Below are 121,896 nucleotides of genomic sequence, written 5' to 3'. Positions count from 1 at the left end.
GATGGTGCTAAGGACGTTTCTCAATCGATCGATTGATTACATTGAATCTATAAATAATTTATTACGCGGGAAAATTGTCATTTGAAAGTATAGTTGTACTTCTTTTTTCAAATTACAGTTTCGTGAAATTTAAAAATAGAATGTTAATAGACAAATTTACACTTGATATTAATACCATCGCGTAGAAACAACAGGGAGTTCAGTTAAAGTGTACGGGTGCATATTATAGAGCTAGAAAAGCGTTTTTCTCTCTAATCTCAACAACAACCACAAACCGACATCCAAGAAAAACTAACATTTATTCTTTATGCTCACTCCACGAATACTGATCATAGTTTTATCTTAACAATGGTCCAAAAATATCTAACAGCATCCCTAAACGATCAAGTAGAAAAATACTTTAATTATGCCTCACAGAAATCTAGCATGTTTTTTTTTATATTTTTTCTCACATTATTATCATATTATAAGTATATTTTATGTATAACTTTTCAAGTTGAACGGCATCAAAGATCAAGATAAATCGTAGGTCTAAGAGTGTTAAATCTAAACTACTGTGACAATCTCAATAAGTTTTGATTATGTTGCATAATGTTCACGATGAAAATGTCATGAGCACTATTCCTGAATCTCTCGTAATGTGATATAAGGAGTAACATGTAAATCGTCGAGTTATTTATAAATAATTCTTACAAACTAGCGCCGGTTGCCAAGCAACCAATGTGGCGAGTCACCCGTTTCATCATAGACAAAGTACGTCTCTCTAATATCACTAATATATCCGAATTGTTCGTGATTTTTACAAGCTCGAAATTAGCTTCGGTAGCTTAAGTCAATATGTGTCAATTTCATACGTTTCTACTTATACTAATGATATTTCGAATTGTACTTTGTCTTTCGGCTAGCCTCTATCGCTAGTCTGAAAGAGCTCTTACGAAAACAACGATTTACACTCTCCTTGGATTTAATTATTATGTTCACCTGCCTTACTTAACTAATGTTCATAAAATACATATAACAGCGAGTATAACTTTGTTTTTTTAATATTATTGGGGTTCTTTGTTAATTTTCATTGAACATTGTGCACCAGAAATCCTTAACATTTTAACCCTATGATAACAGTTAATACGATTACATTAAACAGACAAGTGAACTTGCAATGCGTTTTATCGATTAACCTTATCATATTACACAGAATATGTTATTAAAAAGACGTATCTGTTTCCTCACATAATGCACGATAATTTGTTTTGAAACGTTAAAGATGGAGGTGTGCTTTTGTTTACAATAAGTATTTTAATTATTTTTGATATGAAATATTTAATTTGAGATCTCGTGTACGTAGACAATAGATACATATTCGCATGTAGCGTCGTAGAAAAATATTTATCAATATAGATACAAAAATAACACCCCCATGTTTGTATTTACACATTTGAGTACTACAATCAAGAACTTTGGTGTCGATGGTTACCGGTGTAACGATCCGTTTTAATGTCACAAATACGTCTTTCTTGTCCAGTTTTCCGGCCGCAACTACCGTCAGTTTGATGTCCACGCAAGCAAAATGTATGCACAACACATTCACTCCCTTGTCGATGATATAACAAACGCCCTGTAGATGTGAATCAAAAACTGGAGTAAGTCTAAAAAGTATGTAACAGACGAATGTCTTACATTCTAAACAAATCCAAGTCTAAATGTAGCATTTTTAAGATTTATTATTCATTGTAAAAATAAACATTTTTCAACATCAAACGATCGACACTTACGATGAATTTGTATTACATTATTATGTATATTACAAACGTATTTATGCTAGTGGCAGTTATTTACGCTCTTGATAAAGTAGTATGCGACGGCAGAAGTTCTTCATTGCGTAGATAAGAGAATACGATAAAAATGTATTCCATATCGAAATCGGACGTTCATTAAATTCTCTGTGTACCTTACGATGGTCTCACATTATTCGATTCAGTCGGACGCCTTGGGCACTACACCAACACTTTGGAAACGCGCCATTCACAACGTACATTCGCACAGGACAATCGTCCGACTGAACCGTATAATGTGTGACCGCACTTATACGGGGAACAGAATCACTTCGTACTATATGGCTTCGTACACAGCGGCTCGATTTTTTGACGCACATATAATATAGTCAAAGCTCATGCAATTCATTAACATACGTTTACAATTACAAATGAAGTACCATGCGGTTAAAATATATTGATAAACGTCCTAATAATTATTACATTATAATAGAAACAATAAATGAATAATAAAACTGTCCGATACTCCTTCCATCGCCCAAATATATGTCCACGGAAAATCTCCACTCTGTCAAATTACCAACTAATCACTTGCCCAAGAAATACGCAACGAAAATTTCGATTCAAACTGTACCGAGGGTCCAGAGGGTCGAGAGGAATAGTCGAAATGTTCAATTAAACTAAACTAAAAAAAAATAATCAATACATCAGGCGCAAAATAAAATATAATTTAAGGGGTCTCCCAGAACGCGTCCACGTTTCGACTAGTTACCTCACAAAATTAAAAAGCAAATTGTACAGCTGAAATCATTAGGAACATACATCTGACCTCTCTGAGCAACTTCTTGAAAATACCGTTCAAGAAATTTAAAATTCTATACTAACATACTTATCACAGGTTAAAGGGGACAAGAGAAAGTATTAGTGTTCTCTCAATACAGTACATTGCATAGTACATAATATAAAAAAAAAACTAAGAACTTACGATGTACCAGCGCCGGCCGCGAGGCGAGTGGCCGTGCGGCACACCGGCCGAAACTAAATCGTTTCAAACTAAAATTAGTATAAATTCTAAGCCCATAAGCCCCACACGAGGGGCGGTTGAGATCGGTACCTTATCTATAACAATAATAACATGCGTTGACTGGCGGTGCTCAAGCGCTGAAGCCGACTAAAGTACGTAAAGAGCACATAAGGCTATACCCTCACTTTGGTTGTCGCGGAACACTCGAGCATACGCTGAATAAATCGGTCAGGTTCAATCTCCCAATAATAATTAGTTTGACAAAAATAGTAGTCATCGAACCTGTCCGATTTACGCATCCGTGATGATACTAATACTGCCCTCGGTGTGGAAGTAACAACGTCCATTCGCATCACACAATTGAGGGCATTACACAAAGGCGAGTTTTACAATTGCACTCGCCTGACACTTCATCACGAAGGCTCCAGCCGGCGGCGAGCGTTCATCTTTCCGTTCACAGAGAAGACCGCGTAGCCCGTTCAGTTATAGCCGTGAAAGAACACTCATGGTGCAAATTTGTCCAATGTTTTCACTCTGCACGGTGCCGCTTCGTGTTTCGAGCGGAGTAATTGACGCATTGGATAGTCAGGGGCGGTGAGTGGCGCCATGGCTGGGAGCCTTCACGAGGAGTGGGAGCGAGCGCCGAGCGGTCCGCTGTGGCCCGCGAGCCGTAGGCGGCCGCGGACCGCCGCCTAGTCCCACCCGTTCTCCTTCACCATATGCGCCAGTTCGATTATGAACTTGCCCTCCTTGTATTTCTGACTTGATTCGAACGCGTGCTCCTGCAACAACAGATTTATCATTTAAAGTATTTGCGGTTATTCGTTATGTAAAGACATGTGTATTTTCCAAAGATTTTCTATTAAGTAGACATGCATAGACAATAAAAATAAAATGTAAAGGTGTAGTGTTGACCGTGCAGAAAATGAAAGAATCTATTAATTTTCGTGATTATATAATTGCGTGGGTTTTTGTATAATCAAAGACTCATTTAAATTATTACATTTGCTGTTGACAAACTTATGGACCACTACAATGTGACTCAATACAAATACTTTTCCATAGAGAGCGCGTAATCCAAAAGTATTATATTTTTATTTTAAGGGCTTCGTTCTCTATATAACATTAATGAAACATAATTCAATATATTTATGGCTGTTGGAATTTCTATTTATTTGATATCAAATGAAGACAGCGGACTAAAAGATATATCGATAAAATAAATCATTAATTAGGCATTAAAATATCTGCGTTCTTGTTTTATAGACCACAATTGTTTTTTTCCGACGGCCCACTGATCTACATTTTTTTTGCCACATAATCACTTGGGCTTTCATTTTTAGGTCGATGTTATCTAAGACACACATCGCTATTTTTCCAATAAATAGTGATGTTTTCATAACATCGATGAATATAGATCATCCCTAGTTAAATTTGTACAATTAAATGAAATGGATTCATTTCAATCATGGTTACCCAGAGTCAATGCCAGAAGCTAGTTAATTATATAGAACACTAGCTGTACCTACCCGCGACTTCGTCCGCGTAGAATTTCTTTTCTTTTCTAAAATGAAAGAATTTTTCGAAAATGAAAGTAGCCTAAGTTACTCCTTATTTGATAAGCGGTCCAGCCATTTTAGTGATTAGCCGGAACAAACAGACGGATAGACAAAATTGTAAAAAATGTTATTTTGGTGTATGCTGGTAATAAAAAACGGTTACTTCAATATTACAAACAGACAATCTAATTTTATTTATATGTATAGAACTATAGATTAAGAGTCGAGACTAGACGTATAGTCAAATATTCGACACATTCGGTGTCTAAGTCTATTGAATACAAGTTTATCTTTACATATATGATACGATATACATATATATATGTGTATACATTTGTTTGAGGTCATTATCAGAAACATGGACAATTGCGTCGTGGCTGTATGAACTAGAATCGATAATAAATTAGGGATGTTACATTCTGTGTAAAGAAATTAATTATTTAATATATATAGTCTTTAAAAATAGATTATTTTATTAATTTATTATGAAAAAAATATAAAAAAATTACGTTCATTTAGCATTGAAAGCGACGTAGGTTTATGATATTGCTAAATACATTGAGCCATAAATAAATATTTAATATTATGTAAAAGAATTGCTTTTAATTTACGCTTAATGTTTTTGTTTTTTAATATTATCTCGTACCTTGGTGGGTACTAGATGGAATCGAGAAACTTGAGAATTACGCTTACCGTAATATATATACATATATATTATTGCACCTAGAATTCGCAATCATAAAATCATTTACAGACAATTCGAACAAAGGAAGACTTATCTCTAGAAAATATCCTTTCTAGTCAACCTAACACTATGTAATTGGTAGTAATGTTTAATTAACTAATAATCGACTTTTCTGTAATCGATTATTATTTCACATGCCTAATTTTTGGGCACCGTGGGATGTGGGTGGTCCTTATTTTAGGTCACCACTTAATTTCGAATTTTTAAACCACAGTGAAAAAGTCGACTGAATAACAAATCAATTATTAATTACTCGACTTATTGGGATATTAATCTGGATCAATCAAATATTCCGAATGCTTTAAATCGTATTTTTTTATTGTAAATAATCTATTATTTACATCCCTGTAAATACTGAGTTTAATTTGAGACGGAGTAGAAGGTGACAGGGTCGTGAGGGCGTAAGGTCGGTCAATCATTGTATTACTGCGACCGATTACTGATTGCTGTTCTCTAATTAGAGTTTAATTAATATTGCGTAATTTACACTTGTAGGTTATGCGTTCTCAAGTATAGTAATGTTAAGCAAATAACATAGTTCTTTGCTCAAAGAACAGCCTTTAGACAAAGGGTGTTTTTCTAGAGGTTGACTGTACAATGTCATCTGAGTAGGTACTTCTATCATACTTATTTCTGCCGTCAAACTTGCTTTGTTTCATATATTTTATAGAAATAGGTTTATTATGAGTAATTTCTTTTCCTCACTTAATGGATTTATATTATTTTATTTAATTCCTCCACCATTAGCATGTGTATGACCACAAATATTCAGTGCGGAAACCAGTCCGCCACTACTGGAAGCGTCAAGACCTTTCTAGTAATCAAATGACGACCGTTATTAAATCTACACCCATATTTCGCCACTGAACAAGACATCATTAGGCAAATAATATAGCTCAGATATAGCTTGGAAACTTAGTATTGACTGTCCGGCGACCAGACGACTCCAAGCGTAATCTGTCCCATATGTTAATGGTAGCGAAATAAAATAAAATAATATAAATCCATTAAGTAAAGATATGTTCCAGTTTAAAGGGTGAGATGTGGTAGTAAATTTTAAGGGTATGGAAGCATAACCTCAATTTTTAAGAATTTACCGTCTGGTCCCACGGACTACAAAAACATTATGATATAAGTGGTACTACATAAGCTCATATAATTCATCTTTTAATTAGGTTAAATAATTGCCAAATTTGTATTTACCTAAAACACACTTATTTAAAAGAACAACACGCTAGTTTATGTTGATTGTGCATGCCTAATCCTTCTTAATTGTGTTACTTAGAGTAACATTTATTTAAACGAGCGACACAAACGTTTCTTCCTCGTACTTCTTGTGATGAGACTGCGTTCCGAATTAGTGGTAGAATAAAAAAAATTACTATTCATAGAATTCATATCATTAGAATAAAGATTATTTCTAGACATATTTTTTAACTAAGATATAAAATTATGAGCCATAGAGTTTTTAAAATAAAATAATATAATCTACATCGACGTGAAGTCATTGTATTTTCCATATTTATATACATTTTACGAGACTTTTCCGTTTATTAAAAATTCTAGACACGTAAAATGGCAGATAGATAAGATCAGGCAATGTAATCTCACGAATATAATACTGATGTGTACGTGTAAGTACAATATAAATATACAAGTATAATATAAAACAGTAACGACCAGTTCATATGAGTCACTGGATTTTTATGTTCTATTTTAACTACGTAACATAACAGACTTTTTTTATTTAGTGCGTGGTCATATTTTTTTAGATTATAATGAATTGATTGAAACGAGTGCTCACTCGTCTGTGCTAACGGTTTACGCTGGGCACCAGTGGAGGATGATAAGGTGAACATGTGATCAGGTCCACCAATTCAGAGTCGCTCAAAGAACAATGAAAAGAGCTATGCTTGGAGTTTCTCTAAGGGATCAAATCCGAAACGAAGTAATTCGCCAGAGAACACCGATATAGCTTTACGACTTTGCAAGTTGAAGTGGCATATGGCTGGTCATATTTGTTTCGGAACCAATGGCAGCTGGAGTAGACGTTCTCTCTAGAACAATTCTTCTCCAGCGACCGCTCCACCAAACTGAGATAACTGGCTTGAAGTTTAATTATAAATGGCTTACATATTTCCAGCCCAGCATGGTCTTGCAGCACTCGCAGTATATATCGGCGACGGCGTGGAGCCCCGTCAACAGCACGCGCTCCTCTGCCGGACCGCACCCAACGTTTACACTGGAAATAAAATAACATTCTTATTTAGACTTTATAATTGGTAATAAGGTAGTATGTATAATAAATCGTAAGCATACATTTGTCTGTCTATTTTAGCTGCCAAGCTTCAGCTGTTTAGTTTGTAAGCTATGATTTGATTGCAGAGCTAGATTAGGCATTGAAATTACAGGATAAGATGCATGACATCTTAGTCCTTTCAACGCCTGAGTAGTACATTCAGGCGTTGTAAAAGTGCAAGTATGGCACTTACTACTGTGTTGTTCGTAATGTTATTGATGCATAATGGACTAAGGTTGCCAGTGCCATCAGAGCAGTCAGCTTGTTTGGCAGTTCAATTAACCACATATAACGCGAGTTCGAATTCTCGTACGGTACAAACATTTGTATTCATGAGTATTGATTGTATTGGTCTGGGTATTTTCTATGTATATTGTGTATGTATTTACAAAAAAAATGTATCTAAGTATATCTATCAGTTGTCTAGTAGCCATAACACAAGCTCTGGCTTAGCTTGGCACTATACAGCGCTGTGTGACATCAACCTACCTAACATTGGGAAAGATGACCAAATGTATGTACCGCTAAATTGTAGTATTAATTTCTTTGATTTTATTAGATGCGCATCTATCAGGTATATTGTTATTATTTATTCATTCATAATTTGTCTCTGGAACTTGCCATTTCTCACGATTTTCCTTTAATCTCTCTAATTGTTTATATGACACGACTCCAACCTTTTCGTTTTCGTTTCCGTATAATTGAATCGTGAAATTGAAGTCGTAACGGTAGTTAGGTTTCCTCACTGAATATTTGTGGTCTCACAAATGTTAATTGTAACGGAATTAAACAAAATAATATATATCCATTAAGTAGTGATATAATTGAGTTTATTACGAAACTTGCGAATAACAAAATTTGATATTCAAACAGCTATGCCCTGCGGTTTCACCCGCTAATTAAAGTAAAGAGTCGTGTAAAGAAATTCTTACAAAGCGTTTGACATTTAAGACACAGTAATACAAGGTGAAGGTTTTGAAAGGTCAAATCAAATATGGCTCATATTTGAAGACTCCGCCCCTGAGGTTAGATACTTAAGTCGTTCTTAGAAGAGGGGTTCTAATTTAACCTCATTATTTTGTATGTTATTTTTGTACGTACTGTCTAGTTACTTATTATGTCAACTCGAATAACATCTAAATACCTAAATAATTGGTGGACTGGAAATAATAGGCCTTTTGGGTTAAGTTCGCCGTTGTACTAATTATTTTTTTAAGGCGTTGTATTATTTATATTAAGTTATATTAGTGTACCTGTTTTTATTGTTACCCGTAACTTTGTCGGCGTAATATTTAACTTTTTTTTTTTATTAAAATCTATAAAATTTCTAAAGTAATAGTAGCCTAGTTTACTCCTTACACCATTAGTTTATCTGCGAGTGAAAATCCCGTGAAAATAAATCTAACCGTAATAGACCTACATGAATATATAATAGATATTTTGATTTTGATTAATACTTTTGTATAAGTATAAACTTTCACTTATAAACAGACACTTCAATATTCTAGTATATACAAATATACAAGAATGATGATATGCTCGAAGATTAAGCTCAGATATGATGGCTAATAGTGACTGATGTATAACATACTGTATGACCATATAGTGACATATCCAAATAATGGGATGAAAGCCAGGTAATGATCGCTGTACATAAAATATGACAACCAAACGTCATGTGTCTCTCCTTATAAAGTAGAATATAGTATATTTTATCGAATTAGGTGTTATTTTGGGGAAGTCCATTTAATTACTACCATTAAACCAAAATATAGATCTAAAATATACATATACAGAAATAAATATATTACTTATATTAATATTTATTTTATTTAACTTCAATGCACAAAAATAATGTGTACCTAAGTATAAAACTTAATTTATAGCGCAAGCAATTCATACAAAAACACCTTCTCCTTCATCTCACATCTTACTTCTTGAAGGCAGTCAAGGAATCTGCTTTATAAGCTGATTCAGATAGAAGGCGTTTCTTTTCAAACCTAAGTTTCAGTTTGTGTGATATGGCAATGAAATTATACGTTATGTTCTTAGTGTACTGGTTATGTTATAGCCAATAGCCTCTTATAAGGTAGGTCGTCAGCTTGTGTAGTATTCCAAGTACATATAAAACTATACTCACACAGAATTGAAGAGATACGCGCGCCCCTGGCTGCCTTGAAACGACTGAAAAACAATAAAATTTACATATTAATAAAAACAATAATAACCGTGGAAATAAACACAGCGTCATCTAGTCCTAACTTAAGCAGAGCTTATGTTATGGGTACTAGACAACAGTCAGAACACATTTTTTGTAAATACATAGGTACATAATTTACATATAAATAATATAAATACTAAAACAATCAAGAAACAAATTTCATTTATTATTTATAATAATATTAAAACCTGATTATTTATCTGCGTCAAACATTTCAATTATTGTCCAATTATATACCTAGTGCGTAAAGTAAATAAAAAATAGGTATAATCATTGTATAAAAATAAAAGGTTCATGACTACGGGTCATGAATCTTTTATTTTTATAACAACAACTTGTTTATTATATTATACGTATGTATATTCTGTGGTTTAGGCGCCAACAGATAGTAAATATATTCACTTTTATGTGAATATAACTTTAATATTAAATATATAGCATATACATATAAATATACGGCTAGCTTATATCGTAGAAGGTGTTTCTATATGTATCTTAAGCTGACGGTCCACCTGATGGCATGCGGTAACCGTCGCCTATATACATGAACATTATGGGCATCATGTGACACCTGTGATGACGCTATGTACGTATATATTCCAGAGGTCTGAGAAGTAAAATGGAAAGCGTCAGAGATATTATAAGGTGTCAGAGATAATATAAGGCGTCAGAGATAATAGAAGGCATCCCACCTTGGATATAAGCTCGTCATGGCTGGCCAGGTGCGCGCGGCAGTGTATACAGCTGTAGGTGCGATGCGCCGGCGGCAGGTACGCCTGGAAGGTCTTGACTGGCGTGCGCGCGGCCGTGGCTCCGCCGCCGCTCTCGCCTGCCACCCCGCCACGGTTAGTGACTCCGTCACGCATGAGTGCCTGCTAGCTACCAACATACACCACCGTCAGCCCCTGCCAGGCTGACGGGGACGCCCTAAGTGCACTATGGACAACCGCGATGGAGATTTTAATTGGCGAAACTCTCTATTAGGGACCATCAGAAATAACGTCTCTCTAATTTAATTATTATTCGACTGTCGTTGTCACAGTTGGTCACGTTTGCGCAACTGTCCCCTCTAGTGTCACGTCACATATTTTGCAATCCGCTAATAAAACAGTAGATGAATTGAATTAATAGTTTGTGTTATTATTTAATTTATTTATATTATTTTGTTTAATTCCGCTATCATTAGCATGTGTAAGACTACAAATATTAAGTGCGGAAACCTGACCACCGCTACTGGAAGCGACCTTCTCTAGTGGTGATCAAATTCCGTTATTGACTCTACACCCATATTGCGACACGTGTTGACTGTTCGGCTTCCAAGCTATATGTTATCACACATGCTAATTGTAGCAGAAATAAACAAATTAATATAAATCCATTAAGTAATTAAATGGACTGGTAAATAACACTTAATTCGATAAAATAAATAATTCGTGTGTTACTATTACGTAGATATATGTGACGACACAAAAGTTTGCGGATTTCCCACCCTTGTCACACTTTGTCAAGGGGGTTGACAAAGTGTGACATAGTGTCTCCATGTGTGACGTAATTTATGAATGGCCGTTAACTATCTTTACATTTGAACCGGTATACTTCTAAGAGAAGAATAGCAGAATAGCAATCTCAACCGCGGTTTTTCTATGTATAGTGCGCGTGGGGCGTTAGTACCAGCACTCATGCGATATTACGACTTTCAAAATTGATATTCAAAACTTTTTGCATTAAAATAAAGGAAAAACTGTAATTTCATTCTGGAGAAGTTTAAAGATTATTATTTAGACGGTCGCCGTTTCTTATTTGTAGTCAATTAAAACTTTAATGAATTGAAATTTATGAATATTTAGAGTCTATTAAGGGTGAATATAAAGAAAGAAACGGTAAGTGGAATAGATTAAGGTGCAAGGTGATGAGGTACTTTACGTAAATGGGCAATGGCAACGAACTTAGCGATCCCTGCCCCCTGTGTCCACAAGCGTGTTAAGTGAACGACCTTGTTGTTATCCACGTGTTAAACAGCCTTCAAGGCAATGTGGATGTATTATTGGGCAATTGAAAAGGTTTTTCGTTTTCCCTTTGGTTGCATTCAGTTGGATTCCGTCTTTGATTGCTTAGATTAACATAATACCTAGCAATTACAATTGCTTCAGCTTGCGTATTGCTGGTATTTCGATGTTTAATACAGAATTACAAATTACAATACTTAATAATATGAGTATCTTTTCTTTTAAAGTTACTACAAAGTACTTTAAAGGTTAGACACTCAAGTTCCTTTATTATTTATTTATTTCATATTGTTTTGTTAGGTTTTTATTTTATTTTTAAATAGCACTTTCACTAGGACTTAGCTGAAAATCAGTTTTTGCTCCTTGAGTGATTCTCCTCTGAGCTATGAGCCATTTTGTATTGCTATAGCACACACATGCAAATTTACACATATTGTATCCTACAGGTTTAAATAATTTGTATTATTGCATACTACTTGTAATTAAGCCTATATGTGTGTAATTTTCTACCTGTCTTGTTTTTTTTAGTAATAATGCCTTGTATAGCTGTGCCCGCGGGTTCGCCCGCGTTAATTTTCAATATAAAATATAGCCTACGTGTTATTCTGATGCATAAGCTATTATATAATATTATTGTAAAGTTTCATCAAAATCTGTTGAGTAGTTTTTGCGTGAAATAGTAACAAACATTCATGCTCACAAACTTTAGCGTTTTAATATTATTAAAATAATCTTATCTTAATAATATTATAAATCTATACGAGTATAAAATTGTCATGTCACAATGTTAGTTACCATACTCCTCCGAAACAGCTTGACCGATTTTATGAAATTTTATATACATATTCAATAGGTCTGAGAATGGACTACTATTTATTTTTCATACCCTAAGTGATAAGGGTTGTTCAGTCCTGACATTTTTTTAAATTTATTGGATTAAACAATTTTTTTTATAATGTGGCATTAAAAGTATATACCACCCTCAATTTTCACCCTTATATCAATTTTCAGAGATATTAGTGCTTTAATTTATATTGCAAAACAACATTTGCCTGGACATCTAGTTTTTTTTGGACTACTCTAATGCTATTGGCCGCAGCTGGCCTTTACAGCTTCACCGGACGATAGGGGGCGAGTGCAGATAGCATTCCAAAGCCGCGGAAGAACTTATGGAGCGGCTGAAAGCCAACTCCCACCTGACAGATACGACCGCTATTGGATCGAACCTCGGCTCAGGCCGTCGTAATTTCGTTCCCCGTTTAAATTGGACGGGATAGCTAGTACATATATAAAATATGTATGTAGAAGTACAGACCTGCCTGCCGCGAGCAGCAAGCGCCCGCCGCCCACATGAGCCGCGCAAACCGTCCGTCACCTGTCGCGCGCGCTGCACCACCGCGCCGCGCGCTCTCTTGCTTTACCCGCCACCCTCTGTGGACAAACAGAATCATATTTATTCATATATTTAGGTGTTATTAACCACAAAAACACTAATATTTAGTAATGGTAATAGTCTAGTCTAAAAAGTAGTAGTCTAAAAATGGTTTCGCGCGCTCTCACTCTCACTAAACCCGCCACACTCTATGGAGAAATAGAATGACATTTATTCATATATTCCTTTATATATTTAGATGTTATTAACCACAGAACACTAATATCATAATAGTATTTATATATATCCTCTATGGACAAACAGAACATTTATTTATATATATCTATATAGTAGTATATAGTAGCCATATCATTGTGCATATAAATCTTAACACATAAGTTCTAGTGGAGGGGCCTGGTGACCCGTGACACAGGTTCTTCAGATACCTAGTACAGGCACCAGTTTTCCAGAAATCTATATTTAACCATGGAATTTTACACGGCTCAAAGGCTCTGTTTCATTTTTTGTTGGAGCCGCAAAATTTGGAGAACCGACCCCGCATTTAGTGGGACAGAACTAAGAGGAAGAAGAATAACAATACATACCATGTTGCTTTACAGTGGAAATACTGTAAGTGTGAGTGTGAGTGACCCTAACATTAAAATCTAAACTAACAAAATACACGACAAAATGTGGTTAAATAAAATATGATAAAAACTGTCAATATAATAACAATATGATACTAAACACGTGCAAATATTTTTAGCACACGTTTAAAAATTTCAATCCAACAGTAGAGCAGAAGAAAACAGAAAAGAATGTATAAAATTTCTTAAAGAAAGTTTACAATATCACAGTTCAATACTAAAACCTTAAGATATAACTTAATTGAACATAAACCAAACGACTTGCAGTCGCTGTAGTACCATTGATCAAAATCGAACAGTAGAGCAGAAGAAAAGAAAAACAATGTATAAAATTTCTTAAAGAAAATTTAGAATTTCATATTGCAGTACTAAAATCTTAGGATATTTTTAAGCTTGAACCAGACGACTTGCGGTCGCTGTCTAGTGCCATTTACGGCACCATTCATTATTTTGTTTCTGTATAGAACGAACACATCACTATAATGTGTGTTTGTGGTTTACCGACTGCAAAATTGTCTATTGGAAAGTCCATTAAATTATTGGATACTACTGTTCTGTGGCCGTATATATAATGCATATGTTACCTACACCAACATTTTGTTACATTGGTGAGTGTTTTTTTGAAAAGTAATGTAAGGAAACAGGGGGGGGGGGGGAAGAAGATTATTTACTCATAAGTATTCGGTTCACTAGTCCATATTACTATGTGGACTAGTGTGTACTTCACACGATTTCCCCTGGAAACCATCGTGATAAATTCCTGGTGAATTTGCCACAATGGGCTAACTGACCTGACCACATATTCATCATATTATCCTCCACTGGCGCCCCGCCAGCGTAGACCATTAGCGCAGGCGGGTGTACGCTTCCAATATCATTCTTAAAAAAATATAAGGAAACACTAAGAGGCAACTATTTAAAAACACTTAATTTAAATTTTATTGTTAGAGTTTACTCAGGTGCTACAGGACTGTTATTAGCTATTTCCACTGTAAAGCTACATGTTCTATATTATTAAAGATATAGGATAATCGTGTATATGTTTGTGTGTATATTTTTAATCAAGTCGGATGGGGCCGACGGACTAAAATATAGCTGTTATGCTTCAAACTACGTTTCACTGATAAAAATAATAATTCTTTGACCTTTGATATACGAAGGATGTTGACACTCGCGACGATAATTATATTTTGTGAGGTCAAAACTTTATGACGGTATTTTATCTATGTTTTGTAGGCTCACACTCACAACAAAATAGTTATAAATTAGTATTCTGAAAAGAATATAGTTTAAATTATAGTAAAGAAACCAAATTAAAAGGCATCGAGTAGTTTGGGTTAAATATATGAACAAACAGACATACAGACAAATATCAACAACAAAATTTAATACAAACTTTTGTGATATATGAAATCTACCGCGATTTCAAAAAGTATTTTCGTCTAATAAACACTGGCAAGGAACTCGATTTAAAAATAGATTCTCTAAAAAAATAAGAATAAATTTTAAATTTCGAATATGAAAACAAGTGATGCTGTTTACAAGTCGTTGAAATGAAAAAAGGCGTAAATCCCAAACAATTCTAAGTTGGATAGGTCGTTATTTATTCATAGTGTGGGCACAGCTGTTGAATAAAACAAAAGATTGATTGTTAATCACAGGACGGTGTTATTTGTGTTCATGTACGTGGAATATTTTATTGTGGCGATGCATTATTTACGAATAGACGGAGGGTGACTGGAGACATCTTATATAGGATGTAACTTAAGATTGAAAAGTATAACAATCATAAGATTTTAAAGATATACATGAAGTTGTTTATCACCTCTATAAAATATAGAGATGGAAATAGGAATATTATTTTCTAATGCTCATGCAAGCTAACAAAAAAAAAAATAACGTCATTTCATAATAAAAAAAATCACGAATAGGTCTAGCGGTTTAGCACATCGCCCTACTTCTAATGATCGCGAGTTCAATTCCTCGTACGGTGCAAACATTTCTTGAGTATGATTTTTTGTATTGGATTCCGGTGCTTTTTATGTATTGTGTGTATATCAAAACAAAAAGTTTTCATCCGTTTTCTAGTACCCATATTACAAGGTCTGTTTAGCTTGCGACTAGATGGCGCTCTGTGAATCGTACAGAGTTAATATTATTAATAAATTATAATATTTTTGCTTAGCTAGATTTTTAGTTATACTTTCTTTTTTGTTTTTTTTTATTTGAGTAAATTATATTTTACTTAAAACTTAGGTAGATTTTTAGTTGATAGTTTTTGATATTTTTTTGTATGAGTAAATTACTACTGGCTTCGTAAGTTCGTATACACAGCTATACTTTATCATTACATATTTCGTATCTAATGATTTTATCATAGCTGTATATCCGAAAAAGTCGTGATTTAACAAAAATGTATCAAGTACATATATACACAAATCGACTTTGTTTTGATGAATAAGAATCTTTTATTGTATTGTTTATACAATATCAAAACATAGAGCAAGAAGGATAATAACAACAATTAATTACATAATTACTCATAAACGTAACGTAACGTAATTGGTATTATTGCAATTTACTTGATAATGTTGTGAATACATGTTTTTATTCGATTTGTTCACTATTCCGACTTACATCCAAAGGTCGTAAGTTCAAATTGGGCAGAAAAAACTTTGTTGTTAATTTATACTTCTGATTAATAATTCAGTAAGAAAAACATGTAAAACACCAAACCACCCCTGCCGTAGGATTCAATAATAATAATACATACCCTTAATACTAACCCCTACATCTATATGTAGGTACCTATATTTCGGTATTTAAAGAGAAAATAGAGTAAATTATTATATAGAGACATAAACATTGAGCACTGATTTAATCTGAACTAACATTGGTCACATTATATTTAATGCATGTAAACTATCCATTTTTATTAATGAAAAAAAAAATACGGAAATAATATAAAAATCAACATTTTATAACTCAAATAGCTGTACCCGCGGTTTTACCTCCATGAAATTTATAGTCTATGTGTTATTCTGATGTATGAACTATATTACTGTAAAGTTTCTTCAAAATGCGTTTAGTTGTTTTTTGCGCGAAAGAGTAACAAACATCCATCCATCCACACAAACTTTCGCATTTACAATATTAGTAAGATTGATAATAAGTATTGTATTCGTTAGTTTTCATAATAAACCCATTTCTATGCGACGACTACATTTTTCAGATTCAGTGCTGTCTGAAAACTTTATCGTGTATTATCTGTATTGTCCTATTTCCTCTGTGTCCCTAGTAGAACTATATATTATATTAGATGTACACGCGAGTTCGTCTGCGTGGAATTTAATTTAATTTTTCTAAAATAAAGACAGCCTAAGTCTCGTCTCGTCAAAATCGGTCCAGCCATTTCAAAGATTAGCCGGGACAAACAGACAGACAAAAATTGTAAAAAATTTTGGTGTATGTACCATACTTATAATCAAATGCAAGTAGTAAAAAACGGCTATTTCAATATTACAGACAGGCACTCCAATTTTATTTATATCTATAGATGTGTAGATATATACTGTAGGAATATTTGTGATTACTTAGGCAAAAAGCATCTTTATTCTATTCTCCAAACACGTTTCCAATCTATTACGAATACGCACAGTCATCCATATCTTGGGTCGTCTAATGTTACGCCCAGTCTAGCGTTATAGTTACATAATGTTTGTAATGAATATGATACAAACTTTACCTATTTATAATATTAGTATATCATAAACATAATGATAGGGACAATAACGGGCCACTGTCCCTTAAACAAACACTTGTACACAATATCTGCTACAGATAATCCTTTGTCGGGGCTGCTCTGAAGCCGAAGAAACGGCCGCGCATGTTATATATGCGTTGCAAGAACTCCATGCATATGTTATATATGCATATGCATGGAGTGCTTGCAATGGCCACAAATCCTCGGAATGGTGAGGCCGCTCTGTGAAACCTGTGAAGACACTAGGAGGCTTCTGCGGTTCTGGGAGGAGCTTGACTGGCTATTTTAGTTAGCTGGCTATAGTAGCATCAGCTCTACTAGCGCAACGGGCTAAATGCAGAGAATAAGTAGAGTCCACATTACATTACATTGTGTTTCAGGTGTCCATAGGCTATGCAACCATCGTAGTATAAAAAAAGGTAGTTAAAGTTTGGATGTTTGGGGTAATTTCCGGTATTCGATTTTAAAAACATTTTTTAGTGTTGGATAGCCCATTCATTATTAAAGGCTATATAACATCACGTTACGAAAAATAGGAGCGGAGCTGCGATTTAAAATATTGTGAAAACGGTGAAAATGCGATGCAGACGAAACTGCGCGCGATAGCTAGTACTATGTATACAAGAGGACGTTGTGAAATAAATAGTAAAATCCTGGCATTTACGTAAAAAGCTTTTGTCTAACGCTCGTCAGTGTTATCTCGACATTTTGAGATCCGTTAGTAAAGCTGGCAATTCGCACTGAAATCTAGGGTTTTACTGGTTTTTCTATAAAATGGTATTAAATAGAATAGGTATATTAAATGATATTGCTGATAGACAATACTGCGTGGGATAACAACCTTCGTTATATAAAAATAATTAGTGGAAAAGAAGGTTTGATAATTTTCCTTATTATTGTGTAATTATTTATAAAATAACATTTATTCAAAAGAGGAACACACAAGTTTCTTGCTCATTCTTCTTGTGAGGAGTCACTAATTATTATTATGCCTAAATCACTAATTATTGCTATGCCTAAATCATTAAACATTATTATGCCTAAATCACTAAATATTGCTATGCTTAAATCATTAAACATTATTATGCCTAAATCACTAATTATTGTTATGTCTCGACCAGACTTTATGTCTAATCACTCCTCTTCATCCTGATATTGCCTGGAAAAGATTTCCTGTGAGAGGGACAATAGATGTCCATTAATTAATTGACAGCATATAAAGCTAGATGTCCTGTTAGACAGCTAATGTGACACAGGTATCAATATCTACTTCAGTAATTTAAAATTAAACTAGGAAGTAAAGTGAATTCATGTATTTAGAATAGCGATATACGAAGTTTAATTAACCTCGATGTATAATTGGCCAATTCGGTCCATTCCCCTATACAATGTAGTATGAATCCATTACTCTTATTCAAACTATTGTCATGAATAATGTTACACGATGAATATTAACTGTTTTGTTCAATTGGCGTATATGTATAACTACCATTTTCATTGTTGACCTAGAAAGTTCTCATAGGTTGTTGTTGTCTGTTCTAGTTATAACTTCACAATATACGTATGTTTATTGACAAGAATACATATATGGATATACATATATATTATTGTCAAAGTAGTACCGCTAACTAGTGGTCAGGCAGTAATACACGATCGACGACGATAACAAAAAATACAAATAGATCTTTGAACGAACAATAACAATTAAACAAGTAATATATGTAATACATGGTAACTGAGTGTAATTTTATTTTTATTGATTTAATGTATTTTTTATACATAATCTTATATATAAAATTCTCGTGTCACAGTTTTCGTTTCCATACTCCTCCGAAACGGCTTGACCGATTCTCATGACATATTGAGTAGGTCTGAGAATCGACCAACATCTATTTTTCATCCCCCTATATGTTAGGGGTAGTCCAGCCCAAATTTTTTTATTTTTATTTTAAGGCAAAACAACGTTTGCCTGGACAGCTAGTTAAAAATATATATATTACCATTCACACCTATAGAGGTGTGAATGGTTGACACAATTATAGTTTATATAGATAAACTATAAATGTGCGAAATTTTATACTTATTATGCCCGCGCAATTGTCATAAAAAGAGATATATTTTTACTTCACTCTCTTTTCGAAATTTATATTACACCTGATTTCATGTATTATGTCGTATACATACATAGGTAGTTATAGTTGTTAGCTTACGCCTGTACCTATAATAATACTAACAAACATAGACGGGGATATATTTGTGGCAAAACATTTATAAAAATGACACAATATACCTACGTATTTAAACATTGGAATGTATAAATTTATTAATTAGTATTTGTATTATTAGTTTATTATTATTATAGTGGTAGGCGAGACCAAACAAAATTAAAATAAAACATAAACTGCGTAGACGATAAGGAGTTTGTTGTGAAACCATGTATTGCATGTGCGTGCGTACCATTACGGTAATTTGAGAACAGTTGACATTTGGTTAATGTTAAAACATTCAAATAAATAGGTTGTAGGTACTTATATTCAATGTTTATTAACAAAAGCCTTTTTCATAATAAAAAAAGAATAGACTATCAATAAGAAATAGTTCTGTCATCCACTAAAGTCTTAGGAAACACCTAGATGTGTTGCAAATCCTGCTCTACAATAGAACTGTTATAAAAAGCCATCATTCTAAACACATGCCGTATGGTAAGAAATAATTTTCGCCATCACATTCATCATCCTCATGCATCTTTTAAACTCAGCTACGTTTGACTAAGACCCGCGTGTTTAAAAATATCTAACAATAAAATCTCAAAACACAAACTCATTTTTTTTTAATCTTCGTCAAGTTTTTATTCTCATAACTCAACATTCGACTTTTCTAGACTACAGACTAATTACATTTTTTTTTATTGAAGAATTTTTCTGATTGGATTTCACTATCATTAGGATTTACAACATGGCGTAGCCACTACGCCACCACATTATCAATAGTATCAATAGATACCAATGTATTGAAATACAGTTATGAATAAAAGTTATTAACATCTTATGTACAAAAATGAAATTTTCATGAGAACTGTAATTAAACTTTTGTTCATATATATGCATGTATAATCCTATAAAGTTATAATAATAGATATAACAAGTATGCTAATGAGTAGAAAAGATCCAACATGACGACCTCGGTGATCTAGCGGTTCAAAAAACCGCTTTAGTCGAGGGTTCGATTCTTCGCACGATGCAAATTTGTATAGATGGCGCTATGTGAATTTTGTTGAGTTATTATTATTCATAATGATATAAATTTAAATGATCGAAGTCGTGCTACTTATCTACTAGTAAGTACATAATCCAATTAGAATGTTACACAGAAACTCGCCTACATACAGAATAAAGAGGTCGAGTTGTGAAACAGTTTAATGCACGTGCACCGTAAAGCTTGGGTTGTACAGTTGACACAATATCACGGCAGTTTGTAAATAAACTAATTTTAATGCATCTGCCTTATTTCCTGTTGTTCATCAATTAACTTCAAAGATAGAAGTTTAGACTGTACTTTTTATACGTGCCTCAAACAATAACTGGGCTAACTTTACATGACCCAAATCTTTGAGTTAAGACATTTGACTGTACTTTTATATGTGCACCAAACAGTAACTGGGCTAACTTTCCATAGTCCAAATCTTTGGAGGGATTATTGATAATGGTATCGTCCTCCAGCCTGCGCTAATGGTTTACACGAGACACTAGTGGAGGATGATAAGATGAACATGAGGTCAGGTAGTCAACCCATCCTCACAAATTAACTAGGAATTTATCAAGATGGCTTCCAGGGGGAATCTAGTAGAGGACAACCAGACATGGTACATTGTCTAATTCAAATAATTTCCTGTAAAAAATAATATTCTTTTTATTATAGTAGATTGTTACGATATTTTAGAGATGAAACTAGCGGTGAAGGTGAGGGTTGACGTACGTAGGCAAACGAGCCTTACAAGTCCCGGTAACTGTTTCGAGTTTCCTTCTACGCCGCACGGTGAATCCATGCAATGCTAAGAAGTCCTGATTAATTATATTCTTTCACTATCACCACTACCGTTAGCTAGTAATTTTTACTTTGAATTATGAAAATCTCAAAAAATTTCAGAAAATGTCCGTTCTGTCGACAGTCACAACTAGTGAAAAGGTAACAACAGGGAGGTAGACGCAGTTTCGCTTTTATAGTATTTGTATCTGACTATAGTCAGGCTAGACTAGACGGAACCGTGTGTTTTACATAGGTCCTCAATCCATTATTCCTTGCGAAATTGAGGTTACAACGTGCATTGTTCTCCGTAATGTTGCAGTGACTGCAACTAAGCAAGAACATTGCAGACTATAGGTACCAGTAGTGCATTACAATACCATATTGTTTTGCATTAAGTATAGGTATAGACTATTAAATTATTGTATCTTTTACGACATCGCTTGCTTAATGACCATTGTTTTAATTATCCAACCGATACTATACTATACGAATTGTTAAGCTTACGTCAGTTTTGACTTCATTTCTGTTGTAACACTACGCGACTAGATATAAATACCAGACAGGAAGAGAGAGATCAGAAAGTATTGCAATGGTGATCTTATAACAAACAAGTTATTATTTTGACGTTTGATTGACGAGTCTTTAATAAAAAAAAAGGAATTAAAGATAATATAATGAGACCCACGCCCACATCATAAGAGTTTTGTACCTTACAAACCAACCCGATTATTTTTAACATTACATTTTGCAAGCGATTGCATAGATGTTTAGATTAATTTTGCTAGTATTTTATCCTTAGGTAGACTTTGTAAAAAGTAATTTCAGTGTGTACTACTTTAGTCGTGAGCAAATTGCTAGTTTTTCGGTTGAAGCAGTTTGAGCAGTGAAACTTGTTTGTTCTTTGTTTGTATTGTACATATAGTTCTCCGGTAGAGCAACGTAACTTGTATCACGGGTGTCACATAATAACATGATATCCGTAGCTGTATCTCACTCATTGTTAAGAATGTTATACGCCAACTAGATGTTTTCCTTGATTTCGTCTGCCTTTCTGAGTTAAAAGAAAGCCTATATCATTTTTGTACAATCTTCATATGAATTCACAAAGATTCGTTCAACCGCTTAGACGTGTCTTATTTCCCATTGTCTTGCTTTTCATTTTACTTATTGCGGTATAAACTCATCTGCCAAATGAAATATTAGTCGCTAATTTAGCAACAGTTTATAATCGCGACTGCTTTGTAAGCGACGGCAATCGGCTGCCGCAGTTTTTGCGTAATAGATCAAGGCACCAGAGGCTGTTGTACTCTACAGTACCGATCAGTTCAATACATCCGCCCAAGGACAAGGTCTTCCAAAACCTAACTAACGCCAACTAGTTTTAAAATGAAACATAACCTTCAAAGAATAAAGATTCAATTCGATTAATGTAAATTTAGAAATACGATTTTGATAAATCAGTCACGTTTTAACATAGGCATACATTAAAATAACAAATTATCTAAATAAATATTATAAAGAGAATACATTTTTTCGTTTATAAAGGACAAACACAAAAATTACCTAAAAGCATTAAATCAATTCTTAGTACGAAGTAGGTGGGGTCGTTAGTGTTAAATAAATTAATATACTTTAATTTGTTTATGGTTAGGTTATGGTAAAATCACGTATAATCATTGCCACAGAACAAAGACATTATTTTACTAAACAATTTTATGGATAAACTAGTTTACTGTAATTTTGCCCTTTTTAAAAAAAAATTGTCTTAATGTACAGGGATGGTAATATAATTAACATAAATTAGTTCTACACATTAGTTATTTCTGACATGCAATTGACAACATGCGCCATTTATCAGTTGTATTTCCTTCTGTGTACATATATCAATACATATAAGGAGAAAGGGTTAGTACACTCAGATCTATGACACTATATATGTTATTACATAAATTATATATACATATAACTTATATGATAACGTGGAATTTCATTTCAAAAGAATCAGAGTTTCTTGTCAGTTATTGTCTGCTCAAAATACATTCCGGTTAAACTCAAACTCATTTATTCATATGGGACGGGATCCTTCGGCCTCTTATACACGTCATATTTTTTTATAAATATCCCAACAGTCGTATTCGGCTAGCTACTTCAAGACTTCTAAGAAAAGAAGATGAATTGAAATTTTCTAAATCAGTTTCTTTTTTAAAAATAACATAATGTTTAAATAGTGTATATGTCTAACATATTTAAAATATCAAAAACATTGTGAACAACTAACGCCACACGAGTTCGTCTCCCAAATAACAGTAGGTTTGACTTATTTTAAGTGTCTGTAATAGATCTAAATTAAGAAAGATATTTTTATTGGATTTTGATCTGATAGCGACCGTAGGAGAGACGCTGAGTCAGGCTTAAATAATGAGACAATTGCAAGACAATGACTTTTTTACTAGACAAGTTTATCGCTTAAGTTTTGAAACTAACCTACTGAATCTTACCAAGCCACTTAGCAACAAAAGTTTACGTAGATATCGACCAAATAGAAACTACTGTTATAAAGCTGCATAGATGACGTTCGTAGTGACCTCCCTCAGAAGGGGAAGGTGATTGTTAGTAATGGGCCCCTTGCCGGCAATGTGATGTGTCAGAACGATCTTCACATGGTCTACCATTGGAAGGAGGAATTAACAATAAGCAGGAGTTTGCTTATTGTTAATTCCTGTCTGATTATTAACTGGAAGTGCACTGCTATTGCTATAACTGATATTACTAAGAATATCCTTTTGCTTTGGGTGCAGATTTTGCTTGCACTTATTCCGGGATATTATTTGATGTACTTATAATGCAGCTTGCCGAGTCTATATGCTCTTTGCATACTAATCAAGCAGAAATGCTTCGAAACAAAAGCCCGTTTGTCTGGTAGGGAGAGTCTAGACTTTAGTCTAGACAGTCTGACTGCACTTGCATTATTTTCAACCGACTTAAAAAATGAGAATGTTTTCAGTGCGCCTGGCCATTTTTGGAAATATAAGATCTTCGCTAATTATAATATCATTTGTGTAACAGTTTTTAAATCTGTTTATGTTTTTTTTGGTTTATTCTTGTGTTGGTCAGACTTAGATCGGAACGAAATTAGAATAATATTATGCTAATTTCATAGAGTAAATACACGGTTCTGAGTAAAAAAGTACAGAACAAAATTGGTTCTGATTTGACTATAAGATGTAGTACATATGTATATTAAATAAAAAAATACATTCGTCTATATTGCTCTATATTAAAACATTTTGTTTGAAATCGGTAACAATTTTTAAACAAAAAATATATTCCAATTAAAAACTTTCTCCTAACAAAAAATAAGTTTGTTGAAAAATTTGTTGCGGCTGGCAACAGTGCGATATGCAGCCAGTGAAATATTTCCCGTTAGATATTTAATCCTTGAAACTGTTCTTTTAATTGTGTTTCCATGTTAATTATCAATTAATAAAAATAACGTAATAATAAACTACAATAATAACATTGAGGATCAGACTCGAGAGAAACCAATGTAGTAGAGGTTTTTTTTATAACATAGGTAAATAAAAAAATAAGAACTTATCACAACCGCCCATAGGTCACGTACCTAGTAGGTAAGTTGCAGGCCTTTTAAAGAGTAGGTATATGCTTTTGGTACTAAAACGGATTTACATTAACACTCAATCAGATGAAATCAATCATAAATCTAATCCATATCATAGTGACATTTATATCAATATAAAAATGAAACTAATTAATATAAATGACGCAATAATATATAAAATATAAATATAATTTTCGCCCTTAAGCATCCGCAATATCAGAGGAATTGTAGGCAAGTTGCTGACCTTTTAAAGAGGACTATGTTTTTGGCCCTACAGTGGTCTATATTAACACTCAATCAGATGAGATTCATAAATCTAATCCAAATCCAAATGATAATGACCATGAGATATAATAACATTTTATGTCAATATAATATAAATGACGCAACAATATATAAATATAATTATGATTTAAAATAAACATTTAACGAAGACGCATGTTGACATGGCTCGAACGAAATTAGCATTCCAGTGGTGGTCGACATTTATGTTGATTAATAGGCGTTCCGAAACCCCAATAACTCATAGGGGCTCGACACAACTGCATTACGTGTCAAACTCAACTTGAATATGACGAAGTTGTGTGTGAAATTTCTAAATGAAAGTGCAGCAAACAAAAAGAAAAGAAAATTATTTAAGAAAATCGACTACTTGAATAGTTAAGGTACAGAACACTAAGTTACACTATAGGTAAAAGTAGCATTAATTGCTTAGAAAAATGATTTCCTCGAAATGGATGAAAACATATACCTACTTTCAAAAGTATTTCAACTTTAGACGTTTTTATTAATGAAATAGCTAAAACTATAAAAATTTAAAAATTCCATTCCACTCGGTCAAGTTGTGAAAACCATGGACACAGGAAGCAATCGAGCTACTTTCATATTTATAATAATTATTAGTAATACAGGTATTATTTTATATAATTTTCATAAAATAAGGAAATAGTCATCTACCACTAATGATTTCCTTACGGCCATTAGTACTATATGAAGAACTGTAGAGCTGTACTGTTCGCGGTCATTGCGTAACATTGCGTGCTTTTAGCACGATTCTCTACGGAATTTTACTTTGTTGTAGAGTTCATATTGATTGTAAGCGACGTAGAAACACTACAATCATTTACGTAATGGAAAGAAGTCTATATGCAAAAAGCAAAGGTACGGAACTACGGAGTGTTGAGCGTCCACTGCTAGAGGGACCAAAGATGTTAAAAAAGAGATGGAGGCAATGGACGGATGCTGGAAGTTGAATATCGCTCATAGTGGAAGGCATCGGAGATGGATCTAGTGGATAGATACTTAATCGTTAATGACATTTCTGAATACCTATGCAATTAAACAAAAAAAAAAACCATGAAAGTATTTCAAATTTTATTAAAACCTTAATTAAATTTGAAATACATTAATTTAACGATAAGTTATAAAATTAATGAAACATATAGTCATACTATGTATATACTTATTATGTACTTAGTCATACTTACTGTACAATGATTTCAGTTTCAGTCGTAGTGGTAACTAAAGTTAAACTTATCTCATTTATATTAAATAAATAAATTGATAGAATATACATTATTTGTAATATCCAGCAAAGAAAAGACACAAATAATATATTAAGTTACAAGTGAATATATCTTATTTAAATGATTAACCGGGTCTAAACACGAATAATTTTATGGAAAATAAGGGTATTTACCTCTCTCGATGTTTCGACTACGTTGCACTAGCCGTGGTCACGAGCTGACTGGAGTAACAGCGATGTCAATGTAGATAGGTGATAGCAGTTTTGTCATCTACAGTCAGAAGATGTCGCGAAACTGTGTCGCGAACTTTTGTTCAACAAAAGTTCGCGACACACAGCAATCACGGTATCCATACACTTATCGTCTGTTGATGCTACTGAACTTTGCTTGAATTTATTCATGACTGGTTTCATATCATATATATTTGATTTTAGATTGGCTAGTGCAACCTAGTCGAAACGCCGAGAGAGGTAAATACCTTCATTTGCCATAAAATTATTCGTGTTAAGACCCGATTAATAATTTAAATAATGTATATTAAACACGAAAGTTTAAAAATACCTATATACCTTCGAAACCTTATTATAATTATACATAATTACAATAAGGTGGCAAATAATAATAACAGTGGTGAAAATTCGATAATAATTAATTTAAATTATAAGTTGAACATAATTAAGGTTCAATTAGCAAATACTACAGACAAATAAACAAAAGAATATATACGCGTGTGTGTGTCAAATAGATGATAGTGCTGTAATGCTTTTTAGATTGGCTTATTGTATTTTTTATGCTTAATTTAAAACAATATATCATTTACGCATTCTGCACTCTTTCTCTATATAAATTGTAAAAGTGGGAAATTTCAAACTCCTCTATTCGCGCAATTTTCGTAACAAGGTATTTAAGTACGGAGTTTTTGCTTCACGTTAGAATACGTTTCTAGAGGGTTTATGGTAAAATAAAAATGGACAGCTGTCATTCACCAGTTGTCAGTTTATTGTGATGTCAATCTTGTTTCATCAAACATCATCTACATAATGGTAAGTTGTCTGTTGTCTCGCTCAGATTTCGTCACAGATCACCTACTACGTATTAATAAAACTGTTTACTTTGTGTGTCTATTGATACATACCGAAGTTTCATAATGCCTGCATTACACTTTTGCTTTCAGCATTAAGACCGTCTTATTATAACTATACATGTGTTCTTATAAATAAAGTATATTCTATCTAACTATCTATCTACATTTTTCTAACGTTTAGATATGGAATGGTGCACCTGACTAGTTTATGTATGCTATGTATACACCGGTGAGTTTTTTTATTAATAATTATGAAATGATGCACCCTCCTGCGTTAACGGTTTACGCTGGAAGGCACCAGTGAACAATAAGATGACTATGTGGCTATGAGGTCAGATCAGTTGGCTGATCGTGACAAATTCACCAGGAATTCATCACCATGCTTTCCAGGGGGAACCGCGTGGAGGTCAATTTGACATGGTATATTGCTAGCAATGGGGTCGTCACATCCACATTATTAACAATCCGCTTCCCCTCACACTGCTGGGATTTCAATGGAGGATGATAAAATGAGGAGACAGTCAGGTTAGTTAGGTCATCGTAGTTTTTCTTATTCTGGGAAAATCGCGTGGGTGTCAACCTGACATAATTAATTTTTAGCAATGAACCGCTTCTCCCCAACACCTATTATTTTCGTACACATTTCAATCCCCAAACAGGAGAATGAGGTATAAATTTGTATCTACCCAAGACTATGTACTTACTTGTATCTATGTTTATAGAGATAAAATCAGTATTGATCACAACAACTAAATTAAGAGCCAAGGTTGCTTGAATCTTCTGCTATATCTAATTATAGGCTTCTGAAAATAAACCAGGGATTGGCGTTTATACGGATGCATCTGCTTTATTTACGCATGTAATGAAGGTAATTAGAACGAATGTATCAGCCAATTGTGTGTCTAACGTGTGTAGAGGGTTGCAAACATCTGTAGATTTTCTCTTGTATCTGGTTTCAATATCGAATTCACTTTGACTCGATTAGTTTGATCGATCTGTAGCAAATTTTCAAGTAAGAGTTAAATTAATAAACTGAATAAAAAGTAGTTTATTTGACAGCCTCGGTGGTCTAGCAGTTTTGCACTTATGTTCCGATGGTCGCGGTTTCTATTCCTCGCACGATATAAGTATGATTGTTTGTATCGGTCTGGGTGTTTTCTATGTAAAAAATATATCTATGTATTTGTATTAGTTGTTTAGTGTCCATAATACAAACTCTGTTTAGTTTGGGACTAGATGGCGCTGCGTGAATTGTCCTGAGATTCTAATATTATTACGATAATTTTATACGGCCAAGTTATCTGGAACTGCAATGTGGTTAGTATGCAATTTAAAAGTACGTATAGAAAGATGCAAATTATGCTAATAGCATATTACAATGAAAGTTGTAGAAATGGAATTGTTGTCAATAATTGCTTTTAAGTTTCTATTGTCGTAAGAAGACATCTTGGTGATGACAGAAGGAGGAATTGTAATAGAAATAAATTACGAAATATAAAAAAAGAAAAGGAGTTGGAGATAAGTATTCCTTGTCCAGTGCCCTTAACACTATACCTCCTATTAGTATTAGATACTGCTTGTGAATTATCCTTGGTTATTATTATTATTATTATATACTGCATTGTCCACCCAAGCAGTGCTGCAGGATATAACTAGTAATATAACTTATTAATATTATTAACGCGAAATTTGTATTCTTTCATGCAAATACGGAATAAATATGGATTTAAATGAAACATATACTATAGAATGTTACGTAGGCTACCAATTTCATAGGGGTGAAACCGCGGGCGCAGCTAGTAAACAATCAATATTCACGGTTGGTTTCGCATGTTACAATTTGGATTTATAATAATGCGTCGTCATAGAGACGTAATGAAACGCGAAGCCTACCCCCGATATTGGGAACCGGAAATAATATTTCCTCAAGTTTATTTACTTAACGGTTTCGTGTGCGTGAGCTGCGTTCAGGTAAATATTTTCTTTTTCCCTCATCCATGTGGACCATCACAGTATTTCCTTTTATAATTCAATAAGATGAGAGGTGAGAAAATGGAACAATGAGGTAAATTGAAAGATTCTCATAAACGATAACTGGAAAATTGTATTTTAAATCGTGAGATATTTCAGTTCGGTTATAAACCTTATATTTATGACACTAAATTCAATTTAGGTTGGGATATATTTTACTTGCCGTTTATTGGGGATTTGTGATTTCGCTCGGTGAATTAGTAGTCAGACGACTTGGAAAAACACATATCCACGTTTCTTTTAAGCCACTGGAATGGTAAACATTCTTACTCACCTGATGGTAAGTGGTAACTGTCGTTTATATATATGAATAGCACTTTATATATCAACTTATTATGATCCGTCCGTGTTACCGCTAATGTGCTCATATTCTGACTAAGATGTATGATGTAAAAGTATTAAAGTAACTAATTAGCAGTGAAATTACAGGGTAATAGGCTCATGCCTATTACCCTGTAATTTCACTGCTTTTTCTCACTCTTCAACCGATACACAACATATAATGCAAGTTGCTTGGCGGCTAAAATATGTAAGACTGAAATACGCACATGGACGAATTATAACAAATTCTATGACGGTAATCAAAGCTAATTAGTTACTTTAATACTTGTGTTTAATATAGTCCTTATTTTGACTTTAGCACTGGCCACTGGATTAGAAATATGAATAGGAATAATCTTAATCTTAAATCTAAACTGCATATAAGCACTCTTTTCATTCGGAATTAGGCATGCGACAATCAACATAGAAACCGCTATGCATTCAACTTTATTTGTATATATACTATAACACCACATATATATGAGTATAACCACATCGACATCAAGTATCGTACGCCGCAATATATTGAAACCATATTGAACAACAAATTGATTGAATTATTTGTTCGGGTTCAATTGCGTCATATTAACTAGTTAACTCACGACACCAACTGATAAAAGACACAATAGCCCTTGCTCTTATGCAACGAGATAACAGTGGCTGCGCATTATCTTACAGCAAACCATTATAGTACTTATTACTACAACATTAAGGTCTAAAATCCATAGGTATAACTAAATACTATCGCGAGTAAAGCACGCTACTTCACAGCTGTGTACGCAATTTACATAATCTGACCAAAGCAAAACTGGCTATATATACCTACTATGGGATAATCAGTCGAGTGCTTTGGAGTTAAGATTTAAATTGTAAAAAACGGTGGATCGAATTTGCAGCCCTATTTTGCTAAGTTAACTGTGAAACTAAAATTTCAATTTAGCGAAATCTTTATACTAAAAACTACCAAGTATTCAATTTGTAATATCATATCATAATAATCCCCTCCCACTGTAAGGTGCGGTTCTCTCTCCATTAATAACAGGTTATATTGGGTTAATATTACCACTTTGGCTAGGAGGCTTGGTATAGTTTGAATAGGGAATTTTCATTCTTACAATCATTGTATTTGTGCATTGTTTTCTTGGTGCTTCTCATTATCTCTCTTTTTCTTCGGACTACTCTAGTGTTGTTGACCGCAGCTGGCCTTTACAGCTTCACGGGACGTTAGAGTGCAGATGGCACTCCAAACCCGTGGAAGGACTTATGGAGCGGCTGAATGCCTACTCCCGCCTGACGATATCCGTTAGACTTTAGTCTGAGGGCACCGCTAGAGGTTCGAACCTCGCTCAGGCCGGCGTAATTTAGATCCCCGTTTGAATTTTACGGTCGATCGGAGAGGACTATCTCTATCTGCTGATTATTTATGGAGATTCGTCGTACACCTCACACAAAAAATGTTGATCATGAGAAATGTCCTTCTCTATTCCAACTAAACATACGTCTATTTCTAAATTTCATGGTAATTTCAGGCATGGGGCGGAAGAATGAAGCAAACTCCCTTTCTCATTTATAATAGCATTTGGATATGACAGATACTTAAACTAGCTAAGCAGCAATTAAATTAGGGCTCAAGGATGTCTTACAAATGAAATTTAGTATTCATTCAATTTAGCTGAGCCCGCGACATCGTATTCAGAATATTATTAGATTATAACTTTCTTTGTAAACCGATTGCAAGAAAACAAACATAATCTTTAATGAAGCTTACCACAATATATTAGTGAAAAAGTGTACGTAAATCAGTTAAGCCGTTTTTGTCATTAGCGCGCACAAACAAACAGATAAGAGAAAACCAGAGATAAATTCTAATAATCATTGTTTTGTATCTCTTACGTTGGTATAATACCCCCAATAATAGTTTTTCTCATAAAATCTTGAAAACCGAACTCTATATGATACTCTAATTATCTCTATAAGATAGAGTGATAAATATTTAAATAAAATAATCTAAATTAATTTTGCTAAAGTTTTCCAAGTTACGACAATTTTGCTGTCTTCCGTCAATATGTACATTAATTTAATTTATTATAATCTTATTTACAAACAATTATTGCGTCAAACAACTATTTAAACAATATCGCCCCATAAAGTACATCCGATAAAATAATTATGAGAAAAAATAAATTAGGTCAGTAATAATACTACCAACATATCGTAACCTCTTATCGTTATATTTTTCTGTAACAGCTGTTTTTTATACAGCGTGCGTATGTTATGATTTATCATAATAACTGATATTTATATACAACTGAAGAAAACATCGTTACGCGTATAATAAAGATAACAGTTTATTTATACAAGTTATAGCAGTATTAAATTATATAAAAAAGATAAATTCTGATCTGATTGAATTGCAGAAATACTCCTACTATTTATTTGTTATGGAATCACATTTTTGTCGATTTTTTCATGTTTCCTTAACAAGTCAAGGAATTCATTATACACATATTCACATCATTATATTTAATAAGTATTTCAATACTAGTAGGTTTAGGTTTGAATATTAATTAACCTCCTATTTTAAAATACTAAACATATGTGTGTATGTACATTACAACTCATGGTAGTGTGTCATGTTTCTTTTTTATAAAAAAATTAAAAGTCAAATTTCATACTAAGCGTTCGTATAATTTTCACAAAAAGGGGTACAAAACTTTTGCTTCCCTTATTAATATTATGATAATTATCATCTATATATGTCAGTTATTATTAAGACTTTCAATAAGTATCAACGTTTATTTTATTTATTAATTAAAATAAAATAACATTTATTCGGTAAACATTCACACAAACGCAACACACACAGAGACAAGACTAGCAATAAGAATACGTAACAGAAAACAATGCAAAAACAAAAACAAAAAAAATCTATATTTAGTAAGAGTTAATTAGAAGACCTTGATACAAAATTTTATACGCAAATTCGATATGGTACCCATTAACTATATTCGTGGTCCACGAAAGCAACTTTAAGGTACACATGTAGAGAATAATATAATGGAAATATGTAAGTATCGAATTTCCAATTTAATATTACGTTACTAATTACTGTATTATGTACACAAAAATAAAGGGAGGCTCACACAATTATCCTGTGATGTTTCATCTTACAATGACGAATTATTTATTAATTCTTAAATATATTTTTGAATTCCAGACATAAATTACTTGCATATTTAACTTGACGGCCTGGCTGGTCTAGTGGTTTAGCACACCGCCTTAGTTTCGATGGTCGCGGATTAGATTCCTCGTAGGGTGCAAATATTTATATTCATGAATATGATTGTTTGTATTGGTCTGGGCTTTCTATGTCATATACATAGAAAGCCCAGACCAATACAATTATGTATATATTTACAAAAAAAAAATGTGTTTATGCATTTATATAAGTTGTCTAGTACCACAACATAAGCTCTGTCTAAATTGAGACTAGATGACGCTGTGAAAGTTATCCTGAGATTATTATATCTGGACTAAATATTTTCTATGCTTTTTTTCCAAGGCAAAACGTTACATAGAATGACTGAGAATGACGAACTACGATAACCGTTTACCATCAGATGGGACGTATGCATGATTGCCACCATAGTTGTATGAAAACACTATTTCAAATTAACAAGAATCAATAAATGTAGCTATTACAGTTGTATAATACTTTTATACATGTATCACAAAATTAGGTGCACGGAAATTCAAGTCCATTAAGGCAACTTTCAGTCAATTAAATCCTAATCAAGTGTAACTGATCGACGAAGCAGAATCTCAAACCAATGTAGATTGCTTCTCCCATCAGCTAAGCAATATCACAGATTAATACTTGGAGTGTGTAATATACCATACCAGTCAGTAGTTAAATGATCCTATTATTTTGTTTATACACCATAATTACATCAAATCAAATAAAAGATCATTTATATATTAGATATTTGAGCTTATGAATGTAATTTTTTTTTCTATAAATATTTATTCTTTTTTAATAATAATAAGTATTAACAATATATTAAAGATTTAATTGAGAAGAAAAGGCAAGAAACTCAACTGAATTTATTTTCTTTATAAGCTAGTTTATTTACATTGTGCAGGTGTCTATGTCTAACATTAAGTGAAAAAAATCTCTGAAATGACTGGACCGATTTTGACTGGAGTTTTATTAACAGGTAGCTGATGCAATAAGGAGTAACTTAGGCTACTTTAATTTTAGAAAAATCCTATCGTTTTAGAAAAATAAAGTTAATTTCCATGCAGACGATTCCATGGTAAAGCTAGTGTATAAATATAAATTTAAATATATTTATAGATATTTATTATCGCATAGTATTAATCTGGCCATTAATGTTAAAACCAAGCGACCTTTATATATCTGTCATCGTGCTACTTGTTAATCAAACCGAATTGCCCTATAAGAGACTAGTGCAATCAGTATAAATTATATACCAGCACATGCATAATGGATTGGAACGTATTATTTCCAAGAACAAAGCAATTCTCCGTGTAGGAAGCTAAATGATGAGGCCTAGTGGGCGGAGGCTATACTAAACACTGGGTTTTATTTATATGGCCATAATATTCTAGTATTTGAAGATAATATTTTAAGGAAGGTGTTACATATGAATGTGGATGGTTATAAGGGCAGAGGAAAGCCGAAAAAGAGATGGATGGACTGTGTGAAAGATGATAGCGTAGGAAATGGAGTAAATAATGAAATGACTGCGAACAGGGATGAATAGAAGAGAAAAACATATTACGCCGACCATAAATAAATGGAATAAGGAAGAAGCAGATGATGATGGATATTCTAGTATTTATATCGCAATAGTTGATACCCGAGATTTACGCGTGTACTTAACCCTCTTTTTTATTAAAACAAATAAACTTTCGAAAATAAAAGTAACCTAAAGACTTTTAACATTAACTATCTGTGAGTGAAACCCTTCCAAATCGGACCAACCGTTATAAAGCTTATCAAGAGCAACCAGCTAGACAGATTGACAAAAATATATATTACAATGTAATTACCGTATATGAAAGTATCATATGGACTAAGTGAAAAGCTGTTAATTTTAAATTACAATGGACACTTCAGTTTTATTTATTTTTAAAGATTATTAGTACTGGGATGTCTGAAATTAGAGCCGTGTGGTACTAGTTTACTATGCTTACGTATCATATTTTATTGTAAAGTCCATGATGCTTTTAGTGGTAACCATACAATTCAGACGTTACGTTTGTAAGCCGGCGACTAACGATCGATATGTTCGACTTGCCGAAAACCAGATGATATTGTTTGACATGCAACTGGTCTGACGGCCGATATCTCGACAATCTAATATACCTACGTTGATAACTTGTGGCCCAGTTCCATTAATCCTTATCCTAAGTAATATTATAAATGCGAAATGTGTCTGTCTGTTTCGCTTTCAGGCCAAAACTAATGAATCGATTTAAATGAAATTTGGTACACAATTAGTTTAGACCCTGAGACAGGATATAAGCTACTTTGCTGTAATGTGAAAAAAAGGCTGTATGGCTGTAAAGGGGAGATGAAAGATTATATGGAAGTGTCGTCATTATTAAATCTAGAATTTTTTTTTTATTTCTTTGCAAGGAACACTACAAATAGCTTCTTAAAAAATATATACGTATGTCTTATTTATAAAATAATTAGACTAAATAATTAAAAATGCAATTGAATCGTCTTTTGCACACAGACGAAGTCGCGGGCACAGCTAGTCCGTTTATATATAAGGTAATCCAAATTACCTGATACAAACATCACGTCACGTTGGTTATTATTGGCAGCGATAAGCTTAATATAATGAAAAACTTTTCTCAAAACGCAGAATAGCAAATAAAAAACAGTGGTTCTGACAACGCATGTTTTAGTGAAAAATTACTAGACAGATAAAATGTTAATCACTATTATATCGTTTGGCGATTCTATCTTATCGTATCGCATATATTTTTATATTCACCTATATTTTGTAGATTATTTTTGTTTATTTTTTTAGTGGATAATAATGGAATGGTGCACCCGCTTGTGATTTACGCTGACGGGGCACCGGTGGCGAATGATAAGATGATTTTGGGATATGGTCAGGTCAATTAGCCCATCTTGGGAAATGGTAATTTACCACGATGGTTCTCCTGGAGAGGGAACCGCGTGGATGTCATCCTGACATGGTACATTACTAACAATGGGGTTAATAGTCCTCATTAATAAGAATCGCCTTCCTCTCTTTGTAGGATATTGATTATATTTTAATTATTATATAGCTTACTTTTATACGTATTTGCAGTATATTTTTAGTCACATTGTGGATGACAATAATACTTTTCAGGAAACTGACGTTATTTTAAATAAAGAAATAATTCTAGAATTAATTACAATTGTTATAAAAGTATTAATATGAAACCTTTAAACTATATTTCTTTGTTGTTACAGGTCACTCAGGAGAAGAGGATCTAGCCTATTATTGTCCTAGTCAAACGGTGCATTTTATTTCAAGATTTCCTTCTCTTGCACTACTGTATCTATTTTTTATCGCTGTTGTCAACCTCTTACAACATCAATGAGATGATGGCATCAAACTGTAATGACATATTTTTTGACTATCTTATTCAAAACAGTCTTGTAATAAGTACATTGAATAAAAATGACAAAAGTAATATCTACACCATAAAATTATTTCATACGACGGAATTAAGATTATATGATATTAAGATTATATGATTAGATCACGACTTAAATGGCCGTCAATGAAAAATTGCGTATCAATTTAAATTTTCACTTTAGCAATAGTAGACAATACCGTGAACAATATTAATTAATCCAAGAGATAAAGGCAAGATCGCCTAATCATGTTGGGATTTTTAAATTTACTTAGAATCTATTGACCGCTTTAAATAAGGAGTCTTATCATAACTTAGTCTAGACTGCAATATGGTAACGATAGATTTTATTAAAACAAATGAAAAGTTGCAAAGTTTTGATAAAATAGTCATGGTCCCGTGAAATACAACCACATTTCTTATAGCAAATACTTAGCGTCAGTCTAGATTTTTCATTTATAAAACTGCAATTTCTCGATCACTATTTTTCTTTCAATATCTTACTTCAGTTCTTGATACGTTCAATCAGGATATGGTAAACACCATCAATCAGGCCACATGCTTCACTTGGCCATGTTAGATTCGAATAGTGCTTCTAGACGAGTGGCATTTTGCCAACCGCATGAAGGAAATACGCACCACGGGCGCCGGCGAAAGTGCTTAACATCGAAATAATTTAAAGTGCATGACTGATTCAAGCGGAAGATAAGTGTATGTTCATCTATGGAACTAATCAGTTGCCGACCAAATCCTAACGGATGGAATACGGAAAATTTCGTAGTGGATAAACTTTTTAAGTTAGTTATAGCTATGAAAAAATATATCCATTAAGTGTCCAAACATAGCAGTAATAAATATTTTTTGTCGCTGTTGTCACTCTAAATGTAAAATAGTAGGATGCCTTAAAAGGTCTGCTGCTTAAGAGAATAAATAATGAATAAGATTATGATACTGAATTATAAACATTTATTTAGAAATTGAATCAAACACAGCTACGGATTAATAAAATATAATGTTTTTTTTTAAATAACAAATACATACGCTGAAAGTTTCCTTTGCCTTTCTATATTTTAAATATATTAGTCATACGAACAAAACTGGTTTCTGTGAACGCGTGCAGGTCATAATGCGCGTTGCCAAATAAAACACTTGTTCAATTTGACTATATTGTGACTTTCAAGGAATACCTACATGTATTTCCATTGTTTTATTTATTGTACTCGTATGTTCGATGTAATGTAGGTGAGAATTTACAAGTGTTACTCTGCATCATACCTGCACACCTACTCGTACAATGTGAAATATGCGAGACTTTTTAATGCTGCGCTCTCGTAGTCGAACTAACGAGGAGCTAATGGCATACTTTAATATAAGGTATACAGTTTAATACAGTCCAAGAATAGAGGCATACATGTCAGCAGGCAGCGGATCCTAAATCTTAGTTTAGCAATATCCTGTATATTATGCTTGGCAGGTTACGTGTGGTAAAGCTGTAAGGTCAGCTACGGTCAACATCATTAGAAATTTAGAAGAGTTCGAAAAAAAGGTGCTTATAAGTGTGTGCATAAAGCAATGTTGACTAAACCGTGTCAAGTCACAGGTCGATATCCCAGGTCTTTGCGTAATACGAACAGGTAAAAAAGTCTTGATTTATGACAACAGTTTCTCTCTGGTAACGGTGCCATTCGTTGGGGATTATTATTAATCTGTGATGATCAATAAAGAGATATCTAAGCTAATCTAATTAGAAGTTATCTAATTGAATATCACTGACATGCAACTACTGACATTATAAACCAACATTCAGTTGATTGATTGTAATCAAAGAGATAATAGAAATTTCAAAATTTGCTAATGATATTAAAACTGTCTAACTGTTACTATTGTGCGAAGCCTAAATATGTCTACACTCAGTACAATTTAGCACCCGATTAATAGACTAGTGTAGTCAGAGGAGAGTAATAGCTCGATAGATTTGACGAGGCGGTTTTAAAATTCTTGCTCAAAGTTTTGGCATTAAAAGACACGTCATTCTTAAAAGACAAGTTTGCTTTTTGAAAGAATCATTCAGTAAGTAAAACAATTTTACTTTTTTCATTACGAATTCAGTCACTTTTATCAGTATTAGACACTTAATCCAAATTCATTGATTTGTGTGGGTGGTCTTCCGAGCGATTGCGTTCTATTATTAGTTGGGCGTCGAAAATTTGCGAATTTTTCCTTTTAACTGGAGTTAGCCGTTTTCCGTATTACATTGTGACCGGACCACCCGCATCAAAGGCATATGTTTAGTTTAAAGTGTTTATAATAGATTAATTTATATATGTCATATAATTAAATGAATCATTCGCTTGTTTTTCAAATCGAATAGTAGTAATATTAACTAAACTAAAACATAAAAATAACCCTTCAATACTGATAAAATTTGCGAAAAACCATAATGTAAACATTTTCAGTATAATAAACTTGCTTCATACTTATAATGAGGATATAGAAAAACACAAAGTACATTATAGACGAATTGAAAATCTTTTTCGTCCACTATGACTTTACTTTGAATTAAAGTATGATGTTCTCAAATTTAAGATTGTTAGGTTAGGTTTACATACACAAGTATTGATTCCTTTTCAACAACTATTAAGGATATACTATTACCACACTATCTCTCAGAACTTCAAAAAATCTATAACCACCTAAAGAATAAGTTACCTTTTGAAAACATCTGACCATGACAAACAGAACAATTAAATAGAACGAAGGAAGCCCGAATTAAGATCAGTTGCAGCGGACGTCTCTGTAATAGCATCAATATTGATGACTCAATACAGGATTAACCTACAATCAATTAAAGACTTTATACAGTTGAAAGAAAGGAACTAGTTAAATTGTATAAAGCGACAGATGGCGAAACAGCTGTGTGGGTGAATATAAACACAATTAAGTGGCCATGAACCATACGGATGGCGAGTGAGTACCGTGACACTTAAATTATACTACATTTTAACGCCGAGTGATTGATCCTATTGACACCTGCGCGGTAAATAGTACTTTCTTGAACCAAGTAAGGATACTTGATGTAATGGATGTACTTACTTTAGTACTGCGTTTATTTTAGAGAGAATTGACGACGGCCGTAGGTTATTTTGCTTTGGAGAAAGATTTCGGATTTTATTTTCGGCCGGGTCAATTACAAAATTGAACCTTTGTTAATTGGTTCGGGTTTCCTATATATATATGATATGCCGGATTACGTCCCTTTTACGTTCATTGTCCAATTTCTCGTACCTATCACAAATATTAAAAATATCTTTAAATATTTTTTTTTGCAATCTGTTTTTGATTTTACATTAGTTATCGATTAATATACAGTACCGAAAGAAACATATGCTATTAAGGATACATCTGATTTAGATGAAGTTTAGCATTTTAAATCCCAGTGAATTTTTAAGATAAGCGAATCTAAAGAATGATCTCAGACTCGGTCTCAGTGACTAGTCAAAATTTATTAAACAACGAACTAAAGTTATCAAATCGTCTTATTCCGTTATATAAATTATTTATGGTTATATACAAAGTTGAAATCTGATTATAATCTGTTCTTTTGTTGTTTTTGCTTTATAAAATCTAGTTACCACGATCCGTATCACCAACTTTGTTGAGTTAATTGCGAACAAAATTATAGATCCTCGTTGGATGACTATTGAAAATGGACAATCATTAGTCATTTCAAATGGGTGCTTTTTTATATAGATGCTAGTAGCAAACGATGTTGCTACCTGAACAGCTAACAAGCAAGCAGTGGTTTAGTATCTACTATGTATGTTTAGTAACTAGAATGGCTCATAAACTGACTGATCACCTGATAAAAATCGATTTTACAGGAAACAGATTTACAATCACCTCCCTGGACCATGAGAAATCAAACCTACTCTTTTTAGATTGTTGTTAAATGTTATTACACCGTAAATTGTATGATTGAAATTTTAAATCAATGGATGTAATATTATTTATTAATTCACATGAAACTTAGTTATATCCTTATACTATAGCTTCAACCACTTATAAAGATTTCATTTTCTTTGCGTGATTATTTATCTTCTAGGCTTTAGAGAAGATAATAGCGTGGCAAAGAAGTGCAACCTTAAATGAATCATCCACTTTCATAACTTTTCTCAAGCATGAACATCGGTTATTGACTTCTGCGTCAGACACTGTATACTTTATTGTAACATCAATTAATGTTATCTGCTTATTTATACTTGCTGTTTTTTATATATTGTTTTAATTTAAAACAGCTTTACAGTAAGACTCGCCGAAATCTAAGCAAGTTTTTAAATTTTATTATCTTTTAAATTTATAACATTTACGTAGATACTAGGTACTTATTAACCTATAACACCTGTACTAATATTATAAATGCGAATTGCGTCTGAATGTTTATTACCATACGGTTGACCATATCCTAATGTAATTTAACGCAAAGATAGATCACATCATGAGGCCGAACGTAGACTATATTTTAACGCAATGCGTACGAAGTGGCAGGTACTCGCAACTATTATTCAATAAGCAATCTTTGAAGGTCTTTTAATGGCAATCATTCATTTCAAGTGAGACAAACATAAAACAATAAAAAACAGTACCGAATACATAGATAGTCATTAAAAAAAGACCTCTATTCCTTGCTATTTGCTCATTTTATGCACTGTTGTTACGATAAAGACATTCCAAGGTTGTTTACTAAATATGATACATACATGTAAACATATTTGATTAAAATAATTCAAATTAAAAATCATTTATTTATGTAGAACATTTATTCATATCCAAGTAATTTTTTTGTATTATTTTTAATATTGTTCAATTCAAGCTACAGATTCAGATCAAACGAACTCTTTAAAGACTATCTGTTAACATTATTTATTTATTTCGCTGTCTATGTATATGTAACATTAAATTGAAAATTCCGTACACAAACAAGTATTGCCATGCACGTTTGTCATTTAAGTAGTCGTCTAGTGAGTAATAGGTATCACTCAATAAGTGTTTTAATAGATAGTAAATAACGCTGTAATATCACGCTACAGTCTTTAGAAGCCGAAAAAAAAAACGTTGTATAGATTGTTAAGTAGAAACGATGACGGACGATACGATATGAAGCGGTGGGTTTTGGACAAAGAGCGGCCACAATTTTTTGAACTGCAGGTGAATCATTGGCCACAACTAGTCATAGAACAGACTTCTCTGGTCTATGCAACTGGTAACAGTATAAAGTGGTACAGAAACACGATTCTAATAATACAGCGTATCGGAGCCTTGTTAACTCCTCGAAGTGTAACTTGTTATACCGGTCTCCGCGATTGTAGGTCTCTAGAAGAGTGGTACGTCTTCCGGGTAGACGTGGCAAATTATTCAAATGTTAGTATGTTTGTGTGCTAAATATCGCCACAGAAACCAGTGAATTAAGGACGCCCATTATAGATGCCTTGCATATTGCATTGTCAGTTAATTTTGAAAGGGCAAACTTTTTAAAGTAACAGAAATTACGGAAAGAAAAAAGTAACTAAAAATACAAACAATATATCTAAAGACCGTGTAATAAAAACAAATAAATATTGTGGTTAATTTATATGAAGTCGGAGTGGTAGTGAGAGGTATACCAGCGAAATGTTTCTATAATCTTCAAAAGATCTTGGCCTATCTAGAACTGTAGTGAGTTCTATACTAGAATATGTATCTAAAGCTGCACTAGTAGGATCCTACCAGATTTGGCTGGGCAGGGAGAGAAACACGAGCGGTGAAGGAGAGTGTTGACGTACCGTGAATCTATGGAATGCTAAGAAGTTCGTCGTACATTTTTTTCTTTTAAGGTTAATTAATATTTGTCTACCTATATTGAAATCTTAAGTGGTATGGTAGTTAGAGACATGATTCTGTGTTGACATTTAATTATAATATTGTATACCCTATATATGCTAATCCATCCACATAACTCGGCAGAATTTAATTTCTTATCGATGTTACTATTATCAGGGAATTGTTGTGGAATGAACTACCTGCCGAGGTTTTCTCGAGAGACTACATCATGGGGTTTTTCAAGAAGGTATTAAGGTATTAAGGGTCGGCAACGCACAAATGACACCCCTGGTGTTTCAGGCGTCCATAGGCTATGGTAACCGTTTACCATCAGATGGGCTGTATGCTTGTTTGCCACCTACGTGGTATAAAAAAAACAGAAATATAAATTAACATCTACAGTTTTTTTGTGACTTTTTTATTTAATGATTACTTAAAAAAAATCGTGATAACGATGACGTCGCAGACGAAACCGCGAGTCGAATTAGTGTAGATATACAATAACACGAGTGATAAGAAATTAGCGCCTCTATTGCGCATGTAAGTGTACACATAGCATGTGTATGTATATATATGTTGTATCATAACAGACGTTTTTCAGCGTTCAATGTGCCAATAAACAACGATATCTACTATGTGTTTAATACTTTAAAAATAGCTGACTCTTTCTGCAATAATAATATGATTCCGTCAATCAATTCTACTGTAAAGCATTTCTAGTGTTTAAACCACTTTATATCTATTTAGAATAGAATAGAAAAAATAAATAAGGAATATAATATATAAATAAGGAAGTACAAAAGGTGGTGTTATCACATAGACAATCTTTGTGTACGGGCGGACTAGATGAACGGATCAGTTCGAAATTTGATAAAAAAATAGCAAATAGTGCGGTTATGGAATATAACTTCACTATTTGCTTTTATAACGCATGCGTGTTTTATGAGCTGCTTTATATATCGAAAATCGGTGAAATTAGATCCACTTTACGAGCAAGTATGTTGAATAGTAGTCATAATATTACAACACGTACCATTATAATTCGACCTTTAATATCTAATACATTCTAACACAAGGACAAAGGGCGTTGTACTCCAAACATGTGTTATATATCTTTATTACAATAAACATACGTCTGAAATAAATATTTACGCATTTAAAATAATACCATTTTAAAAAATAAATCTTAAATAGCATAAATATAAAAATGACAGGGGTCCTAAACATTTTTATTAAACTGTTTATAAACATACTACCTAAATAGGCATTATGCATTTTAAACAAACCATTTTAAAAAATTCATCTTAATTAAAATTAATATAAAAAATAACAGAGGTACAGAACATTTTTATTAAACTGATTGTAAATAAGCTACCTAAATAGGTATTAAAGATTTGACAGATGACGTATGACATTATTTTGGTCAACAATTCGTAAACAAGACGTCAGACTTGTTAAGTCCAGTGCTGCTTCTCATAAAGGCGCGATCAAAATAGCTCGCGGAAAAGAGTGTTCCGAATTGAGATCGTTCACCGCACCAAGCGTTGCTTGACATTCGGGAATTTCTTGAACACACCCTTGGGTGTGTTCAGAGTATATAAATAAATCTTTCATAATATTATTCTTTCACCAAAGACACGTAACATTGATTTTTACAAAAAGTCCGAGTATGTGACATTGGAGACGGAGCGGTTAATGCGGTGTGCTACTTAAATGACGTTTAAAGTTTGATTCTCGGTTGGATATAGGGGAAACTACTAACGTAAACAGAACATATCTATCGAGATACTTTAAATTTTGTCTCATAGCGTTCTGTGTTTGATTTGTCGTATAACCTTATAAAGATTTCAACAAATACAATCATTTTATGTATCGAAAATATGATGCAGTTTAAAAAAGAAAATATATAAAGGGAGTGGTTAATAGGTAGGTATAACTTCTATAGAATTCAGAAATATTTAGTCTAATATTAAACAGTCATGCAATATTCAGTCTTGAAACAGGTTTCCAAATATTTTTCACAACTATTAAATTTATAACACGAATTATTAATTACCAATTCAATAGAACGTGGCTTAATTAATAAATTAATAACTAAAATCATTAACAGGCTTTTAGATAGCTATTATATATTCTCTAGACACCTTAATTAAACAACTTACTTAAAATTTAAATTGCTTTGTAATGGCCCATACCTGAAAAATGATAAAAAGAACAATTAATATACAAGGATCCACAAGACAGTAATAATTTTTTAAGATTAAAGAAATCATGTTATAGCCGCAGGTGTTCCAAGTTTTATTCTACACTAGCAACCAGTCCCGGCTCTGCACGGATGCAATACAACTCTTCGAATTTTCGGTTTGTTCTATACTATAACACGCATGTATTATATATAAACCTTTCTCTTGAATCTCTCTATGTATGGGTAAAAACTACATTAAAATCCGTTGCGCAATTTAAAAGATATAAGTGAACGGATAGTGGTGGCGACTTTGTTTTATACTACGTATGTAGTAAAGATAACTGTAAAGGCATGCATATTTCGAACCCTACACAAGAACAGCACAACGAACATCTCGTTATCATGCAACGCCTGTACTCCTCATAAGCTCCGAAGGACAAAAATTGTCATGCGTCCGTACTCAATTTCACTGTCATATCTCAGCCTTCAATTGAAAAATAGCTTAAAACGGAAGCTGCTTGGCGGCTGAAATAGGAGAGACAGAGGTGACCACGTAAATAGCTTTAAAAAAAACCTCGGTAAAAGCAAATAAAATTGTTTTTTTGATTGTGTTTCCGAGCCTAAATGATGAATGTAATTGAAATAGCAATGCTAACGAACCTTTGACGCAAATATAGCTTATCTCGATAATAGTTCAAGGCGGAACGATAAAAACATTTCGCGGAACGCTGACACGCGCATTGTAACAATCCCACGCTGCGTCTCACTCTTTTAGATTGTTTTACGCTTCTTGATTGGTATAATAAAGGGAATATATTCGGTTTTTATACATAAAAATGTACCAAAAGTTTACTAACTTATTTTAATTAATGTATGAACTTATTAATTTATATTTTTAATTGCGTAATGAGTTTCAATAATGTTATCGACCTCTGTTTCTTTATAGCGGTCTCAGGTCATTGACGGAATTCATAGAATTACGCATGAGGAGCATGAGTTCCAAATTTGAATTGAAATAAATAAATAATATATCACATACACATCTATATTTTAAGTCAGTAATATCAAAAATGCTTTTTCTTTTTTTCGAGTGGCTCAACTGAAGATCAGCGTTTCAGTGACATTCTGCAGCACTTGAGCGGAGGCCCTTTCAGCTCATAGCGCGATATTAGCTTTTAAGTTTTTCTATATTTTTACTCCATATTACGATGCTGTATAAATGATTATTATTATTATTATCAAATAGTCTGGCTCAGAAAATCATTCGAAATTGTGAATTTTTGCGCTTGTTTGAATTTGAAAAGCACTTCAAATTTGTATCCATTTTTATATATTGAAAATTCACGTCAGTCAGGCGGTCATAAAAATCTAGCCAAAACCATTCTCTCGTAATATGAATTTAAGTGAACTAATTGATGTGTTAAAGCACTTTATTTATTTGATGTTTTCTCAATATCCACTACTGTATTGAATATTAATTAAGGATTAAATACATCTGATATAAAAGTTATAAATGTGTTTCTATGAGATTATAATCTTTAATTCAAAGTATATATGACTAATTTATACGTTTAATCGAAAAGAAATGCACCTTCAAGAAATGGTCATAGACTATCCACTGCATCTGATTGATGATGCCCCTAAAATAAGGCCATACTTTTAAAGTCAGAAATAATAGAAACGCACTTTTAATGAGTCATAGACAATTCACATTATCCGCAAAAGCCATAACACGACGTCCAACAGTTTATATATAGTCCAATGAATTCAACCATGAAAACATGGTGACTAATAGTAGTGTCGCCGCGGTGCATTGCCCTTGCCAATTTATCGTCAAGGATGATACGCTTTAGGGGGTGAATGAATTCGAAATAGGTGTCAATATCGATTCATAGCATCGCTTGAACGAACCACGTGGTCATTGAGACGTAAAAGCAATTTCGAGTATTAAAGTGGATATACCTATTTAGATGTAATATCCTGTTCTCGGACAGGTGGGTAAAACTGAATGCGATAACAAAACTAGAAATATTTGTACTTCGGTATGTATTACCCGTGAATTCGACTGTTTTTTTTTTTAATAAAAAATAGTCCTGGCTATACGACGATTAACTTTATAATAATTTTCATTAGGATTAGTTGAGTTTAGTCGTGAGTACAGTCAGTCAAACATACAGACTTCCTATACATATATAGTATTTTTTATCGATACTTCCACACTAATTTGACGGCCTCACATGTGGGTTTACTAGATGGATATTCGCTGTGTGATTGATTGTTTTATCGGTCTGGCTGTTATGATGTATTATTATCACTATTAATTTTTAAAAAACCCAAGAAAAGATGGCGCTGTGTGATTGTACCGAGATATTATTATCACTATTAATTTAAAAAAAGAAAACGTGCATACCGGTCTCTTTGGGACTTCTAGACAAGGTGTAATTGTACTTACAATGAAACTAGTTCTATCCGCGACTTCTTGCAATTTAAGATTTTTTTGGTAACCGATTGCAATGAAAATAACATTATATTGACGGAAAATTGCTAAAATACATCATTGAAAAACCGCAAACAAATTGGTTAACTCGTTTCAGAGATTAGTTTATAGTATAAATGAACTCTGCTGTATATTAATAATTATATTTAGTACACGGCTTGTTTATGTTTCACTGGCTGTTAACAGTGACTTTATCAGCTTTTTTAAAACATATTTTTCAAAGTAATAGGAGGCCAAGTTACTCCTCATAATATTAGTTGTATGCAAGTTGAAGTCCCGTCAAAATCGCTTCAGCGATTAGCAAGAACAAACAGACATTTTTTTTTTTTTACTTAAATATCGTATAGACATTCATCTGCATTTAGTGAAAAGCTGTTATTTACAATCAGCCACATGGATACTTGGATATATTTCTTTTTTTAAAATACAAACTATACATAGAAACTACCACGGAAAAACTACCATCAGCAATATATATATATATATATTCTACTTAATTATATATTAATTAGAGACTACCCGGCATTACACGTTGCAATTATATTATACACCTAAACCGCCCTTATAAATCACTCTGCAATTGCAAAAACCTCCAGTAATTTTTGAGATTATCACGAACATACAGAAATATAAAGCCTTTATGTTAAAATATATATAGATAGATTTCGATGACGCGATATAAAGATACTTGTCTATTAAACTAATAACTATGAGTTAGTAACAATAGCTACGTATAACAAGAAACGAGATTTCTTCTAGAAATCCTTTTGTTTTAAATTAGTCAGAACGCGCACGGTTATTTTTCTATTAAATTCTATTTATGATGTACATAGAGTATGAATTAGAATATCTTGCATATAATTTTTTGTTTGTACTCTATGTAAAAAAAACGAGCAAAGCAAAAACGACAAGCCTTAATTAATGTAATTGTATAAAGGATACTGCATGTAACGGAAAGAGTATAAAAAAACATCGATCACGATGCCTACGGCTACCTTTTACCATCGCACCGCTCGCCATCGACAGAAAATTCATCCCTACACGCTTGAACCTGGGTGGTCTCGAACAGTGCGGTTTCAGCAGCTTCTTTCCAGAAGCTTCTTTCTTCTTTTCCAGAAGTGTAGGTTTATTAAGGTTTCTTATGAGTCGGCAACGCACGAGACAACCCTGATGTTTCAGGAGTCCATAGACTACGGTAACCGTTTAAAAATATAGGTATTTATATATGTAAGGTGTCCAGTTATCACAACACAAGCTTAGCATCTTCATGCTCATCCTATCATCTTCCCCTAGTGCCCCATCAGAGTATACCGTTAGCGTATTACGTTAGGCAGGTGCACCATTCCATATTAATATTTTAAAAAAAGCTGCTTGTTTTAAACCTAGATGAGGCTACTAAATCTAGGTCCTGGGATAAAACGAAATTAAGATATAATTCATATGCTTACTTAAATACAACTTAAACCCACATCTGTGGATCCAACGCTACTTGATTCAGGTTGCGTCACTGTCCCTTGGGCGTTTAGTGCGGTACCTTTACATTAAAAGGTTAGTGGCCCCGTGCTCTGGCAATGTTCGTCATACACAACAGAACGGACAGATGAATCGGTAGATTTGTGTTTGTGTATGTTATTTATAAAATCAACGCGATTTTATGCTAAATTGGGTCACTATATAGCAAATATTATATTAAACTTTCTCTCATAATGATTTAGCGTCCACTATTCTGTTAAAATTTCCTCTTAATTCTTATAGTCGTTTTAACGTAAAACTAGCTAAGTGACTTAAGACGCAAATTATAGATACGATAGTTTTTGCTTGGACACGATTGAATAATATGTAATGTCTGAATTTTGATCATTAATATTATCATCATTTGAAGTCAGATTTGTTGTTTGTATTAGGTTATTATTTTCATTATAGACTGTCAAATTTCGATGTCCTAATTTTGAAGACCAGTTAATTAAATATGCTGTGTAGTCCAAAATAATATACACACTTAACACGTACTTAATCAATAACAATAACGTTTATATACGATAAGGAAGTGTGTTGATGTTACGATAAACATAATAACTAACCTACGATAAGGATAATTTATCAAAGATAACAATAATTTAACTTCTCAAAACCAAAACAAGCCATATCTATGGATTACAAACGTATACAATATAATCTTATCAAACATATTGTAATGGATCAATTTAATTAAAATAAATCCTTACATTCTACATTTCAATGCACAAAACGTATTAAAACCGAGTCAATTCAAGTTAAATGTAGTTGAAAAAATTGACAGCTGCTATCTCATTGCATATTCATGATTTAATTTCGCTTGCTTCGTGTCACTGTTGTAATACTTACTTAATCTTAAGTTTAATACTGTTGCAGAGAATTAAAGTAAAGACACAAGAAAGGAAATAAATACAGTGAAAGTAGCGTAATTGGCAAAATAATATTGTCTTCAGTAGCAGCAGATACAAGATGGGATTTCATCCACGTAATGGAGGGTTTCAAAGTCTGGCACAGTAGAGACAAGACACGAGACTGCTTACAAATTGAAATCGAAACAAATTGAAAAGATAAAACGATGTCTAGATCACCCTAAATGATTATTTTCCAACAATATAGCATATATAATATAGCATAACATATATTGCTAAAACGAATTGCCTGTTTGAACATAAAGGCAATTTCATCAGGAAGGACTCAAATATCTAATTGTAATTTCTAAATCTAGTTTTTATACTGTCATTTAACAAAAATAGGTAATAATTATATACGTTTTTTTGTCAATTATATTTTACGGCTCTGGATACAAGATAGATATGCTTTTATGCCCAACTTTAACAAGTACACTAAACACGAAATTGTACAATACCAATTACAAAAATTAAAGTCAATACTGTTAACATACCTATATTTTCTTTATTGCCAGGTATAAATCACGAGGTTATAAAAAATAAAATAGATAATAGATAAGAATAATAGGTGCATTATGTTCATGATCTTAGAGAATAATCATTACAAATTCAGCAGAGACACGAGGTAGACAAAATGAGAAGAGTTTCTCGTTTAATAAACTCATGTCTAGACAGCGGTGTTAGTAGGTATACAAAATGTCTGAGCATTTATTACTGTACCTGTAATAACGATATTACAAAATGTGCAGAACTACGTTAAGAAAAATCTTGATGGCTCTTTAGCTGTAAGTTTTTGAATAAATATTGCAGAAGAAAATCTTCTCTCATAGGTTCCTAATAATAATTCCTAAAGAAAAACTACAATAAACAGTTTAAATCTGAATCATGTTGACAATTGATCACTTTATAAGCACCAGACTAATTTGCTTATCGGTTACGACCGTTAATTGTTGAAAAATACTAAATAGATAACAACTGATAACTATACCTGAATTTCAAGTAGGTATTAACAATATTTACGTTGCAGACTTCAACTATTGTAGGATCAGTTAGAGGACGTTGAAAATTGTTATATCTACAACGTGCTATTTACTACATTTGCGACGCAAATCATTGGAAAGTACGTAGCTAGAGGCCTGACAAAGGGTTTTGAAATATTGTCACGCAAATAAGTTCCTTTAACTCATTGGAACTCAGCCAACACATCTGAGACGAGAGAATTCCTTCAAATTACTTCTTTAGACGTCGAATTATACAGTTTGGATATGACTAGAACGGGAAAATGGAGCTCATGTGAATGAAGCCGCTACATCAATAAAATAGCTGTTATTTTTAAATTCAGAATGATGCGAGTAGATTTGCGATGACAAAAACTTGGACTGTAATTTGTGGAACGAAATAATGTCAACCAACTGTACCTTTCTTTGTTTTTTAAAGTATTGAGTTTCAAATTACAGTTATCAGTACAGTGAAATGACGATTTTCTTACACCTAGTATTTTGTTGGTCCAGTTTCTAATAATGGTTGTAGTTTACCTAAAATTTGAGAATGAGGTTTATCGTAATTATCATACAAAACATTTTTGACGCATCTATACAAATGTTCGCCGTCATTATCTTATTGCAAATAAAACCTCTAGAGTAAAAAGTTGAGGCATATTGTGAAAGCTCTAATGCACACGACAAGTCAATTGTGATACACAATAATAAGAAATTAATTAACATTCTCAACATAAATTATTGATAAAGCAGTTACAGCATAATAAAGACAGGGAAAATTACTGAGTAGTAATCTCGCCACACCCGCTCATAATACGATATAGCGCAAAATTGGTTAGCGTAAAATTTGCATCCTAAAGTGTTTTAAAACTAGTAATCTTGATTTTCCTATAGATGACATTTAAAAATCCCTTCAGAACAAATTTATTTTGGGATTATACTATTACACCTATTAAGACCTCAAATTTGACTATAACAATAAATCCTTGAGTGGCGCAATCCAGTTTTCTTGTTAATTTAACAAACTTCTAAATCTGTTACGCATATATCGTATCAGTAGCTTGCATCTGAAATGTGTTAAGCTCTTTAATTAAACAGTTGAGTAACTTCCTTGTTATTACCAGTCAATAATAGTTCATTAACACAATAGAACAGCTGTTAATGCGTAATATTCAGTTTATGACCAGTATACAACTGTTCTTGCTATTTAACTCTTTATGAAGTAATACATTTGTTAGAGCATTGAATTTAGTATTAGATAGACGCTGGACCTTGTAAGGCACATTTTTGATTTGCAATACCTCTTGTTACAATATAGTTTGAAAGCTTCATTGAGAAGGCTATACACAATCTTGAAGAACTATGACAATATAACAGGTTGATTAAAGTTTTTGAATTTGATAATATGATATAAATAGATGCATTAATAAAAATACTATTACATACCTACTGATTACATTACATATTATGCTCGTTTCTTAATATTAATTAGTTTAATTGACATTTCACATTTCACTAATGGCTTATTGTGATAGAGCAGTCACGCAGGTAAATTGTGTGTAATATTTACATCGTTTACGTACCTATTACGTTTATCTCCAACACAAAGGTCAATAAAGTTTTTGTTATTATTAGATTTCTCTTAATTGCTCTAGAATTGACATTATGTATTTATGGGTCCAATGGTTAAGGAGTTGCGATTATGCGATTATATTTGCGTGTTGGACTACAGCCAAACGGGACTTTCACTGTTTTATAATACTCCTTGACCCCGCTGACAGAGACGAAATGTTGACGATTTCGCGGAATCGAACGATGACTTTTCAATAGAACTCTCACAAACCGGTTTCAGACGCAGTTTCGTTTTGGTTCGTTTATTTAACAATGATTGTGTCTTATAGCTTTGTACGTGCCTTCGAATTCAGTCAAGATAATGAAGTAAGTGCTAGACAGTCGTACAAACTGTCTGATCTGTGGTTACCTTGTAATAAAACTTTTATGGCAAAGTATAGTTAGTACACAAGGCGACATCTCACACACCATCGGGAGATCATAAAATACGAACAAGTTTATAACGTTGTATACGTTCAATCACCCAATCCAACACAAGATCTGAATAGTCAAGACTCCCGTAACATGAAGACGATTATACTTTCATCATACCAATTCTTTTAGAATCTATGTACAACACTTGCCAAACTCAGACAGACAAGACATGCAAAGCTCAGTCTATTATTTAGTTCCATTTATTTTTGTAAGTTCGATATCAGTTTTGTTTATTTTGTAGTCGCAATCACAACAAAGAAAGCTGCGGACCGTTTTATGTAGGAGGTCAAGATTCGAGGGCACGATAAAATTACTTTTACTGTGGACATGGATATAAGATAAGCGAGTCTTTGTTTTATAAAACACCAATACTGTATATTGTACGCTTATTATACTTAGGATACATTAAAATATTGAAATTTAAAAACAGGTTTCTACCTGAAAGAAGCTGTTTTATTATTTACACAAAGGAACAAAGAGGGATGTAATGTAGCAACACAATCCTTGGTTCCATTTAAGTAAATACTTAGAATGGTAATTGTGTGTGGAGTTCGATTTTTTATTTACAATATGAAACCTCTAGTCAATGAATCTTTAGCAGGTAAAATTTCGTCCGTATAAAAGAATATGGCAAAGTTTATGGTGATGTACGAATGGCACTTAGGCTTGCCTTACAATGTTTGGCTACGGGTTTTATTATTATGCTTGGTTTCCTTTATCATCATTACTATGTAGTGAATATATGTACTTTATTATATAAAGGTATATATACCTACAAGGGAATATTTATAGAATTATAAATATATGTAGATAGCTAAATTTTATCACTTGTACCTAAGTAAATATTGCTTAAATGGATTGTCGTAGAGGCAATCTATTAATAGAATGTACCAGATAAAGAAAGGTAAGGAAACTACGCACGAAATCTTCATATATCCGTAATGTCATCTAGGTAGTACGTCTCTAGAATCTTAATATTTATATATAGTTTGTTGACATAACTGTTTGCCGTCCAGTTCGATCAAAACGGGCAAAAACGTATACGTGTTTGCTGTGTGGATAGAATTATTTCAGTGACGAATACGCAGTCGATGTGCGATATTGTGGAGACTGGTCCCGTTACCTGGCTGAGACAAGTTGCCAAGCCACCACAACCATAAGAGGTACCGCTATACGCCTTCTACAGCGAACAGTCAAATTATAACTGTAACTATTTGCAACAAGGCTCTAAATGGAAATCGGTAAATGTTTACCTTCAACTAATGCAGCAGTGAGCATCTCATTAGTGGTGAAATCTTGTGACACCGTGAAAGGAACACTGCGCCGTCCTGAACTTTTACAACTATCATTTTTGTTCCTTCATGAATGTTGTTATATTTACCGAAAGTAAACCATGGACTATTATTAAGATACGATTCCATTGTAACACTACAGCTTTGTATACTGAGAGCCATCGTTCGAGTACAAGAACACGATTGCCCGATTGATCGAAGCGAAAACACCGATAGCATTGTGTGCAGTCCCGTCAATTTATCCCTTTATCGACAAGGCAATGACTTTGTCTAGCACTTTGCGAACGGTGGTTTTGCTCGAAGTCAATATATACGTAAATTTCTATTTGCAATATAGCTATACAGTAGAAACTGATGTTTAGAATTGATACATTCCTTAAAGATAGAAGCGAATTCCATTAAAATGTCAATTTTAAACAATTTAGACTTTGTTTTCAGCCCCGCATCCAATTATTATTGCTTATTACTAAATTCATTGTTAGAATTAAATATAGATCGTACACCTATACTTACTCATCTTTATAAGGATAACTAATCTGTGATTATATTCTTTATTGCACTATGAATATTATTAAATCACTTTTACAACATTTGTAGAAATTATTCATAGAGGCACAGTAAATATATAGCCCAAAAAAAATTGGTTCGTAAATAAATATATGAATTAAATTAATGAAAACAGGAGTTTACACGACAGCTGATTGATACTTATGACGCATATTTTATAGCCAGTTGAATTCCCAAATGTACCAGAAGAGAAGAACCATTCAAGAAGTTTTAATAAATAAATCAGAAAAATAATCTTTTGTAATTGTACTTACAAAGATTTTGTAGATTTCTGGGATATCATATTCACATAAGCAAAATGTGTATACCTAATTAATTTTGTTCAATAAGGATGGGTAGGTAAAAACAATTTCGATTTATTAGCTAAAGTCTTCTTTGTCCAGAGTATAGTCATATTTTTAATAACAGGTAGTTTGTGTAGATACATAAACACTAGGTGAAGTAACTTTGACTTACAAGAGTCAAATATCTAAATATGCCTATATGTAGACATATCCGAGATTATGTATACATAGATAAATATGCGAAACAACAAAAACATACCTTCTGACACAGCAGTGAACGAGTAATTTTAGACGTAGAAAAAACTTCGTAGAATGAACGCTGACTAAGCAGAGTTCGCCACAAAACAACACTGAACACCAAAATATTGCGTAGAAGAGGGAAAAAATCTTCAAATAAATCCACTAAATATAGCCAACGAAAGCGATAACGTAATGTATTGGAGTCAAGACGCGGCGTACGTCTGCCGCGCACGACATCCACACGCCAACAGCGGCGAGTGCTGCTGAGTTCGCTTGTCAACAAACAAAGAGGGCTCGGTCGCGAGTCGTTTGCGCAGGCGCAACGACGCCACACTCACACAACACGACGCGTGTGAATGAACACGTAAACATTGAGTATATTTTAGTAGATTTCGCTATGTTTAGTTTCGCAGCAAAATATCAACCGTCTACTACGCCGCATCTAGGTATAAAACATCGCAACTCTCCCCGACCAGCTGAAAAAAAGCGGAGTTGTCTCATTACGTTAAGTGGCAGTCTCTAATGGTCCCACTACGTTATTACTTACCTAGATAGACGTATGCGTGTGAAATGTGTAAGGAAAGACGTAGATTCAATTGTACTAAAGTCGACCGGTTAACACTCGCTTGAACAAGGCAGCTCGAAACAATAACAGCGTTATCAGCCTATCTGAGGCTAGCTGTTATCGCTTCGTCTGCTATAAAACCTATGTAACATTCTAAATTGACCGACAGCTGATAAAGTTCAGTAATTTTCGTGTAGCTCATTAAAGTTGGAAATCGTGAAAGGGCACGGTATCGCCGACACGTTAATACACTATTCTGACGTAGGTAGGCATATTGAACTCTATTGCCTAGTAGTTCGTACAGTTTGAAAACAGTCCAAGCCTCTTTCACACATGATAATCCTATTTCTACGTTATAAATTGGTGAAGAAAAATTTGTGAGTTATGGGAACCTACTTACGATAGTTGGAAACCATCGTGATAAATTCATAGTGAATTTATCATGACTAACTGACCTAACCTCATGCTCATATTATCACCCTCCACTGGTGCTCCGATTATCATCCATAAGAAAAGTAGATACTATAGGGGGAGTGAATTGATAAAAACGTATACGAATTGAACCCGCGACCATCGGAAGTAAAGCGGTCTGCTGAACCGCTAGACCACCGAGGCCGTCGACATGTACAATATTGTACAATATCAAGTTTCTCAACTATCGAACAATTAGGTGAATTGAATCCTTTGTTGCATACAAGTAAGTTGCAAATTAATTACATAGAATGGAATCTTGCATCTTATGCGGTCATTAGCCAACTATTTATTCGTATCATATAATGCATGTGAGATACCATATGTCGCCAATTGCCATGTCTATTGTGTACTTAGGGATTCAGTTGATCAATTTGAAAACCTCGGGACATTGTAAAGGTTATCTGACGGACATCCTTGCATATATCGCGTGAAATTTATATCCTAAGTATTATTCTGATGTGAAACAAATATAGCTTATATTTGTTACCCTTTCACGCATTTGCGTGAAAGAGTGCGTGTACTTTACTATTGAACGGATTTTGATGAAACTTTACAATAATATATCTTATACATCAGAATAACATATAGGCTATATTTTTTATTGAAATTTAACACGGGAAACTGCCGGCATAGCTAGTATATATACCTACTACTAGCTGTACCCGTACTGTGTACTTCTATAAAATGTCGCTATACTTTCCATTTACGTGTAACTATCTTTATCTAAAGTAGATAAGAAACATTTCAATATAGTACAACTATAAAATATCTTTCAGACTTTACAGTTGATCAAATGCCATCACATAGTTCATGTAGGCTTATAGGTAGTACTTGCATAATAGTGATGCATAATCACAGCAGAATGGCTGTTTAAAACATGATGTTTATATGATGCTCCTGATTGCTTTAAGGCTGCGTGTCCCATATCATCTGTATACAAAATGTGCTACTATAAAAAGAATCTACAATCTTCTTTACATAGTATAAAACAAAGTCGCCGGTGCTGTTTGTTCGTTATATCTCTTAAATTACTCAACGGATTTCTATACATTTCAAAGATTTCATCAATAGCTACAGGGATTCAAAAGCAAGGTTTATACATATAATACATGTATGTTATAGTATAGATCAAGCCGAGAAATTCAAAGATTTCTAACCCATCCGTGCAAAGCCGGGACGGCTCGCTAGTAACTGATAAAATTCGATGAAATTTTGGACTAAAGCCACTGATATCAACGTTTCACACTAGACAGATTTAAATAAAAAATGTGGTTATACACTAGTCAGTTTTAATTGTTTAATGGATCTACTCCTGTTATAACAACCCTCTACCTACGTAAATTAAATTGAAAAGTAATAAAATTAATAAAATTATTTAGGTAATAGAATTAAGAGGATAAAATGGACTTAAATAAATATATAATAATATAATAAAATAGTATTTATTTAACTTCAATGCTATGTGCATAAACAATATAAATTAGGTACAGTACATTTGGCGGACTTAACAACATGCGGCAACAGACAACACATCCAGAATGAACTTGGACTGTTTTTTAATTTTAAAAAGGGTTACGTAAGAAATTCTTTGCAAAGTACACAAAAGAAAAGCGGGCAAACGTCCAAATTTTATATGTCAATGATCGTAGAAAATTTTTACACTACCATCAACGAAATTTAAAGAACAGTGTTACTTTTAACAAGTTTAATGCCTCATAAAACTTTTTAAACAGATCCTGTGCATTATGCCACGGACAGTACAAAATTACATAATTATTTATACAAGAATAAATTAATTTTTTACTGAATATTTTTTCAAAGACCCAAAATCGAACAATCGAATTTGTTTATGTACGTATTGTATCTATATATAACAACTAGTATATAATAACAAATATATTATATTATATTATATTATATATATTATAAATCCATATATTAACTTTTATAACTATTATAATGCAATTGAAGATGACAACAGTAAGATTACGGTCGTTTCCTTAAATATTATTACAACGACATACATAGTACATAGACAGACTTTTGTCAATCTTTATGTCTAATATCCAATATTATTCTTTTTTACTTTGGCTTAAGGATTGATTACATTTCTTTAATCTATGACAAAAATGACTAAATATATTACTAAGCGCGGCAAGTAAATAGTTACTAGTCTCTTCTCTTCAGGTTGATTATACCTAGTTTCTTATTATCAGTATTGAAAATAATATTGTATGTTCCAAACTAAATCCAATATTTATTCCCAATAGATCAAATTCCTTTCGCAACTATCTTCTTTTATCAATGAAAATATTTCCAGGGATTGGTTATGAATACTGTCACCTTCAACGACCTTTTCAGAACGTTGACAGCCGAGTCTGAGAATAGATCGTTGAAAGAAAACTTGTAAATTATTAATACGAATAAACAGCACTATTGAAATCATATCCGCTAAAACATATGCAAATAGATTGTTAGTATACATGAACAATACGTGATCTAGAAAACTGGAAAGTTTTCTATACAAAATAGTATAACGGGACGAGTTTCTCTAGGGATCAAACTAACGTGAAATATGTTCGAAAGTGACAAATAGGAATCCAATAAAAAAAAATTATCAATGAATTGTGACCTATATAGTGTACCTACTATCTATTGTATCTATTATAGCTATTGCTTTAATTTTTTCCAAATACCATTTTAAACGACCCAAACCCATAGATTAACATAGACAAAGGAATAATACTGAAAGGTAGCATCACATTTATATTCCATGTTTCATGTGGGGAAAATCACGAATCATTGGAGTCAATTGTGGCTTGGACAGGATATTCGATGTCCAAATGGATGACATTTCCATTTCATGTCAGCAATCGAGCGAGCATACATGTCGTGCAATATCAGGGTTGCCAACCTTAAAACTTGGTCTTATACGAATAAATTATCTAATAAACTCCCATACAGAGGACTCCTTAAATAAGTAATTCCATCGGTTTTCATAGAACCAAATCATATACCATATCTTATTTGAAGGTGAAAATATCCTCGTACAAATGATAAAAACCTCATATTTGTTCGAGGATCTTCGCACGGTTAGTTTATCTTAACGTAATGCTGTTGGCCGCAGGTAGGTTACATCGAACGTTAGATAGTGCAGATGGCACTCCAAATTTGCGAAGGACTTATGGAGCAGCTGTGGGCCAACTCCTGCCTGACGTATACGACTTTAATCGGAGGGCATCTCTAGGAGTTCAAACCTCTGTTCAGAGGAGAAAAGGGATTCTAGTAATGTGAACTAAGTACTCCATCGCTAGCAATGTACCAAGTCAGGTTGACCTCCACGCGGTTCCCCCTAGAAACTATCGTGATAAATTCCTGGTGAATTTGTTACAATGGGCCAACTGACTTGACCTCATGTTCATCTTATCATCCTCTCCATATATGCGAGTAAACGGTAAGCGCAGGCGGGTGCATCATTCCATAATCAGCCAATCAAAAGAAAAAAAAACCTTTGGTTCAGGGCTTCGTAATTTGGATTCCAGTTGTAATACGTACGATTGGCATCCTTATGCAATATATGTATACAAAGGTCCGCTAAAGTCACGCACCATATCCTATACGACCTTATGGACGGACGTCGGCCCGCGCTCGGCCAGTAATCAATTTCATTAGCAGTTGGAAAATCGAATGTGATTGAATATAGCTACAATCGTATGTAGTAATAGGTGTTCTTTACACAACGTCAATCATGGCAATCAAATCAAGCATACATACAATCTGAGTAGTAGTGAGCTCGTAAATGGCCTTAACTTTTGGGAAGGATATTGGAAAAGTAAAATCTTATTTACGTTACTGCGTATTTATTACGTTTCATTTCTTAACTCTCAGTATTTTTTTAAAAAGTTTGGTACTGTTGTCGTAAATATTTGAACACACATTTTTATATATAATAAATAATTAAATTTTATTAATAAATGATTATTGGTTTTCATTGCTAGCAGTATAGTCTGTTAGGTCGACGGCCATGTAGGAGGTACTCTTTTATCATCGTGGTCAAATACTACAGAATTTATCATGATAGCTAACTGAATTGATTTAGTGAGCCTTACTTGTAAGTACAAATTTTATTCATAGTTACATAATTATAATAAAAAAATCAAAACTACGTTTTCTTCTTGATCTATCAGTAAGAAAGTTATTTGTAAAATAGCCTATTATAAATTTGAAGAGTATAAACTTAAAGTTCATAGCACCGACAATATGATCATAGAAACAGCTAGGCTCAACTCAATCTGATTGTACAAAGATTGAGTTGAGCCTAGCTGTTTCTATGTTGATTGTCGCATGCCTAATTCTTGTTAATGTGTATTTACTTAGACAACATTTATTTAAAAATGGAACACGCAAGTTTCTACCTCGTTCTTCCTGTGATGAATCTGCGTTCCAAATGAGTAATAGTATCAAGAAAATATGACTATTCAAAAGTGCTTACAATAAGTTTATTTTTGAATGTAAACTATTTCTATTTAAATGATTTATAAAAAACGCAATCGATCTCGAGACCTTTCTGCAGTCAGTTGAAAATACTGCAAAATGATAAGTAAAATTCATGTGAAACGTCCGGCTTGAGCCGTAAGAAGTATATCGGAAGGCACCAATCTCTTAATCTGAGTGCCTTGACCCGCGCGCGGTACGGTTGGTTGATATCAACCGGTCGAATCGGGTCCTTGGCACGCGACGCCATGCGAGCAGTACAGGCGGTAATGACTATTAGCGAGATTTATCTAGATAGAGCCTTTGAATATTCCAAATAGCACTTCAAGAATAAGTTCATTTTTGTCTCCAAGCAATCCGTTTTGAAAATAACTGAGTCTCTACTCCTTACTCTTTCCTTGCGATGGGCTAAGTGTCATGGTTTCATCACTAGTACTGGTATTCACTAGTAATGCATAAACTCATCCGAGCTCGTCCAATGAGACGGCCAGAACCGTGCCGATCTCTTCAGCATTTCGGTTGAGTATTTTCCATAGGTCGGAGTTTAGGCAGTCATTTTGGAACTTCAGCTTTTTGAGTTCTTGACTGTTTTTTCTCCGATGATCTGACCTTATGCTCATCTTATCATCCTCCACTGCTGATCCGCCAGTGTATACCGTCAGCACGGGTGGGTGTATTATTCCAATAACATCCATTAAAAAAAGAATTCGCTTAATTGAAGGTTGTTTATGTTTTTGTTTCGTTCATGTTGCAAGATTAAAGTAAAGATGCGTAGCGTAATTGATAATTCTCTTATATAAATAGTTTGATAGTGCGTATTACAGAGTTTGTTTATTAAGAAACTACGTCTTGTACAGTTGTTCTTGACAATGCCATTTAGTGTCATAAAAACTACGAACGCCTCGAGGTTATAGCCTGAACTGTTTCAGATAAGAAGTTGTTACTCGTTATATTTATTTAGGTATAAGTATATAGTCCTTGTAAAGTCGTTTGGTGACGAAGTAGAAGTTCTATACATAATGTAGCCACTCCTTTTTGTTTCCAGTTTGTGTAAGATTCAACGAGAATAACAACGCAAAAATATGATATCAATACAAGAGAAGTAATAAAACTTAAAGTTATGTTACCAAATAGCTTGACCTACTTGGATACAATATACTGACATCCTCTCATGAGAGAATAGACATGGGACATTTATAGGTTGATATGGTAACTGTATTGAATGAAAAGAGTTAAGTTTACTATAAAGACTCTTTGTACAAAGTCTTAGATATACTTTTGATACGGATTGTACGGAGATAAAACCTATTAGCAGTCGGAAAATAGACGTAATGGGCATCACCAAGAATTCTGTAAGTCCAAACGATTGGTCACATTACACCTGTCAATTTAGTCCTAAGATTAGAAAACAGATTATAGTTACACCATTCAAATTAAATCAATTAAATGAAAATCCTGTGTATGAACTACTATTGCCATGCACGTTTATCATTCAAGAAATCGTTTAGTGTGTAATCAGCTTTATTAGCACTATACCACTCGACCTTCACGCGGTTCCCACTGGACACCATCGTTATTAAATCCTGGTGATTTAATCACGATGGTCTAACTGACCTGATCTCATTCTCATCTTATCATCCTCTACTAGTGGAAAATTATTATCAACTATAGATATACTCATTACTATACTATGTATAGTATATGTGTAGATTATAGTTTTTCAACATGAAGACTTACTTGCCCTTCTAAGTGGCATAAAATGTTATTACGTTTTAATAACTGGTCAATACAAAATCAATTGCGTGGATGTACTTCTTTACATTTGACCTTTAACAGAATCGTAGGTATATTACGTAACTTGAAACATAAAACTTTTAGCTGTCAAGCTATTAAGTAATATTGGATGACAGAAACGTATTTCTGGCTTCCATCACGCAAACAACTATAAAGTCTGCGCGTAGTGTTTGTCACGCAGGATTATTTTTTCCAAGTTCTTTTGATGATTTGTTTTTTTTATGCTTAGTCCAACTTTACCTTACAGGTAATATTATCTTATCTGTGCTTATATTAATTGATGGTAGACACATAATCGCAAGAAAATATGACTTGCAGAGCATCAAAACTAGTAACTTCAAGTGCTTCGAGGCATTTTTAAGATTTTGGTAATATAGAACAGAAGATATATATGACACCTAAGTTTTTAGTAGTACTGTTTATACCGTGCGGCTTAGGTGGTCTAGCGGTTCAGCACAGCGCTTTGCTTCTGATGCTAGCGGGTTCAATTTCTCGCAGACTGCAAACATTAGTATTCGTGAGTATGATTGTTTGGATGTTTTCTATATAGTTCTATGTAGTTATTATATAATAAATATAAATAATACAGACGTATTTACAAAAAACGTATTCATGTATTTATACCTGAAGCTCTGATTAGCTTGAGACTAGATGGCGTTGTATAAATTGTCAATAGATATAATTATTATTATATACTAGACGTTCGCCATTTCTAACAGGTGGTTTAACCACCTAGTTTGTTATCTACATCCAATTACATAAAACGAAGTCAGTTTATTTTTCTTTCCGAATTGTATAAAAAAGGTGTGTAACCAATCTTGCCAGCGTCCTTTCAACCTAGCGTTCATAAAATATATTAAAGCAGTCTTCAGTCTAGTGTCTAGACACGTCTTCTATAAACATCTCAATATAATTAGAGGGTTATAATTTGCAGAGTTCACCGTCCTATTCAAATCTTGTTGAGTATTATTTGTCGATAGCACTCTGTATAAATTAGAAGCATGACTACATTACTAGATAATTGTTCTGAAAATATAGTAAAATATATGTCTATAAAAATATATCATTATTTTGCAGCAGCTCCTGTCTACAGCTATTTGGAATCAGATAATTTATTTTTCACTATTTTTTAGGCAGAGTATATCTATACTCACTCTTGCATTAAAGGTTGGATGAGTTAATACCGTTGGCTGAAAACCACCACAGTATTCTTGCTCTTATTATATCGTAATCTCTACTGCAACTCTACTTTGGGGGAATTGTTAGTAATGTGGAATAGTATACTTATTGTCGGCTATGACTACAGATCTATCTGCACGTGATCCCACTGGAAAGTGGTTTGATTTCTGGTAAATTGGCTATGATTAAGCTAAGTGGCCTGAACATATTTTCATCTTCCATTGATTCGTTACTTGCCAGATCCTTACGTAATAGCACCATTCTGTCATCATCTATAAAAAACAATTACAACCTATTATTTAGAATTGGAGACGTCGACATTGACATTGTAGGTAAAATTTAAAGTTTTTTCTTTAATTAATAGTTACCTAGAGATACAACCCGTTGACGTACCTACTTGCTCGTACATGTACTAGAGCTATGTCGTAGACAGTGATGCCAATTTTAGGTGTAATCTCCCGAAATTTGGGATTTTTTTAAAGCGATGCGATGCGGCAAAAGATTGGTAGCGGTAGAATATTAAAAATAGAAAAATGTATGATTTATCAGAATAGTTAAATAACGGAAATAATTTTTATAATAATAACAACCTGTAGATCTAATCTGGAGTCTAATATCAATCTAATATGTTATTGGGCTGTTCTTTTGAATTAATGAAGATAAATTGGACAATAATCTCTGTTGGTAAATGATAGATACTACAAAATATAGAATACGTTGCTACTATTGAAAAATATAATAAGGCGCATAACGCGAGAGGACGTTTTTTACAAATATGATTATTAGAGTGAACAAATTTTTGGCGGAAAAGTACGATGGTCATATGGCAACACTGTTGGTAAATCAATATAGAATCTACTGTCACGCGATTACAAACTAAATAGACTGCGTAAATAGATAGGTACGTGATCGTAATAACATAGACATCGTAATATAGTAAACATGTACATATATTACGATGTCTATGTTAGAATGGCCTCGGTGGTCCAGCGGTTTAGCACACCGTCTTACTTCCGTTGGTCGCGAGTTCGAGACTTCGCACGGCACAAACATTTGTATTCATGAGTATGATTGTTTGTATCGGTCTGGGTGTTTACTATGTATAATATGTATGTACTTACGAAAAAAAACACATCTATCTATGTATTTGTATCAGTTGTTTAGTATCCATAACACAAGCTTTAGCTATCTTCACTTGGGTCTATATGGCGCTGAGTGAATTGTTCCGAGATTATTTATTTATTATTTTTTATATAATAGTTTACATAATAATTTATTTATAACTTGTAAATATTTTGTTGAATTTTGACTTTGGATAAAGTGGTTTGCGTGGTTTCCTCGCACTTCCTCTCTCTCGACTATTTCAACACCGAAACGAACGGTTTATATTGTAAACTCTGTTTTGGTTCAAAGATAAAGTAATAAATTCACAGGATATGGAGCTATGACACCTGCGGCCTCTAGAATGGCAACGCAGGGGCATTACGGGCGTCACGTGCAATGTATGTATCGTCGGTCAAATAGAAAAATGGCAGTGTTCAAAATGTACATTTTTTACAAGACAAGCATTTAAAATTTTTATTTTAATTTATTTAAATTATTATTTCCTTTAAAGTTTTAAATTTACACACTTCTAATTTTGAAAAATGACATTTATCTATGTAATCAACGGTAAGTTGTATGTGGTTTACCTACATGGGCGACGGTTGCGACCATACAATCAAAAGGACCGCCTGTTCATTTGCCTTTCCACATTGCTGCTATTTTAGTTTTCACAAGAGGGGGGGGGGAAAGGGGGCACGGGGGGGGGAGGGGACTGTTAGTAATGTGGACTGCTGATCTTATTGCTAGCAATGTACCATGTCAGGTTGACCTCGTAATAAATTCATGAATTTGTCCTGACCTCATGCTCATCTTATCATCCTCCACTGGTGCTCCGCCAGCGTAAACCGTTAGCGTAGGCGGGTGCACCATTCCATTGTCATCCATAAAAAAAACCGAGCAAGAGGCTATGTAAGCAATAGTTCCGTCTGAAGAGTGATAAATGGCAATATTGTCAACGAGAATGGGAACGGAGAACCGGGAGGACAGTCGTCAGAAATTAATATTGTGACATTCTGGTGCTTTTGTATAGACAACAAGAACTCCTCTTAATCTGATATCCTTGGACAATTCACACAGCATCATCTAGTCCTAAGCTAAACAGAACTTCACATAGCGTCATCTAGTTCTAAGCTAAACAGAGCTACTTTTTTTGTAAATACATACATAATATACACAGAAAACACTCGAACCAACATACTCATGAATACAAATGTTTGTACTGTACGAGGAATCTGCGACCGTCAGAAGTAAAGCGGTGTATTAAAACGCCAGACCAATGATAACTTTTTTTATTACAAAATGTGTTAAATTACACATTGAGGGGTGTCACAGACACTAAATTGCATAAATGACGAATGAATAATGTCCTGTTGTTCCAGACATGACGATTTATATTTTTGTTTTATTTCTGTTTATGTAACGTACATAAGTACTGAAACGAGTAGCTGGGCGAGAGCTCTGACTCTAAGAATTTTGTATATATTAACATAATTATTATACTAATACGTGAAGTAAAATTCTTGTATCCCTTTTTACGAAAGTTGCATGGACGGACGATTTTGAAATTTCGCACACTTATAGAAATCCTCGCCATACATACATGGAATGTAGTAGGGACTACAGTCCTTACAAAATTCTTACTGGCAATATATTATATATAGAGGAATGCAGAATGGTTATATTTTTTTTAATTACGCTTTAAAATGCGTTCGCATATAGCTAATGTTATAAGAAGTAAATTAGGCTACTTTTATATTAGAAATTTTATTTATTTCGATAAAAAAAATGTTAGCATCCACGCGGATGAAATTGCGGGTACCAGCTAGTCTCTCTCATTTTATATAGCTGTGGCACATAAATATTAAATAAATAAATAAACCTGGACAATTAACACAACACCGTCTAGTATAACACAAGCTCTGCTTACCGTGGGGGTAAGCAGGGCTTGTGTTATAGTTACTAGACAAGTGACATAAATACTTAAGTTTTTTTTTTGTAAATACATACATAATATACATATAAAACACCCAGACTGATACAAACAAACATACTTATGAATAAAAATGTTAATAAAAATATTATGAATAAAAATGTTTGCACTGTGCGAGGAATTGAACCTGCGACCATCGGAAGAAAATCGGTATGATAAACCGATTCTGATGGTTCGACCTCCGAGACCGTCAAATATATATGTGTGACCCATATTGAATGATAGTTATATATCTTCTGTTATCTATCTATGTTCTTACAAACAATCAAAGAATTCCTCTTTATAACATGAGATTTATTATTACAGATAGACATGTACTTATTAAGTTATTATAAAATAACTATAAAGGTCCTTTTCATGACACATATGCTGTTATATAAATGAAACAGGTTTGTATATTTCTTTGTATTGTTGTTGTATCGAAGTACATTAAAAGTTACAGAAGTTTAAGTAAATTAAATTACGAGAATGGCAGACTTATTCCATTAGATGGGTTTCTGTCTATATAGAGATTACTAAGTTATTAGAAACTCTCAATGAACTTCAGCTATTAAAAAATGAATTATGGTATAATAAACGCGTTTAGGAGGGATTGTTACTCGCATAAAAATTGTCTACTCCACTTGATTAATTTTTCCCTGATCGATCCCCCGTCAAATTCAAAAGGGGATGGAAATTACGAGGGCCTAATCCGAGGTTCGAAACCTTAGGGGTGTCCTCAGACTACAGTTGCATCCATCTCACCTCAGAATACTTCTGCACTCGCCCCCTAAAATCCGTTCCATGAAGCTATAAAGGCCAGTTGCGGCCAACAGCATTAGAATACTCCGAAAAAAAAAATATTAGTAGCTCTCCAGCGCAAATGAATTTTTCGAATTTCGAAGAAGACAGGACGAGGATAAAGTTAAGGTATAATAAGCCCATTGTGATATATTCATTACTCAACCGCGATGGTTTCCAGATAACGCAGGGCGCGGCGGTTCAAGTAACTCAAGTACTTACATGCTTGCAATGGGACTAGTCCTCATTAATAAACAATTCCCTCTCGTCCTGACTAAAACCACAGTCTAGAATAAACTAGTGCTCACGTTTACACTCTGTATTACATATATATATTCTGTGGTATAAGACAAAGCAATGTCAACGTCCCAGCTCCCGGGCGGCGGCGGGCGACGCGACTCGACGCCGATGACCCTTAGCGGAAATGCAACTAATACAGGTACCGAGTACTGTCTGGATACAATGTTTCATTCGAAATGCACGTGTTCCAAATATTTTGTTGCTAAAAACGTTCCACACGCTGCTCTTACAGGTTTACTGTCTTAAGAAACATTCTACAGCGGTTTTGAGCGCGCGGAAACATTGGTTGTAATGACGGACTTCTTGACTATTTCCATTTGAGACTGATTAAAATTTAGAGTTTGCGAATGAACCACTTTACAGTAGTAATATATTTTACACTTAGCTTGAAATTGTTATACAAAATCGCAAACATAATATTAATCTGTCACAGTTGAGAATTGTTAACAACTAAGTCATAATAAAACAACAGATTATTAATTGAAAATGAGATTTATTGAAAAAAAAAATTAATTAATCTGAATAGTTTGGGAATATACATCTTTTTTATACCTTTATAACCTTTTTTACTAAACGAAACGAAAATATTTAAGATATCAGAATAAGATAAAGAAGAATTCTCAAATTCAGATGTGTCAGCAAAAAGGTATGCTTGGTTACTCGTCTGGACGGTAATATCCGTTTCGATATGTGGTCAATGGCAAACTTAGCCTGGTCACATATTTCCGGTAACAGTTCTGTGTCGTTTACGCCTTTCGATTGGCGCATTGATTGGCGCGACCCGCCCTTTTTGGAAATGCGCCAATCAAATACTGTCGTCGGCACGGTTCTTCTTAACAGAAACTAATAATGTGAGCCCAGTCTTATACTGAGTCCCATCCAGTCAATTACTGTCAACCCATGTCTCATACCTACTCTGATTGACCGCGTTTGACTTCCCAAACTGTCTCGAAACAATATTTATAATGATCATCTATGAATTGATATTAAAATATTGTCCATGAAAACTAAAAATACTGATGAAGTACTGTAAAATTTATGAAAATACGCTGATTACATAGGAATATTACAACGCCATCTATTTTCATACTAAGCAGAGCTGACACTATGGGTAGGTAAGACAGGTAGATAAAACTTTTATTTGCGATAAAGGGCACAGTAAAGTACAACAATATACAGAAAAAGATGCAACGTACTTTGAGACGAGATATACGAGTACTTTGATCAATTATCAATATACAATATAGATACAAAAAATGAGTGACAAATCGTCCGTACCCAAAAAAGAAAACACCTCAGTGTATTGTTTGCTCAAGCAGCAAACCAATGATTTTCAGGTATTGCCCAGGGATACCTGAAATGACGCGAGGACACATGTAACAATCCCGCCGCCTCCGAGCAGATCTACATAAAAATCAGCTACAATAACAAAAATGGTATAAATAAATACTGAAAAACGCTATAATAAAATAACCAAGTAATAGAAAATAAACTTATTACATAATGGAGTGATAACGGACATATATACGTATTTATTTTTAAATACATAAATAATATATACATAGACACTAATTACGTACAATACAAACACGTACATATTAGACTAAAAATACATGTAAAAATTTCACAAGTATTCTGAGGTACAGGCAGGATAAAAAGAATTTGACAATTAATGGCCAATTCAAGTGACAAGTGACGAATTTCATAAACTAAACAACAAATAATTATAAATTTTAACTTGAGTATTAATAAATTACAAACATTGAAACAGAAACATGGAACAAAAGATCCCATAAATATATCTGTTGTACCAGGTTAAAATGAAGCAATTATAGACAAACTTGTAAAAAAATATTACGTACACTTTGGTTTATTGCGAGATAAAGGCCGTAGATCTAGTAAAGGGACCACGCATTTACTTAACCTTGGTACATTTACTATATTAAATGTATTACAAACCCAATACACAATACGTGTAAAACATTGCCCTGACACAAATATAGAATAACGAGTGGCCGATGTACGCAGCGAACCTCCAATTGTAATAATATACCAAACACTTGATCAAATATAGGATAATGACCAACACAATATGTGTACGAGTAAATAAAGACTGTTCAATGATATTACCATGCATAGGGAGGAACAAAATTATTGTTGCAGGACATTTTCGGGATGTATGAATAGAGTACGATGCAGCTGATACCTATTTAATGTATTTAGTTATTATTCTATTAAATATCGAAACACTTCCCATTGCAAAAAATGAGATGCTCTAAAATATTAAATTGAATTCATTGACATCTTCGAATTATACATTGGTACTCACAGTTCCTTTTATGTCACTGACAGTAAAACTTAGGAATTACGGTTTCTCTAAAGTCTTTCTCAATTTGTTACAAACGTATACTTCGGTTGCATTATATTTGGGCATTGTTCCAATCTTAAAATAACAGGATGAACTTTAAAAATACGATTTTCTTCTATTGAAATAAAATATTATAATAAAAATAATATGGGAAATGATAGGGTCGTCCAGAGTTATAACAAGTAAATAGAATGAAAATGATAAAATAGATCATAGATGAGATAGAACCAAGTAGTAGAGAAGAATATTCGTAACAAAGAACTCCTAGAGAGACAAATTAAATCAGATATTGTGAAATATTAAAGAAGAAATTAAGAGACAAACCATACAAAAACGGATAGGATTCCGGCTAAACATACGATATCTAAGTTTTTATAATGGTACCACGATGATGGTAATCAAGCAGACGGCTATAGTTATTGGTTACCATAGTCTATAGACTTCTGGTATCACAGGTATCACGAGCGCGTTGGCGAAGTTTAGAAAACCTGAATATACCTTTCTAGTAAAATTCCATGCTGTAGTCTCCAAAGAAAACCTCGGCTAATAGTTCATTCCACTAGCTAAGCGCAAGCGGGAGACATCTCCTGTGAACCGCACTGTCCGAGACAACTTAGGTTCGTGTGGGGATGTATTTTCGATGGTGAGCAGTACGATGATAGAAGGTAACCATAGGCATACAGAGGAAGATCTACACAGATCAATTGAATACTCATGGGGAAATAAAAAGAACTAGCGAGTCTAGTGAACAAACTTGCTAGATATTATTCTAGACAGATATGATTCTGGATATTGTACGAAATATATATGTAGATGTTCTTGAGAAAGTATTATCTGACATTATGTGCAAATTAATAAGTAATATGAAAATAAATGGAATATGTCAGTCAATAATTGATTCGAACGTACATCAACAACAAAAATAAATCTCGTCGATCGAGACGATTGAAATAAGTACATTCAATACAAACTGATTCAATCGGGATTGGTAACCAGTGGCAGTTAGGTATATTGAAGAAATGATGTTTATTTAGGTCAGCACTCACATATATTACAAATCAACCAATGTAGGTTAATACTCTGAAATTAATTGATGATTTAATTTTTAAAAATGACGGTTAATTTACGGTGTACTTCATATAAATATATGGCATATGTTTAAGTTATGGCTGACATGACATTAGTGTAATAGCATAATGGTGGTCAATATATCCACCCTTTTTCTTTGAATAAAGTTAGTGCCGAGGTTCTTTTTGAAAAAAGAATAAAATTTCGGATAATAAAAATATAAATTTGAAGAGATTATAAATGATAATAATTTTTAGATAGAAAATGTTTAATATTCATAGTGCTTACAAAATTATATGATTGCACAAAGAATGAGTGGGTAGCGGTTTCTATGTTGATTGTCGTATGCCTCTTCCTTGTCAATTTGTATTTATTTAAAAAAACAATACGCAAGTTTTTTGCTCATTTTTCTTGTCATTATGTTTCGGGTAAGTGGTAGAATAAAAAAATATGACTATTCAAAAGTTTGTATTAAGTTTGAATAAATATTACTTATATTTCTTTTTAGGTCTTCTCTTCTCTCTCAAACTTCATTTAACTTCACGAACTGATAATGACGATTATAACAAGTATCTGTTATACATGTATATAATTATAGATAATTCGATTCAAATTGATACACATATAGTACTATATTTTTATGAAGACGAAGATAAAATATGATTATTATCAATTAATACGATTCACAAACGCATACAAAAATATATCTCCGGTGTAATGAATAAAGTTCGCTTAGCAACATCATATGAATCTACTTCATACGATATATGACGTTTCGATCTTTTGATCTCGACTACAAATCCTACACCTTTCCTAAAGTGTTACTAACTGCTTCTGGTCCAAAATGTAATTTCCATTTGGGATAGCGAATGGAATTGACGTTATTCAAACGTTATTTATAGTCTGAATTAGATGGGTCGGTACCGAATTATCGAAGTTTGTCCGGAATGTGGATCTTCATGTGATTGACTTTGCAAGTATTCAATTTACGATCACTCTTGATACTGGCATGTTAGTAATGACGCATTTACTTCCCCATACATTTAAATGTTAAGAAATATAATGAGTCTTTTAAAGGAGCACGAATACCTAATTATATACTAGGGATAAAGAGGGGATTGATACTAATAGATGTTATTTAATGTCATTTTCATCTCCACACAGTAGGTACTCCCTGGATAAACATCATCATCATCATCATTATTTCAGCCGGAAGACGTCCACTGCTGACCAAAGGCCAGGCTTTCCAGCGATCTTGGCCAGAACGTTGGTCTACCTATTCGGAGGCCTTCCCACGCTGCGTATTCCGGTACGTAGTCGCTATTCGAGGACTTTACTATCCCAATGGCCATCTGTATCTTGGACAATATCCTAGTATATTCACAATGATGGACTAACTGACCTGACTATCCATCTACATATTTTACCCCAGGCGGGTGCACCATTTTATACTTATTCAACAAAGAACAAGGAATATCTACACGCTACTTGAAAATGCGAACGTATCAACACGATTAAGTAGGACTATTTGCTAAATTATAGTATCAGTTTGTAGGGTACAGATAATATATGGCTACCATTTTATGGCGTAGTAACAACTCTATTTGTCTGCTTAATTTGGATATTTCTGGCTACCAATTTGTATGGGCTATATTTTCTTGGCCTTTGAATTTCAGTTCCATTCACGAGATTTATTAGGTCCAATTCATATGTTTAGTGACAAAATCTATAAGTACAATAAGTTTTTCATAATATTTTTTGTCACAGGCAATCATCCTATACAGCCTAATTAAGATAAAATGTAATTGCTTATATTACTAGTTTATTATACGACGCATATCTTTTCTTTATTTATGATAAAGATAGTACCTACTTATATATACTTAATAAAGAATATAATTTTATTGTTCTAGAAAAATCCTTTTATCCTAATCGTAAAACAAACCTTCCACTGAACTCAAAATTGGGGATAAAACATAACAACGGCATTCCGCAACAGACATTGCTGATTTATTGTAATGGCGTCTCGCTAAGGCGGCCATTCGCAATATTTGTGGTTTTGGCGCGAAAAATTAAGAATCAAGTGACTCGACATCCAATTTAAATAACATTCTATTATTAAATTATTTAACAGAATTATAGTAGTAACAGTAATTTGAGAAGAATCTCAGAAAACCTAATTACGATTAACTGATGAATTTGTCACAATGGGCTAACTGACTTGACATCATGTTCATGTTATCATTATCTACTGGTGCCTTGCCAGCGTAAACCGTTAGCGCAGGCGGATGCACCATTCCATTAAAATACATAAAAAAATATAGCGCCCTCGGTCTTCATATTTTTTGGGGAATTTGGTTGGGATTTGTTAGTAATTTGGACTTTGTCTGTATGTATAGCTGTTAAGAAGCTGTTACAGGCCCACTGCGACCGATTCGATCGAAAAAGATAGAATATTCCGAAGACCAAATCTCGAGTTAGGTCTTCCAGAACAATTGACTGGTCGCTTTATGTAATTTTATACAAAACATTAAACACAATCTTTTCCATTGTTTGAATTTAAAAACATCGAGAACAATGTTCGTAGCTTAAACACTATAAATTAAACCGAAAGATATTGTTTGATATTTACTTTTTAATTATAGTAGCCCGTCCGGGCTTCATTCGAGCGCTCATAATTTTAATTAATTATTTATTTATATGCTTTATATTGTACCAGATGTATTACAGGAATCAAAATTAACAGAGTAATAGAGTTGGAAAGGTGGCCTTATCGCTTATGCAATCGTTTCCAGACAACTTTCGGGTATTTTGTAAATTTGTGAATTTTATTTCGATTTTAAATCGATGCAATAGTTCTGAAGTACACTTTCCTCGTAATAAAATTCGCTCTCTTTCTTTATAATACTAGTATAGTAAAGTGATCAACGTTATCCCAAATAAATGAGAATATTAATTTACATGAAAAGTTGGCGTGTCATAAACTACTTGATGTTCCAAAAACTATTCCGTAATATCAAACTCAGCCTACACTAAAATACCATCTGAAATCCTGTTTTTATCAACCCTTTAAACTTCTCGACATAAATTTGAAATAGTAACTTGGAATTGAAATTTTGTGCTAGAATATTTTTTCTGTGTAACTGGAATGACAAATAAACTGATGACTCATGTAATGGAAAGTGTCAATTATTGATATATAGACATAACCACCACTACATATATATAACATGTCTCTACACCCTGTAATTTCACTGCCGTATCTTACCCTACAATCGGAACTCTGCATAACAAAACAAGTTACTTGACAGCAGAAATATGTGAATCTAAAATACTAATTCAGAAGACCTTTGTACAAAGGAATAATTCACACAGCTCTATCTAGTCCTAAACTATATAGAGCTTGTGTTATGGGTAGTAGACAATTCAGAGATTTTATAAATATATAAATACACTTCTTTTGTAAACCCATACGTAATATATATGGAAAATACTCAAAGCCATATTAAAAATATACTAGTTTCTTATATGTATATTATATTATATTGAAGAAAGGGATTGTACCTGACAAGGAAATTGCTATGCTTACTAGATCATTCCAACACTGTATAATCCAATTGTTTTTTATGGAAAACAATCATTTATTATTTTCAGATTTTCATCATCGTTTACAAAACAAATATGTGTAACGCAAAGTACTAAACCCATTTATTCCCGTTGGTGATGAGACGCGTCAGCTTCCACCCACGCTGGTTAAATTATCTCTTTATTAGATGCAATATTAGCGTGATTGATCGATGCACTTGTACGTCCAGTTATTGAACTTTGATGTTAAGAGTTCAGTGGCCGATGTGTTTAATAGAAAATTAATGGTGGATTTTTATTCTATATCCGTCTGCGAGTATAAATTTAATCCAAACCACAGAGATAAGAGAATTATATATACATAAACTAATATTAAACAAAGACGAATAAACAAACAAAGTAAAAAAATTCATAAGGCGATACTAGTATAAAATTTAATCTAAACCACAGAAATAAGGGAATATTTTATATATATAAAGTAATATTTTAAACAGGACAAATATTTTTTGTTTCCTATTTATAAAGTAATTAAAAAAAGAATTCAATAAAATATATACAAAAAACTACATTATAACCAATAGAAAGATATATCGAGTATCTTTCAATCGGTTGCTTAAACTATGTATATATAATACGTTGCCATTCCTCGGAACTAATATGTCATGTACCCTGAAATTGCTCTGCTTTATCTCACCTTACAATACAAGCTGCTGAAGACAGAAGCATACGCAGACTAATTTACATAATGTCTACTTTTACATTTCGCAGAGGAATTTAGTTTTTATGACTAAGAGGAAAAATATACTGGCTTATTATAAATGAAATAAACTTTAATGTTGTTTTATAAATGATAATGGAATGGTGCATCCGCCTACGCCAACGATTGACGCTGGCAGTGGAGCCTGATAAGATGAGCATGAGGACAGGTCAGTTATGCCTATCATAGCAAATTACCCCTAATATATTACAGTAGATTCCAGGGGAAACCTGAATGGTGGTGTGTGTGAATCAAACTGACATGGTACATTGCTATGTGTTAATAATAAATCCCTTTCCCCAACTTTGATGTTAGAGAATAACAAATTTATTGATCATTGCAAGTGCAACGGTGATAAAACACATATATATATGTATATATATCGACGGGGTATGAAATGCAGACAGACGGTACAGTCAGCTTCAAAAATCTATAATCATACAAAAGTCGCTAAACAATATTGTAATAACAATTTGGCTAAAGATATATTGCTTATACATACATTTTTTATGAATTTTTATATGATTTTCTTTGTGTTAGACAAATGAGGTCAACACAACTACTTTGTATTCACGTGCCGATAGTGCTATCATTCTCTTTTTTTGGTGCTCTCCAATATCTCTCAACGTCGGGACAACTTTTATTATATCTATCTATAAGTATAATGTTGGTAATATATATTTATACATATGTATATCGGTCGTAAGGGATATTGTAAGCCCAAAACCATTGACAGTGTTTTTGAAATTGGATTATTTTGCATAGTTACAAAATGGAATAGAGCTTTTATTTTATATTAAATCAATCGAATGTCGTCGTACTAATAGTTTTCATTTATTTTAAATAATATTTCCTATAAATACTTAAAGTAATTGATTAGAATCATTCGTATAAAATTTACTAGCAAAATTGGTACAAAATATTCTATATAAAAAATAGCTGCAGAACATTACTGCCTTTGACTTTATAAATTTTCTTGCCCAAGTAACTCTGTTATACTGAAAGTCACGTCAATGTTTTGTGAAGAAAATAAATATTGTCCGGCTCGAAGGACCAATGATAAATTATGTATGATGTAGCGGACTGTATTTGGATAGGTCTTGGTATTTGGCAAGGGATTTTTAGTTAAATGGTTTGTTAATTGCACGGCGTGTTCAGAAAAACACTTTACAATAACATAAGGAAGGAATTGACTTTATACAGCAATACAAAAGTGTTGCCAACAATGATTATCGAATTTACCTAATTTACATTATTGTAAATATTTTATGTATTTAACAATTATTAATATTTGTTCACGATGAACACAACTAACCTGATTCCGTTTCTCCCCAGATTGAGTATATATTAAAAAACTCAAATAAAGCCTTCGAAAACTCATAGAAAATTTGTTTGAGTCATTATATGCATTATTGTGGCAATTTTCAATGTCTGTGTTCACAGATTTTTGGTGGTGAGTGTACATATACTTTACAGTATACCAGACGGGACGCCCAACATAACAACTTCATTACAGGAACCCAAGGCGAGACCCGCTACCGGTGCAGACAACAAAGGCTTTTACCTCAGTCTCCCAACAGATCACATGCTCCTAACGCGACAGTCTGCAGGAGACAAAAATATACAGCGTCCACGAGCGTAAAAGAGACGAATATACTGGCAAATTTTCTTCCTTTTTCAGATAAAGTTACCAAGTCTAGAATAGCCGGATACCGAATTTTATGTGTCTGGCTGGCACGTTCCAATGTGGAAGCAGACGGTGAAAAAGTAAAGGGACTATTACGTTGTAACTATTTAATATACTTCGATAGCTGTTTGTGTCTATTTAAGTTTCTACCTAAGACATTACAGTAATATATATCTACTAACATTTATCTTTATTAATTTAAATTACAAGTTTGAACATTATTAAGATTCTAATCAAACACTACTATGTTTATATAAATAATATAATGCGTGTGTGTGTCAAATACATGTATGTATTTTTAGGTCTAATTAAAAATAATATTAGCATTCAGACTCCTTTTTTATATGAACTGTAAGTGTGCGGGTTATAATAGAGACACCGGTAGCAAATATTTCTGGATGCCCTTTAAACGATTACCGTCGTAAATGTACATAAATACTTCATATTAAAATAATATCTTGTTCGTTATTGCTCGTCTTTTTATAAATAAATCATATTTTACATACCAGCGCAGTCTCATAAATATTTTCTTACCTGAAAATAAAATAAGTTATTTTTAATATAAATTCAAGGCATGAAATATATAAGATATAGTTTATATAATATTGCTACATTTAACCTTAGACTTAAAAAACTATTAAAAGAAAGAAAGAAAGAGTAACAAACGCCCATCCATACTTACAAACTTTCGCGTTTATAATATTAATAAGATATTTTTACGTTATATTTTTGACCATGTCTAATCGTTTAAAACTGATTGGTATTGAGTATCGAAATAAATCCATATAGAAGTGTTTACACAAGGTCCTAAAATAAACACAAGGCGATCTAGGACCATCCATAGGCAAAACCAGGAGTAAACGTTTTTACGGTGTGTTCGATGTGGTTTTGTTTAATTAGTTGTGGTTTAAATTAATATTACTTTTAAGGTAGCTTCTGAATGCTTGCGATGCGTTGCGTTGGATTGCGATGAAATATTTTTATTTTACGTTCAACCTTAATGATACGATTCACCGCATCGACTACCTTAATATGTGCCAAATAATTTAAGATAGAGAACAAAATAAGAAAATCTACTAATGTGTTGTACAGCACTCGTTTGATGGAGAATTAGATTAGGAGATAGACTATGTATGTAGGGATTAAATGCATGTCTGCGAAAATTCAAGGTGTTTGTTACTTTGGGAACGAAATGCAAACTGCACACATTGCATATTCATAAACGTAAAACTGGGAGGCTGCTCTGTGGAAGCAATTTGCATTATTTAAACAGTGCAGGACAGCAATTTATTCGATTAATCGCTTATAAAAAACTTATTGCATACAGCGGTTTTAATCTAATCTTAAGCCATAGTGTATGACGTAACATATATGTTAGTAAATTGAGGACGTAGACCTATAAAAACTGATTATCGTTAATAGTTGGCCTATACAAATGCTGTCGCGTGCTAATATAGCGTATTATTTTAGTCTCCTCAAAACTAGTCTAAAACACGTATGAGAAATATGGTAAATTGTGTGTTAAAGGTTTTTAAATCCATTCAAGTATGATGAATCTATATAAAAGCATCTACGACTATCTGTAGACGCTTTTATCGCGATACGGTTACGGTGTAATGGAAATGTGGGATATGGTGACGAAATTTATAATAATACTTTTAAGCTTTTCGATGCTTGCGATCCGTTGCGTTGGAATGCGATGCAGTATTTCACAATTTATTTAACATTAGAGTCATAATTCACAGCATTTAGAGGCTACCTTAATAGGTTGCAAATAAATTAAAAAAGATAGAAAGCAAGAACTTGTAATTTAAATAAAACTGTTTAACATATAATATAGAGTATTAGATCAAGGACGGGTAATTTAAACCGCAACCGCTACCTACAAAAACTGATTTTAATTGAAAACAAGGTAAACAGCAACCCGGATATTCTGATAACTGCATTAATTTATTAACACAATTGTTTCTGTAATATACAATGCTTGACCTTTGGGCATATTGTAAATACGCCAGTACTTTCTGACCTGTATTTATTATCTTTCCTTAAGGAAATTACGCGACTTCGCTCGCGTGTGTACTTTATACCGTTCCCACAATGATTCTGTTTCCTACGAAACTAACAATAAAAGTTTTATTAAATCTACTATTGATATCCCATTCCTCAGCCCGTGTGAAATACTTGTTAATAATATGGCCAACTATAGGTGAGAAAGGGAGTACATATTATTTATACGCATATTATATATTATTTTCTGTATATATCTATTTTATATCTCAATACTTTCTACTTGTTAAATTACACCGCCATACTATCTCTGATCAACGCGATGGTTGACTGGTAAAGAATGCCATCAGGCATTATATCTGCCTTGTATACAATTATGTATGTAAAAGAATAAGTAAATAACGAGATGACTGCGAACAGGAATGAATGGAAGAGAAAAACATATTACGTGAACCCAAATAAATGGGATAAGGAAGAAGCAGATGATGATACAGGTGAGAAGTTTTATAATCGGTTAGCATATTTTCTCTTAAATCAGTACAATCCAAGATTTAAAAAAATCTAATCTATTCTTCTTATAAAATTAATATAAAAGTATAGTTGATGATGAAATGCTTCCATCAGGTCTAGCAGTATACGACGGCCATCTAATACTTACGACAGGGCCATCATCATGAAAATGAAATCATATCACCAGGCGTTAATTAAGATGAGTTTTAGGGTGAGTCAACCGCGTGAAGGTACTCCTGCCCATTTAAATTGCTGGTAATGAGGCTATAATCAACATCTCCTGATTGTTTGAGTTTGTTTGTCTATTCCGATAAAAGCAAAACCACTGCATTCGCTACTCACCCATAGATATTCTGACAGATTAATCAAGAGAACGAAACTCTTTCATGTATGTACTTACATATTAAATTCGTCTGAACTAAATTAGAATGCTGTATATTTGGTCGTACATAACCAGAATTATTTCGTATCCATATTTACAGAAGAACCTAATGGATGCACAGTCTGAAATCTTTCATCAATAAATAAATACGTTATGAACATATTTTCGTCGAACAAAGAATTACGATATGAGGTCAGAGAATCGTTGCATTGGAGTACAAGGCGTGAAATGCAGTTAATTTGAAACATGCGCGGTAAGCTATTAAATAAAGTGGCTGATATAACGCAGAAGAGCGAGAGAGAGATAATATACTTGTTTATGTTAGTCTAGAAGCTTCTCAGGAATATTATTCAAATTAGTAAGTAACATGAAATGATCTGTTTACAAAATTTTATTAGAAACTCGCATATAAGTTAATATCAAATACTGTATATGTACTCCTATTTGGCTATCTCATTTTTCCTTGTGTTTTTAATTGTTAGAAAAAGGTTTTAATTCCATAAAATAACAAAAACCATTTTCCCTTTGAAAATTTGGTTAAATAAAAATCTGTCATTACAATTGACTTCAATAGAACTGGGGGAGAGCTATATGTCTCTTTATTCCTTTTTTATACCTAAACGCCTTTACAGCTAGATAAACAGATCTCAATATAATTTAACATGACGATAGATTGTATTACGAGGACGGACATAAAGTATCTTTTATCTAAAACAAAGCAGACGAAGTCTGCGGGTCGTAATAGTTTATACTACATATTTTGCATAAACATACTTAGTTCCCTTTTTCTAAAATATTTAACTAACATCTTATTAATATTATAAACACGAATATTTTTGAGTATAGATAGCTGGATGGATGTTTGTTACTCTTTCCCGCAAGAACTACTAAACCGTTTTTCATTAAACTTTACAGTAATATAGTTTATACATCAGAATAACATATTCGCTATAACATAAAACGTTATATCTGGCTAATCGGAAATGTATTTTTTATAAGTTTATCATTCTATATTAGTACATTTTTGTATATACTTCTATTCTGTCTTATCAATAGTTTCCTAATATATATCTCCGTATTTCAAGTTTTTTTCTATAGTTTTCCTTTTACGTATATATACTTATATAAAATAAAACTACAACATAAATATAAATGTCATGTAAGTGTGATGCAGATGAAGTTACGTAGGTCAGCTGGTAATAAATAAATGTGACAGCAAATGACAAATGTTTTATTTATTTTGTTATCTGCGTTTGAATTCGTGGTACATATTTTCCTATTTATTCAACCTAAATTCCTTTATAACAATGTTTGTATTTATTTAGAAGTATGCACATGTTGTGTCGTGACCACATCGTGGAATCTAGCAGCAGATGTAAAAATAGTTGCATTTTGTAATACCATATAAGTCACATTCTATTGACCATCTCATTTATTTTTTTATAGCTTATTTTGAAAAAAGGAACTTGTGGTTCGCCTAATTATAAGGGAATACCGCACCCCATGTGGACTAGCAACACCAGGAGAATTGCAAGTGCGTTGTCGGCCTTTTAAAGAGGAATAAGCTCTTTTCTTGAAGAGGTCAATATTGTATCGCTTTGCAAATACTATTGCTGGAAGGTGATTTCACAATGTGGTTGTGCGTGTCAAAAGATTCTGGAAAAACCCACGGTAAAGGATCGCCAACCCAAACCCACGGTGATTCATCCAGATAATCAGGATGGTTAGTTTCTAGCAGGTAGAGTAATGGTGAGATTCAGCAACTTAGTATAAGTTATAGTATATAACTTATAGTTAACTATACTTATAACAGCAATTTATAAATTTGCAGGATACAGTATTAGTAGGGTACTCCTACTGTATATAGATTGGTGAATCACTTGTGCTAATGGTCAAACGGGGATCGAAATTACGACGACTCCTAGCGGTGCCGCTCCATATCCGTCGGGCGGGAGTTGAACTTTAGTCGCTCCATAAGTCCTTTCACGGGTTTGGAGTGCCATCTGCACTCGCCCCCTATAATTCGGTGAAGCTGTAAAAGCCAGCTGCGACAAACAGAATTAGAGTAGTCCGAAAAAAAATGTGCGTATGGTAAATGCTGGCAGTGCATCAATGGAAAAAGATAGCATGAGCATAAAGCAGTTGGCTGAGTAGAGAATACATCAAAAATTATTTACGATAGCAAGTATATTATTTGGCAACGGCATATAATTCTTTACTCGTATATCACAAATAAAGAGTTTCCATTCTTTGTAAATATAATTTTACCACACGAGATGAAGTGGTGGTATAATGGAAAAGTCCAAAATACTTGTACATATAAAAGTATGTTTTTTTTATATATACAATGACTCATTCAATCTGGTGGCCCACCTGATGTCGCCATATAAATATATACATGAATTGTATTCATCTATCATCATATATCATAACACACCCATTTCAGAAACAGCAATTTCAGAAGACAAAGATGTCACGTCTCTTATAATATCCAATCTAAATGTGTATCTACCTAAACTGTAATTATTAATTGCGAGCATTTTATATCGGTGTGATCCATTTTTATACACTTTTTTTTAATCTACATTAAAGACACAAAAATAGCCTTTAGTAGCTAAAATAATTTTACCTTTTGATATTTTTACTACTAAGGGGTGAAGGTCATTATATTTTGACGGCCTCGGTGGTCTGGCGGTTTAGCAAACCGCTTTATATTCGATGGTCGCGGGTTCGATTCCTCGCATAATGCAAATTTGTAATCATGAGTATGATTGTTTGTATTGGTTTGGGAGTTTTCTATGTATATCATGTATGTATTCATAAAAAATCAAATATCAATTATCTAGTAGTACCCATAAAACAAGCTCTGCTTAGCTTGGAGCTAGATGCCGCAGTTTTAATTGGCCTGAGTTATTAAGCAGTCTTGATACTCATTGGCCACATTCTAATAAAATACTAAGATAAGAACGTCGTATCCTAGTGGTTTACTATTCCAACTGATAGACTACAAAGGTCACGAGTTCGAATCTAGCCGACAAAAAACTTTGTGTCATTTTATATTTCCCGCAAACTTTTTTGCGATGGAAACATTGATAATAGCCTAAATTAATTCGAGAGACAGCGGTAGGTCGTATTTTAAAATTGCTCGGTATCAAAAATATACGCGTATTTATTTAATGCCTTACTAACGCCATATTATCTGTGCTAACGCCAAGATTTACGTTAAATGGCCAAGTAAAGTGTTGCGTTTACCTTGACGTCAATAATTGACAATACCTCTGACTACCCCATATAGCATTAGATTCGTGAATGTTATGTTTTGTTATTATTGATTACTTAGGTTTACGTACATAAACCAGCTGGGGTTCTGTGAAATGCAGACAGTGCTGCCGCTGGCGGAGAGAATCAGATGAGGGTGACCTAGGCCAAGAGGTCACGGTAGGTCATGCTCCAGCTTAAACTAGGTCACAGATTATTGCATTGCCACAGTGGGAACCAAAATAAACTATTTCAAACTAGCTACCCTGGCTTCGCAAGGTTGAATCGACTGATCGGTGCAACGTAACGGTTAAAGTAATGGAAGAAACGTAATAACTGAACGTTAATTTTCCAATCTATCATTTCTATTAATATATTTCAGTATTTATTAGATATTTTTATCTATCTATTGCAGGGTTTAGTAGCAAACATTTTTTTATTTTTCCGTTAGTTCTTTGTTTTGTAGATGTAGGTGAATCACTACATGCGTGTTAAGTCTCTACGTAGTGATGTACCTCCATAATTAGACAATTAAATTTGGATGTCGGGGGGATTATGAATAATGACGAATAGTAGTTTTTTGCCATCTCCGAATCTGCAATCGGAGTAAACGATAATACTGATAGTGCTGGTGAATTCGCAACGATGGACCTGAGATCATACTCATGTTATCATTCTCCATTGGTGCCCTGCCAGAGTGTATACGCGTATATACGTCAACGCAGGGACAAACATCTCTTTTTAAACGGATATATTTCTATTAAAAAAGAAAAGATAGATAATAATAATCTTTATGGGAGTTCTATTAATCCACAAATTTATAGGCAAGTAATTGTTGTTGAATTAGACTTGTTTTGATAAGAAAAGGTACCAGGGCACCAGAAATCGATAGGAAGTGTGTCAGTATTATTTCGCAAGCAGTGCAGGTGAAACCGAGGCCAGCGGGTCAAGCGTCTCTTTCTAAATATAGGTCACAGCTTTGCCATTGTTCGACTTGTAAGCGTGTCTGCAAACATTGTTTATTGCACTCTAAAGCGATTCAATTTTAGTTTCCACAAGCTGTGCTCGTGACTGCTTTTGCGTATACTTCAACATGTACTAGAATATTCTTCGAATCTGAATCTTAGCCTTGTGAACACGTGGAATTCTGCTGCGTATTTTTACAAACGCGAGTATCCTTTGTTCTCCGTTCTTTGGCAGGGCAGAGCGCCTATACTTCGGGTATGTATGTACTTATGTACATATACATCCTGTAAATACTTTAAGGTATGTAGTAAAGTATGCATTATGAAATAAAAGGGAAACACGAAATTGTACCGTAATATTTATAAAGAACACTAAATATTTTGGAATTTGTTGTGTTACATTATGTTGTCGTACATTTTCGGACTAAAATAGAGCAAAGCGAATCACGCCTACTCATCCTGATTATGAATTGACAATTGTATATTCAGGACATGTACTCGGATATCATAAAAATCAATACTTTTAAAGTACTGGTAAAAACCCAATGATACCAACAGGGAAAGAAAAAAGAAGACTGATGGACTTCCAAACATCCATCACCACACTTTATAGAAAGAAAAGGATACCATCGCCTAAATATCTACAGAACATTTGATGATGCTATCTACTATTGATAAACTATTGTCACCTGTTAAGAGAACAGAAAAGGAATTTTATGAGTTGTAAAGATCACGACAGATTTGAGACTATTTATTTATTTAGAAACCAACAACATACACAATATCAATAAAAAAATACAAGACAGTGTCGGACTTTACATATTTACCAGGAATACATTCCAATAGTTCAGGGATGACATGCGCTTCGCAATATGTGTCCTGTCCTTGGTTGGCGGTATACGTCAGACCCGTTAGAGCGGAAAGAAATTGTCATATAATAATCATTATATAAACTTCGCTGACAAATTTTAAAATCACATTAGCAATTAGGCTTCTTATTCAAATAAACCTCTGATGGTAGACGGTTTATAAACGATAGACGAAATTGAGACATCAATGTGCATTATAAATTATTATATTATTGTAAACGATAATACACGGCAAATCATGGTTCATTAAAGCTATGAGGGAGCAGTAGACAATAGACCACAAAAAAATATGATATATATTCGTTTGCACCAGTTCACTTCGGATATAAGGAGAATGAAGTAATAGTTCCTCACAAGTGTTAGTCAGCCCTCGCAGTCTACTACCTATAAAGAACCTGGTACTTAGTCTAACTACAGTTATTTGTCAGTTACGTGTTAGTCATCGGTATTAATGATCAACTATGAGTTGTGACTAACTGTCCAAGTTGATAGTTTAGTTGGGACAAAGAACCGTAGAACATAACAATATTCATAAATCATTTCAAAGCGAGATAGTTTTAGGTTTGTTAACTTCAAATATTTTTGGCAATAGAATAATAATAATAATATAACCTCACGATTGCCATCTTAAATGGAATAGACAGACACATAGCCAACTATCGACGACGACGTATAATGCTATATCTGATTTGGCCCCATTTGTTTGATTTTAGGTCTAACGAAATCATTCCTTCCAGAGAAACACATTCGACCATAAAAACTATTGCGTATTAAATTGTGGCTGAAGTATGAGAATCTACTGAAATATATATTTAAGAGATGAGAACTATTTAAGTTCTCATCTCTTAAATATATATTAGAATACATATTTAAGAGATGAGAATAATACAAGGCAGAGAAAGAAATAAAAATTAGAAAAAAATTACGATAGTTTCTATCGACATCCGAGTGGATGTTGATGTGGTATATTGGTATTGATAGGGTTGCTAATAGAGTTGTTTTTCTGCCTATAAGGGGCTTAAATAGACAAAAAATAAGGGAATTTAGTTTTTTACCCGGGACAAATTGTCAAAAGACAAGAAATTGTCTAGCGTAGATCGATCGATTTAATAATAAAGAACGGAGCATGATTCGAATACGGGACAGAGTCAGTCTCGCCGGGACATATTAAACTAAGCCTAAAATACGGAACATCCCGGGAAATACGGGACGTCTGGCGCTAGTTGCTAGTCTCCATTATTAACACTGACACTAGGCTAGCTTTATCAATAACGAAATATGTTTACATCAGTATTCTGTTGCTCTTTCGGCAACAGAATGTAGTCTAAATGAATTTTGTAGTTATATATCTAGCATAGCATTGCAAGAACTCAAGCCGCGTCTTCCTGCATGCAATTTGCGTCACACAAACTATAAATAACAAGAGAACGATGCGATAGGAATATTATAAATGATTGTCTATAACACGCACTGCATATAAAGCATGGATATAATACAATAATAACACTATATGATTATATTTCGGATGCCATATGCATATACTAACGACTTGTAGCTAATTACGACATATATTGTTATTTTTTTTATAAAATAGCTATATTGTTTTTTTAAAAGCTTTCTAAAAATGAAAAGTTTTCAATTTCGTGTTTATAAATTACAAAGAAAAATTTAATAAATAATTTTAACAATATTAGTTTAGACTTGTTGATATACAACAAAATATCCACTATTTCAACTATATGGAATATTTATTATAATAGATAAAAGAGATATATATAAAAGAGTTTACACCTTCCTAAAATGCTCGCCAATACACCAACACTTCCTCGAAGCTATGAGCAAGCATGGTGTAAATACAGATGAAAGGTGCATATAGACAAAGATATCTTACTAAAAAGCGAGACTTCCCCTTATGATAAAAAAAATAACAATCTGTATTACTCAATCAATCTGTAATAATAACAATCAATATCTGTATGATATTGTTACCACGTCTACCTTGCACGTGGTAACAAGATCATACAGATATCTCCACATTAGATTCCTTAGTAAAACAAACTAGTGAGTGAGAATATCACTGTGATTAGAATTTTCAATTAAATTTTAAGTATTGGATTTTGTTAAAGGTCAAAATCGGACAAAACAGGTTCCAAAATCGTCTGTGTACTTTTGTGTCACCTATATGAGCCGCCAAGCAGCTTGCTCTGCGAGTTACTTACCATTCCAGTCTTAAACAAAAAATAAATACCAAACATCTGATCTGGGACGTCGATTGCGCGGAGTGACACTCATTAAAGATAATGATATCGTCACCAAATGTAATTTATACAGACGGACGATAAAAAGGCGTGTGAAATGATAACAACAAGTTACCCGGTTTCCATCCAAAATGGCGGAAGTTATTATATTTGTTCCCGTTAATATAATTTTATTGAACAGTTGTTAATTTCGCAATAAACGGAGCGAGAACATTTCATTGACGTGTTTTACATGCTCCAGTTGTTTAGTTTTGTTTAGTGCTAGATCAGTGGCCATTTCCTCGAGGAAGAAATATCTGTTCTTTGTAATTATTTTTTAAATAATAGGATACAAGATACAAGCTTATACAGATTCCATAAATCCTTTGAAATTTAAATTTCGAATAAAATGCAAATGGCGCGCAGGAATGGCGCGCGTGATGCTGAGGGAGCACCAACGGTCTTTCGGAATTTTGTCGCCGTGGAGCGTTTCATCACCATCCGTGCTTTTGGTGTGCGTGATTTTTACGTCAGAATGATCTGGTCACCATTGTATTACATTATAATTGGTGACACGTACTATTTTCCACCGGGTGAAAAATGGTAGGCGTCGCGCACTGCGTTTTCAAAGGAATTTCCTCCCGCGCATACTCAAATAGTGGATTGAACTTCCTGCCCAAGTTTTTTCTAGAAATTGAAACATAGAATTTTTCTAAAAATTTATAATATGGTTTTTAAGAGTCAGCAACGTGAGAGCACCGGTATTTCAGGCTTTTAAAGTTAACCCTTCACTATCAGATAGGTCGTATGCTTGTTTGCCTCTCACTCACTCTGGTTTAAAAAACAACACGAATAGCATAACGGGCATGACGTCATCAACCAAGCATTAGGAAACTTGGAAACCCTTTATGGGTTGCCATTCTGAAGGAGTAAGGTTCACCACAGCCGTAGCAAAATAGATTCCGACGCTCGCAGTACCTCCCATGTGTAGTCGAGACTAATAATAATTATTAATTAATTAATTATTATTATTCTTGTAACGAAATAGGGCGATACAACTTTGTACTTTATAATAATACCAATTAGTAAATGAAATAACAAACTATAATTCGTGTTCCCGGAGAAATAGAACCCGGGAATCTTCAAGTATATAGTGAATAGATCTTCTGGGTAAGCGCGCTACATTTTAGTTCTCACCATCATTTCTCATCACATGAAGGGAGACCAAACGCAAACACATACAGAAATAAAATTGATAATTTTTAACTATTTTAACAACTAAAAACAAAAGTTATTTCCGTTATTAGATCATCATTTGTCATCAACTCTTACTCGAGTGCATTTCAGAATTATCTCCACATAGAATCTATATAAACTGAAATAAATTGTTATCATCTAACTCACATATTTGCAATGTTAATTAATGTTTACTTTTATAATACAGCAAAGTATTTCCTATGACAATAACTGTAAAGTACAATGTTAAAAACAAGTAATGAACGAGTTAGATACATTTACAGAGAGTTCCGTATTACAACAATAAAAAATTAAAGTCCTTAGAAATGAAAAATAAAATCCTGTATTAAAACTTTCTTGGATTCTTATTCTCTCCTCTCTTTTCCTGTAATATACAGCGTAATAATACTGAGAAATGAAAATGAATTATAAGATTATATTTGTTTTAGATTAAAGGCATCGTAATACATCGCTGATCTAGTGAACACACTATCCTATAACATTTTCTAGGTTTGCTTGAAGAGATCTCTTTTTAGAGATAAGTTTGCTCTTGTACATTACGTCGTAACCGTCAGGCGGGAGTTGGCCTTCAGCCGCTCCATAAGACCCTTGCGGGTTTGGAGTGCCATCCGCACTCACTCCCTATCGTCCGGTGAAGCTGTAAAGGCCAGCTGCGGCCAACAGCATTAGAATAGTTCGAAAAAAAAACTTATAAAATATATTTATAAATATATATTATTTAAGCATTTCTATCAGTTGTCTAGTACCCATAACACAAGCTCCAATTAGCTTGGGGCTAGATGGCGTTTTGTAAATTGTCCTGGGTTATTATTATTCTTATTATGAATGTTATAAAGAGGCTTAGATAATTATTATTTAAGGATTTATAATTAAAAAAGAAAAGATAAATTCATAGCGGATGAAGTAGCGTGTAACAGCTAGTATGTAATATTATAAAGTATAAAATGTATAAAATACAGATACACATCTGTCTGTTATCTCAATCAAACTTTATATGATAATAGACTCTAACTTACGGATGGATATAGATTATCTTCTATCTTAGTAATAATATGGAAGGGGGTGAAATAAGGGATGAAAGATGTGCAGAAAAAGATGTGAGAAATAGATAGTATATCTTATATATTAAATTCTCGTGTCAAAATGTCAGTTACTGACTATACTCCTCCGAAACGGCTTGACCGATTTTTATGATTTTATAGGCATATCCAGTAGGTCTGAGAATCGGCTACTATATATTTTTCATACCTCTAAGTGATAAGGGTTGTCCACTTCTAACATTTTATTTTAATTTTTTTTTTAAATACAACCCTAAATTTTTACGATTCTATCACCAACCCCTATTTTTAATAGTGTATTTAATTTATATGGCAAAACGTTTGCGTGGTCAGCTAGTAATATATATAATATACAATATTTTTGTAGTCATATATCATATAGTATACATTGTTTGTATACATTTGCATAGGGAACACTAATTTGCGAGATGACAAGTTTCTGTCAATGACCCAAGCCCCATATAAGCCCCTTATTACTTTCCAAGAACCTACAGACTAGTTAATTGCAGAAAGCATGTTTACAAGTAAACATTTACAATAGCTTATCACTTTGATGTTACATTATACACATGTTATATACGTTGTATATTGACGGCCTCGATGGTGTCGTGGTTAAGCGAACTGCTTTCCTTCCGATGGTCGCGAGTTCGATTCCTCGCACGGTGCAAACATTTGTATTCATGAGTATGACTGTTCGTATCGGTTTGGGCGTTTTATATGTATTTACAAAAAAATATCTAAGTATTTATATCGCTTGTCTAGTACCCATAACACAAGCTCTGTTTACCGTGGGACAAGTTGATGCTGTGTTAATTGTCTATGGTTATTTATTTATTATTATTTATACATTATGTACTAGCGACCTGTTTCGGCTTCGCACAGATGTATAACAAATATCTCAATTTGTCAGCTTACTCTTTAACATGTATCTATTATACATATAAACATTCCTCTTGAATCATCAAATGTAAATCTATATATAAATGTAGATGTTAATCTATATAAATAAATTATGAAAATTATAAATTATGAATCACTCTATCTATTTCTGAAAACTGCAGTAAAATCCGTAGCCTAATTTAAAAGATATAAGCGTACAGACAGCGGCGGTGACTGTTTTATACTATGTAAAGATAGGTACTTGTTACAAACTAGACTAGACTCTCATATGTAATTAAATTAATTTATGTGTCTACGTTAACATGTTTATATAACGAAATGTTATTTCATTATGTTTATATGATGAATAATTTTATTAGGTATATTATAATATGGCATATGGAGAATTGATTTATAAAATACTTTATTACACCAACATTGAAAGGATATGAACATAATGAAAACTTTAAAAAATAAAATTAAATACGCTAATACTATCTCTTATATACCTATATCTCTGTATAAAACAGAGTATTTACAAAAAAAAAATAAGTAGCGCATGAATTGAAATAACTATTAATAATAAATATGAATATAAATTTTAGCTTTTTAAATCTTGATAGTATTTATGGACCTGGCTTATTGTTCATTATATGATCTTCGCGTCTAACCTTTGGAAAAGAGTATTCACAAAAAAATAAAGTAGCGCATTAGTGGTAATAAGTTATAAAAATAAATATGAATAAGAAATATAGTTTTTTTAATCTTTATAGTTTTTACGGACCTGGCTTCTTGTTCATTATATCATCTCCGCGCCATTCCATCATCATCCATTCATGTACAACGGACGTCTCTAATTTATTTCCAGTCAAGTCTATGGTATAGCTGACGGCTAACAATTTCTATCAGGTGGGTCGACAATTTATCATTCCAGTTACATAAAAAAGGCAGGTGACGGCCATTATTTTAAAATATGTCTTTTGATGAATATGTATGGTGTTTTTTTTCGAACTATTCTAATGCTGTTGGCCGCAGCTGGCCTTTACAGCTTCACCGAGTGATGGGGGTGAGAGCAGATGGCACTGTAGGAAGGACTTATGGAGCGGCTGAATGTCAAATCCCGCCTGACGGTTACGATATTTGTCTAAGGGCATCGCTAGGAGTTCGAACCTCGGCTCAGGGCGTCGTAATTTCGATCAAATTCAAATTCAAATTCGGCGGCGGCGGAAATCGTAATCGATTGTCTTTTTATCTTTTATTGAAATGTAACGTGAAGATAGATTGTGTAACGAGGACGAACATAGAAGGTGAAATAGGGAATGAAAGATTGTATAGACGAAATCGAGAGTAATAGCTAGTGACGTTACAAATTTATACATTTTTAGAAGTCTATGAAGCACACAATCTTTTTTGTTAATGAGTAAAATCAAACAAAACAAATTGCCTGTCTCATCTGATTCTCTTCAGATGAGACAGGCAATTTGTTTTGTTGAGGCAAAATAAGAACAAAAAATTGAAACAAGTAGATGCAGTATTCCAATGACAGGGCTCAAAAAGCAGAAAATGAATACACAAAGTACTCGGCAACGAAGAGAAACTTCTAAGTGAATGTTACCGTAGTGCATTTTTTATAATAATACTTACTTCTTAATCATCATTACATAGTATAAAACAAAGTCGCTGTCGCTGTCGCTGTCGCTGTCTGTCCCTATGTATGCTTAAATCTTTAATACTACATAACAGATTTTAAAGCGGTTTTTTTAAATAGATAGTGCGATTTAAGACGAAGGTGTATAGGTATATATCATACGTGTACACCCGTGCTAAGCCGGGGCGTGTAGCTAGTAATATTATATTATAAACGGGAAAGTTTGTGAGTATGAATGGATGGAGAGATGGATGTTTTATATATTATATTACGATGGTGGCAAATAAGCATACGGCCCATCTTATGGTAAACGATTACGGTAGCCTAGCATACTTGAAACACCAGGGGTTTCACATTCGCGTTGCCGAACCTTTCACGCATAAACTATTGAAGGAATTTTGATGAAACTTTACAGTAATATTGCTTATACATTATGATAACATATAGACTATAATTTAAAAAGATACGGAAATTGGGCGAAATATAATGATACATTTCAAGTAAGTGTAATGAAGATGGGGTTGCGCGAGTTAGCTAGTATATAACAATGCAAACTATTATAAATCAAGTCATATTTTTTATATAGAGTCGCCGTTTTTTTTTAATTATTTATTAAGCATTATATAATATGCGTATTGCATGCATGCATACAGTACAATTTTTAGGGTTGTACTCGCCCATGATAAGCTGCTTGAGTAAGTTGATAAATTCTTGAGCTTATCAAATTACAAGTCAAAAGCTACTTTCTAAGCACCTACACATCGATGAATGGCTTCCAGTGAAACCCTAGTGATTAACTTGTCCATTGCTAGTCAACTAATACCTTTTAAAGATTCAATTTCACAAGAGATTGTGACGTATAACAGAACAAGTCTATTGGAAAAACGTTATGAAGAAAAATGTTAATCTGTATATTAGCTTTCCATAGACTATTTTTTTTTATTTCATTAGTTATATAATATTATGTTGTCTGTGGTTTTATTAACGAATACGTCGATGTATACAGTTATATTTCGTTATCCACAAATTTGTACGATTATTAATTTTTACTTTAAACATTTTTTAACCGACTTAGAGATGAAGAAGGTTTTAAAATTGACTATATTTTTTGGCAATCTTCATGATTCTTTTTTCTTTCGTGCGAGGAATCGAACCCGTGACCATAGCAAGTAAGACGGTGTTCTCAACCGCTAGACCACCGAGACCAACGATTGATAGCTTTGTACACGAAAAAGATTTAGTTGTAAGGAAATAATGTAGCCAATATTTAACTTGGGAACAAGTAACAGACTCCTTTGTAATAAGACAAAGGAAAGTTTCAAAGCGAAATGAAATTTAGTCAACTAGTTGAGACGTTGGGAATTAAGCATTTGATAACTTGACATCTTGGAAACGTATTTTATTTGTTGAATGTACAAGTTCAGTAGCTGGGGCTATATTGTACCTTTTTTCTACACTACAATGATGGCAAACATACGGCCCATCTGATGGTAAACGGTTACCATAGCCTAAACGCCTGAATTATAAAGAATGGAGGTGTGCGTTGCCGACCTTTGAGAAATCTTAATATAATGTTCTTGAAAAACTACTTGTAGTCTCGCGAGAAAACGTCGGCAGGTAGTTCATTCGACATCATGACAAACTTACTTTGTAATTCAATTGGCAGTTACTTCGTAACTGAATTTCAATTTAGTATAATAAAAAAAAAACTATTTCAATAACTCTGTGTAATCTACGGTATATAAACAACTTGCAAACAAATTATGATATGTAAAAAATAAAATGATATAACACTTCTTCCGTTCTTATTAAATTACAGGAATTAATAGCAATTCCTGTAATTTAATAATAACGGAAGAACTGTTCACTGAGACAAAGTCTAACTTTTTTATGTGGGTAGCTTAACTGACAACACACTAAAATAAGAGCTCTGTATTTATTATTTAAATTAATTAATATATTTACAGTTACATAATTTATTTATGCTAAATTTGAAGAGATAGTGTGTTTTTACCTACCAGTATAATTCTCTCCTTTTTATAAATCATAATGGATGCATTACAAAGCACATTTTCATCCATGATGGAACAATTGAATGCAAAGATGGCTGTTTTTCAAAGTGACTTACAGAAAATAAACACAACACCAAGCACTGTGACTACATTAGCGGCGGACTTTGCAGTATTTCAGTCATTTGTATCCAGCACCTTCTGTAATCTGCAGCAGCAGTTGGAATTGCTAAATCGTCAAATGGACCAATTTGAGATGCGTAGCCGTAAGAAGATTCTGTTATTTCATGGAGTCCAGGAGTCCAGTGAAAGCAACGCATCACAGGATACTGTGAAGGTCGTAGCGGAGAAATTAAATATTCACAATTTCTCAGAAGTCAACATTAGTCGGTGTAACAGACTTGGCCGCTCTTCTGGTGATAAGCCTCGTCCTATTGTGGTGAAATTTACTGATCTTGCTCTGCGTAATAAAATTTGGTTCGCTAAAACTGCATTGAAAGGTACAGGAATCACATTCTCCGAATTCCTGACTAAAGGAAGACATGATGCGTTCATGAATGCGCGACGTCACTTTGGCATCAAGAAGTGTTGGACACGCGACGGTTCTGTGATTATTGTTGGAAGTGATGGTGCTAAACACCAAGTTACTACTGCTGCTGAAGTAAACAATATTATAAACTCTCAATCCGACAATGTTTCGGCTGTATCGCAGCCTGCAGTTTCGGTTGCGCAGGAAGCTGGGAGCACTGCAGCACCGAAGGTTCCCGCTGGGGTAGCGGCTCGCGCCAAACGTTTCGTCAGAAAGTGAGAATGTGTTATTCCTCTAATGATTTTTGTATATTGTACTCAACATATAATTAATACATTTCTTCCACTAAAATACGTCACCCAATTGTATTTACACCTTACAAGTGTGTAATCATAATTATAGTCTATCTGGGACGCTGCTTGTTGTCACAACTTTATCCAGGTCATTACTCTAATATTGAAAATGTAGGTAGTTTTCGTAGTTACAAAGCCAATGATATATTAATATTTACTGTTTACATGTAACCAACCTCACAATCACAATCCAGTTTTGTTTTTTTTTTTTATTTTCATTATTATTTTGTCTCTCGTTATCAGTATAATATATTATAATAGTTCGTATTGATTTTGTGGTTGTCGTGTTGACACATGACAAATTGACTTTGTAAAGTGACAAGTGACAGATGTCATATTTGATCATTGAAAACGTAGATGGAGAATGTTATATATTAATATCTTTTTTTTTTTATATTATAATTGTCTTTGATAGCTTCTTTAACTTTTTTTTTTTTTTTTTTTTTTTAAATATTTGAATATCCGATTTGTAATTATTTAAAGGTTAAATAGAGGTTGTTACACATGATTATTCCACTATGTATATATATATATATTTCTCTTTTCGTTTATTACTTGTCATGGATACTTGTATGTGTTATTATGTGTTATATATGTGTTGAAAATTTAGTCCTTTTGCTTTCAGTTATGAATGTCTTAAACGAAAAAATGCATTCATGTCTTACATTCCACTGGCGGGTAGAGACAATGTCTTGTTTAATTCTAGTTATATTTATTATTTTAGTTTAGTATATAGTATTTATTATTATTATTATTATTGTATATTTAGATATAGCTGTATACAATAATGTACGACATGCATAATGTAAGCTTTCACTCTGTCTCCTCATCCTCTTCTACAGACACTAGTTTTTATAGTATACCCACACCCTTAGACGAAATTTTACATACCGACTTCGATAACGTACCCAAAAATTTTAATGTTGTGCACATCAATGCACAGAGCATTCCAGCTCACTTCCCAGACATGCTAGCGTCGTTCGATGTTGCCAATATCCAAGCTATACTCGTCTCTGAATCTTGGTTGAAACCCTGTCTTCCTTCTTCCTGTTACTCGCTGCCTGGCTTTAATCTCATTCGCAATGACCGCGTTGGCAAGGGTGGTGGTGGTGTGGCTATGTATCTCCGTTCACACATTCCCTACAAAATAATTTGCTATTCCAATACTACCAATCCCTCTAATGAAGCTGAATATCTCTTTACTGAAGTAAACCTTTCCCATTCCAAAATTCTTTTAGGTGTTTTCTATAGCCCTTCTCCTTCAATAGATTACTTCGCTCCATTAGAAAACCTTTTGGAAAAGATGATACCATCCTATGAGCATACTATAGTCATGGGTGACTTCAACACCTGCCTACTCAAAAATGACTATCGATCCGATTGTCTACGGTCTGTGGCTAAGGCTTGTAATCTTACTATCCTACCGCTTCGTGCTACACATTACTTCCCTAGTTGCAGACCGTCACTGTTGGATCTCATCCTTGTCTCATCTCCTAGTCTTGTTGCAAGCCATGGTCAACACACTGCGGATGCTTTTTCATTTCACGATCTTATTTTCCTTTCATTCCAAATCCGAACTCCTAAATTTAGACGTAAAATCATCATGCAGCGTAATTTTGGTACCATCGACCTGGATTGCTTGCGCAGGGATGCCCTGGACTCTGATTGGGACTCGGTTCGAAATGCTACTTCTGTGGATGACCAGGTAGACCTATTTAATAACATTGTCACTGAGCTATACGACCGTCATGCTCCTGTTCGACCTGTTCGAGTGAAACATCTACCTGCACCGTGGTTGACTAAGGAAATAAAAGATACTCAGAGCAGGAAAAACAAAGCTAAAGCAAAATTTAAATCCAATCCAGACAAATACCGAGAGCAGTACATAAAAGCTAGAAATTACTGCAATAAGGTGTGTAGAGAGGCACAACGTCGCCACATTCATTCATCTGTAGAAAATAGTGATCCGGCTAAGGTCTGGAAATTTCTTAAAACTCTTGGGGTCGGTAAAAATCACGATTCTAATTCTAAATTTTTCAATGTCGATATAGACAGCCTTAATAGGCACTTCTGTACTTCTACTGTTTTTGATAACAACATTAAAAGAAATACACTAAATCTTCTTTCTACCGCACTAACCCCTAGTTTTCCATCCTTTAATTTTCGTCTGGTTACTACTTGTGATGTTGAGAAGAGCTTGCTATCAATAGGTTCCGACGCTATGGGAACTGATGGTATTGGTCGTACTATGATCCATCTCATCCTTGACATTATCCTTCCAGTAATTACCTTAATTTTTAACAACTCGTTATCCTCAAGTGTTTTCCCTTCCATTTGGAAAGATGCCAATATTATTCCCCTTCCCAAAAAATGTAAGCCGTCCTCGTTCTCTGATTACCGTCCTATTTCTATACTTCCTTTCCTGTCCAAAGTTCTTGAACGACTTGTTCATGACCAACTGAACAACTTCCTTTCCAAAAATCATCTCTTAAACCCTTTCCAATCTGGCTTCCGAGCTGGTCATAGTACGAATACCGCACTGCTTAAAATCACCGATGATATTCGATATGGAATGGAAAATTCGCAACTGACTGTTCTTACATTGCTGGATTTCAGTAATGCGTTTAACACCGTCGATATCGATATCCTACTGGCACGTATGCGTTCAATTAACATATCTCCAATGGTAACAGACTGGTTTCAAAGTTACCTGTATGGACGACGGCAGCGTATACGAGTTGACAACAGCTTCTCTTCATGGTGTCAAATTACTGCCGGCGTTCCTCAGGGTGGCGTCTTATCTCCGCTTCTTTTTGCGCTTTTTATTAATTCTATTACTATGCAGCTTCATTCCTCCTACCACCTTTATGCAGACGACCTCCAAATCTATTCGCAAGCCCCATTACATAACATTGACACTGCCATCCTTACAATTACTGCAGATCTAGATCTCATATCTAGTTGGTGTAAAAACTTTGGACTAACATTGAATGCTTCAAAAACTCAGACTATCGTTATTGGCAGCCCTCGGTATATAGCAAAAATCAATTGGAGCACTCTTCCTCGAATAGTGTTGGACGGAGTACTCATTGAGTACAGTGATAGCGTCAAGAACCTGGGCATCCACTTCGACAGGACGCTGTCTTGGACAGTTCAGATCGCCGAAGTGAGTCGCAGGATTTTCGCTGCCGCAGGCTCACTCAGGAGACTAGGCAATTTCTTGCCAGTCGATACCAAAGTTTCGCTTGCACATACCCTACTTCTTCCTATCCTTGATTACGCCGACACCTGCTACCTAGACCTCACCGAAGACCAATTAAACAAACTTGAGCGTCTTCAAAATATTTGTATCAGGTTTATATTTGGACTTCGCAAATATGACCATGTCTCACATTATCGTGCACAGCTTAAGTGGCTCCCTATACGCCTTCGCCGTGACTGGCATATTCTTTCCCTTCTTTACTCCGTTCTCTTTAATCCTGCTACTCCTAACTACCTCAAAGATAGATTCTTATTTCTCGGTGAGGCACAACATCATGGCTTACGCAGTGCGACAAACCTCCGTCTCAAAATCCCTTCCCACACATCCTCATTCTACACCAAATCCTTTTCGGTACATGCCGTTCGACTATGGAACTCATTACCTTCCTCCATACGTAGCTCACAATCACTACCCAGCTTTAAGAACTCGGTCAAATCACATTATCTTTCCTTATAATGTTTCTTTTCTGTCGTCACCATTGTTATATTACTAGTAGGTATTATTCCTATGCGTGTATCACAGTTACTTGCTGCTTGCATTATTTTTGTGTTGTGTTGTATCTATTTATTGCATGTTGTTATGTATGTATGTATGTATGTATGTATGTATATATATATATATTTATATTAATATAATATTAATATTGGTGTATACTGTTTATATATGTAATATGTTATGTTATTCATTATTATTCATTTGTCATTATTATTATTATGTTTTTTTTTCTCTCCTATTCTAGTGCCACCTCCCACCTTTTGTTTTTTTCTCCTCTACCCAAAGGTTGCCTGGAAGAGATTGCATAAGCGATAAGGCCGCCTTTTGTACCCTTTTATTTTAATTACTCTATTAATGTAATTTTTCCTGGTGCAATAAAGAGTATATAAATAAATAAAGTCTCGGGAATTAGTAAGCACGCGAGCAATAAATAGACTCCGTAGACTGCTCATGTTACTCAATAGAGCTTTCGTTGCAGTCACGTTATAGCGGGGTATGTACAGGTGTATAAAAATACACTGATGGGTGATCTTTAAAGTAATTTAATAAGAACAGAAGATGAAGTGTTCACTAAGACAAAGTCGTGGGAACCAGTAAGTACGCGAGCAATAAATAGACTCTGCGGACTGCGAATGTTACTCAATAGAGCTTTCGTTGCAGTCACTTTATAGCGAGGTATGTACAGGTGTATAAAAATACACTGATGGGTGATCTTTAATGTAATTTAATAAGAACAGAAGATGAAGTGTTCACTGAGACAAAGTCGCGGGAACCAGTAAGTACGCGAGCAATAAATAGACTCTGCGGACTGCTAATGTTACTCAATAGAGCTTTCGTTGCAGTCACTTTATAGCGGACGTGAAGCGTGATGAAATCTTTACAGGAACAGTCGTAAAACACGCACTGAAACTTTATGGGCCGAGTAAATATGCATGAACCAGTTTCGTTTGATTTCGAAACAATTGTTGATCTTTGCATAAAGGTTTGAGAAACATAATACTTGTTAACATTACACATTGAATAATTACAACGTAAAATTGTACGCGTGTAGCGTACAATTTTGCCTAGACTATTTACAGGTTGTTTAATACAAATGTTTGTGGTAGAATTCAAATACGAATTCAAAAATCATTTATTCATGTAGGACATTTTAGCCACTTATGAACGTAAATTATTTATGTTATATTTTTTTCCCTACCATCCAGTTCAGTAAATAGATGCAATTGAAAAGAACTAGCAAGAAACTCAATTGAATTACTTACTTTTTTTAAAAAGCCAGTATATTTACAATGTATATTAGTATATGAGTCTAACATTAAATGAAAATCCAGTGCATAAATAACTATTGTCATGCACGCTCGTCATTCAAGTAATCGTTTAGTGAGTAATAGACTTTGCTCAGTAAATATGATTTAACAGATGTTTTGAATTTATTTAAGGGTAATTCCAGTATATACTTTGGTATCTTATCGTAAATTTTTATATTAATAGGTGGACGAAATTTATGTGAGCGTAAAGCAAAATTCGCGCAGTATCTACTACTAGGTAATAGAGCAAGAGCCCACGACTGCCAGACATACGTCATTTTAATAAACGTGAAAGTTCTTGTATGTGTGTCCCCAACACATGTAAGAACGATCCCCAAATATGAAACCTGGATCGTGGTTCCTTTGGCAGGTACCAGGTAACAAAGGTGTAAAAAAAATCATACCAAATTCGTTATTTTAAGAAACTCCATATTTTCATATATTGTTCGTAGCACTATTATAACTTGCGCTGCTCATTGCCAGACACGTAGTGTGGTTCCAACCCCCGCCGGACCCCCTAAACTATACTATTTTAGAAATAAACTTACGTCATTTTAATAAAGCTGAAATTTATATATATTATTGAGAGTTCTCTCAAACAGAGTTTCCTAAATTGCCAGACAGTTTTCTTGGTTCCTTATCATACCAGACTCATTGAAACCGTATATTGGGTAACAACGGTGTATACAATTTCATATCAAATTCGTTATTTTAAGATGCTCCATTTTTTCACATATTGCTCGTAACAGTATTATAACTTGCTCTGCTCATTGCCAGACCCTTAGTGTGGTTCCAACCCCCCGCCGGGCCCCCCTAAACTATACTATTTTGTAAATAAACTTACGTCATTTTAATAAAGCTGAAATTTATATATATTATTGAGAGTTCTCTCAAACTGAGTTTCCTAAATTGCCAGACAGTTTTCTTGGTTCTTTATTCCACCAGAATCATTGAAACCGTATATTGGATAACAACGGTGTATACAATTTCATGTCAAATTCATTATTTTAAGATGCTCCATTTTTTCACATATTGTTCGTAGCATTATTATAACTTGCGCTGCTCATTGCCAGACACGTAGTGTGGTTCCAACCCCCCGCCGGACCCCCTAAACTATACTATTTTATAAATAAACTTACGTCATTTTAATAAAGCTGAAATTTATATATATTATTGAGAGTTCTCTCAAACAGAGTTTCCTAAATTGCCAGACAGTTTTCTTGGTTCCTTATCATACCAGACTCATTGAAACCGTATATTGGGTAACAACGGTGTATACAATTTCATATCAAATTCGTTATTTTAAGATGCTCCATTTTTTCACATATTGCTCGTAACAGTATTATAACTTGCTCTGCTCATTGCCAGACCCTTAGTGTGGTTCCAACCCCCCGCCGGACCCCCCTAAACTATACTATTTTATAAATAAACTTACGTCATTTTAATAAAGCTGAACTTTATATATATTATTGAGAGAACTATTAAACTGATTCTATTCTAGTTCGTGGTTGGAACCACACTAAGGGTCTGGCAATGAGCAGAGCAAGTTATAATACTGTTACGAGCAATATGTGAAAAAATGGAGCATCTTAAAATAACGAATTTGATATGAAATTGTATACACCGTTGTTACCCAATATACGGTTTCAATGAGTCTGGTATGATAAGGAACCAAGAAAACTGTCTGGCAATTTAGGAAACTCAGTTTGAGAGAACTCTCAATAATATATATAAATTTCAGCTTTATTAAAATGACGTAAGTTTATTTATAAAATAGTATAGTTTAGGGGGGTCCGGCGGGGGGTTGGAACCACACTACGTGTCTGGCAATGAGCAGCGCAAGTTATAATAATGCTACGAACAATATGTGAAAAAATGGAGCATCTTAAAATAATGAATTTGACATGAAATTGTATACACCGTTGTTATCCAATATACGGTTTCAATGATTCTGGTGGAATAAAGAACCAAGAAAACTGTCTGGCAATTTAGGAAACTCAGTTTGATAGAACTCTCAATAATATATATAACTTTCAGCTTTATTAAAATGACGTAAGTTTATTTATAAAATAGTATAGTTTAGGGGGGTCCGGCGGGGGGTGGGAACCACACTAAGGGTCTGGCAATGAGCAGAGCAAGTTATAATACTGTTACGAGCAATATGTGAAAAAATGGAGCATCTTAAAATAACGAATTTGATATGAAATTGTATACACCGTTGTTACCCAATATACGGTTTCAATGAGTCTGGTAGGATAAGTAACCAAGAAAACTGTCTGGCAATTTAGGAAACTTAGTTTGAGAGAACTCTCAATAATATATATAAATTACAGCTTTATTAAAATAACGTAAATTTATTTATAAAATAGTATAGTTTGGGGGGGTCCGGCGGGGGGTTGGAACCACACTAAGGGTCTGGCAACGAGCAGAGCAAGTTATAATACTGTTACGAGCAATATGTGAAAAAATGGAGCATCTTAAAATAACGAATTTGATATGAAATTGTATACACCGTTGTTACCCAATATACGGTTTCAATGAGTTTGGTAGGATAAGGAACCAAGAAAACTGTCTGGCAATTTAGGAAACTCAGTTTAATAGTTCTCTCAATAATATATATAAGGTTCAGCTTTATTAAAATGACGTAAGTTTATTTATAAAATAGTATAGTTTTGGGGGGTCCGGCGGGGGGTTGGAACCACACTACGTGTCTGGCAATGAGCAGCGCAAGTTATAATAATGCTACGAACAATATGTGAAAAAATGGAGCATCTTAAAATAATGAATTTGACATGAAATTGTATACACCGTTGTTATCCTATATACGGTTTCAATGATTCTGGTGGAATAAGGAACCAAGAAAACTGTCTGGCAATTTAGGAAACTCAGTTTGAGAGAACTCTCAATAATATATATAAATTTCAGCTTTATTAAAATGACGTAAGTTTATTTACAAAATAGTATAGTTTAGGGGGGTCCGGCGGGGGGTTGGAACCACACTAAGGGTCTGGCAATGAGCAGGGCAAGTTATAATACTGTTACGAGCAATATGTAAAAAAATGGAGCATCTTAAAATAACGAATTTGATATGAAATTGTATACACCGTTGTTACCCAATATACGGTTTCAATGAGTCTGGTATTATAAGGAACCAAGAAAACTGTCTGGCAATTTAGGAAACTCAGTTTGAGAGAACTCTCAATAATATATATAAATTTCAGCTTTATTAAAATGACGTAAGTTTATTTACAAAATAGTATAGTTTAGGGGGGTCCGGCGGGCGGTTGGAACCACACTAAGGGTCTGGCAATGAGCAGAGCAAGTTATAATACTGTTACGAGCAATATGTGAAAAAATGGAGCATCTTAAAATAACGAATTTGATATGAAATTGTATACACCGTTGTTACCCAATATACGGTTTCAATGAGTCTGGTATGATAAGGAACCAAGAAAACTGTCTGGCAATTTAGGAAACTCAGTTTGAGAGAACTCTCAATAATATATATAAATTTCAGCTTTATTAAAATGACGTAAGTTTATTTCTAAAATAGTATAGTTTAGGGGGGTCCGGCGGGGGTTGGAACCACACTACGTGTCTGGCAATGAGCAGCGCAAGTTATAATAGTGCTACGAACAATATATGAAAATATGGAGTTTCTTAAAATAACGAATTTGGTATGATTTTTTTTACACCTTTGTTACCTGGTACCTGCCAAAGGAACCACGATCCAGGTTTCATATTTGGGGATCGTTCTTACCTGTGTTGGGGACACACATACAAGAACTTTCACGTTTATTAAAATGACGTATGTCTGGCAGTCGTGGGCTCTTGGGCTATAAGGTAAGGTCCGCTGTCGTCAAACCGCAACGTATAGAATTATAAATTACTGTTTATGACTGCAGTACAGAAATGAGGTAGTTTTTGAAAAACAATTTTTTTTATTGAACTGACGTTATTAAGGAACTTTCACGAGGGCAATTGTTAGATAAATTAAATAATTGGTTACTGTACAAATGTTTCTACTCCTTAACCGAATTTCTAAGTACCTATAATGAGATAATGTACTTGTATGTAGTATTTATAGTTGATATAACGAGAAATTATTAGAATTTTAAGAGCCAAAACATAATAGTACAATATTATATTTTACAATCACAACTTATGGAGTCCTATGTTTAAAGCAAAATAAATTTGATTTGATTTGATTGGAATGGCAGGCGACCTGACGACCCACCTGATGGTAAGTGCTAACCGTCACCTATACCCATGAATAGCACTACGGACATGACGTTATTATGTGACATCCGTGATACCACATATGTGCCTTTCCAGGGAACTAAGATATCGTGCCTCTTATCCTATAATTTCACTGCCTAGTCCGACCTACAATCTAAACACATTATAAAGTAAGTTATTTGGCGGGATTAGTGATATACATATATAGGGAGTAGTTGACTTCCGCGATTTGATTTGTTCCAATAGAAAGTCACATTATGTTTAATGTAGGCTATATAACATACGTTTAATGTAAGCTATATACACGCTACGACCAATAAACGGGGTTGCAATGAAAATTAATAAACAAAAAATCCTGAACAATTAACATAGAGCCATCTAGTCCTACGGTAAGCAGAGCTTGTGTTATGGGTAGGTACTAGACAACTGATATAAATATTTAGATTTTTTTTATATACACAATATACACGGTAACATATAAACAATCATATTCATGAATACAAATGTTTGCATCGTGCGAGGAATCGAGCCCGAGACCATCGAAAGTAAATGAAAGTACGGGAAATGTTTCAAAAACGGAGGAAAGATGCCGTACTCTCAGTTACGTATCCGCGCATATTGAAAGTAAATGAGTTAGTTGTTTTGATTTTGTAAGTAAATAATTAATACACATAAAAAATACTTAGAATACATATATTTTATTTATTTATTTTAATTCGGATTACATCCATTTATACTAATTACAATGTTTCTATGCGTAGAAATTAAACTCGTCACCATAGTATAGTAATAAACCTGGTGAATCGCAAGAATATTGTGATCATCAAATATTACTATAAAAACTTTAACCCATAATACTTAGAATACATAAATTTTATTTATTTATTTTAATTCGGATTACATCCATTTATACTAATTACAATGTTTTTATTGCGTAGGAATTAAACTCGTCACCACAGTATAGTAATAAACCTGGTGAATCGCAAGAATATTGTGATCATCAAATATTACTATAAAAACTTTAACCCATAAATAGTCAGAGTGAACAACAATTAAATGCTATGAGTAAGTACGGCGCACTTAAAATTCACAAAGAAACATTGTTGGAAGGCTAATAAAATCATGGAATACACGTTAGTTGCTGTTTATTGGATCATTTATGGGCAAATTGATGCCAATTGCCAGTATGAAACGGTCAAATGACATGATTTCTGCATTCACTCACTCGTTTCTGTATTATAAATTGAAACAAGTCATGTAGTACCTACTTATGAGTGTCATTTAGCGCAGCGGTCGATAACCTATTGGCAGGCAAGACAAAATGAGGTAGAGGCGGGTAGAATTTGTTAGAACCTTTGATAAAAGGTGTTTTATATATTTTTATTAGTGTTTAGATTAATACATTTACAAAACCGTCACGGGTCGCGTGTTACCGACCGCTGAATTTTCCGCATTCGAAATTTGAAATGAACTCAAAATGGCGGGAATTTTCAATTCGTTGTCATATTTATCCTTTATTTAAATAAACTTAATTTAAACAGTTTTGAATAACTATAGTTTTTAATCTACCACTTATTCAAAAGTATACCAAAAACTGAAGAATTTTCATGCAATTTATTATAATGTCTAATAATAATACATAATAAAAATATATATCAAACTACTACGATGGTATTGTGAAAATAAAAAAATACGGTCCGCCTGATATGAAGATACAAATCAGCTTCTATCTGTAATGGGACAATGGTAAAAAAATATCTATTTTAAATGTTAAACTATTCAACGTAACCCTGGAAATTTTTATAATTTATCCTGCTCGTAAAGAAACCTCGTTGTAGGATGGGATTTTTCCTAACTGAAGATCCCAAGTTCTTTAGGAAAACTTCAGTAATATGGCTGATACGAAGCATGAATCAAAATGAGACCTCACTCTACATACACACATTTTTTTTTGTGGATGATAATGGAATGGTGCCTACGCCTGCGCTAACGGTTTACGCTGGCAGTACACCAGTGGAGGACGATATTGTATTAGTAGAAACTGTGCTATAAGATGCAAGAAAGACTTGTCGGCTTGGCCGTTTTTGACTCTTTGATTTGACGTTTGGTATAATTGTAACTATTAATTTGAGATTTCACGAGTTGTCGAGTGTATACTTCAGCTTAATCTATTTAACCAAGTAGCTTGCTTTGTAAGTTGTGTTTCTGTTGTAGAGTCAGACTAGGCAGTTCGATACCTCGCACGGTATAATTAGATCTGGGTGTATTCTATGTACATTGTGTATGTGTTTAGAAAAAATATATCTATGTATAAATATCAGTTGTCCTAGGGACTAGATGGCGTTGTGTATATTGTTAGATATATTGTTAATATTATACCAATTACATAACAAAAATATTTTTGTATTTGTAAAGTATTTATTTCTTAGAATTGACGAAAGATGTTTTTTTTAGGAAAACGAAATTGTTGAAACTCGTGTGGCATTTGATGACTACACAATGACTGTTTTGGCAACTGTTTCACTCTCACTTAAATGACATTTGTTCTATTCATGCAGAAAATTTAGTGACTCAGTTTTCTGACGAAATAATCTACATATTTATTTGTCATCTAAATATTTATTTTTGATAAAATGATTTAGTAATTTATCTTGCCATGTGTTTACCCGTGCGAAGTCAAGGCAGTTTGCTAGATACAAACTAGCTGATGCACGCAGTTTTGCCTGAATGGTGTCGTTGAATTGAAATAACAATCTCTTATTGAATAGCTGATAGTCACGTTATAAAACAAACATACATATTTAAAAAAATCTACTTTATACAAGTAAATGTAGTAGAGTTAGTAAGGATTAAATATGTACAGAAATAATGTTACTAAATTAGATTATTTGTTATGATATGGCGGATTAATAACTGTACTAATGCTCTTGAAAGGTATAGAATATAATTTGGAATGCAGGATTGTATATAATTATGTCTTTTTTATCGTGTTATAAATTTGAGGAGTTTGTAAACTGATTTTGATGGGGTTTTTTTTGCTCCAAAAATGACGTGATCGAGAAGGTTCTTAGTTACAATTTATTAAGATTTGTATAGGCATTTTAATGTCATATTCATTTTTTACTTAGTCGAGTTTTTTGTTTCCCCGTGTTTTTTTTTTTTAATTTTATTCCAGTCAATCATAGCTACGAGTATAAAGTCATAGGCAGAAGCTAGTTTATTAAGTTACCAACGCAAGGAACGGAAGGCTTAACTTTGTAGAATAGTTAAGTTAATAAATAAGTACTTATATTTCGAATATCAAACTAGTTTAATAGCCATTAACTTGAAACAGTTACTTGGAAAATCCTGAGCATTAATTATAAGTTTATAATTACATTGTAATGTGTAAAGCTTTAACTGTAACTCGCATAATTAACTTGAGGACATTCACCTTTTCATATTTTTTTCTTGTGGGAGATGAAATATAATACTATTGTCTTTTTTCAAAACGAATTAAAAATGCTTGGTTCCAAATTCGCTTATGTTTTTTTTATATATACCGTAGGTATACGTTACGCGTGAACTTCGTTTAAACTGCCAGATTACTCATATATATACTAACTGTTACTCGCGACTTTGTCTATGTAGAATAGAAACTATAATAATAAAATTCCTAAAATAAAAGTAGCTTAAGTTACTACTTATAACATTAGTTATCTGAATGTAGGTATCTACCTGTTTATTTTTGTAATTTTTTATATATTTTCATATGTAATTCAAATTATCAGATTCAATAAATTTCAAATTAACAGGTCACCTGTTAATTTGAAATTACAGACACTTAAAATTTATTTATTCACAAATACGATAAATTTAAGTGTAGTTCAATTTTCGTGTTTTGCTTAATACATTTTGAAATGTAATACTTATGTATCATAAATTTGGAACGTCACGAAATTGAAAAGTTCTTCTCTACGCAGCGTCACGAGTTTTCACCACTTTTTTCCCTTTCGATTCACGTAATTATGAATGGCCCCCTAAATATATTCCAAATTTAAAAATTCCATATATAAATTAATTCTTAATTACACAATCAAAAAGTTTTTATTTAAAAGTTAGCTAATAATTTTCTCTCCTAATAATGTTTTTTTCTACCTCCCTACCAGATATTGTATATGTACTCGTAAAATCCAACAACATAACTAGAAAGATTAAAGTTGATTTCGACAGGACCGTTTATACCAGTTGGTACAATGCCCAATTCGCCTCATACATGATTAATAGGGTGTACCGTGTTTTTGCAAGTCGTGTCTTCAACCTCAAAACATACAAAGAGAATACCGATTTTATGAGTCATTTTATATCGCTAATTCTGTACCACCAGTGCAATATTATTGGGAGTGTGATGCCTGTGTTAAGTAACTCAATTTGGTAGGACTATCCTGAATTATTGAAAGGTTATCTTTGACGGCCTCGGTAGTCTAACGGTTTAGCATACCGCCTTACTTCCGATAGTCGCGGGTTCGATTTTTCGCACGACACAAACATTTGTATTCATGAGTATGTTTGTTAGTATCGGTGTGGGAGTTTTCTATGTATAATATAATATATATAATATGTATGGATTTACGAAAAAAAAATCTATATATTTGTAACAGTTGTCTAGTAGTCTAGTAACAAGCTTTAGCTAGCATAACTTGAGTCTAGATGGAACTCTGTGAATTGTCCTGATTATGATTATCTTATTAATATTATAAACAGATACAATTTCGCATTTATATTTATTTAACATTGGCACAAGCAAGTAACAGAATATTTATACTAGACATGCCCACGGTTTCACCCGCTTAAAATTTATAGCCTATATGTTATTCTGATGTATAAGCTATATTACTATAAAGTTTCATCAAAATCCGTTCAGTAGTTTTTGCTTGAAAAAGTAACAAACATCCATCCATACTCACAAAATTACGCGTTTATAATATTAATAATAGATATATTGTTCTGAAGTGTGTATGTGTATGTTACACAAAAGATACAGCAGTGGACTTTTTTATTTATTTATACTTTTTATTCCACAACTTCCTTATTGAGGTGTTTCACCACTATTATATTATTCTGTAAGAACCGGAAAATCATCTTGTATAAACAAAAGAAACTGCGCTCTATTACAATATCAGTAAACTTTAGTTCTATATAAGTTACGTTCACCGCAAACCATAAAGATAGTTCCTTGCCAACCCGTTGCGAGTTGGCAAAGCCTTTCTAAAACTTTGCTTCATTATTAGCAAAATTTCAGTTATTTATACTCTAATTTTAGATTAGAAGAGTACAATTTTGTTTACACGTAAGACAAAAATAATAGTTATTTATTAAATAAAATTGTTAGAAAGAGAAATAATCTTTATTCAAATATACTTAATATATAATAGGCACTTTAGAATTGTCATATTTTTTATTATTCATCTACTCATTCGGATTCTATTACTATTTATATTCTATCGTTATATAGATAGAGTACTTTTAATAATATGGCAGTTTTTATGACATTTTTAACCCTACTGTCTAGTTCAGCTTGTAGTTCGAATTGAGAAAATTGACAAACTAAAGTATACTAAACTATTATTTGAAAGAATATATTTTTTCAAATAATATTGTTACAAAAAATTAAGTAATTATGAATATTCTCTCATTTAGTAGCAGAGCACTAGCAGCACACATAAGATCAAATTACATAATGTAGTAGGTGCTTCCACTCAGCTGGTGATACCTACTGCGTGTCACTGCAGCGCTGATTTTCAGGGAAGCTATCGCTTGAAATAAATGGCATTCGTGATGCTTTTATAAAATTTATATTAAATTTAAAGATTAATCGGGCTTAATATAATATAGGAGTACGATTAGAACTTTATATATAATCTGTCTTTATATATAATTTCAGGGGTACTTACAGGTAGGCGATAAAATATATTCGTTCCCATTAAAATCACAACAAAAATCATTAATATAGGACATGTCAGCCGCTTAAGAACGTCAAGTTTTTCGTATCAATATTTTTTCCGTACCATCCAGTTCAGTGTACAGATCCAATTGAGAATAACTGACAATAAACTCAAATGAAATTCTTTTTTTAAAGTCAATTTATTAACAATTTTAACTTATATGTATAGGTGTCTATGTCTAACATTAAATGAAAATCGCGAGCTCCATATTGAGTAGTATAATTAGATGCAAAATATTAGTGAGCCAAACAATGAATCACGCTGCTATCTGATCTGTTCACGCCACTATATTACAACCTTGGCAGTGACAGTGAACTTCAAAACATTGTTAATAGCTACACTACGTTTTACATTATAGAGAGTGCAAATTTTGTTAGTGACTGTTGATACTATATCTATATATATAAAAATGAATTGTTGTTCGTTAGTCTCGCTAAAACTCGAGAACAGCTTAACCGATTTGGCTAATTTTAGTCTTGAAATATTCGTGCAAGTCCATGGAAAGCTTAAACGATGATGAAATTGCAAGAAAAAAAAAATTTAAAACATGTAAAATAATAGTTGTAGTTTAGAACTTAACTTAATATGCTATCGTCGTCGTTGATCTCTTATTGTATTAATCTACTGGTAAAGGCCATAACAGAATAGCAGAGAGGGTGGACTCACTGCTCCCAATGAGTTATAGACCGTTTTGTCTCCTTCATTACTTTTAAATTTTATTATAGTATGGGCAACAATTGTATTCGTTTTTGTTTGAGATAAATAAAGCTGTTTATTATTATTATTATAATGAGACTTGGTTGTTGTGTTAGGTGGGTTGAGAAATATACTTTCATGTCACAATCACTATAAAAGGTTAGACACACATAGAGTAACGACTACTTTTTGACATAATATTATATTTTTATTTTATTATCATTAAAAAATACATACAACCCTAAATTTTCATCCTTTTATCGCTAACACCTATTTTTTAATAGTGATTTTAAATTATATGGCAAAACAACTATTTCGGGGTCAGCTAGTTTTTTATATAGAATTAATTTTGAATGAGTTATTTATTTGCTGTGAAACATGGAAAATAGTTAGTTATATTGGTTACACAAAGAGCACAATCAGTATAAAGTGAGTAACAAATAATAATATAGAAGTAATATTGTGTGTAATGTAATGTGTTAATCTTAGTGAAAAATGACTAAATTATATAGACTACGGCCATAGTCTATGGCGAATTGAGGACGAAGGAGCCATAGAGGCATTCATTATGTGGACTAAAAATAGATTGTATCATGCAATTACTTAATAAATTGATTTCTGAAGATAATTCAAATATTTAAATTAATCTAATACAAAACTACGAAAACAGTAAATTAAATAATAATAAAAAAAAATATTAATAATAATAAATTCGGTATATTATTTCTTTAATGTCATGTATTCACTAATGCCATATAGAAGTTTTTTTTGCAAGTAAATTAAATGAGGTATATTTAAATTTAGGAAAGGAACTCGTAGTTTTTATAATTTGTCATTTTCAGAAACAAATACAATAAAGAACTGAAATTAAATTTGATTCGCATGTATGTAGAGTTAAATGTAGAGTTAGTGCCCGCAAGTTCTGCAAATGATTAAAAATGAATACTGTATCGATATTAATTATTAATTTTACAGCCTCGATGGTCTAGCGGTTTAGCACACCGCTTTACATCCGATGGTTGCGGGATCGGTTCCTCGCACGGTGCAAATATCTGTATTAATGAGTATGATTGTTTGTATCGGTTTGGGTGTTTTCTATGTATGTTATGTATATATTTATATCTACATATAAAAAATATCTATTATATATATATATCTATTATAAAAATATGTATTTATATCAGCTATCCATATCTCTCTATCTATATAACATTTAATTAATTAAAGACTACATCGATGATCAAACCATTTAGAAGTAATGATAGAATACATAGAGATGCGGGAAAATCAATTAGATAGACAACACTTGCCAAAAAACCATCTATTCATTAATTTTTTCAATTTATGTAATGATAGAATTTTTTTACAATTCTATTTATTTGATTATTCATTATTTTTTAGAACACTACCTGTACTATACTATATATTATTCATATAAATCTTCCTCTCGAATCACTGTATCTATTGCTAAAACTGTATTAAAATTCGTTGCGTAGTTTATAAGATCTAAGCGAATGGACAGCGGAAGCGACGTCATTTTATAGTATATAAAGATTAATATTAAAAAAAAAAATTAGGGGTGGACTACCCCTTAATATAGAATATAGATTTTGCCGTTTCTGAGGCCACTTTCATGAGAATCGGTCAACCGTTTCGAATGGAAAAAAGTGTGACACGAGAATTATATATAAGAAAAATTAATATCGATTATTAATCAATCATATATTATAATGAATCAATCAATTTACTTTTAAATTCGATTAATATAATTATTTTTGATTGAATATCAGTCGACTTTTTTCATAATCGAATATTATTCACATCTCTAGTATACCGATGTATATATAACGGAGATAGAGTAAACTGTAAGATTCCAGGTAATAGTAAAATACATAGAACAAAACTACATGCTACGCGGAAGAAAGTCATAACAAAAAACCCATGGCGTACATGTTACAAATATTTATTTTTAAACAGATAAGACGCGAATGGAGCAGGACAATTAATGTCAATGAAGATGGATCGCCTGGTATATTGTTCCGAAATGCGTACAAAGACGAAAGATCTCTCATTGGTACAGGGAGAAAGTAACGAAACCTAACAATAGTTAGGTGTTAGTCACATTGACAAATGTTAAAATGTCGACGTTTTCAGGTGCCATCCAACATTTTCTTTGTAATAGTTTTTAGAAAGTAGCAGCAGTTAAACGAACGGTATTATTATAGGTATATAATAGTAATGTTATCCCGGGACAATTCACACAGTGCCATCTAGTTCTAAGCTAAGCAGAGCTTGTGTTATGGGTATTAGACATCTGTTAGATATAGAAAACACTCAGACCAATACAAACAATCGTAACTCAAACGTACAATGTTGTTACCGTGCGAGGAAACGAACCCGCGATCGTCGGAAATAAAGCGTTGTCAACGCCGTCGGCCGTCATTCTTGTCAAGCATTCATTTGAGAAAGATGTCGTATATTATTACCTACTCTTTTTAAAATCTGATACTGAACCAATTTTTTATGTAATTGGGTGGTAAGTGGAAATCATCGTCTAAATAAATAAACGGTACTATGATATCACGTTATCATGTGACTTCCGTGATACCACCCATAAGTTGATGTAAGAGGTTATGCCTGTTATCGTGTAATTTTACTGCCCTATCTCACCTTTCAACTGTAACACAGCTTACAGACCAAGCTGTTTGTCGACTGAAACAGATGAGAGACTGAGGGACTGACAGACCCTGGCTGACTATATTATACAATGTCTATCTCGGTAATATGCCTAACATGAGAAATATTTTTAAGAAATACTGTATTGTTTAAAATAAAAGCTTTGCAAATTGAAAATTAGTTAAGAAAGACGTAACATAAAAGGATTAAAATACTACTAACTACTAATTTTCAAAATCTAAGATTATTAGTGATAAAACAAATACCATATTCAACAGAGTTGCGTTCATCAGGGATGTTAGGGAGCTCCGTAACCGTAACCGAAACTATCGGATATCCGATATAAAAATATATTCGTAACCGTAACCGAATCCGACATAAAAGTTACCGATAATATCGGATAGGGACGGAGCCTATTTTATTAGTTATTTGTATTTTACTTTTGAAATTCATTAAAAAATTAATATCCGTAACCGAAAATATCCGAAACTGACAGATAATCCGAAATAATTTCATATCCGCATCCATAAGCTTATCCGGTATAATAGTCACTCCTATATCCGAAACCTATCCGTATCCGAAATTTTATATCCATAAGATCCCTGGCGTTCATTAGACCAACTAGAAGGTATTAAGACCATAAATCCGTGTCAGTACCACCAGAAAAGTGCTTGCTAATTTCACAATATCTACAGAAATTATACCAAAAATCAGTAGAAAAGGAAAATTGAATCAATGGTATACATATTCCGGATATTGTCTCCGGAAGAAAGTGAACAAAATGTATCTAATAATAGAATTTCGTATTAGGAAAAATGAAACGAAAAAGTCCTAAACAACTTATTTCTACGACTGGCAATGTACGTATCATTTCTATTCAATTTATAGGTCATATATAAATAGCTTAGCAATGACATACTTTAAAGAGTTATTTTCCGCTATCTTCGTAAATAAAAATCAATTGCTGAATACACGTAAGTGCTACACTTTAGAACGGCTGCATCTCTTCGCCTAGTTTTATTTTGTTATGTTTATAATGAATCAGTGCAAGATGAGTATTAAAAACTGTTTTAAAAATCATATGGTAATGTTGAAAAATATATATTTCTCTCTCTTCCTAATCGCTATGAGTATTATAGCTATATACAGATTGTTAAAGAGAAAATTTTCAATTAAAAACCTTTATCTCATAATATTGTTATAAATGCAAAAGTACTATTTCATGGATGTTTGTTACTCTTTCACGCAAAAACTGCTGAACGATTTTTGATATGTCTTTACAATAACATAGCTTGTGCATCAGAATAACTTATACACTATATTTTATATTGAAATTTAACGCAGGTGAAACCGCGGGCACTGCTAGTAAGAAATATATTGATATTTTATGTAGAGAAAATTTAGTCTTATTTGCTTCATTATACGCAAGCGAAACCGGAGCGAATAGTTATTTTACAGTAGCTAAATAACATAGTAAACCGATAGGATCTCTCGCCTCTGATTTGAATAAGAAACCGCATTCATAATACGTCTGCGGTTTTTCATTTGAAAATAAATGTGCAAGTATTGAATTGCAAAGGGTCGAAGGTAGCCAGTTGCACTTACTCTTAATAACAGGTGATTGTTATTCACAATGGCTTTAGAATAATACGGTTGGTAACCTGAGAAGAGGTGCGTGCCTTCGTGCGGTCACGAACTCCAGGTGGAAACCGCAAAACATTCAGTGCGGGAGCAAAACGTTTAATTTCTTACTACTGTAGTGTTATTAGTATATTCAGTTATATCGAAGTTCGTGCCATATTCATATACAATCACGATAAAATATATCCGTCTGGTGCTACATAAAGGGTTATTGGAGCCTTGGACGCTTTCAATATGGTTTCAAGAGAATCACGCTCGCGTTTACGCGAGAACAGTTTAAAATCTTTTTGATTCTTGATCCTTTGAGTTATCTTTGGGAAAACGTTCCGATCCCATTCCATAAGATTTTGTGGTTGGCTATAAATAACCGTTTACGTTCCAAGATGTCCTTTGACTGTCGAGGGTGAATTTCTCTTCTTTCATGTCATCAGGACGTGAAGAAGAAAAGAAATTGACAACCTTACGTGAACGCTTATTGATAATGCAAATTTCCGTCACCTACATTTGTACATTAAGATAGCATCCTCCGTATTAGTAGAAAAATAAAATCTCTTTACAATGTCCAGTAAAGAAACAACCGCTAATGTTATAAATGCGAAAGTGTGTTTGTTTGTTATGTTTTCACGAATTGACCAATATTTTTTTTAACCAAATTTTTTTAAATAGATGAAGGAATGGTTTTCCCGCGTGCGCTAATCTTTACGCTGGCGGACCACCAGCCGAAGATGATAAGATGAGCATGAGGTCAGTTCAGCCTGCCAGGAATTTATCACAATGGTTTCCAGGTTATCATTAGTCCACATTACTAATAATCTCTTTCCCCCAGATGGCCCCATTGCGAGCAATGTGCCACATTAGGCCGATTCTGATCTCTTCTGGACGTCCTAGTGACTGATTTCATATTTGCATATTTGCCACAATGGGTTAACACAGAACTAACTTCATCCTCCACTGGAGCTCCGCTAGCATATGCCATTATAGCAAGAGGTGCACCAGTATATACTGGCCGATTTTTATATGTATATCCATAGCTATTATTCACGAATTCATCCGAGTGAATATTTTTTTATATTAAAATAAATAAAATTTCTAAAATACAAGATAAATAAAATTTCTAAAATGCAAGTACTCTATGTTACTCCTTTTTGTCAAAATAACTCAAGCCGTTTCAGATCTTAGCAAGAACAAACAGACTCTCTGTTTGTTCTTGCTAAGAAAAGAAAAGATAGACAGAAAAAAAATTGACATAAGTACCGTATATACTTTCATATGTATTTAGTGAAAAGTTGTTAATTTGAACTTACAAGCAGACGCTTCTAGATTAAAAAATACAATGTTCGAAATAGTTTCTAAAATGTATTTAAATGAAAATGCAAATATTTTTTCTATTTAGCATTTCAAATAGGTAGTATTGTTTTCAAAAACTCACATCTATGTATTTTAGTTGTCGTGTTGTGTATTTACTGTGAAAGTAACAAGATTATCCATTTCCGTGTCACATCAACAAAACTGTACTGTGTAATATACCTACCCAATAGAGTATGGTAATTACAACTTGCACTCAACCAAATGAAAGGGACGTTTTGATAGGGCAACGACTGCTTTAATCGTTTTAAGCGAATGTTTTTAATTTTTATGAATTCATAATATCCATCCAATCTAGTAATTAATCACATTATATGACTTTTAGTGAGGACTTCATTTGGAAAGCTATTGTATGATAAAAAAATATTAAAATATGTTTTCTCAACACGAATCATTCAGCCCCGTTCGTTTCATTTTTATGGAAATGGAAATTATAGTGCCTTTTAGGGTATTGTTCTTTTTTCAGAAATATTTCATTCATCCTTACTTCCTTACTTCCTTACTAATATTATAAATGCGAAAGTAACTCTGTCTGTCTGTCTGTCTGTCTGTCTGTCTGTCTCGCTTTCACGCCAAAACTACTGAACCGATTTAAATGAAATTTGGTACGCAAATAGTCTATACGCCGAGGAAGGACATAGGCTACTTTTTAATGCGAAAAAGGGTTGTAAGGGGTTGAAAATGGAAATACAAGGTTATCTTTATGCGGTTTAATACACACATATATAATACTGGCTTAACTAAAAAATTAGAAATTTTGGAAAGTCTACTTTATAACTGTGGTATTAAGTCTAACTTTAAAAATTTTAAATTTCTGAATTACACCAATATTGTACTAGATATGCGACATAAATAAACATATATGTCATTTGTATAAGCAGCGCGCATGCGAAGTTGCGCGAGCAACTGATTATTGTCAATCCGTTGTCTCCTTATGAATTTAAATGTATAATCGTTTGCTCTGCAATATTATTTTATAAATACATAAATATAATCCTGGTACGGGCTATAACTGATGACCCTGCTCTTGGACAAGATCGTAATCACATATTATTAATATTTTTGAAGATTAAATCAATATATAATATTAAGAATGAAGTTGTCTATACATATGAACAACATTTCCTTGGAAGAAACAACATCTACCGTTCCATCCGAGCTATTCAGGGTCGGAATACGCGTTTCTCCCTTCTGGCCAGTAGAGTCAAAGTATGGTTTGCGCAAGTAGAGGGATGTTTGCAATTTAGAATATCACATCTATTATTTTGATTTAATAAAATTTTATTATGTTATTGGCCAACTGGACCACCAATTTACAAAAGAAGTTAAAGAAATTTTTAGACTATACATTAAATATAAATAAATATGACATTTAAATTTGTAAAAATGTCACCATTCAAGGGGTACAGTAAAATAGCAGATAATAGTTTTTATGGAAATTCGTCATATTTGAAGCTAGAACGATGAAACTTTTTTCATTCGCTTTTTTGTCAGTTGGTCAGTTTAATAAATACCTTACTAATATTACGATAGTGAAAGTAACTCGGTCTGTCTGTCTCACTTAAATGCCAAAATTACTGTACTGATTTAAATGAAGTTTAAAATCTAGATCCTGAGAAAGGACATAGGTTACTTTTTAATCCGAAAAAGGGTTATAAGAGATTGAAAGAGGAGGTTATATAGAAGTATCGTCATTTTTAAAGGTTGAAGCTTGAATCTTATTTTTTGCGTATTGATTAAATATAATTAACGAAAATAAGTTGTAAGGGTCAAAAGGTGAAATATGGTATGCAAGTATTGACATTTTTAAAGCTAGAAGCTTGAAACTTATTTTTTAGGCTGTTGAGAAAATATTAGTACCTACCTTCACAGGACTCAGCCATATGTGAAATTTTCATTTTTGGAGCTAGAACGATGAAACTTTTTTATTGGGTTAGATTATTAATATATATATTTTATTATTTGGTTAAGGTCACTATTTTACGCGGACGAAGTCGCGGGTACAGCTAGTTTATGATATTTGCACTGAATTCATACACAGTATTTATGAATTATGAGGTTTTTTTTTTTGATGATACTCTTTCTAATCATTAGAGTAAGGTTGTCTGTAAGAGATAAGACTGATATTAGTTTAGCATATTTATATTATTAAGTTAATTTTTTTAAGTTTTCTTTTGTAAATATTATTCTGTGCACAATAAAGAGTCATATTATTACATTATTATTAAGTAAGGATTTTTGTAATGCGTTTAATAAAATTTATAGCGTTTTAATAACTTTAATATTTATAGAGCATATATACTTGATAATATTATTTTATGTCATTTTCTATATAAGTAACTAGTATAGACGTGGTTTTGTTATGTCATAATTGAAATAATGTGACAAATATGGTAGCAGCAAGTCCGTGAGAATTCTATACACTTTATTACCTCACATTTTCTGCGAATAACGGCAAATCAGCATCTGAACTGAGATAAGAATTTTATCCAACCAGAGAACGTTCTAGATCGGTGGTTCAGCAAATTAGTCTTTATCCTTTAAGAGTTATTGCGCTCTGCAATTTCTTCGGCTTATAGTATTTTCTCTTCTAGATGTTTCCAATGGTAGATCTTTTATGGGCGTCGAAATGCTTAGAATCTTTATATAAATGGAAAGTAGGAGACAAAAAAAAAACTAACGATCGCGTTATTATTTTTTAATAAAAGTAGTGACATCTCTGGAACTCTTTATGGTTAGCCATTTCTGATACTAAGACTATGTATATTGGTTATATATGTAATACATCAGTCTTCAAAAAATCAGTGGTTTGCTGTTCCAGCAAACAATACACTAAGGTACGTACTGCCTTTTTGCGTATGAGCCATGCACACACACTACGTTACTCCACATAATTTTTGTACCTATATTGTATCTTGTTAACAGATCAATGCAATTTTTTTTCGGACTACTCTAATGCTTTGATCAAAACTGGTCTTTACAGCTTCACCGACGATAGGGGACGAGTGCAGGTGGCACTCCAAATTCGCGGAAGGACTTATGGTGCCGCTGAAGGCCAACTCCCGCTTTACGTATACGACATTAGTCTGAGGACACCGCTAGAGGATCGAACGTCAGATCAGGCAGTTTCGATCACCGTTTGAATTTGAATATTGACGGGGGATCGATCAGAGGGGAGGCAGACATCGTATACGAGGGGATACTCACGCGGTAACTGGGTGAACTTTACGAATATGTGTTAATCCTGCATTATTTATGTACAAGGAAGCACATGGTGACATAATGACTTCTAGCTGCGCATAGCCTATTAAATGCATCCTATTACCTATGTGGTATGGGTCTGTGGAAGCCAGACAAATACAGTTCAAAGTATCGAGAGGTTATCACTACCCTTGTTATCCCTGATTAAGACATTAAGAACTCTAAGAGTAAGGGGATTATTATTAGTATTGTGGACTGTTGACTCATCGCTAGCATTGTACCATGTCAGGTTGACATCCAACGGTTTCCCCTGGAAACCATTATGTTAAATTGTTGATGTATTGCTACGATGGGCTAACTGACCTGACCTCATTTTGTCATCCTGCACTGGTGCCCCGCCAACGTAAATCGTTAGCGCAGTCGGGTGCACCATTCCATTTGTAATAAAAAAATCCAAACGACTACCACCAAAATTAAATATTTAAGTACTCTATGACAGTATGACATAGGCATTGTTCACTTTAGATTTTTTGTGAATGCAATACTTATTTTTTTTATAGTAAACAAGATGATCTGACAATAAGTGACAACCGCCGCCTATATACATGAATAGCAAGCACGGTCATGACATGATGTCATGTATTGCCATTACGGAGGCCTAATGTTTTAACGCCGTAATTTCACTTTAATATTTCGCTTTCCGATTACACATAGCTTACAAAGCAAGGTGTTTAACGGCTGACATAGGTGAGACAGAATTACTCACGCAGACGGTTTCGCACAATATCTACTTCTGATAAAAACTCGATATTTGTTCATAGATTATTAATACCATATTTTGCTGAGAATATTTGGAATCCAATGTATAAGACAATCCATCTCTCTTCAAAATTGATGTCATAGGTTTAAAATTAACACTAAGTCTTGATGTCGACAAGATCTCACGACTTTCGGGGTTATTAGTCGGGGTAGTAACTACTGAGCCACGTCGCCGTAGTAACAGCTGTAATAAGAAATACCAGCTATCGATCTGTACTTATAACTTGCACGACCCCTATATATACGTGCAAATTATGAACAGATAATTTTATATTCTATGTATGATGTATGTATGGTTTCATTTTCTTTGTCTAGACTCTATGACTATAACATTGGAGAAGTAGGTTATTGTGGAGATAATATGTTTTATAGATTTCTCTCCTAATTATAGTAATTATTTCAAATTATTACTCCGTCTATGGAATTAAGATTCAAAACTTAGAAGTAGATACTTTTATTTTCAGTTCTTCTCAAATCTAAATATGAATAAGATATATGGCAATAAAAATAACCCAACAAATGACTCTATACTTACTTATTAAGCAGGTTATTATTTTTTTTATTGCTGCTACTACTGCTTATATATAAGTTATTATTACATATATATTATAAGTATATACAAGTAGCAAGTAGGTAAGTAAAAGTTATGTATCTCCCACAAACCGTTTCTTGCATAATACATTGATATGGAGACTTAAGATATCTATTTAAAATAAAAAATAATAATCCTGTATGAAAGCGTGCCACTAATAAAAACTAGCTTGTGCCACCCTTTATAAAGATGCAGACACAAAGGGAATAAAAGAGACGTAACATAATGCAAGGCGCGCGCGCGGTACCAGTCGGACTGGTTGCCCTCCCTTCCCCCGTTGCCCCCTATCACACCCGCTGGCCCTGCGAACAGCTGACTCTGAACAACAAAGAACATCAACCCAACCCACACAATAATAAAGCGCTGCACGCTACCCAACAATCACAAATCACAATTATTATTTTTAACTAAGCACGCACATGTTATCGATTTACATAGGTA

General features: G+C 33.3%; 2 protein-coding genes across 4 annotated transcripts; one reads left to right on the top strand and one right to left on the bottom strand.

The window, feature by feature from the left end:
- Positions 1 to 1,000: 1,000 nt before the first annotated feature.
- LOC131850322 (protein yippee-like) lies at positions 1,001 to 83,542 on the bottom strand. 3 transcript variants are annotated; one of them, XM_059200560.1, is made up of 7 exons: positions 83,467 to 83,542; positions 44,703 to 44,735; positions 12,942 to 13,057; positions 10,313 to 10,449; positions 9,540 to 9,583; positions 7,234 to 7,342; positions 1,001 to 3,578 (listed from the first exon to the last, which is right to left on the bottom strand). In XM_059200560.1, coding segments are annotated over exons 1-7 (531 nt in total). In that variant the 5' UTR covers positions 83,469 to 83,542; the 3' UTR covers positions 1,001 to 3,488. The 3 variants fall into 3 exon arrangements, with proteins under 3 accessions (XP_059056543.1, XP_059056685.1, XP_059056608.1); XM_059200702.1 differs by lacking the exons at positions 44,703 to 44,735; positions 83,467 to 83,542 and having other exon boundaries at positions 10,313 to 10,499; positions 12,942 to 13,034; XM_059200625.1 differs by lacking the exons at positions 44,703 to 44,735; positions 83,467 to 83,542 and having other exon boundaries at positions 10,313 to 10,495; positions 12,942 to 13,022.
- A 10,794-nt stretch (positions 83,543 to 94,336) lies between these two features.
- On the top strand, positions 94,337 to 95,104 carry LOC131853122 (uncharacterized). Its single transcript, XM_059203968.1, has one exon. It carries the CDS (start codon positions 94,337 to 94,339, stop codon positions 95,102 to 95,104), a length of 768 nt encoding a protein of 255 aa, XP_059059951.1.
- Positions 95,105 to 121,896: the final 26,792 nt, after the last annotated feature.

This window comes from Achroia grisella, unplaced genomic scaffold (genome assembly GCF_030625045.1).
Source record: "Achroia grisella isolate CSIRO2021 unplaced genomic scaffold, CSIRO_AGI_Agris_v1 utg1061, whole genome shotgun sequence".
Classification (NCBI taxonomy): domain Eukaryota; kingdom Metazoa; phylum Arthropoda; class Insecta; order Lepidoptera; family Pyralidae; genus Achroia; species Achroia grisella.
The sequence above is the reverse complement of the archived record's forward strand: the minus strand, read 5'-3'. Positions and strand labels throughout refer to the sequence as shown.

Bases quoted from the DNA above. Each gene is read 5' to 3' on its own strand.
- LOC131850322 (XM_059200560.1), bottom strand. The intron at 13,058-44,702 runs GTAAGTTGTTTA...GTTTGTCCACAG, and splicing joins CAAAGCAATTTAAATTTTAA to AGGGTGGCGGGTAAAGCAAG. The intron at 7,343-9,539 runs GTGAGTATAGTT...TTTTATTTCCAG, and splicing joins GCGTATCTCTTCAATTCTGT to TGTAAACGTTGGGTGCGGTC.
- LOC131853122 (XM_059203968.1), top strand. From the start codon at position 94,337: ATGGATGCATTACAAAGCACATTTTCATCCATGATGGAACAATTGAAT.